At 39.8% G+C, this 131,077-nt stretch overlaps 6 protein-coding genes and 1 pseudogene across 6 annotated transcripts in view; 4 read left to right on the top strand and 3 right to left on the bottom strand.

The window, feature by feature from the left end:
- The window catches only part of LOC127632934 (heterochromatin protein 1-binding protein 3-like), a 14,932-nt gene extending 10,835 nt beyond the window's left edge, over positions 1–4,097 (top strand). The window contains exons 11-12 of the mRNA XM_052111778.1: positions 1,009–1,176; positions 2,461–4,097. Of these exons, the coding sequence (XP_051967738.1) occupies positions 1,009–1,176; positions 2,461–2,890 (598 nt within the window). The 3' untranslated portion in view covers positions 2,891–4,097. The remainder of the gene's footprint in view (positions 1–1,008; positions 1,177–2,460) is intronic.
- A 5,859-nt stretch (positions 4,098–9,956) lies between these two features.
- Positions 9,957–25,737, top strand: sh2d5 (SH2 domain containing 5). Its single transcript, XM_052111843.1, has 10 exons — positions 9,957–9,998; positions 10,136–10,223; positions 10,420–10,500; positions 13,309–13,383; positions 13,493–13,639; positions 14,079–14,279; positions 14,735–14,915; positions 15,160–15,265; positions 23,930–24,086; positions 25,049–25,737. The coding sequence occupies exons 2-10, from the start codon at positions 10,173–10,175 to the stop codon at positions 25,223–25,225; spliced, it is 1,176 nt and encodes a 391-aa protein (XP_051967803.1). The 5' UTR covers positions 9,957–9,998; positions 10,136–10,172; the 3' UTR covers positions 25,226–25,737.
- Positions 25,738–30,581: 4,844 nt separating this feature from the next.
- kif17 (kinesin family member 17) lies at positions 30,582–64,456 on the top strand. The gene is made up of 14 exons (XM_052111034.1): positions 30,582–30,812; positions 32,733–32,879; positions 33,090–33,191; positions 33,283–33,472; positions 33,552–34,004; positions 35,006–35,106; positions 55,780–55,936; positions 57,529–57,608; positions 57,750–57,856; positions 58,693–58,921; positions 60,721–60,979; positions 61,526–61,605; positions 63,079–63,202; positions 64,269–64,456. Exons 1-14 carry the CDS (start codon positions 30,582–30,584, stop codon positions 64,454–64,456), a joined length of 2,448 nt encoding a protein of 815 aa, XP_051966994.1.
- Positions 64,457–70,773: 6,317 nt separating this feature from the next.
- On the bottom strand, positions 70,774–77,490 carry LOC127632453 (specifically androgen-regulated gene protein-like). Its single transcript, XM_052111033.1, has 5 exons — positions 77,415–77,490; positions 75,261–75,429; positions 74,754–74,955; positions 71,742–72,170; positions 70,774–71,684 (listed from the first exon to the last, which is right to left on the bottom strand). Exons 2-5 carry the CDS (start codon positions 75,363–75,365, stop codon positions 70,774–70,776), a joined length of 1,647 nt encoding a protein of 548 aa, XP_051966993.1. The 5' UTR covers positions 75,366–75,429; positions 77,415–77,490.
- An 8,943-nt stretch (positions 77,491–86,433) lies between these two features.
- Positions 86,434–88,966, bottom strand: LOC127632452 (uncharacterized). Its single transcript, XM_052111032.1, has 7 exons — positions 88,849–88,966; positions 88,458–88,531; positions 88,023–88,306; positions 87,581–87,915; positions 86,967–87,386; positions 86,698–86,852; positions 86,434–86,575 (listed from the first exon to the last, which is right to left on the bottom strand). The coding sequence occupies exons 3-7, from the start codon at positions 88,132–88,134 to the stop codon at positions 86,434–86,436; spliced, it is 1,164 nt and encodes a 387-aa protein (XP_051966992.1). The 5' UTR covers positions 88,135–88,306; positions 88,458–88,531; positions 88,849–88,966.
- Positions 88,967–103,226: 14,260 nt separating this feature from the next.
- LOC127632983 (ubiquitin thioesterase OTU1-like) lies at positions 103,227–110,604 on the bottom strand (annotated as a pseudogene).
- A 1,867-nt stretch (positions 110,605–112,471) lies between these two features.
- snrpe (small nuclear ribonucleoprotein polypeptide E) lies at positions 112,472–122,044 on the top strand. Its single transcript, XM_052111720.1, has 5 exons — positions 112,472–112,639; positions 112,891–112,917; positions 113,008–113,070; positions 121,691–121,769; positions 121,874–122,044. The coding sequence occupies exons 1-5, from the start codon at positions 112,586–112,588 to the stop codon at positions 121,927–121,929; spliced, it is 279 nt and encodes a 92-aa protein (XP_051967680.1). The 5' UTR covers positions 112,472–112,585; the 3' UTR covers positions 121,930–122,044.
- Positions 122,045–131,077: the final 9,033 nt, after the last annotated feature.

Genomic DNA, 131,077 nt, shown 5'->3' with positions numbered 1-131,077 from the left:
ATTGCTAATTTAGTACTAGAAAATCACTTGCCTTTATATTAAACACAATTGCCCCGACTGGGAGCACCCTACTTAGGACCATGTGATATTTCAGTTTTTCTTTTTTAATAAATTTGCAAAAATGTCAACAATTCTGTGTTTTTCTGTCAATATGGGGTGCTGTGTGTACAATAATGAGGAAAAAATATGAACTTAAATCATTTTAGCAAATGGCTGCAATATAACAAAGAGTTAAAAATTTAAGGGGGTCTGAATACTTTCCGTACCCACTGTATATGTGTATATATATGGTGCGGAATATATAGAATCCCGAAATACACATGGGGCTCCTATTTTGTAATGTCTGCGCTCACAGATGTGAACACACTGACATTCGTTAAAAAGACCCGATTCAAAAGAGTCATTTGGACATGACTCTCACACGCTAGGTTTGTTGTTGTGTGCGTTGCGGCTAGCTCATCACAACAGAACAGGTGAAAAGTGCCGCGAGACACACTGGTTGGGTGCTCTAAAGATGTACTCAACTCACTAGATGATATCTGATGAAACCGCATATGAACGCACAATTATTGTCTCAATCAATTATTTTTAATTGCATTTACGACTGTTTTAGTCACAGTCTAGAGCCCTGTAAAAGTAGTTGGCAACAGAAAAATAAAGCATCTTGAATCTGTACAGCTGCTTGTTGCCTGTAAATCTGTTTGCTGGAGTTGCGCTTACTGCCTCCTGTTGACTTGAAAAAACATGGTGGTGGCATATCAAGCTTAACTGGAAGATTCCTTGTTAGGTTGTCACAATTAATTGCATAAACATTTTATGCATTTTTTTTTTATTAATTGCACTGAATTAACACGTTTAATGAACAGCCTTATTTTGAGCTCATTGCATTTGTCAATTTGGTCTTAAAATTGTGATAGATTTTAAGATTTTAAACTTAAAGTTGCAAAAGACAAAAAATGTCATGGAATTGCTTGAATTGACGGCTTTCTGTTTGGTCCTCCATTGCAGCCCAGCGGTTCTATTTCCAGAGATGATGGAAAAACTGAAACAGAAGGAGGAACAGAAGCTCAGACGCAAGAGGAGTAGTGACGAGTCATCTGATGAAGAATCTGAAGAAGAGTCGGAGGAAGAATCTGAAGAGGAAGAATCAGACGATGAGCCTCCCCGAAAAAAGAGGTGAATTCCATCACGGCACCTCAAAATATCACTCGTTTAGGGATTTGAACAAAAACTGATCCATTTGTGCTACAGATATGAATCATATCTCAAAGTTTGATAAGACGAATGTGTGCTATTAACGGAATAGATCACCTAAAATTTAAATTCTCCCATGATTTGCTCACTTTTATGCCATCCCAGGTGTGTATGACTGACTTCTGTAAAACACAGAAGAAGATTTATAAAAGAAGATCTAAGCTCTTTTGGTTTTACAGTGCAAATTAATGCTGGCTAGAACTTTGAATTTCCAGAAAGTTCAAAGGCAGCATAAAAGTAATCCATACATCTCCAGTGGTTTAATCCATGTCTTCAGAAGTGATATGAGAGGTTTGTGTGAGAAGCAGATCAATATTTAAGTCATTTGTTAATAGAAATCTCCTCCTCATACCAGCACCGACCAGTAGGTGGTGATATGCATAGAGAATGCGGATGGCAAAAAAAAAATCTGAAAGTGGAAATTTGTAACAAAAAAAAAAAAAGGGATGTAATATTGGTCTGTTTCTCACCAACACCTATCATATCACTTCTGAAGATATGGATTTATCCCTCAGTGTGGATTACTTTTATGCTGTTTAAGTGTTTTTTGGAGATTCAAATTTCTGGTCACCATTCACTTGCTGAAAAAAAAAATATTCAGTTGTGTTCTGCAGAAGGAAGAATGTCATACATATCAAGGATGAGGGTTAGTAAATGATGAAAGAATTTCATTTTTGGCTGAACCCCTATATGAAAGGATGAATGTGCAAACACTTGTCACGTTTTTTTCAATACAACAAAAAGGTGTAGTGACAACTTCCCAAATATTTTTGTGACCATGAAGTGAAACTATGCGTTTTGGTCCAATCAAATGTAAGCAAGTGATAGTGATGGTTTTCAATTTTGGAAAACAAAGCAGCACTAAACATGGTTAAAACAGCTGTGGAAGCCCTGGAAATGTCATGGAAATTTCTACAATGGATATACATTTGTATTTTGTTCTGCTCCAAAATATTTAATTGATTAGAAAGTGCTGTATATGAGTGCAATCTCTTTATACAATCATTTAATAGTGATTTAAAAAAAAATAAAAATCCTTATCCAGTAACCTGAAAGGAAATTTGTTTAGTCAAAAGGTATGGCAATCCTGAACAAAGCATTGTTGTCTGTTGGAGTTCATTGCTGTTTTTTGATGTGGACACTCTTGGTTTTACTTCATTTCAGGGTTGTCTTTGCTCAGCTAATCATGCTTTTATTTGTCCACAGGAACCAGCGCTCCGCTCCTAGAGCTCGTCAAAATGAAAAGGCCACAACCAACAGCAGAAAATCCACTGTGGCAAAGAGATCCATTGCACCAGCCAAGAAACCCGCTCGATCAGCCAAGAAACCTGCTCGATCAGCCAAGAAACCCGCTCGATCAGCTAAGAAACCCGCTCGATCAGCCAAGAAACCTGCTCAATCAGCCAAGAAACCCACTCAATCAGCCAAGAAACCTGTGGTTGCTGTGAAAAAAGCACCTGAACCTAAAGCCACACCAGTCAAGAAAGCTGCCCCAACCAGCAAACCTAAAACACCTATAGCCAAAAAGATGACGAGCAGGGGAAACAAACGGCCGGCACCTAAGGCAGCAAAGAAGGAGGAATCTGCTGTGAAGACTAAACCTGGTGCCCGCACGTCACTCCGAGCACGGAAATGAGTCCACACTTACTTAAAAGATCAACTGTAGCTCTCTAGACTGCAGTACTGGCTATTTTCTCCTATTTTGTTTTTTTGTTTTAGAAGCTTCCTCGTTCTCCTAGTCTTGGGTCTTTGATGAAGATTTATTGACCTCTTCAAAGTTACTCTGCTGTTTTCCTACCACAGGCATTTTCTGTTCAATATTCTTAAATTACAGGTAAAGGTGTAGAGTGTAGATGCTGTTTGTGTTGTTTAAGATGCTCATTCAGGTCACCATTATGAGGAGTGGTCACGTTGTCTCAGTTGTGCACCAATGAAAAAAAATACTTCTTGTCAGGCTTTCTAGAGAAGCAAGCATTTCAGTTGTTCGGTCAAACCCTTTCTTCAACATTCAAGTCTAATCAGTGTTCAAGAAAATTCAATTTGTACGTTTTTGCATTTTTTGATCATGTTTTGTGAAATTAGGTCTTTAGCTACTGTTGTTTTCTAAAAGAGTTTTGTTGCTGTTGGTTCCTTTGTGTAAGTCAATTGAAAAAAAAAATATTGATTCCTAACTTTCGAAAAATTCATTTCAAATTTGATGATTTTAGAATCATTAAACTTTGGCATCCATATCCAGGACTGTCATTTTGTTCTATTTAGACAATGAAGGAGAATGTAAGATGTTCCGAGCAAATGTTTTAAAACATTTACAGCACTATTAACCTGGTCATACTCTTGTGTGTTAGTATATCAGGGGAGTTAGATGTAATTTTATGAGCGCTGCTCACCTTACCCTGCATGCATGTAACTGATATACTTTTCTGTAGTCCTTAATAAAGTGACTATATTTGTATTTCATTTTTTGACTGTTCTTTTGTTTTGGTGGTTTGGTTTGCTTTCAACCAGGGTTAAAGGCTTAGTTCACCCCAAAATGAAAATTCTCTCATTTACTAGCCCTCAATCCATCCCGAATGTGTATGACTTTCTTTCTTCTGCAGAACACAAATTAAGAATATCTCAGCTCTTTATGCCTCAGGCAGCCTTGACTCACTTGTGCTCTGCAGAAGAAAGTCCTACGGATATGGAGTTGTATGTGGATTCAATTCTGCGCACGCAAAATTAAATTGAGCACAACATTTTTTTCTTTGTGCGCAAGGTGAGATTTTGAGCTCAAAAAAAGCATTGTATCTCCTTGCAAAGATTAATTCACTTTGAGCAAACAAAAGTCTATTTTGTGCTTGAATAAAATTTTTATGTGAATTTGCACAGAATTCTGACATTGACTTAACTGTTTTTTTGCATGTGTAAGCTCTCGCTCACTCCTACCCACTCTTCATGCGTTCATAGCTTTGACAGCTTGCTTACTCAAGGTCACAGCATTACAATGTACCACAATTTTAGCCAATCAGAGATGAGGTGGTAAATTTTGATTGCCTGGCTAGATTTCAGATCTTACTGCTACACTGTAAAAATGAGGTGGTAAATTTTGATTGCCTGGCTAGATTTCAGATCTTACTGCTACACTGTAAAAAAAATCCTGTTGTTTTTACAAACAAAATTTGGCAGCTGTGGTACAGTTAAATGTAAACCACTTTACATAATAACCTGTACATTTTACAGTTTAAAATGGTTGTAATTTACACGCACACAAATTCTTTTTAAAAAATTAACATGCCTTTTTAAACTGTAAAAATCTGTTGTTTACTTCATGAGGTATTTGTTAATCACCGTAGTGACTACAGAAGGGCACATGATGCCATGAAGTTCATCAATAGTGGTTCTTCCAGGAGCAATGACTAATGAACACATGGAGACCATGCTCCGTGTCACTCACAAAAACACTAAACACCATCATGGTAACATATATGAGATTTAAATAATGCAGTAAACATGAACTAAATTACATAAAATATAACACAGAACACCCCAGTGCACGTAACTGATATTAAAAATATGATGAAACAACTATTCCTATAAAAAATTATTAAATGTAATGGGTCATGCAGGGAATTGTGAGAACGCCCGATTACTGTTTTTTACTGTAGTTTTAACAATAATTTACTGCAAAAAAAAAGTACATGTACTCTCTTGTTCTTTTTACCATTAATTATACAGGAAAATTGTTCTTTTTACATTTAAATTATTACATAATTTTATTGTAAAAACTACTGTATTGACTTAAAATATATTAAAAAGTTTTACTGTATATTTTACAGTTAATATTTTTTAATCAATTAACATTTTATTTCTGTAGCATTTTTACACTATTTTACTGTTAAAATTACTTTATTTTATACAGTGTAATCAAAACAAAAGTTTGATTACAAAGATAGTTTGTTTTCAACTAACACTATAACTACACGAAAGCAGCTTTTTTGTTGACTTAACTTTTTACTTAACCTTTACTAACCTTAACCTAATATATACAGGTGAAACTCGAAAAATTAGAATATCGTGCAAAAGTTCATTAATTTCAGTAATTCAGCTTAAAAGGTGAAACTAATATATTATATAGACTCATTAGTCAAAAGCAAAGTAAGATATTTCAAGCCTTTATTTGATATAATTTTGATGATTATGGCTTACAGCTTATGAAAACCCCAAATTCAGAATCTCAGAAAATTAGAATATTACATGAAATCAATAAAAAAAAAAGGATTTTAAATACAGAAATGTCGGCCCTCTGAAAAGTATAATCATGCATATGTACTCAGTACTTGGTTTGGGCCCCTTTTGCATTAATTACTGCCTCAATGCGGCGTGGCATGGATGTTATCAGCCTGTGGCACTGCTGAGGTGTTATGGAAGACCAAGATGCTTCAATAGCGGCCTTCAGCTCTTCTGCATTGTTTGGTCTCATGCCTCTCATCTTTCTCTTGGCAATGCCCCATAGATTCTCTATGGGGTTCAGGTCAAGCGAGTTTGCTGGCCAATCAAGCACAGTAATACCATGGTCATTGAACCAGGTTTTGGTACTTTTGGCAGTGTGGGCAGGTGCCAAGTCCTGCTGGAAAATGAAGTCAGCATCTCCATAAAGCTTGTCTGCTGAAGGAAGCATGAAGTGCTCTAAAATGTCCCGGTAGACAGCTGCGTTGACTCTGGACTTAATAAAGCACAGTGGACCAACACCAGCCGATGACATGGCTCCCCAAACCAACACAGACTGTGGAAACTTCACACTGGACTTCAAGCATCTTGGATTGTGTGCCTCTCCATTCTTCCTCCAGACTCTGGGACCTTGGTTTCCAAATGAGATGCAAAATTTGCTCTCATCAGAAAAGAGGACTTTGGACCACTGAGCAACAGACCAGTTCTTTTTTCTTTAGCCCAGGTAAGACGTTTGACATTTGAAGCCCATGTCCAGGACCCGTCTGTGTGTGGTGGCTCTTGATGCAGTAACTCCAGCCTCAGTCCACTCCTTGTGAAGCTCCCCACACATTTGAATGGCCTTTTCCTGACAATCCTCTCCAGGCTACGGTCATCCCTGCTGCTTGTGCACCTTTTTCTTCCACACTTTTCCCTTCCACTTAACTTTCTATTAATGTGTTTTGATACAGCACTTTGAGAACATCCAACTTCTTTTGCAATTACCTTTTGAGGCTTTCCCTCCTTGTGGAGGGTGTCAGTGATGGTTTTCTGCACAACTGTCAGGTCAGCAGTCTTCCCCATGATTGTGAATTCAACTGAACCAGACTGAGAGACCATTTAAAGGCTCAGGAACCCTTTGCAGGTGTTTAGCTGATTAGAGTGTGACACTTTGAGCCTACAATACTGAACCATTTCACAATATTCTAATTTTCTGAGATTCTGAATTTGGGGTTTTCATAAGCTGTAAGCCATAATCATCAAAATTATATCAAATAAAGGTTTGAAATATCTTACTTTGCTTGTAATGAGTCTATATAATATATTAGTTTCACCTTTTAAGTTGAATTACTGAAATTAATGAACTTTTGCACGATATTCTAATTTTTCGAGTTTCACCTGTAAATATATTTTGTAGTCTGTATACTGCCAATAGGCTTGCTAGCTACATTTATGCAGCTACTAGCTTGGCCATGTTAGCTACTATTTTCATCTGAAATTATATTAATTTAATCTCTCCCATGTGTAAAAACTTTGACTAATGTAATTGTGTAGTTTTGGGGGAATTAATGTGACTCCTATCTGTCCCACAGGATATTCTGTGAGAGTAGTTTATTAAAATAAATATGAACCACCTTCTTTTTTTTGGTATTACATGAAATATTATTTTGTCCACCATCTTTAGTGTGTCCTCTCCATTTTTTGACAGCCTTAAGTATTATTAATATTATATTACAAATATTGCCTAAATTGACATATGCTGTTTGTGATAATAAATTAGAAAAGCTGTTTATGTTTGCATTTCAAAGCTGTGGGGTATCTTGAAATGTTCAGTATGCTGTTTTTATGAAGTTTATGCATTCTATCTCAACACTTCTGGCAAAATGTATTAATTGGCTAATTATGTCTCCTGCCATAGTTTGGGGTAAATTAAATGTACAGTATATTGAACCTTAATTGTTCGAGACTGCAAAAAGTAAAAATAGAAACAAATCCTTAAAATAGCATGATCCCAGGCTACTATATTTTGAAAAACTTACATTACAGTAAGTTAAGCCTTACAGTATTCCTAGAATGTCTATAATCCACAGGGTAAATATATTTTGTAAAGATAACGGCATATAGTATTGTGTACTGAACTTGGAACATTGTGCTTGTTGGCACTTCTGCAATATTTACAGTAAGATGTTCATGGGTGCTGTAGCTACCTCAACTATCCAATCGCAGAGCACTTGTAAGCAGCTCCTAATAGCCAATCCGTATGTAGGAGAGGGAACTTGTCCGAATACAGGCAGAAAAGCAAGGGAGCAGTCTATGTTACTTCCGAGCGCATAGAGAGTGAGTGAGATCTTGCACATGCAAAAAATGTATTCATCTTTGAAAGAAGATACATTGCTTTACAAACTTTAGTTTAAGTGTATGCGAAATAACATTTTGTGTGCTCAAAATATCACAGTGTGCATGCAGAATATTGGCACATATATAACTCCATATCACGGATGCGATGAGGGTGAGGAATGATGACAGAATTTTTCATTTTTGGGTGAACTATTCCTTTAAAAATATGAAAGTGACAATGGGACGTTACAATATATTTTTCACAAAAAATTGTGTTAGCATCTAAACCACACCCATTTTTAATTACCGAATCACATGAGTTGATTCAGATTCTAATTTTAAATTCTGTTCAACCCATTTGTTCAAAGGAATCGATTCGTAATAACGATTCGGTGGCGAGTGGCGAATCAAACATCAGCGACTACAGCTAGTAAATACTATGGACTGAAAGAGAAAACATTGAACGTTTTACTTGGTTTCATACAAAGTCCATATTTTAGCAATGTTTAGTAATCATTCCCGTCACGTATGGCCCCTCACAGGTTTCAGCAACATAAATGTAGATATAGTAATTTATAATAACAAGTTAGAGCAAGCCACAAGGTAAGTTTTTCTTTGTTTTGTTTTTGTAAACAATTTGATCCAAACTTTAGTATAATGAATGAAAGCATGCCACCTCTTAAAATATTGTGCATGTCAGAACATGGAGAAGAATTTGCCATGGTGAGTTTAAGCTTGCTGTAAACATTTCACATTAATAGATTGAACCGAGTCTGAAAAAAAAAAAGAAACTTGCAGTTGTGGTTGCCAGAATAATTATGAAAAAAAAAATACAGTAAAAATGGAAACAACTTAACAGAACAACCTGTAAATTTACATGACCACGATGGCACTGTAATATATATATATATATATATATATATATATATATATATATATATACATTAAATTTACTGTAAAATCATCATAAACTTAATATTAACCTTCTGAAACGGTACCTGCTTTTTACTTTATAAGGTATTGTTAATCACCATAAAATTACAGAACAGCACATGATGACATGAAGTTTACCAATAGTGGCTCTTCCAGGAGCAATGACCAATAAACATGTAGAGACAGTGCTCATTTGCACTCTCACAAACACTAAAACCATCATATACATGTGAAATTGATATAATGCAGTAAACATGAACTAAACTAAATTAATTATAAAACAGAACAACCCAATGTACGTAATTGATATCAAAAATAAGAAGAAACATAACTATTCCCATAAAATATAATGAAATATGATGGGTCATGCAGGGAATTGTGGGAACACCGATTATTGATTTTTACTGTAATTTTAAAATAATTTACTGTAAAAAGTACATGCACTCTCTTGTTAAACATAATGTACAATTTTACCATTAATTATACAGGAAAATCATACTTTTTTTACATCTAAATTTTTTTACAACATTTTATTTTAAAAACTACTGTAGGCCTATTGTCTTTTAAAATATATTTGAAAAATGACTGTATATTTTACAGTTAATTTTTGTCAATCAATTAACTACATCTTAATCTATAATTACATTTAGTTGAACAATTTAACAAATATAAAAATAAATAATAAAAATCTCTATCGCTCTCTCTCTCTTTCTTTCTCGTATTGTTTGTACACAGGAAGCTTCTGTTACCAAGACAAATTCCTTGTATGTGGAAGCATACTTGGCAATAAAGCTCATTCTGATTATGAAGATTAAGAGGAGCACACAGACATTCGATAAATTTGTTGAGATTAGATTTATTGCCAGAAAAAGTTAAGGAGGGGGGTTTCTACCTCACACCGGGGGCATGACCGACCATAAACTAGCTGAACGAAACGGTCACTAAACAACACCACTTAACAACATATTTTATCTCCATATTTAGCTAGTTACACGATTGAGTGAGGTGTGTAAACGAATCACTGAATCGGTCTTTTAAATGATTCTATTAAACGATCAGTTCGAAAGAATTGATTCGCTTGGATGAGTCAAAATTCCCGACACTAATCACTATCCACTCTCGTTTGTCTTAACAGGAAATGTCCTAATCTTGTAGGCGGAGAATCTGGTGTTGTAAGATCCATTGGGATGGATCCAGTCTCGCTTTGGTAGGTGGGATTTAGAGGATTAAGGTGAGTCAGAATTGACAAACTTCAGCGGCCAGACTGTTGATTCGACCCACCCTGTCAGGTACAGTCGCTTGAAATTCACTGCTTATTCTGTCATTCCTAATGCAGTTCTAACTTGTTGAAACTATTTGTTAGATAAGACAGACGCGCTGATCTCTTGTTTTTTATTATAATTATTATTGTATTATTATTAAACAGTAAATAAATCAAACAAACTCCAGGCACGGACTGAGACATGGGTGAGACAGCTGGCAGAGAGAATGGGATTGTTACAAGATCTGCTGAGGTGAAATTAACTTTTTTAAATGGCGTTGATCTGATTTAGCAACTGTGTTAGTATTAAGTTCTGTGGTTTAATGTATGAGGAATGAAGGAAATGTTGATGGTTGTTTTACTCAGACATTTGAGTCATTGTGAAGGATGATGGCATCATGAACTCCGTCTTGGCTAATTAAGAGTTCATGTCTTCTCCATTTCTCTAGTATATTGGTTCATTTCCTGTGGATGACTGTTGTTTGGATGATCAAATTCAGCAGCTACACACTCACCTAAAGTCCCTAAAGGTAATTTGTGTTCTGTGGAAAGACAAGTGTATGTCTGCTTCCTTTTTAATATTTGTTTACCTCTACACTACCAGTCAAATGTTTTGACCCACTTGAATGTGTTTTCACATGTGTTTCCCATAATCTTAAAAACCTTTTCATTTAAAGCAGTAGTTCACCCAAAAATGGAAATTCTCTGATAATTTACTCACTATGGAACCAGATCAATCTCATTAATAATTCACGCACAAAAAACGATTCACACATGCGTAGACAATTTCACATGCATGAAACCTAATTCACGTACACAAAAAAAATATATATTCACAAAAAGCTATTCACATGCGCAAAATAAAAGTAGGCCTATGCATACGTAAAATACACTTTACAAACGCAAAACATACTTCATATATATACAACTAGTCGCAGAAAGTTTCGAATGTTTAAAATGTACGAGTGTATCCATGAATCTGAATGTGCAAATCGTCATTCACGTGTGAATCAGACTTTCACGTTTGAGACTTTCCTGCCAGAGATCTCTTCCCACGTGGGTCTGTCGTACTCTTTAGCCAATCAGATGCGAGTTGAACCAATCATATCATAAGCCACTGATTCTGCGCACCTTTTGCGCAATATGGATTAATTAGAATGGAAATGAAGCATTTACATCAGTAATCCAGCGAGGCGAACGAAGAACGGGAAGAAATTTTTTTTTTTGTGCTGCTATTATTATTGTTGTTGTTGTTGTTTTATTATTAGAGTCACACATACATATTCAGATTTTTTTCTCAGTATTAGTTAATTGCCTATTTTATTTATTCAATAAAAGTATCAATACTGTCCTCATTATGTTTTCAGTCACAATACATTATTGTCCAAAACATTTTACTTCACTTACCCGTGCTTCCTTACCCGAACGTTCTTCGTTCGCCATGCTGGATTACTGATATAAAGGCTTCATTTCCTACCGCTGGAGTTTTAAATATTAATAAAACTATTTGTTCCTTACTACAAAAAGACATTGTCACTATGTCAAACTGTTTATTGGAATAGACTGGTGGAAGGTTTATTATGGAAGGCCATTTGTGGTTTACCAAACAAACATTTATTAGTAAATAAAGTTCAGGAAATAACTTTCAAAATCTTACACCGATACTACCCAGTTAATATTTTTCTTGTTAAATTTAAAAAAGATATTGATTTTAACTGTTCTTTGTGCAATACATTGCCTTAGACTTTGTTTCATCTATTTTGGCATTGTGCTCATGTAAGGACATTTTTGAAAGATTTGACCAGATTTATAATTGATAACATTGAACCCACGTTTTCCTTATGTTTAGATAATGTTATATTTGGTTTTACTAATATCCCCTCAAATAAATGGAAAGAATACTATATTATAAATTTACATTTTTGCTAAATTTCATATACATAAATGTAAGTACAGTAAATCCCAACCTTTGTTTTTGGTTCTTGAAAAGGAAATTCAAATATATATGAAGACTATTTTTCATTCACATAATAAGAAAGCAATTAAAACTATTTCTATATGTGAGTCCTTCAATATATTTACATGATGTTTAGCCCCTCCATATTGCGCAAAAGGTGCACAAAATCAGTGGCTTATGATATGATTGGTTAAGCTCGCATCTGATTGGCTAAAGAGTACGACAGACCCACGTGGGAAGAGATCTCTGCCAGGAAAGTCTCAAAAACACACACACACACACACAAATCCGAGGTGATTCACACGTGAATGACGATTTGCACATTCAGATTCATGGATACACTCGTACATTTTAAACATTCGAAACTTTTTGCGACTAGTTGTATATCTATGAAGTGTGTTTTGCTTGTAAATGTATTTACGTCGATACTTTTATTTTGCGCATGTGAATATCTTTTTGTGAATATATATTTTTTTCATGCACGTGAATTTTTTTTGTGTACGTGAATTAGGTTTCATGCATGTGAAATTGTCTACGCATGTGTGAATCGTTTTTTTTGCGCGTGAATTATTAATGAGATTGATCTGGCTCCATAACTCACTCTCATGCCATCCCATGATGTGTATGACTTGGTTTCATCCACTGAACCAAACAAAGATTTTTACAAGAATATCTCAACCATTTTTTGGATGAGAACAGACCAAAATATAGCTCCTTTTTCACTATAAATCTGGACATCAGCAGTCTCTTTGGCAATCATGATTTCAAGCTTGATTACACTTCCTATAGCGCCATCTAGTGCTCTGTGCATGCTTCAAGCACTAGGAAGAGTAATTGATCATGATTGGTCCTTGAGACGGCAATAGCAAGATGCAGTGAAAACAAAGAGTTATATTTTGGTCTGTTTTCACCCAGAATCAATTGGATCACTTCTAAAGTCATTAATTTAACTACTGGGGTCGTATGGATTACTTTAATGCTGCCTTTTTTGTGCTTTGTGGAGCTTCAAAGTTTTGGTCTCTATTCACTTGCATAGTATGGACCTACAGAGCTCAATTATTCTTCTAAAACCAAATGCTTGCTATTAAAGTAATACACCGGCACAATTTATTATTAACTTATTTTAAAAACAAACCTTTTGACATATGTGAACTGTAATCTAAGCCAAGGGTGGCTACTTTGAAGAAAGTAAAATATAAAATATTTTGTTTAACATTCTTGGTTACTGAATAATTCCCCTACTTTGATTTGTGTTATTTCATAGTTTTGATGACTTTATTATTATTTTAAAATGTGAACAATGGTCATAATTCAGAATGAGTATGTGAGTCCAAACGTTTGACTAGTCATGTAGATTAATTTTGATCATCTATAATTGCAGAATTGCAGAAGCAAGCGTGCAGTTTTATTAAAATTCTCTGTCAAAGGAGTCAAAGTTTACGATGAAGATGAAACGGTAAGATCAAATGCTGTCTCTGCATTTGATTTCTTCTCTGAATGTTCTTCTGAACATCCTCTCTGCTTTGTAAGTCATAAGGTTGAACTTGTGTCTGGTATCTCCTCAGACGCTCCTCATGGCACATGCCATGTGTCGAGTCTCGCTGTCCACCATCCGTCCGTCTGATGCCCAGTTTGCCTTTGTCTCTCATAATCCTGGAGGTTCTGATGTGCAGCTCTACTGCCACCTCTTTAGAGCCAGACATGCCCGAGCTGTAAGTCTCAACATGAAAAAACCCATCCTCCACAAACTCTTAGCAGTGTTTTTTTAATTGCTTGACTAACAAAGCATCATTTAAAATTGCATATGTAATATTTTGCATGTCAGTTCTAGAATTAAGATTGTGTATTTATGTTTTTCCCAGTAGTAATATTTAGACTTTCAAGTGTCATGTTATTTATTTTCTTCTGATGTGTACTGCCAAATTGCTTAAAATATCTCAAATGACGTAAAACCAGATAAGAAAAAAAAAATACACCCCCACACCATGAATTGAGTGTTGTGATGAATTTGGTGTGTTGTTTACATTTCTTGTTTGTTTTGTTTTTTGGATCTTTTTTTGTTTTAGTTTTTGGTTTGATTTAGTTCTGTTTCTGAATCTGTTCTGTTTTGGGGGGTGTTTTTATTATTTTTGTTGTTTTTCCCAAATCAAGGCCCAGTTCCTGAATATGCTGCTTTGCCGCTGTTTCCAACTGTATTTCCTGGAGAAGCACCCAGAGGAGGCTCAGAATGAGTGTTCAAGGAAGAAACCCACTCGAACCCCATCACTGCTTAATCATGGTTTCCCTCTTAGTGTTAGCGCCTTAGTGTCCTTCCGAAGGGCCCCGACTCAAGGCCTCCTACCAGGGGCAAAGGTACACAAGTTATTTAGTGTAGCTACATTTCTTTTAAGGCTTAACATAACTATGATTGGAAACGAGTGAAATGCTTTCATAAAAAAATATACTTGCACTGTAAGCTTAGCTGGCAAACAGTCCAGAGGGTTGAAATACAGAAATGTAAAGTTTCTATTTAGTTAAATTCTTCCCTAAAATTGTTTGTTTCTTTAGCTGCATAGTTGCCTAAAAATTATTATTTTGGGGTTTGGACTGCTGTTTTAGATTTATATGATTTTATATAAAATTTTCTGGAGTTCTTTTCAGTATACAGGTGTTTTTTTTGTCCATTATTTTCTTCAGTTAAGAGTTTAAGAGCTTAAGCTGTAAATAACCTCCAGTAGTCTTTTTAAGGGGTCAAATACCAGAGAATGTTCCACTAAATGGAATACTGCACTATTCTGCAAGATGGTCATCTTGGTTTCCCTCTGCAGGTATTCTCTGAGCCAAACACTGAGCGTGTGAGCAGTCCTGAGGAGGGCCCTACTTCCTCTCCCACTATAGTTCGTAAAATGGCGATCCGGACCAAAAAGCTGCGTTCTGGAGCATACCGCTCATTTACTTTTACTCCCCTCAAACAGCGCCATCTGCAGGATAAACTGCGTGCTCCACAAGGTGGGATAAGTCTTCATAGAAATCTGTCGTGTGTGAGAGAGTTCATTTGGTAATTCACATGTCTAGTTATAATGGTTGGCCTAATTGAGACCCAGAGGATTAAAGAAACCATGATGCAATTTTTATCATTGTGATTTTAATCAATGGCCCCTTTTACCAAAGCAAACATCGATGTATCTTTTGTGAGACGAATGAGAACTTGATTCCTAAGGGAATCTAAAGAATCTTTTTCTGTGTGAAATAGAAAAGGATCAGGAAAGTGCAAAAGCATGCAGGACTCGAGAACCCAATTTGGCTGAGACAGAAGAAGCTCTGGCTCAAGCTGTGTGGTGCTGGGCTGGCCTGTCTAGGTCAGTATGAACCGTAATGGTGTTGCACTGGTATTAACTGATTGCTGAATCACATAGATCAATTACTTTGTATTTACCGGGTATGGCACTACCCTCCGTAGTGCTAGGGTCTTCTCCTTGGGTAAGAGAGATCAATGCTTAAAGCCTTCCTTGCTAGGTTTACAGCTATTAATACTTAATTTTTTACATTGCTATTCTAAGATGTAAAAACGATCTTTTCATCCCACCATAAAGACCTGGAGAAAAATGGGTCTTTAGTATCTCAGTATTGTTGCAAGAAGTGACAGAAGGGATGACTCGTGAGTTATGACCCATATCGGTGGAGGAAGAGATCCTGGTCCTTGAGGAATGTGGTTTGCTGCAGCTGCCTCTTTCAACACAGTACTTTGGCTCCTTGTGACGAGGAGGGCCGGGCCATGACTACGCACGCCTGGCCAATCGGGCTAATCAGCCGAGGAGAGAGAGAGAGAGAAGTGCAGTGAGATGCAGCAGTTCCTTGCCTCTCTCTTCCACCACTCTGGCGAGCCTTATCAGATCTCCCTCCGCTATCACTATAATGAGAGAAAGGTGTTGGAGTAATTACAGCCCTGGTGACGGGCCTTACTGCTTTCCCTCTCCCGCAGACAGACACATGACCACACCCCCACCATGCCACATACCCCCACTGCCAACTCAGGCCGGGACAACATCTAGCCTGCACTACCCCCCTCATTTCTGGAGAGAAAGTCTGCCACAACCATCTGCGCCCCCAGTCTGTGGATCATCTCGAACTTAAAGACTGAAGAGCCAGATACCAACTGGTGATCCACTCATTAGTATCCTTCATGCAGGGAAGCCACTGCAGAGGAGCGTGATTGGAACAGAGGGTGAAGGCCTGCCCCAGCTGGTAGTAGCAGAGGGTAATAACAGCCCAGGTGATGAGCCTTACTGCTTTCCATCTCCTGCAGAAAGACACATGACCATGCCCCCTCATGCCACTCCTACTTCACCTAGATGAGAGGTTGGAATGGCTCGATCCAATCAATCGGCTGGTCAAGACATGCCTTGGGAAAGCTCTGTGATAACTCGAAATCTGATGTCTTTTCAGACTCCCCAGTAGGCGTTGGCTAAGGGCCAATCAAGTGAATTGAGCAACTTGTTCCTCTTTTTGCTCTAGTATATCATCCCAATATACCTGATGCATAATCTGCTGGAAATCCACGGTGCTGTCCATCCCTCTTTTTTTGGCTCCAAGGTGGGTGGGGAGTAGAGATGATGATGATGATGATGATACTGAAAACTTTAAACATGGCTACAAAACACACCTCATAAAAGCGATTTTTGGACCTGGATATAGATTGTAGCTCAGAAAAGAGATGTGTTCCCATGTCAAGAAGTGATGATTGGCCAAAATGTATTGTCATTGAAGCTGTATCACCAGATTTGCCAGTCACTAAGCTTTCCCCTTTTGCCATGCATAAGGTTATTGCAGGAATAGCAGGAACAGTGAAAGAAGTAAAAAAAAAAATGAAGACCTGGTCAAATTCTTGTGGAATGCTGCTAAGAACCTTCTACATGCCAACTTGTTCGCTGGAGTACAGATAAAGGCATCTCCTCATCCAACGCTAAATTACTGCAAAGGAGTGATCCATACTAGAGAGTTGGATGATGTAGACAAAGAAGAAATATCTGTCAAACTCGAGACTTGAGGTATAAAAAATGTGAAAAGGATTTATAATTGATAAAATGATTGCCTCTGTTGTCAAAAAAACCTATGAGAACAGTGGATTGCCAGACAGATCTCACCTGGATGCATAGAGACCAACCCCAAACTATTAACAATAATAAACTTCTAAGGACCAAGAATACAGGAACTCAAAGTAAGCCTCTTGTAAATTATATCCAATCCAATCAGAATTCAACAAATGATAATCAAACTTCAAAAAGAAATGCACAAAAGATAAGCTCATCACAATCAAAAGTACCATAAGATAAAACTTCAAAAGAAAAAAGATATTAAAGATGTTGAAATGAGAGAGAGTGGACACCATAGTAGGAGTCCATCTCCTAAAGGCAAAATTAGGGCAACCTTCACTATTTTACCTACCTGATAATGGAGAGTTTTATCATCCAATGGAACTGTCGTGGCCTTTGGGCTAATTATACCGAGTTACAGCGTTTAGCTGCAGCTATCAATCCTTTTGTAATTTGTCTTCAGGAGACACAACTATCATCAGATTGTACCCTCTCTTTTAAAAAATGTACAGCTTTTAATACCTTTGGACCTAACCATATATGGGCTCCTGGAGGTACAGCCATTTTTATCAGAACCGATGTGATTCATAGTCATATCCGTATTAACAGCAATCTACAGGTAACAGCAGTGCGTTTGACCCTGCAGAAAACAATTGCAGTCTGTTTTATTTACGTTCCTCCCTGACTTGAATTTAATGCACATGGGCCTGGATGATCTGGTTGCTCAGCTCCCTTCTCCTTTTATACACATGGGAGATTTTAACAGCCATAACATTTTATGGGGGTAGTAACCATTGCAGCACTGAAGGAAAGAGGATTGAAAATGTTATAGATAACCATGACTTATGTCTTCTAAATGATGCATCACATACTTCCTACACCCAGGGCATGGAACATACTCCTCAATTGATCTAACAATCTGTCAGCCTGAGTTATTTTTAGACCTCTCATGGAAAGTTTGGCATGACGTCTGTGGAAGTGACCACTTTCCACTCATTTAACCATCAAAGGAAGAGGCGTAGAAACAAGTGCATGAAGATGGCATATTGGGACCCGTTTCAAATACTCCGTTACGGGAGTTCCAGAGGAAAATACGGATGCTACAAAGAACTTTACTGAAACGCTTATATCCATAGCAAATTACACTATTCCTAGAACTTCTAATAATATAAAATGTAGGTGGCTACCATGATTTGATAAGTGCAAAATATCTGTAGAAGAGAGGATAGAAGCTGACTCCTCTTCAGACATCCAATTACTAAAAATCTTATTAAACTAAAAATGTGTAGAGTACAGAGGGGGCCAGGGTAGCTCAGCAAGTAAAGACGCTGACTACCTCCCCTGGAGTTCGTGAGTTTGAATCCCAGGGTGTGCTGAGTGACTCCAGCTAGGTCCCCTATGCAATCAAATTGGCTCAGTTGCTAGGGAGGGTAGAGTCACATGGGGTAACCTCCTCGTGGTCGCTATAATGTGGTTCGCTCTCGGTGGGGCGCGTGGTGAGTTGTGCGTGGATGCCGCGGTGGATGGCGTGAAGCCTCACATGCACTATGTGTCCGTGGTAATGCGCTCAACAAGCCACGGGATAAGCTATGTGGGTTGATGGTCTCTGATGTGGAGACAACTGACATTTGTCCTCCGGATTGAGGCGAGTCACTACGCCACAACGAGGATGTAGAGTGCATTGGGAATTGGGCATTCCAAATTGGGAAGGAAAAAAAAGATGTAGAGCACAAACAAGAAGAACAATAAATGAAGCAAAAAAGCAAAGCTGGAAAATGTGTCCAGCTTGTCATCAAGCACTCCATCAAATAAAGTCTGGAATCTGATATGGAGGATGAAGGGCAAAAACAGTGGTCCACAAATGCAACTTATCAAACATCAAGTTTCTCTTTTAACTAAAAAACATTTGAAAAGAATTCATCGATTGAAATCTGCCTTCCAAATAATCCAAGCTCAACAAGAGAAGAAAAATAAGAACTTTTCCTCAAACAATATGGAACCATATGACCAGTGTGGCAGAATGATCTGCCCCTCCGGCTCGTCATCGTCGCCCCGCCTCTTTGGGTCACCCTTCAGCTAGGCTCACGACGGCAGTTGGGCGGGAGAGCGAGAAGATGTGCATAATTAATAAGCACACCTGATGGGAAAAATGCTTCATCACCGCTGTCTTTAAAACACAGAGCTCTTCACAGGGAGCCGGCTTCAAATCTCCACATGTGCACACACTGGCATCTTTGCACACCCAGGACCAGAGCTGGTAGGGTTCAGAGCTGGATGAGATGGTGTGCTGCCGGACCTGTTCCTCAGTCCCCCGGACACGTTAATGAGTCGCCGGGGGTGAAACGCTTGCGGAACCGCCGACGGGCTAGACGCCGCGGACTTTGGAGTGGAGCGTGAGCAGCCGAATGACCCAGCCCGTGCATGGGCCATCCTATGTACATTACCCCGTCCTTTCACGGAGCCCCATTTGACTGCGTGGATGTCAGATCCCCCCTTTATTATGAACACCATTCCCCATTGGACATTTTACGTTTATTATTATTTCCAATAAATGCCTCTCTGAGCCTTGACTCCACACCCACTGTGTCTGTCTCTTGCTCACCCTGCCACACCAGCCATTTTCCATGGAAGGGCTATTAAGAGCTATAAAAAGATCCCACGGCACAGCCATTGGACCTGACAAAATCCACTACCAATTTATAAAGAATCTAACTCTCACTACTCTACCTATGCTTCTTAAAAATTTTTATTCCATTTGGATATCAGGAAATATTCCACCTGCTTGGAAGTAGAATTTATACCCATTCCAAAGACAGGGAAAGACCATAATGATCCCAAGAACTATCGCCCTTGACCAGCTGCTTAAGCAAAACAATGGAGAGGATTGTCAATGATCATCTAGTTTGGATACTGGAATATAAACATCATATAAGTAATGCCCAGTGTGGATTCCGGAATCACAATAGACCACCTCGTCACTCTGGAAAACTATATACGTGATGCTTTTATTAAGAAAGAACATGTTGTAGCAGTCTTTTTTGATTTAGAGAAAACCTACAACACAAAATGGAAGTATGACATTTTAAAGGATTTGAATCCTCTGGGTTTTAGAGGACATTAACCAGTCTTTATTGAAAGATATTTATCAAACTTTTTAGAGGCAAGGTTGATAACACCTTGTCTGACCTACATAGACAAGAACTTGGAGTGCCTCAAGGAAGTATTTAATCAGTAACTCATTTTAGTATTAAAATAAATAGCATTACAAAAGTAATTGGTTTAGATAATCACTGCAGTTAGTTTATATGTAGATGGCATCTGCATATGCTATAGAAGCAAGTACATGCGCAATATTTAGCAGAAAATTAAACTGAAGAGAAATAAATTACAGTCTTGTTCGATGCTAAATTGCAAAGACAAAAACTGTTTGCATGCATTTCTGACAACTTTGCTGTCTACACAATTATCCAGAGTTGCATATGGATGGAGTCCCCATTAAGGTTGTAAAAGAGACCAAATTTCTTGGCATCACCTTTGACAGCAAACTGTCATTTATCCCACATATTAAGTTATTAAAAAAGTCTTTTAAAGCCATGAACATTTTAATGGTTATATCTAAGACAAAATGGGGTGCAGTCCTCCTAAATCTATATAGAACACTGATTTGCTCAAAGCTGGACTATGGAAGTATAGTCTATGGCTCACCAAGAAAATCATATATTCGACTTTTGGATACTATACACCACCAAGGTATACGACTGGCATTGTGAGCTTTCAGAACGTCACCGATCCAAAGTTTTATGTGGAGTCTAATGAGCGTTCTTTGGAAAACAGACGCCTGAAGCTGGCTTTACGATACGCAATCAAGCTTATCGCAAATAAAGAAAATCTGGCCTATCCAGCAGTGTTTTCATCTCAACTTTCAATAATGTATGACAAAAATCAAGTTGCATCCGCCCAACTGGTCTACACATTAAACCTCATCTAGTGAATTTAAAAGTGGGTTTAAACATTTTGGAACATACTCACTTTTGCAAATTTCTCCGTGGGACCTCAGAACACCCAAATCCTTCTGGATTTAACAAGAAACAAAAAGTCAAAAACTCATCCAAATGATTATCACCAACAACTTCTGGATATTAGACAAATGTTCCCATTACATATTCCACTTTATACAGATCGAAATCTGAAAATCATGTGTTTGCGGCTTTTGCAACAAATCAACTACATCATACGTATTTTTGACCAAAGCTCAACTTTCACTGCAGAGACCAATGCTCTACTGTTGGCACTGAAGTTCATTGAGACTGCACAACAACTGGATTTTTTATTATTTCTGATTCAAAATCATGTCTTAAAGCACTAGAATCTATTAAAACTGATTACCCAACAATTGTGAAGATGTTAATCAAATTGTCATCCCTTGAAGCTCAAAATTTTAACATCATCCTCTGCTGGGTACCTGGCCACTGTGGAATCTTTGGAATTGAGCAATCAGATAATGCTACTAAAGATGCTTTATCTACAGAACTAAAAGTGCTCACTTCCTTCCACAGATCTGAAACCAATCATACATTTGTATGTCAAAACACGAGGCAATCAGAATGGGATCAGTGCTTAACAAACAAATTACATGAAATGGATCCTGCTGTTGGGACCAGAAGTGTCTTCTCTTTTAATGACCATCAATCAAGTCGTATACACTATGTCGGATAGGCCACTCAAGACTCTCACACAACTATTTACTATCAGGGGAAAATCCCCCATATGTGCATCAAGTCAGAGCCCACTGTCTATCAAACATATTTAATCGGATTGTAATATTTCTTCTCCTGTGTGAGAACCCTTATTCCACTGACACCATTGAAAAGGTTTTTAACCAAATTAGTTTTTATTAGCTTTATTATTATATACTGTAGCTTTTTTTTTTTTTTTAAGTTACTTTTGCATTTTTTTTTTTTTTCAAACATAAAATTAAATTATTAAATCAATATACACACACCAAAAACTGTAGCCTATTTTTAAGATTGACTTATTTCAGTTTCACAAAATTCCATCAAATTGTGATATTTAACTACATTTAATTTAGTTTTTACTAAAAATTGATTCAATCAATTTGATTACATTTTGTTATGAAATTAAAATCCATAATTCTTAAAAAAAAAAAAAAAAGAAATTTTTGGAGTATACAGGTCCTTCTCAAAAAATTAGCATATTGTGATAAAGTTCATTATTTTCCATAATGTAATGATAAAAATTAAACTTTCATATATTTTAGATTCATTGCACACCAACTGAAATATTTCAGGTCTTTTATTGTTTTAATACTGATGATTTTGGCATACAGCTCATGAAAACCCAAAATTCCTATCTCAAAAAATTAGCATATTTCATCCGACCAATAAAAGAAGTGTTTTTAATACAAAAAAGTCAACCTTCAAATAATTATGTTCAGTTATGCACTCAATACTTGGTCGGGAATCCTTTTGCAGAAATGACTGCTTCAATGCGGCGTGGCATGGAGGCAATCAGCCTGTGGCACTGCTGAGGTGTTATGGAGGCCCAGGATGCTTCGATAGCGGCCTTAAGCTCATCCAGAGTGTTGGGTCTTGCGTCTCTCAACTTTCTCTTCACAATATCCCACAGATTCTCTATGGGGTTCAGGTCAGGAGAGTTGGCAGGCCAATTGAGCACAGTAATACCATGGTCAGTAAACCATTTACCAGTGGTTTTGGCACTGTGAGCAGGTGCCAGGTCGTGCTGAAAAATGAAATCTTCATCTCCATAAAGATTTTCAGCAGATGGAAGCATGAAGTGCTCCAAAATCTCCTGATAGCTAGCTGCATTGACCCTGCCCTTGATAAAACACAGTGGACCAACACCAGCAGCTGACATGGCACCCCAGACCATCACTGACTGTGGGTACTTGACACTGGACTTCAGGCATTTTGGCATTTCCTTCTCCCCAGTCTTCCTCCAGACTCTGGCACCTTGATTTCCGAATGACATGCAAAATTTGCTTTCATCCGAAAAAGTACTTTGGACCACTGAGCAACAGTCCAGTGCTGCTTCTCTGTAGCCCAGGTCAGGCGCTTCTGCCGCTGTTTCTGGTGCCTGTGCACAGTGGCTCTGGATGTTTCTACTCCAGACTCAGTCCACTGCTTCCGCGAGGTCCCCAAGGTCTGGAATCGGTCCTTCTCCACAATCTTCCTCAGGGTCCGGTCACCTCTTCTCCTTGTGCAGCGTTTTTTGCCACACTTTTTCCTTCCCACAGATTTCCCACTGAGGTGCCTTGATACAGCACTCTGGGAACAGCCTATTTGTTCAGAAATTTCTTTCTGTGTCTTACCCTCTTGCTTGAGGGTGTCAATGATGGCCTTCTGGACAGCAGTCAGGTCGGCAGTCTTACCCATGATTGCGGTTTTGAGTAATGAAACAGGCTGGGAGTTTTTAAAAGCCTCAGGAATCTTTTGCAGGTGTTTAGAGTTAATTAGTTGATTCAGATGATTAGGTTAATAGCTCGTTTAGAGACCCTTTTCATGATATGCTAATTTTTTGAGAGAGGAATTTTGGGTTTTCATGAGCTGTATGCCAAAATCATCAGTATTAAAACAATAAAAGACCTGAAATATTTCAGTTGGTGTGCAATGAATCTAAAATATATGAAAGTTTAATTTTTATCATTACATTATGGAAAATAATGAACTTTATCACAATATGCTAATTTTTTGAGAAGGACCTGTATAGATATTTTATTCTGTCATTTGTTTGGCTGCTATGTCTTTGCAGAAGGTAAAGATATATAATTCAAATCTGTCTCATTAAAAAAGGGGTTTATATTTAGGAAGGTCATTCACAGAGCAAACTCCTTGTCTGGTATTTGTATTTAGTGTTCTTAATTTTTATTCAACACTTTTGTTTCGATCACAGTGATTGTAGCTCTTCGCTGCTGGCAGATGATGTCCTTGGTGCCTTCCTTCTGTGTCCTCATCCCAAAAAGCCCAATCGTGGGTCTCTTATAGTTCGCTTTCCATCAGGTCTGGCAACCCAAGCTATAAAGTATTCCAAGGGGAAATTCCACCTTGAGGTGAGCAAAGGGATTTAAAGGGATAGTTACCCAGAAATGAAAATGATGTCTTAATTTGCTCGCTCTAATATTGTTTTAATCATGCGTGACTTTCTTTCGTGGAAATCAAAAGAGAAAAAATCTTTACACTCAAAACAAACTGAACATTGTCTCAGGGCTGTCAACATACCTGTCTTGGGAGTCTCCCGTTTTTCACACCCATCTCCTGCCCCCCTCCCATTTTGTTATTTCTCTTGGGAAACTCCCGTAATGTGTATTGCCCAAACCTAGTTATATGAATAATCACATCAATATATTATTCCAAGGTTGTTCAGTTGCCAGATCTTGTATGAAATGCATCCTACTCACACAATTGACACATCATACAAATTTCTACCTATTTGATACCTCAACTTGGCAACCTACAACCCAGCTGCGCAGTTGATATCTGCGCAGGTAGTAGACGAGGGAAGTTGACTCAAGCATCACTGGTAGATGGGGAGAAGAAGACCCCCTCTTCGAAGACATATGAAAACTTTGTGTGATGAACAGACTCAATGTTGTTATTCGCTCTCAAATGAAATCCTGGATCAATTCCTGTATTCAACAGTAAAATCAAATGTGGCAACTACGTCAGTAACATCTAACCTGATTGGTTTTTTGCACGTCTCGTCAAACATCAGGAAATTGATGCAATCTCCAACGAGTTTGATGTTTTGTTGGTAAGTGGTTTTATTTTTTGGAGCTTGACAGCACTACTCACTTTCATTATATGGTGAAAAGTTGTGTGAAGATTAGAAAAAAAAAATAGTTTGTGTTTTCCACAAAAGAAAGTCAAGTCATATGTGTTTGGAGCAACATGAAGGTGAGTTAACAACATAATACTCATTTATGGGTGAACTATTCCTTGAAGTGAACTGTAGTGTTTTCCTAGTGCTCTATAACTGCTTTTGGAAGTACAATGTTTAATCTTCTTCATACAGAAATGCCACAATGAGTTTGAAAGCCTCGCTGCTTTGATCGAACACTACACCAATTTCAGTGAGGAGCTGGAATGTTCTCTGAGCAGCACCCGTGTCAACCACTGCTATGATTGGGAGGAAATAGTGAACAAGAGCTCACTTACACAAGACAGCAAGAAAGGCACATTTAAAAACTAAAGTTTGGTATGAATCCTGTCTTTCCCCCAATGTGGTCATTACCATTTTTTATTATTTTTCTTTTTTAAAGATTCAATAGCTGCTGACATTTGTAAGGCTTCCTAACCAGGATCTAAAGTCACTTGCACAAATTTTTTTTCTACAAACACTGTTTTGCCTGTTTGCAATAATAACCTCAATAACTTTAACTCACCTGAAGCACTGGAGTTTAAAAAATTAAAAAATATGCACTTATTGAGATTGTTTATCATGTGAATGTCAGCTTTTAAATATATACTTATAAGTTTATCAGAGGCACAGACTATGTCCACCAAATATGGGAGGTGTATATATTGACATCATGGGTTGTATATATTGGTCTTTTGGGGTTGTATATTGGCACTAGTTTAGAGAACTTCAGTGATGACCTAAATTTCTAAAAACTTCCACTATCCAGTTGATGGTCCTTAATGTTTTCTACTTCTTAAATTCACTTTTTCTCTCTTGAAAACACTCCTATGTAAATTAATTGTCTCGCCTCTTTACATAAACTTTTTTTAAGAACATGTTTGTCTGCTGTTCTTTCAAGATTCAGTCTTTTGAGGTGGTGTACAGTAGGAAAATGTAACTAATAGAATATCACAAATAGTAATTTCTGTGATTCTCAAGAAAATCTATCAAGAACATGGTAACATTTCACCCCAAAATAGAGAAAGAATATAATTGCTGTAGTATGTAGAGAAAAAAAACAAACATTACTATAATGCAACAATAAATAAAAAAATAAATTGAATATTAAATTATAGTTATATAAATAAATACTACCATTATGTTTGAATAATATTATTTTTTTTGCGGGGCCAGGTCGGAATATCGCGCGGCCGGTCCCAAATCGGCCTGATGAGGCGCGTGAGGGATAAAGGCGGCCGGTGACGATGGTTCGAGAGAGAGAGAATTACGGGCATGTCCGTCATGTGTGTTTATGTTTGTGTGTTTTGGTTTTTGAGTTTAATTAAATATAATTTATATTGACAAGCCGGTTCTCGCCTCCTCCTTGCCCATCTTAACCACTTACAATTATATATAAAACACACCCACATATATATATATGTATGTTTATATACATATGTTTATATATATACACACACACACACACACACACAAATAAATGTCCCTTTTTTAGGACACCAAATAACTTTATAAATCTTTGATGTAAAGGGTTTAAACAATGTTTTCCATGCTTGTTCAATGAACCATAAACAATTAATGAACATGCACATGTGGAACGGTTGTTAAGACACTAACAGCTTTCTACTGACTCTGAAAAAAACTAAAAGAAAGATGCCCAGAGTCATCCGCATGAACGTGCCTTAGGCATGCTGCACTGAGGCATGAGTAGCCTACTGCAGATGTGCCTAGGGAGGACAGCTGATTGTCCTCGCAGTGGCAGACCACATGTTACAACACCTGCACAGGATTGGTACATCTGAATAGCACACCTGTGGGACAGGTACAGGATGGCAACAACAACTGCTTGAGTTACACCACGAATGCACAATCCCTCCATCAGTGATCAGACTGTCCGTAATAGGCTGAGAGAGGCTGGACTGAGGGCTTGTAAGCCTGTTGTAAGGCAGGTCCTTTACCAGACATCACCGGCAACAACATCGCCTATGGGCACAAACACACCTTCATTGGACCAGACATGACTGGCAAAATGTGCTCTTCACTGATGAGTTGCGGTTTTATCTCACCAGGGGTAATGGTCGGACTTGCATTTGTCATCGAAGGAGTGAGCTTTACACAGAGGCCTATACTGGTGCGGTATCGATTTGTAGGTGGAGGGTCCGTCATGGTCTGGGGCGGTGAGACACAGCATCATCGGAATGAGCTTGTTGTCATTGCAGGCAATCGCAACGCTGTGCGTTACAGGGAAGTCATCCTCCTCCCTCATGTGGTACCCTTCCTGCAGGCTCATTCTGACATGTCCCTCCAGCATGACAATGCCACAAGACAGGAATGGCAGTGCCCCCTTTATTCAAGGACACATTCCATTTCTACAGGTCTGTGAATATATATATATATATATATACAGTATATACATACACTGCCTTTGAAAAGTTTGGGGGCACTTGACTGAAATGATTCTCACGATCTTACAAATCTTTAGAATTGAAGGCGTGTGCTTAAATGTTTGAAATTAGTTTCGTAGACATAAATATAATTGTGCCAACATATAAATGTTTCCTCTTCTGTCACTCACTCGACGTTGTGTCGATTGTAGGTACACAAGGGGTCTCTTTTGAGAGCTTTGCATACCTCTGAACTTGAGAAAAGGCCAATGTGAAATTGGCAGACAGAATTTGCATGTCCCGCCCCCGGACATATAGGTATAAAGGGGAGCGGTCGAGTGTCTGTCAGACAGATTTTTCTTCGGACCCAAGCAGTTGTGCAACAGCAAAGCTGAGTTCACCACTGTTCCACTCACCTCTACTGGCAATAAGCACTGCTGTTGGATCTATGGCACATTCCAGCAGCTTTCTGCTGCCTATGCGTCTTCAACAAGGTCGCATAGGCAGCCCTTGCCCCGCTACGGGAAGTGGGCATCCGCATACTCGATTACCTTGATGACTGGCTTATCCTAGCACACACTTGAGAGTTACTATGCGACCACAGGGACCAGGTGCTCACGCACTTCAGCCGTTTGGGGCTTCAGGTCAACTGGGAAAAAGCAAAATCTCTCCGGTTCAGAGCATCTCTTTTCCTGGCTTGGAGTTAGGCTCAGTCTCAATGTCAGCGCACCTCACAACTGAGTGTGCGCAGTCAGTGCTCAGGTGCCTCGCTTGCTTCAAGCCAGGCACAGCGGTTCCTTTCAAACAGTTCCAGAGGCTCCTGGGGCATATGGCCGCAGTCACACCGCTCGGGTTGATGCATTTTAGACCACTTCAGCAATTGCTTCAGACTGTCTTCCCGAGATGGGCATAGCGCCGGGGCACATACCGTGGGTTAATCACCCCTTCCTGCCATCAGACTTTCAACTCTTGGACAGACCTCTGTTTTCTGCGGACAGGAGTTCCACTACAGCAGGTGTCCAGACGTGTCATGGTCACCACAGATGCCTCTCAATGGGGTTGTGGTGCCGTGTGCAAAGGGCACGCAGCCGCTGGCTCCTGGACGCAACCAGACCTCTGGGACCTCCATGTCTGGCCACTGGGCGGGACGTGGAAGACTTAAGCGGTCTATCACCTGCAGTCGTAGACCCGATCAAAGAAGCCAGAGCTCCCCCAGGCAGCTTTACGCCCTCAAGTGGCATCTGTTCGCAAATTGGTGCTCTTCCAGATCTGAAGACCCGCAGAGATGCACAATTCGGTCAGTGCTTTCATTCCTGCAGGAGAGGTGGGAGGGGAGGCTGTCCCCCTCCACCTTGAAGGTGTATGTTGCCACTATCGCAGCCCACCACGACCCATTGGACGGCAAGTCCCTTGGTAAGCACGCCATCTCTCCCAGGTTAGCCATTAAGCTCTCACTTCCTGGATGTTCTTCCTCCCTAGCCCTCTGGCCGGCAAATCCAGCGGAGGAATTAGTGATTCTAGTGCTCCGTGTTGGGTTTGGGCTCCAAAGGCTTAGTTCCCACTTTAGGAAACTCCCTGTGATGAATTTCCATGGTACAGTCCCCCTCCCTTGAGCAGTCCCTGCTGTCCCCTGGTCACCGTGTCTGTAGCAACTCCTCCCTTGTCAGGCAGGATCAAATAGCACCATCTCCACATGTGACTTTTCCCCATCCTCATGGGTATTGGCCACAAGTTACCTCCCCCAGTCTGGGCAGGTTGTGGTCTCCGCAGAGCCTTTTCCCCCTGAAAGAATAGTAATGGAAAAGGACGCCTTCCCCCAACGTATCTATAGCGTTAAGATAGCCCAAGCTGCTTTTAAACTCTATGACGAGAAACATAGAGAGAGAAAAGGCCATGGCTGGCCAGCTTGCTCCCATGCCAAGTCATGTCTCCTGTTCCCGTAAGGGTACTGGGAATCTAAGAGCTGGGAACCTAAGAGCGGTATAGGACACCATTTATTGGGGGCGTTGGGGAGGGTTATGTGCAGCCAACCCAGCTGCTTCTAGCACGCAACAGCTTGCTTGCACCTGGCTCAGCAGTCACGTAACACGGGTTAGTGCATGCTTTTTTGAAGTGGGACCCCTTGTGTCACTACAATTGACACAACGTCGAGTGAGTGACAGAAGGGGAACGTCATGGTTACTGTTGTAACCTCCTTTCCCCGATGGATGTCAATTCCCCAATGTTCCCCTTGCCACGTCACTATCCCTACCACTGTAATGCGTCGTCACCTTATTCTCGGCTCCTCAGTGCAAAAACCTGTCTGACAGACACTCGCCCGCTCCCCTTTATACCCGTATAAAGCGGGACATGCAAATTCTGTCTGCTAATTTAACATTGGCCTTTTCTCAAGTTCTCAGAAGAGACCCCTCTTTTCACTACAATCGACACAACATCTCATTCCTTCTATCGGGGAACAGAGGTTACAACAGTAACCATGACAATTTATAATATATATATATATATATATATATATTATCGAGAGAGAGAGAGAGAGAGAGAGAGAGATATGTGTGTGTATGTGTGTATATATATATATATATATTGCTTACTGTGGCAACTCAAAAACAAACACAAAGACAATGTTAAGCTTCTTTTAATGGACCAAATAGCATTTAACTGTGTTTGATATAATGGCAAGTGATTTTCTAGTACCAAATTAGCATGATTCTCAAGGATAAGGTGTTGGAGTGGTGGCTGCAGGAAATGGGGCCTGTCTAGATTTGATAAAAAATGACTTTTTTCATATTGTGATGGTGATGTTTTTTTTTTTTTTACATCAGTAATGTCCTAACAATACTTTGTGATCAGTTGAATGCCACTTTGGTGAATTAAAGTACAAATTTCCTTCCTAATGTTGTGGCTGATCGGTTATATATATATTAAAAATGTATTTAGATTTTGGCTTTAAAGGAAGGAATTCAAATAAAATGTTCCTTCTAATAATGTGCGCATTTGTAGTTAGTGCACAGTGCGCAGGTCACAGGGGCCAGTTTGTGCTGATGTAGCCGGCGCGTTTGAAGTTTGGCGTTGCCGGGTAACGTGGTACGCAACAGCAAGATAAACATGCTGCTTTATTCAATGTTGCGTTTGAGGAGGACCGCAGCCTGACCCTGGCGACCCTTTACGGAACCAGAACTGGATGACAATATCTATTAGCGTCTCCGTTTTAATGACAAGAGTTGTTGCCTGGATTATTATCAGACCATTAAATTTTTCTTTAGCCGATAACAAGTGAAACCAGTCAGGTTGGCAGATCCGTTAAGATGGCATCAGAATCCGTGAAGGTGGTCGTCAGATGTCGACCGCTGAATGAAAGGGAGAAAGTGTTGAACTGTAAGACGGTCATCTCGACTGACAGTAGCTGCTGTCAGTGTTTCATTGAGAAACCCGGAGCCACCGAAGAGCCGCCGAAACAATTCACATTTGATGGGACTTATTATATCAACCATTCCACTGAGCAGATGTACAACGAAATCGCATATCCTCTGGTGGAGGTACATTGTTTTTCGTGTGGTTGGTCAGCGTGCATACCCATAGATCTGGGTTATCTGATACCTGCTCAGTCGCTTATCTGAAACAAAATCCCATCACAGTTTAAATCTGCAGCCCATCCTATAATTCATTATTTACAAGATGTGTTTGTAAGTTGGGCCCTTTTTAGACTATAAATATTCAGCACTGGAGGTAATGACTGCTATGAGGAAATGTTTTAAATATATAAATTGTGAAGCATTTATACATTATGTTATTACACCTATTTGTTGTAGGCTACTGAATTTAATTTTGTTGATTTTTTTTTTATGAGAGAAATCATCATGTTTGGACGGGATTTTCATTATGAATGAATGAATAAATTTTTTCCACACTGCCTTAAAGAGATAGTTCAACCAAAAATGAAAATTCTCTCATTATTTACTCACCCTTGTGCCATCCCAGAAGAACACGACTTTCTTTCTTTTGCTGAACATAGACTAAGATTTTTTTTTAAGAATATCTCAGCTCTGTTAGTCCATTTAATGGAAGTGAATGGTGGCCAGAACTTTGAAACTCAGAAAAAAAGAAAAAAAAAGTATAAAGGCATAAAAGTAATCCATATGGCTCTGGTGGTTTAATCAAGTCTTCAGAAGCAATATGATAGGTGTGGGAAACAGAGAAATATTTAAGTTGTTTATATATTTATGTTTTTACTATAAATGTCCACTTTTACTTTCACTTCTTTTATTTTTGGCGATTTGCATTCTTCATGCATATCACCACCTACTGGGCTGGGAGGAGAATTTATAGTTAAAAATATTGATCTGTTTCTTACCCACACCTATCGCTTCTGAAGACATGGATTTATTAAATTGATTTATTATTAAATATAAATATTTATTACATTTTAATTAAATCAATACATCAGTCAATTATTAAATGCAAAATAATATTCTTTAAAACTTTAAAATCATTAAATCACAAAATATATCTATACAGTTTGCATCCAGTTTCATTTTAGCATTATCTTAGGTTGATTTTTCATTTAAGCACAAGCTTCGTGGCTTCATAAATATGTGTCTTATTATTTTAAGTGTTATGGCTATCAGCACGTCACTCAACAGCAATTTAGTAGTTTTTAATCATTTCATTTGTGATTTAATTTCATTTTCATGTGTATTTAATTATTTATTTAAATATATAAATAATAATTTTATTATTTTGTTTTGAGTAATTTGGCCCTCCATATTTTATTTATTGTATTATTATTATTAATAATTTATCATATTATATTATAATTTATATAATATACTGTATACTACATATACAGTTATATAGTATTTTATCATATTTATTTGTTTGTTTGAAAATGTTACTACTTAACTACCCACCTTAGGCCTAAAGTACCAAGGCCATAGCCAAAGATATTATTATATTGTATTAAATGTTATTTAGGTTTTAAAGAAAAAAATAGCCTTATTACCCCATTTAAATATGTGGTTACAACCTTGCAAATTATCAATAGTTATTTCAGTTAATTTAGTTGTTAATAAGTATTTGCATTATTATTATTTTGTAAATTGGTTAGTTAATTAAAAAAAGACGTTATTGCTGTACTTTAAAAGAACAATATTTTCCCACCTTAGGCCCGAAGTACCAGGGCAATAGCCACCAAAGACAATTTAAAATGTTTTTATTTTTTTTTATTTATTTTTTTTAAACCCAATCTATTGCCCTTATTAAATATGTGGTTACAGCCTTGGAAAGTACCAACTGTATATTATTATTCCATAGAACCCATTAAATTTAATGAGTGGGGGCAATTGGCAGATATTCTGATGAAAAAGCAAACATTTACAAGTTACATGTATGTCTTATTTTAAAATGTATTTTGCATTACACACTAAACTGAAAAGGTCAATACTTGATTTTACAAACAGGGTGTAACAGAGGGCTACAATGGGACAATTTTTGCTTATGGACAAACAGGAAGTGGCAAGTCGTTTACCATGCAAGGTGTTCTGGATCCTCCTGCCCAGAGGGGAATCATCCCTCGAGCTTTTGAACACATCTTTGAGACAATCCAGGTAACAAATCAACACATCATTTGATTTTAAATAGATTTATTTTCATTGTAAAATCCCATTACATAGACTAACTGTCTGTCTACTTAGGAGCTCCAATCATTTTATTGGAATGGAAATAACTGCACACACACACACACACACACACACACACACAGTTTTTGTAATTTAGTAATTTTATAACTTCTCTTTGATCTCAACTTCTCTATATAGTGTGCAGAGAACACAAAATTTCTTGTGCGAGCCTCATACCTGGAAATTTACAAGGAGGAAATAAGGGACCTTTTAGGAATTGACAGCAAACTGAAGATGGAGGTTCATCCCCTTTGGAAGTACAAAGTCATATGTAGCTCATTAAATGATACATTGACTAAATGTCTCAATGCTTTGTGTTTGTGAAATCAAGTTGAAGGAGCATCCTGAACGTGGCGTGTATGTACGAGATCTCTCCATGCATACGGTGCACAGCGTTGGGGAATGTGAGCAAATAATGGAGCAGGGTTGGAAGAATCGCTCCGTGGGCTACACACTCATGAACAAAGATTCCTCTCGCTCACACTCCATATTCACCATTCACCTGGAAATCTGTAACACAGGTTTGTTCTAAAACACACTCACAGGAATCAATATTCTTTTAGTGATCCCTATATCTCTTTAATTTTTATATGAGTTTAGATGCTGCTGATGAAGAACATCTGCGAGCTGGCAAGCTCAATCTCGTTGACCTCGCAGGAAGTGAGCGGCAGTCAAAAACTGGAGCGACTGGAGACCGCCTACAGGAAGCTACCAAAATCAACTTATCCCTTTCAGCCCTTGGCAATGTCATATCAGCTCTGGTGGACGGTCGCTCCAAACACATCCCGTACCGGGACTCCAAGCTCACGCGTCTGCTTCAGGACTCGCTGGGCGGTAACACGCGGACACTCATGGTGGCCTGCCTCTCACCTGCCGACAACAATTACGAAGAGAGCATCAGCACTCTACGTTATGCCAACCGCGCCAAAAGCATCCAGAACCGGCCCCGCATCAACGAGGACCCTAAAGATGCCCTCCTGCGTGAATATCAGGAGGAAATCAAGAAGTTACGGGCGTTAATCTCTGGGAAGCTGGGCTCTGACAACCTTGCCTGTAAGATAAAGCCATATTCTTCATTCACAACCATAGAACATACCCAAAGATATGCCAGAATAAGCCTGATTTTATGAAAATTGCGAAGATTGTGGCAGCATTTTTTCTAAATGAAATTACATGGCTCCTTACACATGATGCAGCAGTTCCAATGTGAAATGTTCACTGGGTAAAAGCCAGTAAAAAAAAAATATCCCATACAGAAAGCATTTGAAGGTTAATACTCTATAGAGTTTTAAATTAACAAAACCTACACTAACCTTAAACCTAAACCTAACCGATAGAGTCTTAAAAACTAGTGTAAGAGGAAAAACGCAATTACTGAAGCAACCACACATCATTTTGGGGTTCTCCAATGACACTTTTGGTTCACGTGTCAACTTGTATGCTCTTAAGGATTCATACCCTGATACTTTGCAACACAAGTGCAATAGTTAAAAGTGTTTAGATGTCATGAGATAGCATTGTGTGAGGAACAGGACAAAAAGTAAGTGTTTAAGGCCTGATAATCTGCAGTTTTACTTAGCTGCATTGAAATCTATAGGACATCCCTTGCTCCCTAGATAGTGAATGACTTAATCTCCAGTGTGCTGTCTGTCTGCACTGGTCTCAGAACAGTTTGAAATGCAACTTATTTTCATCCTAACTCCATAACAAGCCTCTGAAAGCAAACATTTTCAGCTTTTGGATGAACCCAATGATTCTCAATGTCAAAATGCACAGTAAATATAGAAATCCATTTTCTTATGTTAATGAATAGAATCTTCATCATAATCTGTGCACTTACGCACAGAAAATGTATGAATGTTTTAAAGTGGCATATCAAAGGAATGTTTGGAAATCTAAAATTGCTATTTCATATTGACATACTGAAGCAGAAGATATAAAATAACCATCTTAAGACAAGTGTTTTTGTGAAACATCTAATGTGCCAAAGACTTTTGCACAGTATTGTATTTGAAAAGCAAAAGAGCTCATGATTAACTCTGGTTTGTCAACAGCACTCTTGCAAGGTCAAAGGTCAGGAGATTTTGCAGTGGTTCCCTCTCGACCCCAGAGCAATGCGTCAGAGAGCAAGGAAGAGAAAGACAAGATAAAGGAGGTGCGTGCAGTGATAATGTCAAATGATGAGTTTTTAAAGGAAAAGTGTCAACCAAATGTAAAAATTCTTGCTTAACGATTTTTGAACAGTTAATCATGACCATTGCTGTCAAGCTCTAAAAAGGACCAAGAACTAGGGGGAATTCACTAAGTCAAGTCAAGTGGTTTTTATTGTCGTTCAACCATATACAGTTAGTACAGTACACAGTGAAACGAGACAACGTTCCTCCAGGACCATCGTGCTACATACGTAAAAAAACATAGGGCAAACACAGAACCACATGAGACTACACAGACTAAATAACATGCCTATATAAAGTGCACGTGCAAACATGTGCAAAAAGTACGGGACAGTACAATAAATTACTAAAAATGAACAGGACAATAGGCACAGTGAGAGACAGTAGTACACAAGTAGTGCAAAATGATGACAGTTTCTAAAAATGCCAAATGAAAACATAACATACTATGTTAGTGTTCTATGGACATAGCAGTTATTGAGGTAGCAGCCAGGTATAAAGTGACAATAATTAAAGTGCAACTCAGGACACGTGTGTTTTAGTGAGGGGGCAGCTGGGTCTTAATGTGCCTCATGACAAGCCTCTTGAAGCACTTCATGATGATGGATGTGAGTGTGTCGGGTCGGTAGTCGTTGAGGCAGGACACTGAAGACTTCTTTGGCATGGGGACGATGGTGGTGGTCTTGAAGCACATTGGAACGATGGAGCTGCTCAGAGAGATGTTGAAGATGTCGTTAAGAACATCTGCCAGCTGGTCTGCACATCCTCTGAGCACTCTGCCAGGAATGTTGTCTGGTCCAGCAGCCTTCCGTGGGTTGACTCTACGTAGTTTTCCTCACATCAGCCATGGTAAGACAGAGCACCTGGTCTTTGGGAGGAGGGGTGGTCTTCCTCGCCACCACGGCATTCTGTGCTTCAAACCTAGTGTAGAAGTCATTCAGTGCATCTGGAAGGGAGGCATCTTTGTCACAGGCAACTGATGTTGTCCTGTAGTTGGGATGGCCTGGATGCCCTGCAACATGCTCCGTGTGTCAGCTGCTGTCCTGGAAGTGACTGTGGATTCTCTGGGCGTGCGCGCGCTTTGCCTCTATGATGGCCACTAAGAATGAATTGCGAGAAAAGCACTGTTGAACTGTGCTGGATTAGTGCCCAATTCACTAAAGGAGTGATGCAGATCAGGCAATAACGCAAACACAGCCACAAAATTGCTGCTGAACTAAATTTACACTGCGCAATTCCGATCTTGTGGGTTGGTTCTAAGCACTACAGTATATAACAGAGGATGCGAAAACCTCCGCAATCTGACAAACTGTTCCGGGCTTGAACAGCACCACTCCACTACTGTGATCCAGACACCTGAATCATCTCTTTAAAGGGATAGTTCACCCAAAAATGAAAATTCTCTTATCATTTACTCACCCTCATGCCATCCCAGATGTGAATTACTTTCTTTCTTCTGCAAAACAAAATGAAGATTTTTTTGAAAAATATCTCTGTAGGTCCATACAATGCAACTGAATGGTGATCAGACCTTTGTAGCTCCAAAAATCACATAAAGGAAACAAAAAAGTAATCCATATGACTTTAGTGTTTAAATCCATAACTTAAGAAGCAATATAAGAGTGGTTGAGAAACAGAACAACATTCAAATCCTTTTTTACTCTAAATATCCACATTAACTTTCACTCTCCGATGTGAAATTGAAAATAAACAGGCAGCATATGTGACTTTCAGGTGTAAAAGTGGAGATTTTGAGTAAAACAGGTACCTACATTTTGATCTGTTTCTCACCCACACCTATTATATCGCTTCTGAAGATATGAATATTACCACTGGAGTCTTCAGGATTACATCTTTGTTTCCTTTATGCAACTTTTGGAGCTTCAAAGGACTGATCACCATTCACTTGCATTGTATAGCACCTACAGAGCTGAGATATTCTTCTAAAAATCTTTGTGTTCTGCTGAAGAAAGTATACACTGCAAAAAATTATTTTCAAGACAAGTATTTTTGTCTAGTTTTCCTGTAACATTATCTAAAATGATTTAAAAAGTGATTTATTTACTTGTCAATCAAAATGGCATAAGATATTATGTCTTGTTTTAAGAGAAATCTGACAAAAGTAAGTGAACTTTAGACTTAAACAATAAAAATAAAAAAATCTGCCAATGGGGTAAGAAAAATAAACTTTAGAATTAATGTTATTTTGATTACCCCATTGGCAAACAATTGTTTTCTTCTTGTTTTAAGCATTTATCTAACTAGATTTGGTTAGATTTCTCTCAAAGCAAGACTTAAAATATTAAGGAAATTTGCTTGTAAAGTATCTGGATATATGTCAGATTTAAATGCTCTTCTTTGTCATTTGAACATTATTGAATGGATTTCTACTGCCATGATTGATGAGAAAATGTACACAAGCATCTCTTTTTAACAAAATTAGTTTACCATCTGCTTTCCTTGAGCGGTAATAGCGTCATATTATTTGCACCTACCAAATAGCACAGAGTTTTGTGAAAGAAGCATAATCTATAATAAGCCTCATTTACACAGAACGTACACATGTTTGTGTGGAAAGTAATGACAATGACTTAACACTCAACACGATTTTAGCAACGATATCACCTACTTTCAACTAGACTGCGGATAATTGAATAATGCGCTGGAAGATTTGTGCTGAATTACCATGCAAAAAATGGTGCAAATGTTTACTGAATTTTCCCCCAGTAAAAGCACCACATAAGTAGTCCATATGACTTGGTACTATAGTCCAAGATTACTGAAGCCATATGATATTCACTAATAATCTTCACCTCTGCCTTAGCTCTCATTTATGGAAGCCGGTTTCCGCCACAGTTAAATAAAAAAAGGTGATTTTGTAAGTCAATATAATGAGATACTAAGTCATTATTATGAGAAACTTTCTCATAATAATGACTTAGTATCTCGTAATAATGACTTAGTATCTCATAATAATGAGAAACTTTCTCATAATAATGACTTAGTATCTCATAATAATGACTTAGTATCTCATAATAATGACTTAGTATCTCGTAATAATGACTTAGTATCTCGTAATAATGAGAAACTTTCTCATAATAATGACTTAGTATCTCATAATAATGACTTAGTATCTCGTAATAATGACTTAGTATCTCATAATAATGACTTAGTATCTCGTAATAATGAGAAACTTTCTCATAATAATGACTTAGTATCTCATAATAATGAGAAACTTTCTCATAATAATGACTTAGTATCTCATAATAATGACTTAGTATCTCGTAATAATGACTTAGTATCTCATAATAATGACTTAGTATCTCGTAATAATGAGAAACCTTCTCATAATATTGACTTACTGTGCGCATGCTAATGTGCTCAGTCAGACTAATTGTGCGTTTCAGATTGAGACGGATCACACAAATGACAACAGCACAAGTCTTTTGAAAGTAAGTATAGTTTTATAGCAAGAGGTTTGCAAATAACAACAATTTAGCGCGATGTGAGTGCAGGGCAAGTGTGTTGACTTCATGAATCGGTTTCACACACTAAGCGAGGTGTGCATTATTAAAATACATATATAATAATCTCGTTTATAATACCAGTTGTTACACCTCAAGACATTTTCAGGTTTTAATTCCTAAAACGCTCTTGTGAGTATAACTACGTTGTTACGCCAGGGATTCAGGGGGTGAACCTCACTGTTTTTAGTTCTTCACCTAGGGTCTTGCGTACAAAGTCTCCGTTGCGGATTCGAAAGCGTCACTTTAGACCTACTAACGGAGGTTTATTGGAGTAACGTGTGTGTGCGTGCGTATGAGCGCTGGAAAGAAAGTGTTCAGACCTGCATGTGTACCTGTGGGTTCGAGCTGTTTTGAATCAACTGGGGATCGTTTTAACTGTGGATGTGCGCTTGCACACTGTGGTAAAGTTAGTTCTCTTACGAGAGGTTCTCTCGTATTGCGTAAGCTAGCTTACGCTACGGGAAAGATTAATCTTTTCTGAGATATTGAAGCCAAAAAATTATCCTTAATTTTTGTATCCATTGTCAACGCAGTCGCGGCGGCTGCAGACCTTGGCGGGCTAGCTAGCGAGCTCATAGGTTGCTCTGCGGCAACTGCTGCAGCCTATAGACGAGCTTGGGCGAACTTCGCATCCAATGAGAGGCGTCCAGCGCTCACTGCAACAAAGCCCGCCAAAATGGGCGTGACTAGAGTGCATATAAGCGTAGTTCAGTAGGCTGGAACCCTGATTTTCATCTCTTCAGCGAAGCTCTTCGCATCTCTGAACTGGAAGCGGCGTCGCCGTTCGAGGGGCATCAAGCAAGCGTGGACAGCGCTCGAAGAAGCCGGCCGTCTTCGCCACCTTCAGCCGTCCTGCGAGCTACGCCATCCGGCGGCGTATCCTTTTAAAGCAAGCTAGTTCTTATGAACTTCACAAAAAGTACGGCGTCTTTTTAAAGATGCCTCGCTCCACTTGCGCCTCATGCGCGCCCCTCTCAGCACCGGAGACCGCCACGTCATCTGCGCTCTCTGCCTGGGACTGGGGCATGCAGAGCTCCCCTCGCTGAAGGCGGATCGCGATCTCTGCGAGGAGCTTCGATGTCGACCCTCGCGGGCTCGACTTCGGCGCTCAGGACCGAAGCCGCCGCGCGCCTTCCATTCAGCAGCGCAGTAAAAGCGCCGCTCTCAAAGGCTGCGGAACCAGTGGTAGAAGCGATTGCCTCGCCGGAGCCCCTCCCTCGAGCATCGCCTTCACCCTCCCGCCCACTCGGGGCCAGCGCAGTTGCCGCCCGGCGGCTGCTCTGCTGCCATCTCGGACGAGAAGCGGAGGATAAGTGCTGTTCCATCATGGCTTCGGACAGCGAGGAGTGGTCAGGCTCACGCGCCTCCTCCTCGGCCCAGGAATCCAGCAGGACCCGCGCCGAGTCGAAGGGGAACTACGCGCCTCCTCACACAGGTTGTCGACCGCCTCGGGCTCGAGTGGTCACCGCCCCTGAACAGGCTCCCAACAGACTCCACGCCGCACCTTTGCCCGCCCTCCGCGAGATGGCGGTCTAAGCTGGTGCTCCGTCTAAGGCCTGCAGAACTACTTCCGCCTGTGTTGGCCGCGCCTATACCGCCGCCGGCCAAGCCGCATCTGCTCTGCATTCCATGGCCGTCTTACAGACAGAGGCTGTTTCAGATCTGACTAGCCGACTTGGGAGAAGCTGAACGCACTACGCGCCGCTCTCTCTGTCCGATCTCTTCGGTTCCGCGGTGAGTGGCATTGTTGACCGTTTCTCGAAGCCATGAATCTCTTTCTGCCTCGTCACGCTAGCTCCTCTGCAGGCCGCCCATGTGACCAGCCTCCTGCACGAGCCTCTTCACAGCGCCCAGCTCAACAAGCCAGACTTCTCAGCATCGACAGGGCGGCCGCCCTCGATCGCGCTCAGACAGCCGCCCCCTGCGGGCCTCGGCCTAAGATTGTACTGAAACCTGAGCAACCGAAGTCCTCCTAGCGTTGTTGAGAAAGCGGCGGCTCAGTCCGCCCGCGGCGGACCACCGTCAAAGCTTAGCCCCTGTCAGTCCCCTTCTCTCAGGCTACTGCAGTGGTGGATTCAGCAGCCAACAAGCCGGTGATACTACCCGTTTGCCTGCACTCAAACGCCGTTTTCACGGCGACCCAAAGAAATCTTGTAAAGAGTAAACATGCCTTATGTGTAGAAATTGTGCCCACGATTCAGTGTTCACCCCTACACACAAGCATTACACGTCCCGTGTCCCTATCAGAGCACACTCACATAAAGCGGTTACGACCCGCTCGAGTGTTAGGGTTAATAAACGCACCCACGAATCCGTGCGCGCCCTTCTCTGGCCGCTCTGTCACACGACCAGCCTTATGTGTAGAAAATGTGCCCACAATCTAGTGTTCAGCTCTACACACAAGCATTACACGTTCCGTGTCCCCATCAGAGCACACTCAAAAGCGGTTACGAACCACTCGAGTGTTAGAGTCAATAAATGCGCTCACGAATACGTGCGCGCGCCCATTCTCTGCCCGCTCTGTCACACGGCCAGCAAACACTTCTCTGTATGTAAGTCCCGTGCCCGTGGCTATGCTTGCGCATCACTTAACAGGCGTGACTCTTTCCCCATTCACCTCAATCGGAAGTCACTCACAGAACAGCCTGTCCATGCTGTCTGCGAGCAGTCCAGCATAAGCACAGTAAGCGCGCTCACACATTCTGTTCAGCGCGCTGTGTGCGGCAATCAGAGCGATTTGGCCATTCACCCTCTAACATTACGCTTCAAAGCGTGGGAAGATATTCAGGGATATCCGAATGGGTGTTAAGCACAATAAAACAGGGCTATTTGCTACAGTTCGATCGCCGTCCTCCTTGCTTCAGAGCGCGGCTCGAAACTACTTTGAACACGGAAGCAGCGTGCATGCTTCGTTCAGAAATAACAAACCTTCTGTGCAAAGGGCCATAGAGAGTGCCGCCTCCCTGAGCGAGTCGGGGTTTTACAGCCGTTATTTTCTTGTCCCCAAGAAAGACGGCGGCCTCAGACCAATATTAGATCTCAGGGTTTTGAACAAAGCGCTTGCAAAAGACCGTTCAAAATGCTTACAACCAGCAAACTCCTCGCGCATGTGCGCCAGGGGACTGGTTTATTTCTCTCGATCTGAAAAATGCATACTTTCAGATTCAGATAAATCCCGTCACAGGCCATTCTTGAGATTCAGCCCGGCGGCCAGGTTTATCAATACACCGTCCTTCCGTTCAGCCTGTCCTTAGCACCCGTACTTTCCACGAAGTGCATGGGCCTGGCGCTCGCACCCCTCGTGAGTCAGGGTTTGTGAATTCTGAACTATTTGGACGATTGGCTGATTTTGGCACAATCACATGCAGAGCTTCTGTCTCACAGGACAGTTCTCCTCAGTCATCTGAACAGTTTGGGCCTTGCAGTCAATTGGACCAAGAGCTCACTACAGCCCAGTCAGGCAATGTCCTTCCTTGGAATAGAACTAGACTCAGTGGCAATGACGGCTCGCTTATCTACACAGCCGGCGCCGTGTGCAGCGACTAGCGGCGTCATTTCAGATGAACAGCCTCACACCTCTGAAGAAATTTCAGAGAGTGCTAGGCTACATGGCCTCAGCCGCAGCAGTACTTCAGCTGGGTTTACTGCACATCGCCCGCTTCAGCATTGGCTAAACACCAGCGTGTCTCGCCGGGCTTGGGCCACAGGCCGCCAGCCCATCAAGGTGACTCAGACCTGTATTTCAGCTCTGCAGCCCTGGACAGTGGCGAATGGTATCAGCGGGGAGTGACAATGGGAGCTGTATCTCGCTGAAAAGTCATCTCGACAGGCAGCGTCCAACACGGGTTGGAGCGCGGTCTCGCGAGGGCTCTCCGGTTTTCGGCCTATGGTCAGTTCAGGAAAAGCTCCTTCACATAAATTGTCTGGAAATGATAGCGGTCGAGTGCGCGCTCGTGCGCTTTCTCCCGGTCATTCAGGGTCACCACGTCCTGGTCCGTTCGGACAACAGATCTGTGGTATCCTACCTAAACCGTCAGGGCGGTGTCAGATCCAGGAACCTCTTCCATCTGAGCGAAGCGCATACTGAGTTGGTCCCAGTGCCACCTGCGCTCGCTGAGGGCGACGCGCGTGCCAGGCCACCTGAGCGGCGGCCGGACAGACTGTCCAGAGACAATATTCCCCAGGGGAATGGTCCCTGCATGCTCAAACAGTCCAGGCGTTATGGCACCTATTCGGCAGAGCGGAGATAGACCTCTTTGCGTCCAAAGAGAACTCTCACTGCCCAATATTTTTCTCAAAGCGAGGGCAGCTGGCCCAGGATTGGCCCAGGCGCCCGCTTGCGCCTTCCCTCCCGTCTCGCTATTGCCACAGGTAATGCAGAGGATCAGGAAGCAGCGTCACTCGGTGCTCCTCATAGCCCGCGTTGGGAGAATCAGACATGGTTCCGGAGCTTACGCAGCTGTCACTGACAGCGCCGTGGCCCATCCCAGTGAGAGCAGATTTCCTCTCTCAAGCTCGCGGCACAATTTGGCATCCCCACCCAGAGCTGGGCGCTGCATGCGTGGGTGATCAGCGACTACCCGTCGCTCTGCCAGAAGGAGTAATAAACACCATCATACATGCTAGAGCCCCTTCCACGAGAAGACTCTATCGTCAAAATGGTCTGTGTTCTCAAAATGGTGCACCGACCGAGACCTGGACCCGCGGACATGTGGGGTGTCATCAGCTGCTCGTATTTCTACAAGAGCTGCTGGATAAGGGCAGATCCCCATCCACGCTCAAAGTGTATGTGGCGGCCGTTGCGGCGTTCGCTGAACCCCTGCACGGCCAGTCATGGGGTAAAAGCGAGCTGGTCATCCGCTTCCTCAGGGAGCTAGAAGGATGAACCCCAGCGCCCCCATCGGTTCCTATCTGGGATCTTTCTATAGTTCTCGAAACTATGAAAGCCCCCCTTCGAACCACTTCAATCCGTGGATTTGAAATACCTTTCACTCAAAACCGTTTTTCTGACTGCCCTGTCATCAGTCAAGCGTGTGGGAGACCTTCAAGCTGTCTGTCAGCTGCGTGTCTTGAGTTTGGACCAAGTGACTCCAAGGTCATTTTAAAGCCTAGACACGGCTATGTTCCCAAGGTGATCGGTACTCCTTTCAGAGCACAGGTCATTTCCCTATCGGCTGCCAGCTTTCCGTTAGCGAGCGGCGCCAATCTCCTTTGCCCGGTCAGAGCACTGAGATTGTATACTGCGCTCGCCGCTTTCAGGCGCTCTGAGCAGCTTTTCGTTTAGTTCGGGGCGCACCAAAGGTCTCGCCGCCTCGAAACAGACACTATCTAGATGGATAGTGGACGCTATTGCTGCTGCATATGCGTCAAAAGACCTGCCATGCCCGTTGGGCATTAGGGCTCACTCCACTAGAGGCATGGCATCCTCGTGGGCATGGTCCAGCGGGATTTCCATTCACGACATATGTGTGGCAGCGGGATGGACTTCCCCCTCCACCTTTGTCAGATTTTACAATATGGAAGTGCCCGCTCTGCAGGCAAAACTACTAGCGGTTTAATACGCTACAGCTCCCCTGGTGAGCTGCACTGATGGGACACATTCCACACAGACCGGCACCGCTGTTCTGTCGTTCCCTTCCCACTATGTGCTTATGTATTACACAATCAATGACCCGCATTCTTGCCGGCCAAATATTATTTCCCCACTCATAAGGGCTCTCACGGGTCCCCCCTTAATTCCCTGGGGCTCATACAGTGGATGCTTGGCGCGCCGGCGTTGACAATGGGTTCCGTAGGCGTAAGCTAGCTTACATATCTGAGAGAACCTCTCGTAAGAGAACGTATCGGTTACCTAGCGTAACCTCGGTTCTCTCTAGATGAGGAGCGAGTATTGCGTAGCCGGCCGTGCTTTCGCGCCACGGCGACTTTTCAGCTTCAGTCAATGAAAACCAGGGTTCCAGCCTCACGAACTATGCTTATATGCACTCTAGTCACGCCCATTTTGGCGGGCTTTGTTGCAGTGAGCGCGGGCGCCTCTCATTGGATGCGAGTTAGCCCAAGCTCGTCTATAGGCTGCAGCAGTTGCCGCAGAGCAACCTATGAGCTCGCTAGCTAGCCCGCTCAAGGTCTGCAGCTGCCGCACTGCGTTGACAATGGATACAAAAATTAAGGATAATTTTTTGGCTTCAATATCTCAGAAAAGATGAATCTTTCCCGTAGCGTAAGCTAGCTTACGCAATACTCGTTCCCTCATCTAGAGAGAACCGAGGTTACGTTAGGTAACCGATACGTTTTACGTATACTGTTACAATTTGATATGTAAATAAATAATAAAACAATGTGACAAGCAATACATCTTGGAAAAATGAACCTAACATTTATATACTTGCACTGTTTTAAAAAGATGCCCATCCAAAAACGTAGGTTTACATTCCATGTTTAAAAAAAAGTTACTCTGGGTGCTATTGGATGTTATTTAAATAAAATACTTGATTTTAAATTTGTTATTTAGGTGATGGCTTAAATTTCATAACTGACATATGTTTGTCTACAGGATGGAAGATCTAAAGGGATTCTTGAGACAGAGGAATGTCCCTGAGGAAACAATAGAGACACTGGAACATGAAACGGTGAAACAGATACAGATTAACACAAATAATGTTCATAAAAGTTTAAAAGTATTTTGTTAGAGATTAACATTTTAGCTCCAAACTCAAATATAAGCCGCCAAATCCATTCTTGCACTGACATTGGTAGTATTACAACATGTTGCACAAGTAACTGATTAATCGAGTACTCGTTCAGCTTTAAACATTCGACTAGAAAAACTTGATTTTCATTTGTGCCAGCTGTGGGCAACAATGAAACTGCTTTTCTCACTAAAATCTTGCAGTTACAACTAAATGTATTGGCTGGCATTGTACACTCCTGAGCACAAAAAAACGGGTCAAGCCCAAAATGTCAAAACATTAAGTGAGGAATATTAGCAAGAATTAAACAAATGCTCTCCTGAGACCTTCTGTGCCACCATTTGCTCATTAACTGTTTGGGGGGAAAAGATGGAAATGGGGAAATTCACTTATATAGTCTTACTATAGGCAAATGTAAAACCTTGATAACATTTTCCAAAAATGTCACTTAGCCTTCACAGTGGTGCGCAATATTTGGGCACTACTCAAGAACAGCATCTCAGATGTAGATGCTCAATAGTTCGGTTCACATTCATGCATTTAGAACGGCACCAGAGGTGAATTTTAACAGAATTTGAATGATAAGAAGCGAATTAAACTACTGTGAACTTGCCTACTGTGAGGGACAGAGGGTCAGAAACAAAGAACACAAGCTCTTAACTGAAAAGATTGGTCTTTATTTGAACCCAAATAAAAAGGACTTACAAACTCATAAATTTCTTATAACATAACAAAATCCACAAACAAAAAGAAAATAAGATAACACAACATTCAATAGAAAACAACTAACAAACTAAAGCTGTCCCCTGTAATGAACAAAGCAACAGCTTATAAAGGAAAGGATGGGCCCATTACATCACAAGAAGGAAAACAAAGTAACTTTACATTTAACAATTAACTCTACTTAAATCATGATCAAATCAACAAATACATTTATGAAATCAAAATTGAAGAAAAGCAAATTTTATAAAGATACCATAAATATAGAACTAAAGAAGTCAATTAATAAAGATATCAGTTTTTCCTCCTCCCCCATGCAATCTGAGCAAAATGGTATGTAAACCAATGGTAAAAAATGGTAAACGGAACCAATAATGCTTAAATTCCTCATCCTGCCCGGACTCTAATTTTCGTCACCACAATATGCTGCTTCTGCCATCCTTGTCTGAAGACCATACGCCACTCATCACCGGTAAACTTAAACTCAAATTGAAACAAATATAAATAACAGACACAACGAAACTAACTTGTGTGCACTCCAAATCAGTAATGATGTAAATAAAGTAGGGCTGTCAATTGATTAAAATTTTTAATCGAATTAATTACATGGTGTCCGATTAATTAATCGCATTTACAAATATTTGCTGAGAAAGCCCCTCATATAACAATAATTCAATATATAATGATGAAATAATGATACATAGTTATCTTTAAATATAAAAAAATATAAATATATATATATATATATATATATATATATATATATATATATATATATATATATATATATAAAATAAACAAATATTCAGATAATTAAAATGCATTACATTCCTGTAGCAGAAGAGTTAATCATAGATAAGACCATACAAAATTTTCAATTTACACCTACATCAGATGTCTGGGGTGTGTTGCATCATAAACATAAAATGTTTAGGTCACTGTGTCAAGTTAAATATAGTTTAATACTCAATCTTTAAACACATCTTGAGATCCCTTAGATTGCATTTGCGCTCCAAGTGTTTTGAACGTAAGAACTTAACGCATGTTGTTCTGCCTACTAAAGTGTTTTCTTCACTGTATAAACTGTGCGTTGCTCATACAGCTGAAATTTCACTTACTAGGTGGTACTACAAGCTTGCATTTCTCAGGAATCTTCCTTATTATGGTCCGTGGGCATGCGATTAATTGCATTAATTCAGTGCGATTAATTGTACAAAAAATTATTAAATTAATTGCAATTAAATGAGCATGTAAATTGAGACATTCAAAATAGTTTTTTTTTTATATTTCTTGTTGCAGTTAGGTAAATGCTTCAAAAAAATCCCAAACTAACATTTGGGCTTTCTTTAAGATTTTCTTTTCTTTATTTCTGTATTTCATTAAATTTTTCAGGTTACATTTTTGTGAAATAAATATTGTGACGTATCTCCAGCAGGCTCTCTCGAAAGGCTATGAAATTCCTCATCCCCTTCCCTCCTCTTACTTATGTGAGTGCGGGTTTTCAGCTTTGACCCTGCTTAAAAGCAAATACAGATCAAGGCTGCAGGTGGAGGACGATTTACCTTTATTCCTTTCTACCGTTTATTTTTTTTGCTTAATGTAAGCTTATACTGTGACAAAACAGCACTGTCCATCTTGCTGATGTTGTTTGATGTCTGATGTTGATGTTTTCAAAGTTGAATTGGCTTAAGTCAGTGCTTCCCAACCACTGTGCCACGTGCTGTGAAAGATTGTCAGGTGTGCCGTGGAAAATTATCAAATTCCACAAAATAAATAAATGCATGAAAATAATAATAATTTCAGGGATCTAAACTGCTCACCTTTCAGAGAAATTCGCCATTATGAAACCACAATCTGTCACTTTTGTGATTGTGAAGAACAATGATTAATGTGCAAAAGTGAGTGATATTTATACACATTAAGAATCTTTCACATGACTTGCATCAGCACTGCAGAATACATTGAAGTCTATGAAGTGACTTGACAACAAAGTGTTTTTCACACATATGTTTTTTCTTCACGATAATATTTTTGAGATACTAAGCAACAAGAAATATAATTTTTTTCCCCAAATTTGGTAAAAAAACAAGTGCATTTCCCCGTTTCCAGCTTTTTCCCCAAACAGTTAATGAGCAAATGGTGGCACAGAAGGCCTCGGGAGAGCATTTGTTTAATTCTTGCTAATATTCCTCACTTAATGTTTTGACATTTTGGGCTTGACCTGTTTTTTTTTGTGCTCAGGAGTGTACAATGCCAGCCAATACATTTAGTTGTAACTGCAAGATTTTAGTAAGATAAGCAGTTTCATTGTTGCCCACAGCTGGCACAAATGAAAATCAAGTTTTTCTAGTCGAATGTTTAAAGCTGAACGAGTACTCGATTAATCAATTACTTGTGCAACATGTTGTAATACTACCAATGTCAGTGCAAGAATGGATTTGGCGGCTTATATTTGAGTTTGGAGCTAAAATGTTAATCTCTAACAAAATACTTTTAAACTTTTATGAACATTATCTGTGTTAATCTGTATCTGTTTCACCGTTTCATGTTCCAGTGTCTCTATTGTTTCCTCAGGGACATTCCTCTGTCTCAAGAATCCCTTTAGATCTTCCATCCTGTAGACAAACATATGTCAGTTATGAAATTTAAGCCATCACCTAAATAACAAATTTAAAATCAAGTATTTTATTTAAATAACATCCAATAGCACCCAGAGTAACTTTTTTTTAAACATGGAATGTAAACCTACGTTTTTGGATGGGCATCTTTTTAAAACAGTGCAAGTATATAAATGTTAGGTTCATTTTTCCAAGATGTATTCCGGTGCCGGTCTGTGTGGAATGTGTCCCATCAGTGCAGCTCACCAGGGGAGCTGTAGCGTATTAAACCGCTAGTAGTTTTGCCTGCAGAGCGGGCACTTCCATATTGTAAAATCTGACAAAGGTGGAGGGGGAAGTCCATCCCGCTGCCACACATATGTCGTGAATGGAAATTCCGCTGGACCATGCCCACGAGGATGCCATGCCTCTAGTGGAGTGAGCCCTAATGCCCAACGGGCATGGCAGGTCTTTTGGCGCGTATGCAGCAGCAATAGCGTCCACTATCCATCTAGATAGTGTCTGTTTCGAGGCCGAGACCTTTGGTGCGCCCTCGAGCGAAACAAAAAGCTGCTCGGGCGTCTGAAAGCAGCGGAGCGCGCAGTATACAATCTCAGTGCTCTGACCGGGCAAAGGAGATTGGCGTCGCGTTCGCTATCCGGTGCTGGCAGCGCCGATAGGAAATGACCTGTGCTCTGAAAGGAGTACCGATCACCTTGGGAACATAGCCGTGTCTAGGCTTTAAAATGACCTTGGAGTCACTTGGTCCAAACTCAAGACACGCAGCGCTGACAGACAGCGCGTGAAGGTCTCCCACACGTTTGACTGATGACAGGGCAGTCAGAAAAACGGTTTTGAGTGAAAGGTATTTCAAATCCACGGATTGAAGTGGTTCGAAAGGGGGCTTTCATAGTTTGAGAACTATAGAAAGATCCCAGATAGGAACCGATGGAGCGCGGGGGTTCATCCTTCTAGCTCCCTGAGGAAGCGGATGACCAGCTCGTTTTTACCCCATGACTGGCCGTGCAGGGGTTCAGCGAACGCCGCAGCGGCCGCCACATACACTTTGGCGTGGATGGGGATCTGCCCTTATCCAGCAGCTCTTGTAGAAATACTGAGCAGCGACGACACCCCACATGTCCGTGGGTCCAGGTCTCTGTCGGTGCACCATTTTGAGAACACAGACCATTTTGGCGCATAGAGTCTTCTCGTGGAAGGGGCTCTAGCGTGTATGATGGTGTTTATTACTCCTTCTGGCAGAGCGACGGGTAGTCGTTGATCACCCACGCATGCAGCCCAGCGCTCTGGGTGGGGATGCCAGATTGTGCCGTGAGCTTGAGAGAGGAGATCTGCTCTCACTGGGATGGGCCACGGGCTGTCAGTGACAGCTGCGTAAGCTCCGGGAACCATGTCTGATTCTCCCCAGCGGGGCTATGAGGAGCACCGAGTGGCGCGTTTCCCTGATCCTCTGCATTACCTGTGGCAATAGCGAGGCGGGAGGGAAGGCGTAAGCGGGCGTCTGGGCCAGTCCTGGGCCAGCGGCGTCCTCGCTTTCGAGAAAAATATTGGGCAGTGAGAGTTCTCTTTGGGCGCTAAAGAGGTCTATCTCTGCTCTGCCGAATAGGTGCCATAGCGTCTGGACTGTTTGAGCGTGCAGGGACCATTCCCTGGGGAATATTGTCTCTGGACAGTCTGTCGGGCCGTCGTTCAGGTGGCCTGGCACGTCGCGTCGCCCTCAGCGGCGCAGGTGGCACTGGGACCAACTCAGTATGCGTTTTGTCAGATGGAAGAGGTTCCTGGATCTGACACCGCCCTGGCGGTTTAGGTAGGATACCACAGATCTGTTGTCGAGCGGACCAGGGCGTGGTGACCCTGAATGACCGGGAGAAAGCGCTGCGGCGTACTCGACCGCTATCATTTCCAGACAATTTATGTGAAGGAGCTTTTCCTGAACTGACCATAGGCGAAAACCGGAGAGCCCTCGCAGACGGCGCCCCAACCCGTGTTGGGCGGCGTCTGTCGAGATGACTTTCGGCGAGATACAGCTCCCATTGTCACTCCCGCTGATACCATTCGGCCACTGTCCAGGGCTGCAGAGCTGATATGCAGGTCTGAGTCACCTTGATGGGCTGGCGGCCTGTGGCCCAAGCCCGGCGAGGCGCGGTGTTTAGCCAATGCTGAAGCGAGCGCATGTGCAGTAAACCCAGCTGAAGTACTGCTGCGGCTGAGGCCATGTAACCTAGCACTCTCTGGAATTTCTTCAGAGGCGTGAGGCTGTTCATCTGAAAAGATCGCGACTAGTCAAGCTGAACACGGCGTCTTGGCTGTGTAGATAAGCGAGCCGTCATTGCCCACGAGTCTAGTTCTATTCCCAGGAAGGAAATGGTCTGACTGGGCTGTAGTGAGCTCTTGGTCCAATTGACTGCAAGACCCAAACTGTTCAGATGGCTGAGGAGAACTGCTCTGTGAGACAGAAGCTCCATATGTGACTGAGCCATAATCAGCCAGTCGTCCAAATAGTTCAGAATTCGCAAACCCTGACTCCGCCGGGAGTGCGGCGCCCGCATCCATGCGCCGTGAAAGTCGCGAGGTGCTAAGGACAGGCGAGCGGAGGGCGGTGTATTGATAAACCTGGCCGTCGAGCGAATCTCAAGAATGGCCTGTGGCGGGGATTTATCTGAATCTGAAAGTATGCATCTTTCAGATCGAGAGAAATAAACCAGTCCCCTGGCGCACATCGTGAGGAGTTTCCTGATTGTAAGCATTTTGAGCGGTCTTTTGCAAGCACCTTGTTCAAAACCCTGAGATCTAATATGGGTCTGAGGCCGCCGTCTTTCTTGGGAACAAGAAAATAACGGCTGTAAAGCCCGACTTCGCTCAGAGAGGGTGGCACTTTTCTATGGCCCTTTTGCACAGAAGGCTTGCTATTTCTGAGCGAAGCAAGCACGCTGCTTCCGTGTTCACAGTGGTTTCGAGCGCGCTCTGAGGCGAGGCGGCGATCGAACTGTAGCAAATAGCCCTGTTGTATTGTGCTTAACACCCACTTGGATATCCCTGGAATAGCTTCCCACGCTTTGAAGCGTAGCAGCTAGAGGGTGAATGGCCAATTCGCTCTGATTGCCGCACACAGAGTGCTGAACAAAATGTGTGGCAGCGTTTAGTGTGTTCATGCATGATTGCTCGCAGACAGCATGAACAGGCTGTTTTGTGAGTGACTTCCGATTGGAATGAATGGGGAAAGAGTCACATCTGTTACGTGATCGCATAGCATAGCGCAGGACTTACACACAGAGGAATGGTTGCTGGCCGTGTAACAGAGCGGGCAGAGAATGGAGCGTAGCGCGCATTTGTGGGCGCATTTATTGACTCTAGCGCTCGGCGGTTCAGTAACCGCTTTATGTGAGCGTGCTCTGGTGGGGACACGAGACATGCAGTGCTTGTGTGCAGAAGTGAACACTGGATTGTGGGCACATTTTCTACACATAGGGCTGGTCGGTGTGACAGAGCGGGCAGAGAATGGTAGCGCCATGCGCATTTGTGAGCGCCTTCATTGACTCTGGCCTTCGGCGGTTCAGTAACCGCTTTATGAGGCGTGCTCTGATAGGGGCGCGGGATGTGTTATGCTTGTGTGTAGGGCGAACACTGGGTTGTGGGCACTTTTTCTACACATAAGACATGTTTGCTCTTTACAAGATTTATTTGGGTCGCCGTGAAAGCGGCGTTTGAGTCTGAGCAAGCGGGCAGTGTCACCGGCTTGTTGGCTGCTAAATTCACCACTGTAGTAGCCTGAGAGAAGGGGACTGACAGGGGCAAAGCTTTGACAGTGGTCCGGCCGTGGCGGGACTGAGCCGTCGTTTGTTCAACACAGTTAGGAAGACTTCGGCTGCTCGGGTTTCAGCGTTACCTTAGATCGAGGCCAGCGGGGCGGTCTCGCGGCGGCTGTCTGAGCCTGATCGAGGTGGCAGCCCTGTCGGCGCTGAGAAGTCTGAGATTGTTGAACTGGAGCTGTGAAGAGGCTCGTGCAGGAGGCTGATCACGTGGCGGCCTGCAGAGGAGCTAAGCGGCAGCGGCAGGAAGAGGTTCATGGCTTGGGTGGCTTTCTGGACTTCTGAGAAGCGGTCAACAATGCCACTCACCGCGGAGCCGAAGAGACCGGTTGGAGAGGCGGTGCGTTGAGGAGCGTGGAGCGCTCTGCTTCTCCCATGTCGGCTAGTGTTAGCCATAAGTGTCTCTCGGTCACAGTCAGCGAGGCCATGCACTTCCCTAGAGCTTGGGCTGCAGCTTTGGTAGCTGAAGGGCGAGGTCTGTCGGCCAGTAGATCAGTAACAGCCTCTGGGTGCCTGCCTTTCTCATCCCACTCCGAAGAAGGTCTGCTTGTAGGATCTGTAAAGCGGCCATTGAGTGCAGAGCAGATCGCGGCTTGGCGGCGGAATAAGCGCGGCCAACATAGGCGAAGTCAGCTCTGCAGGCCTTAGGCGGGAGCACAGGCTTGGAGCGCCATCTCGCGGAGGCGGACAAAGGTGTGCTGCTACCGAGTCCTCGACCGGGGGATGGAGGAGTAGCCTCTCTCAGTGGCGCCGTCCACCGGCGCGAGAGAGGTGGAGGCGTGTGAGCGGGTCCTGGCTGAAAAAGGGCGTTCCACGACTTTGCAAGCTCCGTATGTAATTCCGGCAGGAAGGGGCGGCCGGGCGCGGGTGTAAGCGGCGATGGCTTTGAAGAAAGCAGCCGTCGAGTCTGTTGGGTGCCTGCTCAGGGGCGGTGACCACTCGAGCCCGAGGCGGTCGGCGGCCTGTGTGAGGCGTGTTAACTCCCTTCGACTCGGCGCGGGTCCTGCTGGATTCCTGGGCTGAGGAGGAGGCTTGGGAGCCTGTCCACTCCTCGCTGTCGAAGCCATGATGGAACAGCGGCCCTTATCCTCCGGCTCGTCATCCGAGATGGCAGCAGTCGCGGCCGCTCGGCGGCAACTCTGCGCGTCCGAGGCGGGGAGGGTGAGCGATGCTTTCGAGGAGAGGCTCGGCGAGGCAGTCGCTTCAACCACAGTTTCCGGCAGCCTTTGTGGCGGCGCTTCTTCCTGTCGCGGCTGAGGGTAAAGGCGTGGCGGTTTCTGCTTTGACGGCCGAGTCGAGCCCGCAGGGGTCGACATCGGTAGCTCCTCGCAGAAATCGCATCCGCCCTCAGTGAGGGCGAGCTCTGCGTGCCCCAGTCCCAGGCAGAGAGCGCCAGATGATGTGGCGGTCTCCTGTGCTGAGAAGAGCGCGACATGAGGCGCAAGTGGGCGAGGCATCTTGAAAAGACGCTTCGTACTCTTTTGTGAATAGTTCAGTGAGAACTAGCTTGCTGAATAAAAGGATACGTCGTCGGATGGCGTAGCTTCGCAGGATGGCTGAAGGTGGCTGAGGCGGCCGGCTTCTTCTAGCGCTGTCCACGCTTGCTAGATGCCCCTCGAGCGGCGGCGGCTTCCAGGTCAGCGATCGCGGAGAGCTTCGCTGAAGAGATGAAAATCAGGGTTCCAGCCTACGAACTACGCTTATATGCACTCTAGTCACGCCCATTTTGGCGGGCTTTGATGCAGTGGCGCGGGCGCCTCTCATTGGATCGCGAGTTACGCCCAAGCTCGATCTATAGGCTGCAGCAGTTGCCGCAGAGCAACCTATGAGCTCGCTAGCTAGCCCGCTCAAGGTCTGCAGCTGCCGCACTGCGTTGACAATGGATACAAAAATTAAGGATAATTTTTTGGCTTCAATATCTCAGAAAAGATGAATCTTTCCCGTAGCGTAAGCTAGCTTACGCAATACGAGAGAACCTCTCGTAAGAGAACTAACTTTACCACAGTGTGCAAGCGCACATCCACAGTTAAAACGATCCCCAGTTGATTCATAACAGCTCGAACCCACAGGTACACACGCAGGTCTGAACACTTTCTTTCCAGCGCTCATATGCACGCACACACACGTTACTCCAATAAACCTCCGTTAGTAGGTCTAAAGTGACGCTTTCGAATCCGTAACGGAGACTTTGTACGCAAGACCCTAGGTGAAGAACTAAAAACAGTGAGGTTCACCCCCTGAATCCCTGGCGTAACAACGTAGTTATACTCACAAGAGCGTTTTAGGAATTAAAACCTGAAAATGTCTTGAGGTGTAACAACTGTGGTATTATAAACAAAATTATTATATATGTATTTTAATAATGCACACCTCAGCTATGCGGTGTGAAACCGATTCATGAGTCAACACACTTGCCCTGCACTTACGTCGCGCTAAATTGTTGTTATTTGCAAACCTCTTGCTATAAAACTATACTTACTTTCAAAAGAGTTGTGCTGTTGTCATTTGTGTGATCCGTCTCAATCTGAAACGCACAATTCGTCTGACTGAGCACATTAGCATGCGCACAGTAAGTCATTATTATGAGAAAGTTTCTCATTATTACGAGATACTAAGTCATTATTATGAGAAAGTTTCTCATTATTACGAGATACTAAGTCATTATTATGAGATACTAAGTCATTATTATGAGAAAGTTTCTCATTATTATGAGATACTAAGTCATTATTACGAGATACTAAGTCATTATTATGAGATACTAAGTCATTATTACGAGATACTAAGTCATTATTATGAGATACTAAGTCATTATTATGAGAAAGTTTCTCATAATAATGACTTAGTATCTCATTATATTGACTTACAAAATCACCTTTTTTTATTTAACTGTGGCGGAAACCGACTTCCATATTAAACCGATCGACACAAGTAGATTTTCACCAATTACCACGATTTTCCGTTGCGTGGAAACACCTTTACCAGCATTCCTACCGGCTAATCCAATGTGCTGTTGTGTTATGCGCATGTTTGTTTTCTTTTTGATGTCAAAATACGAGAATAATTTGATGATTTGAAATCTCATATAAACGCAGTTTTGTCTTGAATGCTGATTTTTGATCGTTATCAGCAGTTTCATGTGCATGTAAACACACTTAGTAATGGATTTCTTTAAGAAACTTCCCGCTTGCATGTGTATTAATATCTAATTCATTTGTACTAGTTTGCTGGATCAAATTCAAGATATTTAAAAAATCCTTTTCCAAATCATCCAAAAAGTTTTATTTCCGCATTTAGGAATACGAGAAGAAATTGGCCAGGCTGCAGGCTGAGTACGATGCAGAGCAGGAGTCCAAAGCCAAACTCCAGGCAGACATTGCTGCCTTGAGGACATCATACGAGACCAGACTCTCTTCTCTGGAAAAGTCCAAAGCCAGCCGAACCCGTAACACTGGTAATGTTCAAAGGCCTATTTTTCTACAATATTAAAATAACGAATAAGAAATTGTATAATGCATAATGAAAAAGAAGCCTGATTTAAGATAAAAAATTAAGATTTCTTTTACATTGTTGTGACAGATAATGACTGTATTTTCATGACAGGCATCGTAAAAAAACAAATATTGTATGTGATAATATACTGTATATACAGTCACTAGAGATATAATTGAATATAAATAACTATATATAACTACATAAGAGTTCATCATTGCAGGGGCATTTTTGCCCCCACATTTTAAATAGCATTTTTGCCCCGAGCAACTGTTAATTTCTTGCCCTTGTAAAAAAAAAAAATCTTAATTGAAGACAACGGGAATAGTTCAAGAAAAAATCTGAAAGTGTTATGGTGATGAGAATTAGGGGTAAAATGTGCTTAAAGTAAAAGTTCACCCATAAATGTAAATTCTCTCATCATTTACTCTTCCTCAGGCTATTCCAGATGTGTATGACTTTCTTTCTCCGCAGAACATAAATTAAGATTTGTTGGTGAGAAACAGATAAAAATTTAAATCCTTTTGTTTTACTATAAACCCCTATTTCACTTTCACTTCAACATTCTTCTTTTATTGTTTGGTGATTTGGTGCATTTTGCCACCCATTGGTTGAGGCTGCTCAAAGGTGGAGATTTGTAGTTAAAAAAAAAAAAAGGACTTAAATATTGATCTGATACTCACCCACACCTATTAGTTTCTGAAGATATGGATTTAACCACTTGAGTCATATGGTTACTTGTAGGCTGCATTTATGTGCTTTTTGGAGCTTCAAAGTTCTGGCCACCATTCACTTGCATTGTATGGACCTACAGAGCTGAGACATTCTTCTAAAAAATCTTCACTTGTGTTTTACTGAAGAAAGAAAGTGATACACATCGGGATGGCTTGAGTTGAGTAAATGATGAGAGAATTTTCTTTTTTGGGTGAACAATTCCTTTTTTGTGTTCTGAAAATCAAGTCAAGTGAGCTTTATTGTCATTCCGCTATATGTAGAGACATACAAGGGAACAAATTGTCCTGCCTCACAGGACCACGGTGCTACATATATAAACATATTACACATAGACCTATCTAACTTCTAACTGTACATGTACTATACATTTAGTATACATATACTTTTGGTTTACAGAAAATTAACACACGTAGTGCAACAGTACAGAAAAACTGTGCAAAAGAAACATTCAGGGCAAACATTACAAGTGGAAAAAGTGCAATAGGACATTAAGGGTATGAGGACGTTAATACTTAATATACACAGGAAATGTATGTAGATGTAAACATATGTGTTTCCCTGGTGAGACTGGGTAGCAACGAAGATGTTAAAGTGTCCAGTGTCTATAAACTGAGATGTCACAATGCAAAAAATCTTAATGGCCATAAATGTAGGCTTCATTATATTTATGCAAATTATAATTTATTATATACAGTATATACATATATGACCAGGACATTTGTTTGACAGGTAATTGTGAGAATCAACCATTGCCCTCTAACAAAAGGTTCTTAATGTAATTAATCTGGTCAAATCTTGTTGTACTTCCCCCTTAATCAGGTGGATCTCATGTGGAACAACACAAAGAAAATGTTACAGATACACCAGACCAACAGGCCAGTGTTGAACTTGTATTCATGGTAAAAAATATTTGTCTTCAAACTAAACTTAGTTAGGTGAAGCAGACAGGCTATATCTTATACTTGCAAGATATTTGCTAAATTATGTTTATCTACGGTATATATCATATTTATGCTATGATTTGACCCTTGTTTGTGTAGGACAGTTCTGCCATTGTCAAAGAAAGTCCCAGTGGAGAGAATTCTGCTTTAGATACAGTTGTGGATTCCACACCGGGTCAACTGGACCAGAGGCATGTTTTAGAGAGGTAAGACTCAAATAGAGCGCAACAGTCTGGTTCTGGATGTAAAAATCCTATTCATGTTCTCCACAGGAGAATTGATTTTTAGCTATAACTTATAAACATTTAATGACAGGGGCCCTGGGTAGCTCAGCATGTAAAGACGCTGACTACCATCCCTGGAGTCAAAAGTTTGAATCCAGGGTGTGCTGAGTATTTCCAGCCAGGTCTACTAAGCAAACAAATTGGCCCGGTTGCTAAGGATGGTAGAGTCAGATGGGGTAACCTCCTCATGGTCGCGATTAGGGGTTCTTGCTCTCAATGGGGCACGTGGTAAGTTGTGCATGGATCACAGAGAGTAGCAAGAGTCTCCACATGCCATGAGTCTCTGCTGTGTCATGCACAGCGAGTCACGTGAAAAGATGCACAGACTGACTGTCTAAGAAGTGGAGGCAATTGAGACTTGTCCTCCGCCACCCGGATTGAGGTGAGTAACCGCACCACCACGAGGAACTAGTGGGAATTGGGCATTCCAAATTGGGAGAAAAAAAAAATTAAAGACAGACCTACTTACTGTAAGCTCTGAGGAGGTAGTTCGATTATATTTTTCTGTTGAAGCATCAGTCTGTGTTAATTACACTTGATTTTTAAAAATCACTTTAAAAAGCGGAATTCTAGTTTTATTGGATATTCCGTTTGGAACAACCCCACGGCATATGCTACTATGACCATTATTTATGCCGTTTGGAACACTGTAATAGTTTGAATGGTACTGGTGGTTTGAAGGGAACTGAGGATTATGATGGTACTGGAAATGAAATATTATGAGCATTCTATCTCTAATATATGATATTGGTTGATAGGCTGAAGCAGTTGGAGCAGGAGTTTGTGGGAGGAGAACAGGTGAGGAACGAAGAACTGAAGCAGAGACACAGACAGAGGAAGACTCTAGCTGACCAGAGGAAGAAGCAGCTGATTGAAGCTCTGAATCAGAACAGCGAGGAGGGGGACAGCGTGCTGCTCAACGTGTATGATTCCATTCAGGAGGAAGTTCACGTCAAGAACAGACACCTGGAGAACACACAGAATAAGGTGTGAGCTTTCAGCACTCAGATTGTACTTCATTTTTACTCAACATACAATATATACTGCATTATTCAACAGTTTTGGTTCTCGAAACTGATTAGACATTGGCGCTCCATTGGGACACTTAACTGTTTGATCACTCTGATCAACTGTTTGATCTTCTCTATGTTCATGGCTTTCCAGATAGTGGTGGTGGGGATTTTGAGTCATCCTTTACTTTGATTTCATTCACTGATTTGTTCAGTGACCCATTTTGCAATTACATCTTTAGGCCAGCATGTGGCGACAAGTGAGTCATTCACACATTGGCTGCATCTGAAAACATAGGCAGCTGCCTTCTGCCTTAGCTGTTCATGGCTTAACCTAGTTTTTGAAGGAGTGGAACTCTTAAAGGGATAGCTCACACAAAAATGAAAATTCTCATGTTCTACTCAACCTCAGACCATCCAAGATGTGTATGACTTTCTTCCTTCTGCAGAATGCAAATTAAGATTTTTACAAGAATATCTCAGCTCTGTAGGTCCATACATTGCAATGAAATGGTGTACAGAACTTTGAAGCTCCAAAAAGCAAATCAAAGCAGCATAAAAGTAATCTATAAAATCCAGTAGTTAAACTATGTCTCCAGAAGCTAAATAAAAGGTGTGGGTGAGGAACTATATAAGTCCTTTTTTTTACTATAAATGTTCACTTTTACTTTCACCTTCTTTAGTTTTGTTTTTTTGCAATTCGCATTCTTGGTGCATATTAACACGTACTGGTCGGGCTGGTATAAGGTGGAGATTTATTGTAAAAAAAGGACTGAAATATTTAACTGTTTCTCATCCACACCTATCATATCATCTCTGTACACATGGATTTAACCACTGGAGTCATATGGATTGCTTTTATGCTGCATGTATGTGCTTTTTGGAGCTTCAAAGTTCTGGCCACCATTCACTTGCATTGTATGGACCTACAGAGCTGAAATATTCTTCTAAAAATCTTAATTTGAGTTCTGCAGTAGAAAGAAAGTCATACACATCTGGGATGGCAAGAGGATGAGTCAATTTTACATTTTTTGGCTGAAATAACCCTTTAAGGAAACTAGTCTCAGAATAATTTGACAAGCAACTTATTTTCCTCCTACAGCCTCTGAAGGCAGCATTTTCCAATTTTCGGTCACATCCACTGACTCAGCCGATTAGGGTTCAAAATCAAAACAATTGAAGTGAGCAAGAACGATTCGTTCACGTTCAAGATTTAATCAAAAACACTGATTCGTTTTTGTACAATAAGGACAGAGTCATGCTTAATGCTTTGTCTTCTTTTCAAATTATTTCAACTAAATAAGCAATGTTTTGGTCTGAAACGTAAGTTGTTTAATATTAATTACAAATTCTCCCATGGTGTGGCAATAGATGCACAAGATTATATTCTAAAATGCATCACGTACACTGCAAAAAACATGTTATTTGTGTTGTAAATGTCTAAACATCCTTAAAACAAGATTTACTTGAGAAGCAACAGATAGATTTTAAGAATCTTGATTTTGAAAAATCAACCAAAATGTATCTGGGTTTGTGCTCGAAAAGATTACTTCACAAATAAATGTGTTTTATTTAAGGATGTTTAGATATTTTAACTAGACAACAAGACAAAAAGTACTGATTAAGAAAATTATTTTTGCAAGATCTATGATCTACATTTAGAAACAAGCTTATTTAACTAGTCTTTTCTTTTGTAGAACTAGAATTCTAGACTTGCTCTATCTTGCTATTGAGCTGAAAATGTAGAACCAGTCCATCTTTTTATTTAATGGACAGCTAAAAGCTGCGAAGTTGGAGATCAGGGATCTTCAGGCAGAGTTTGCAATGGAGAAAGACGACTATCTAGCCACCATCCGGCGTCTGGAGCGGGAAGGCCAGCTCCTCCAAGGGATTCTGGAGCGCATGGCACCCCTGGTGCGCAGGGACTGTAACTATAGCAACCTGGACCGGCTGCGGAAGGAGGCAGTTTGGGATGAGGAGGGAGGAACCTGGAGACTGCCAGAGGTCATAGTGCAGAAAACTACCTTACCTGCAGGTGAAGTCTTCGTTATCTTTTTCCACTCCGTTTGAACAATATAAGTTAATTTTTTTATACTCTAGTCTATACAGTACTTAACAATTTCATACCGATCATAAAAATCCATATTTTTGTCTGGTTTTCATGTAAATGATTGAAACATCCTTTAAAAAAGATTTGCTTGAGAAGCAAAATTACTTATTTTCAGAGAAATCTAAGGTAAAGACATGTCACACTACACTTCGCACTCCATTGACTTCCATTCATAAACATCAGAATGAAGTAGATCAGAAACACAAGCTCATGCAAAGACATTTTGCATTCAGCTGCACACAAAAGTTCAAGTTTGGCGTATTCTAAGCTTTATCTTTTTTTAAAGATGTTTAAATATTTTTTGTGTAAAACAAGGCAAAATTACTGATTGGAAAAATGATTTTCTGAAGTGTACATTAGGATACCAACTCCATTTAAATAATATTAAGGAAAATACTCCATTGTACTGCTCTATCACTTCTCAAGTTTAATTTATTGCTCATGTTAATCAGTCTCTTTCTTGCTCTACAGTGCCTTCTACAGTTGCAAGTGCACCCGGTGGACTTACAGCTCACAGGAATTCTGCTTCAGATCTGGGCGACCCATTTGAGGTATTCAAACAGTGAATAAACAGTCGACCTGGGCTCGACAGTCATAGTTCAGCACACTTTTTAAACAGAACGAAGGAGTTCAATGTATTCTGGGCACTTGTTGGCTACTTGTCCTTAGTGATCAGTCCAACTCATTCAATGTTTTTTCTACATATAAAATTCATGCAATTTCTAGAGAAGATCAGGCATTAGTTGTCACACTTTTGACTCTAGAAATCATTTCACAGAGTATGTTTATTTGAGTAAATTTGTGTCAGTTTCTGCATAGCCACAGACCTTAAAGGAGTTGTTTGCCCAAAATGAAAATTCTCTCATCATTTACTTACCCTCATGCCATCCCAGATGTGGATGCCTTTCTTTCTTCAGCAAAACACAAACGAAGATTTTTAGAAGACTGTCTCAGCTCTGTAGGTCTATAAAATGCAAGTGAATAGTGACCAAAACTTTGAAGCTTAAAAAAGCACATAAAGGCAACATAAAAGTAATCCATACAACTCCAGCGGTTTCTTCTAAATGCGATCCAATCAGATTCGGGTGAGAACAGACCAAAATATAACTCCTTTTTTACTATAAATCTTGACATTGTAAATGATGAGAGAATTTTCATTTTTGGGTGAACTATCACATAGCTATAGTCTTGGCTACAAAAAACAAAGAAGCTATTAAACATTTGAAATAATATAGCTTTTTGTGATAACTTACCCTAATAGTGGAGCATGTTTTCCCAATGAAACCAGCCATGAAACCTGAACATTTGTGGGGAAATGAGCCCCAGTCACCCCACAATAACAACCACCAAAACAAAATCTGCCTTTCTTTAAATCTCCACCTGCATGAAACAGCCTATTACAGGCTTTTCAGCACAAAACAATTCATGAAACAACAAAAGTGGAAAAGGTGATGTACAGAAATACCAAGACACTGTTTTTGCCAACATAAAGGATAGTAAATGATAAAGTGTTTACATTTATGACATTTAAAACACGACAGCATGCCCCAACATGACTTCCTAAGAACACATTTAAAACTTTCGGTAAAAACATGATGATGGTAAAGGTTTACTTTGGAGAGTAGAATTCACATAAAATATTCTAATTGAAGAGGGTTTTGAAACCAACATATACATCCTTTGCTAAAGAAAACACATACAATGTTTACACAATAAGACTTTTGACTCCAAATCTTATTGTTACTGAGATAGAGCCCTTGTGAAAACTTCCCCATGTGACAACTAGCCCTGGCCCTTTCTATTTGTCTACAAACCTAATTTCATATATTTAAGCATAGGCCTTCAGATCAACAGGTGGAGATGACAAGAAACGTAAATTAATTTTGACTTGTGTAGTTTCACCACTCTTGTGCTATACTGAGATTTAAATAATTTATATATGCTTAAATTCACTCAATCTCCACGGTATGTGTGAACACTTATCAAGCACTGAGAAACATCCACTGCTGATCTCTCTTAAACAGGAAGAGAGGGAGGATCGCTACAAGGAAATGTTGAATCGCAGTGATAGCGAACATATCGCCACTAACTACTTCAAGCTAAAACGGACAAGTCAGCTGTTGGCTGGTGATTCTATTAAAAACACAAGTAAGAATATTATTCCAGGTTAATATTCTTTTGTTTCCCTAGTGTCACATCTACAGTTCTTATCATTAGTAAACAACCCCTTGCAGAATATGCAAGATGTCCTTTTGTTTTTCATTAGAGGGATTTAGTTTTCAAAAACTGATTTCGTTTTTTATTTGGAAGTGTCCAGATATAGCACTACATGTATGTTATTTACATATATTCTACAGGATAAATTATTAAGTGAAGTTGCCCAAATTGTCTAGTTCAATTGTTTACACACCCTTGATTCTTAAAGGGATAGTTCACCCAAAAATGAAACATTCTCTCATCATTTACTCACCCTCATGCCATCCCAGATGTGTATGACTTTCTGTCTTCTGCAGAATACAAATTAAGATTCTTAGAAGAATATTTCAGCTCTGTAGGTCAGTACAATGCAAGTGTATGGTGGCCAGAATTTTGAAGCTCCAAAAAGCACAAAGGCAGAATAAAAGTAATCCGAAAAACTCCAGTGGTCAAATCTATGTCCAGAGAAGCGACATGATAGCTGTGGGTGAGGAACAGATTAATATTTAAGGCCTTTACCTTAACTACTAAATGTATTTACTACAAATTATCCTCCTTGCCCAGTAGGGGGCAATGTGTACGAAGAATGTGAATCACCAAAAAAAAAAAAAAAAAAAGTATGTGGAAGTGAAAGTGCATTTATAGTAAAAAAAAAAAAATACTTCAATATTGACCTGTTTCTTACCCACACCTATTATATCGCTTCTGGAGATATGGATTTAACGTCTGGAGTCATTAAGATGACTTCTATGCTGCATTTATGTGTTTTTTGGAGCTTCAAAGTTCTGGCCACTATTTACTTACCACGCATTGTATGGAGCTACAGATCTGAGACATTCTTCTAAACATCTTAATTTGTGTTCTGCAGAAGAAAAAAATGTATACACATCTGGGATGGCATGAGGGTAAATAAATGACAAGATAATTTTCATTTTTGGGTAAACTATTCCTTTATTATTGCTACCTCCTCGAGTATCAACTGTATATAAAAAGATTAATGTTACTAATTCCCATACAGTGAGTCACTCTGGTCCAATCGGTAATGATCCGGCTCACCAGACCTCCAGTGGATCCAGTTTGTCCCCTTTATCCGTGGAATCTCTTATGCCGCGTCCCTTCCGTTTGGAATCCCTTGGAGTACTGCCTGCAAACGGCAAAGTAAAACGAAAGAAGAGCAAGATGCTCATCTCAACTGAGAGCAACTGACTTTTGACACATGTCCGACTCTCTTTAAACATAAGGAATGAGAGATAGCATTTAAAGAGAACTTTTCAATCGTAAAAATCTGAATTTATCTTTTTATTTAATTAGTAGATGTATAAAGATGGATTTTATTGTGATGGTGACATTGTTACGCAGTGTAATTTTGGTTGTTATCTCATTATATGGTTCATAAGCACTGTGTAAAACTAATGCTACCTACCACATGTGCTGCACTGTATTTGATCTAGTATTTTGCACTGAGAAGTTTTTTTTCTTGCTGATATTTGTATCAAGAAATCAGTGTTTCTGTTGGCAAGTGAAAGCATGTTTTCCATTCCTGCGTTAAAGCAGAAGTGTGTAATTTCTGTGCCAACTAATGGAATTGCAAAAATAAACATGGTTTTCAAACAGCCTTCTGAATACACCCCCCCCTGCTGTTGATCAAACAAATAGAAAGCCCCACCCCCAACTCTCACCACTGGTTGAGGGTCAATATTGTTTTGTTCATGCTGGACGGGTCACTTAAAACAAACAGAGGAATGGTATAGTGCCACAGAGACACACTGTTTACAGTTTTAGAGAAAATGTGCTCATGAATGGCTTACTTCATGTTATGATGGAATAGGAGAACATATTTTAACACTGAAAAAGTTACACATTTCAGCTTTAACATACAGTATGTTCTACTAAAACATGAAGTTGGGGTGGGAAGGGCTATTGAAGGACGTCCTTTTTGTAAATTGTCAACAGCCTTTAGATTATGACACAGCACAGCATAACCATAATTTACTACCAGGGCATAGATTCTGGCGGGGCAGAATCAAATAGGCCTAATCAATAATCAAAACTAGTAAGTTCAATCCCCCAACATTTATACCATTATGATCAATGGAAACATATGAAGAATTAATTTTAATTAATTTGGTAACATTATTGGTATTTCGAAGCAACTGTGTTCAGAATTCTTCAGGTTTGTCAAGATCGCTGTGCAATGCGAGTCAGTGCTGCACGGATCAGTACACAATATGCAATGCTGCATAAACTAGTAGTTGGATGAAAAGCGTTACACCAGGTGCATTGGCACTTAATTAATGCTACTAAAGTTTCTTCATGAATTGTTGATGAATTGGAGGCAGAACTATCTGTTTGTTTGATCAACAACAGAAAGGGGGTTTTGGAATTCCATTCGGTGGTGCAGTAATGACCAGTGTTGGGCAAGTTACTTTTAAAAAGTAATTAGTTACAGTTACTAGTTACTTCTTCCAAAAAAGTAACTAAATTAGTTACTCAGTTACCAATTTTAAAAGTAACTAGTTACTTAAGAAAGTAATTATTGCGTTACTTTCAAGTAAAATTAAATTTTAAATGCTCAAATGTGACCCCACCTCTACTCCTCTTTAACGGAACTTAAAATACATGTGCATGTTCAATTATTTATGATAAATCTGAATATTATAATGAAATGGACACTTAATACAATACATTATTAACAGAAACATGAAACATTGTACACACATCTAAAAAAAAAAAATATTGCTGTGGGACAAAGTGAGACTAGCCTCCAATCAAATGCCATGTATGTAGATATTATGTTTATATAGTGGATCAATGCAAATAACAGAATAGATGTTTTGGAACTTTTGATATTTATTGTCCCTCAACAGGCCACAACTGGGCAAAATTAAATTAAGCTTGTTAAGCAATATACCAAAAAGAAATTACAAATATATACACTCTTTGTAGTGCAAATAAAACAAACAAAAATTACTGAAAAAATGCTGTACTTCAAGTAGAACAGTGTAACAATATTAGGTGCTTTCAATGTAACTGGAAAGTGCAATGTATAGCAAAATGAAGGATATACATATACAGGTAGGTAATACATAAAAAATAAAAAATACATCTCCATAAAAATAAATCTCGTACTCTGGCCATTGACAATCTTACTTCAAGAGGCTGCAGCCAGCCAACAAATAAATCTAAATTAAATTATGCTCTTTAAGCAATGTACCAAAAATGTATAAAACAAAAAAAATACACTCTTTTTAGTGCAAAACTGCAAATGTAAAAAGATGCAACACAACTTTAGACATACTGTATCCAACTTTAGCTCCTGAACATTCATTCATTCGTCTATACATCCATGCATTCATTATTCTATCCATTCATCTATCCATCCATCATTCTATTCTCCCCATCCATCATTCTATTCTCTCCATCCATCAATTCATCATTCTATTCTCCCCATTCATCCAAGCTACCCTATCTAGCTATCCATCCACCCATTCTTGTCATTTCTGTGTCCTGTCCTGTCCGACTATGCGTTATGATGGGTCGTTCGCAATTCATGAGCGTTAGCCGTTAGTGATGATGGGTCGTTCGCGAATGAGCGTTAGTGATGATGGATCGACTCGTTCGCGAATGAGCTTTTGATGGGTCGTTCGCGATTCGCGAATGAGCCGACTCTAAGAGCCGGCTCTTTTAGGTGAACGTCGGGAGCTGGCTCGCATATCTGAAGAGCCGACTCTATTTTTACAAATTTAGCCTATAGAAATTAAATAATTATGTAATAAAAATTGAAATATTATAGTCAAAGTCATTTAAAGAGCCGTTTGTGAGCCAAAAGAGCCGGCTCTTTTCAGTGAGCTGAGTCAAAAGAGCCGAATGCCCATCACTACTATGCGTGCTTTCGAACACCCGCCCAACTCTACCTGTGATTGGCTTACAATGACATTTTACTCTACCTTAGCCAATCGTCAGCATTTATGCCCTTGTCTCGTGCTCTGCCCACTAACCAAGGAAGAACAGTAAAAAAAGTATTTGCCTCTCGCTCAGAGATCTAGTTGGTCTGATGAAAAAAAAAAACAGCTTCATCAGTTATAGTAACGCGTAGCATTTTTTGGTAGTAACGGTAACGGCGTTATTAAGATGAGAAGAGTAATCAATTAGATTACTCGTTACTGGAAAAAGTAATGCCGTTAGTTATTCCCATCACTGGTAATGACACACTTCAGCCTTAAATGCACATTCACTGTCTGGCATCAATGAATCAAGGCTTTAACAAGATGTAACATTGATCCATTATTGGGGCCTGGGTAGCTCAGCAAGTAAAGACGCTGACTACCACCCCTGGAGTCACGAGTTCGAATCCAGGGCGTGCTGAGTGACTCCAGCCAGGTCTCCTTTGCAACCAAATTGGCCCGGTTGCTAGTAAGGGTAAAGTCACCATGATGTGGTTCTCGCTCTCAGTGGGGCATGTGATGAGTTGTGCCGCGGAGAATAGCATGAAGTCTCCACACGCCCTGTGTCTCTGCAGTAACAAGCTCAACAAGCCACGTGATAAGATGCGACTAACGGTTTCAGACGTGGAGGCAACTCCACCACCCGGATTTAGGCGAGTCACTACGCCACCAGGAGGATAGAGCGCATTAAGAATTGGGCATTCCAAATTCCCAAAAAAAATAATTGTGCTCAGCAGACAATCAATGCAAGTAAAACCAACATCACACGGAGGCCAGGTGGACTATCACTTTATACTTCGATTTTTTTTTATTAATATATATTTGGTTTTTTTACAAGCAGTGAGGGCTAATCTAGTTCACATTACATGAAACAATACATTTAAAGCTGAAATGTGTCATTTCTACACCACCAAACGTAATTGCCAAAATAAATATTGTTTTCAAACCAAGGCCAGGTTTGTTTTGAAAGTTGGTAGGAACATGTTGCAAGAAGGTTAAAATGCATATTTTGGGGTATTATGAGAGTAAAAAATTCAGTCTAGTAGTATTGGCAAAATAACACTATTTCCTCATATAACAAGTTCCATTTCCTATTTCTCTGCCCTACCATATTAAACATTAGCCTCTCTTTCCAAAAGAATAAACAGGTTTAGATCTGACCACTAGGGCAGCACAATATGGAAGAAAAATGTGATATGCAATAAACTTGTTGGACAATGTGACGGCAATATGGAGAGACATGTAATTTTCCTTAAATGCATTTACACTCACAATTAAGATGATCTGAAATAGCATTTTCAAATTCAAATATGCTTTTCTCATGAGGGTGTTTACCGCCCGTAAAAGCAGAATCCTCCATTGGGTTGCATGTAAAACTCATGAAGATTTTTGACTTGGACAGAGAACATGTGTACATGGAAAGTATGCTTATAAAATCTATTAATTCCAAGAATTAAACCTAAGATACAAAAGAAATCTCCCGGTGTAATCTCCAGAAAATGATTCGCAGTAATCACAAATGACTATGATTGGTGCAACCTGAATAGCGCAGAGAAAAATAACAGATGCCACGTGACAACCCCATTTATAAACCACTTTAGAAGAGGTTGGACAATAATTTACACATGAATAACAATACTGAGAAACTTTAAGTCATTAAAATGAAAATAAAACAATTGCCCAAATACTTGTTGGAAAATTTCAGATTTTCTGAAAGTTGGTAAGGACATGTCCCTATCATCCCAACATAAATCTACACCTATGTTTCAAACTATTTTCCTTAATACACAATTCGTCTTCCTTTAGTTGTATAAAATGATCCAACAAAAAGTTCCACCCCAAACTCACACTATTGGTTGAGCTGAACAAGCAGAGCAATTTTAATATCCTGTTTGACTTTCTACATGTATTTTTAATTATCTAATTTTTTTGGCAATGATTCAGGCACTATATTTTCACAATGATACAATCAGATGCGGTGTGCCTATCAACCACAAGCAATCCAACTGAAAATGTTTAAACAATTGGTTATGCAAATCACTGCCCTCAGACATGGTTATGATTCAGGCACTACATTGGTATCTGATTAAAGGGAGCATAGCAACCATGCAATGATAACAAATAAAACAAGAACAGGTATGACATTTTATGCTTACTGTTGTTGATTTACGTCTGTGGTTAACCATTGCCATCCTTTATTGTAAACTCTTAGGTTAGCAATAAGGTTAGTATTGTTGTTGTTTAATTTGTGATTCAAATAGACAAGCTAGTCTTGGATCATTGTGAAAGGGCAACTGTTAACTGGGTCAATCCAAACAGAAGGAGCCATTCTCAGTGTAAGTCATGAACTAGGTCACATTCCGAGATAAAGAACTTTAATGACAGATGAATCTGAGAGGACAGGTAACATGTACACTGTTAGCGTAACCCAAGACAATGTGCTAATCCAATGGAGTGCTGTGTCAGATATCACTGACCGGTGTGTAAAATGAGGAGTTTGACTGATAGCTGATCTATGAAAGTGAAGGCAGTGGTACAGACAACAAGGATTCCTCGAGTTCAACAAGTATTTGCACCACACACACAAAAAAAAAAAAATCTTAATGTTTTAATCCGTCTTTTTCACTTGTTTTCCAGTACACCAATCTAAAAATCTTTAAAACATCACAAACGTACTGGAGACATAACACTGCATTAATACTTGACATTAATACTTATTTTCAGAGATATTTGTACTAGAAAACAACTCAAAAAGACTAATTAAAAACTCATTAAAAACTATTTTTGCAGTGTAAAAGGGATTAATTGATTTTCTGAAACAATGTGTAAAACTGGTTTGCAAAATAGGCTTGATATACATATAAAAGATTGATTAAGAGCAGGCCTTCAACAACAAGACCATAGGCTAATTTAAGACTAATTGCTAATCTTCTTATATAGCCAGTTTGAAATTCAAGGTATATTAGTCAACTTGAAAAGTAAACATATCATGTTAATCTTCAGAGCTGCATGTGGCATAGGCATTGGGGTGATAGTCATTATTTAGAGTCATAAATTATCAATTAAAGGTAAAGTGCCCTACTTTATTACTTAGAATCTTTTGTAACTCCCTGTTCTATACCCGTTGCGACCAATGTTGCATCATGTCGCATCTCAACGGCTTGAGGCTTTCTACTCTGGACACTTAGAAGCAAAAGATGATATGCATGTACTATAAGCTGTAGCGCCAAGCACATGCAGCATGTCAAAAATAGAAAGGGGTGTCCATAGGGTCAGAAACATATTTTACGCTAGTTCACATATGCAGATGTGAGCGCTTGGCCAATGTATTGCCAATGCGTACTTTCATTGTGTTTTGAATTGCGGGATTATGTATTTACTAGAAGCATCTGCATTCGAGTACTTGCCTAAAGTATGTTTTGGTCTTAAAGTGTCACCGATACATGATGCGACAGTCACATTCGGTGTGGAAGGAATCCTTCATTACAATGGGAGCAATTTGCTTTTAACACAATGCTTCATGCCGTAGCACGAAGGATTGCATCAAGTGTAGACATGGTGTAAGATAGTCAACAACCCTCAATTTTTCAGCAACCCTAGTTTGCGTAGTGCCTCTCTCCGATCCTTTCCAATGCTGTGCACTGGCACGTTCAATACTCGAACATGTGGCGATTTGGAATGGGATGAGGTTACTTGCTTCAACTGCTGGGCTTTTCTGAGTGTTGACATACTAGCATCCATTTGAGTGTCTCTGAGATGGTTCTTTGTCCCTTGTGTAGAAGAACATGACTGGAGGTTCTGAGAAAATGTATTTGAGGCTACTTGCCCCAACTCTTCAGCCTTTCCAAATGTGAACTCATTGTCATCTTTCTGAGTGTCTGTGAGGTGGTTTTTGGGTCCATGAGGTGAAGAACAAGAATGGTGATTCTGAGAAACTGTATTTAAGTCAGTGTTGCTAGAAGTTGAGGATCCATGATTGGATGTACAAATTTGTCCTCCCATCCCATTGCACTCCAGTGTGGCAGCTTTTCCCACTGAAATCATACTGGTACGTTGTGGATGTGAAGGAGCTGTGCAAAGATCACTCATGGACCTCTGGTGGAGAGGGTTACAACTCTGCACTGGTTGGTTGATCAGTTCTGCAGGTCTTGCTGTGATACGTGAAAGATGTTCACCTGTAGTTTGGTTTTGCACTGAGTTTGCTGGGGATTGTAAAAGCTTCAATTGTTGAGATGTTAGGATCTGTCCTGTTGTCATGTGCCGCCTCGAATTAGATGTTTCCTCTTTGAAGAGACCCAACTTACAAAGAGCCTCTAGTCTCACTTTCTCTGGGTTCATTAATGTATCCACTCGTAACATGTCAGATGAAGGCATGTTTGAGGAGGTTGTGGCTCCTTCCTGGTTCATTGGTGCTTTTTGTGGAGTTTTCATTTTTGGCTTAGGCGCCACAGGAGGGGGAATGGGCTTGAAGCTTCTACTTTCCATGGTCTGTGAATTTTGACTAAGGATTTTGGATCCAGAAGTTCCCACATTTGAAAAATGAAGATTTGCAGAAACCTCCTTCTCTCCAGTTTTGGACTCATCTGCGTGGATTTTCCGCATTGATGCACTCTTACGCAGGTAGACCAGACCCTCGTAAGACAGGGGCCCTCTACTGGGCAATTTCTCTGGTCTCGGGTCATTCAGATTTTCAATGACTGTATCTTTGTTGCATATGATTTTATGTGGAGGTGGTATTACAACTACACTGACCTCTGAAGGAAGCCGTGGAGCTTCCTGGCACAGTTTGCGACATTCAGAAGCCATCTTCACTTTGGTTGGCTCCTTTTTACAAGATGCAACCAGTCCAGGTCTGACTGGAATTTGCGAGTTATGGTTTGCCAGGACAAATGGAGTAGGTACCATATAGTTTAGAATGTCATTTCGCACTGGGCTGCCAGATGATAATGGACCATCAGAGTGGCGTTTGGGAATGTCTACAAGTCAAAATAAATAAATAAAACATATAGGGTTGACAATTAAAGCTCTATCGACAGCCTTAATGCCATCTATTAGATTACTACAGAAAACAAATTTAACAAATACAAAATGATGCATAGGATACAAGGGGGCTAAAGGCACACCTTAAGGAAAATTACCTTTTTGTTTCTCAAGATTCAAGAAATACATTTATTTTTAATTGAATATTGATGGAGCAACATTTGTGTGAAAATAAATAACAACAGAAGCTTGTTTTAAATACAATAAATGTTTTTAAAAAGATGGCATGGGAGCCTTTTACCTCACACCTGGTGTAAAAGGCTCCCTTACTTGGTGTAAAATGGCAATTGTTATAGGGCACAATTTGCCAACTTATGCAAATACTTTTGCGACAGCAAGATGCTTTTTTGAGTTACAAATTAAGATAATAGTTACTCAAAATAACTTCACTTCAGAAAAGGGTGCATAATAATATCCTTTCACTTAGTGGATAGTTATTGGAATTAGTTTTTTTATAATCACCTTGAACAAAAATGAGTATTTTGTTTCAAAACAAATGTGATAATTCCCATTATATTCATTAGCTAAATAAATTTACAACATTAAAAAAAAATATTAAATATCAGATCAGATTACTTCGAAATAAACCTTTAGACATTACATACAATTATCTCATTGAAGAGGAAAATGTGGCAGTTTATAATGTCAAACAGGTGTTTAGGAAAGTCCTGTGATATTTTTTTTTCTTCCCCAATATGGAATGCCCAATTCTCAATGCACTCTAAGTCCTCCTGGTGGCGTAGTGACTCGCCTCAATCCGGGTAGTGGAGGATGAATGTCAGTTGCCTCCGCATCTGAGACCGTCAATCCGTGCATCTTATCACGTGGCTTGTTGAGCACATGTTGGGGCTGCACGCCATTCTCCGCGGCAGCCACGCACAACTCACCGTGCGCCCCTCCGAGAGCGAGAACCACATTATAGTGACCACGAGGTTAACCCAATGTGACTCTAGCAACTAGGAAAATTTGGTTGCTTAAGAGCTATTTTGTCTTTTGGGAGAAAATAAGATCAAAGGAGACTTTTACCCCATGGAGCCTTTAGTCCAGTTGTACCCTACTTAAGCTTAAAAATAATAAAAATCACCAAACAGTGTCTTACAACCTTTATTCAGAGAGGACTGCCAAAAACAAAAGTTCTGTCCTTATTTGCATCTTTTATTGTCACTCCAAACCTTTTCTTTCTTTCTTTCTTAAGTCACACAAAAGAAAACTTTTTAAAAACTGTTTTAGCTTTTCACCATAAATGGTTTCAATGACTTGGAATATAGCGCATGAGTCGTCACATTTTCTTAGATTTTCCTTAAGCCCCGTTCACACATGGAGCGACAAAGTTACACAATCTCCTTCATTTTCAATGAGAGCACAGTGACTTCCGGCGACAAGAGCAACAGTGACATTGGCAACAAGATGTGGGCATGGTGAGCGACACGACAAAGTTGAGTTAAAGTTAAGTTTATTTAACTTTATGCAAATAATGAACAACATTCAGGGGCGACTACAAATGGGAGAGAAGGCAGTGGAGCTCCATGCATCCATCTGCTTTGAGTATGAGAAACTGGACACAAATGCAGGCAAGACGGATGAGAAGTTATTAATTTTGTGAGGCACTGTACTATATCTTTTGTCTGTAACAACATGCATAGATATAATACAATAATAATGTATGGAAAACCGTGTCAGATACTGTCCGCATTCTGAGTGAGCTTGATTTATATTTTTAATTGATTGTTGATCTTGATATGATGCAATGAGCACTGACGCAGGTTATATAAAACGCTCTTCCTTGCGGAATTTTCATTTTTTTCATTTTATAATCTGTAATCAGCTTTTCAAAAGCTATTATGGCCAGACGTGCAGTCCACCAATAATGTTAGAGTGACATCAGTAGGAACATCCACTAGCGACTTCTTAGAACAGAGATCAGTGACACCAAGCAACAATGTCATTTGCAGTGTGAATAGGACTTGACCATGCATTTTCTGAACATGCAGTATGTGCATACGGCTGGAATTGTTTGCGCTATTTAGTGGTCCACAAGGTGGCAACACTCACATTTCAGCCGTTACTTTCACAAAGTGCTGGAAGAAGAACAAAGAAATAATACAAGAATAAAGACATATTCATAGGTCTAAACTCCTGAAGAGAAATGGTCCAGTATCTCATTGCAGTCATAGCACGCATCCGACAACCACCTGTGTTTATGCACGCAGTCAAATTAAGTACACTTTGAAAGGTAAGTTTTCAACTGTATGCAGACGCTAAGTGTTATCATCAAAACCAAAGTGTACTTTGGGCTTGAAAGCCTGGAGTCACTATTTACTAAATTTCAAATGAGTAAGTGACCCTAAACTTTTGACTGGTAGTGTATGTGTAAAGAGTTTGTGCATTTTTCATTTTATACAGGTTTGGAGTGACATAAGCATGAATAAAGAATGACAGAATTTAATTTTTTGGGTGAACTATTCCTTTAACTTTATTGAATTTTTTGGCAACAGTAAGAATTTACAAATACAACACACCTTGAGCAGAGAGCTTGTTCAGTCCTATTGACGCTGAAAGGTGCGCTGCTTTAGTAGCCACATTTCCTCGAGCTGGCGATTTATCGGACTCATCAATGGACAGTCCACTGCCATCCTCTGTATCTAGTGACTGAATGGTCTCCTCTAGGAACATGAGACAAGCCTTCTCTTCAGCAGACAGGTACTCCAGATTATCATCACTCTGAAACACATCAGTCAATGTGAAACTGGAGGGAGTGCAATTAGATGATCAATAGTAACATTTGCAGATATACATGTGCATTGATTCGATTTTCCATGTTTCAGCAACTTTTCTGGATGCATATGGTAGCCCCTAAAAGTATTTGCACAATCAAGTCATACCTAAAAATGTCAGAATATCATTAGACTTTAAACCAACTTCTCCCAAGGAGATTTTTTTTGCAGATGTATGAGGTCAGTTCCCACAGGTGTATTTCATCATCACATTACATACAGAATATCTTCATAAAATAAAATATGTCTCACAAAGAATGAGCTGAAGCTGACCACACTGTCGCAGATGCCAGTACTGTCCATTTCTCCCATCGTGTCAAGGGCATTGCCATCTTGCCATGCTTCTCTTTTGGGCATTGCAAATGATGCAAACTTTAAATTGCCAGTGCTCTAACAGCGTAGATGAAACGTTTTTTTTCCCCTAAAAGTACAAGTAGGAAAATATCAATGCAAATTGAGCCTCTTGCAAGCAATCATAGTGCAAACGGTCCATTTTCAAGCAATCATTGACTATCTGATCCCAAACAAGCAAAGGATGGCCAGGAATTATAGCTGCATCTATTTCTGCATCTGTGTGTACTGTGTTTTAATTGATCAGATCATGTGATGGAGATTGCAGCAAATTTACACTAAGCTTTTATAGTTGGATTAAGTCTAGCATGAATGGAAGACAGTGAATCATCTGTTTGCTTTTAAACTAAAGTAAGCTTTGACCTGTAATTCAGAGTAAACACAGTTAAATACAGCTCATGAGATGCAAAACAAATTTCAGCTTATCTCAATTTTTGTGTTGTAACTTTGAATATTTAGTACTTATAACTAGTTTGAAAATGTTTTCAACCATTAGGGAAATTTTGGTAAAATGGGCCACTTCTTACCTGAATTCCTAATTTTACCATATAAAATACCTTATAAAGTTCAGCAAGGACATGTTAAAGGAATAGTTCAACCAGATTTGAAAATTCTTTCATCACTTACTCACCCTAATGCCATCCCAAATGTGTAGGCCTATGGCTTTCTTTTTTTCTGCTGAACACAAACAAAGATTTTTAGAAGAAAAGATTTTTACCATAAATTGTCCTTCCTGCCCAGTAGGTGGCAATATGCACAAAGAGGAGTAAGAATATAGAAGGAAAAGTGAAAGTGTAGATTGTCTAAAATGACATATTGATCAGTTTCTTATCCACACCTATCACATCGCTTCTGAAGACAAAGATTTAACCAATGGAGTCTTATGGATTTCTTCTATGATGCCTTTATGTGCTTTTTTGAGCTTCAAAGTTCTGGCCTCCATTTATTTGCATTGTGTGGATCAACACAGCTGAGATTTTTTCTAATAATCTTCTATTGTGTTTAACAGTTTTAAAATCGAATCCCAACAAAAAAAATCGAATTAAGGGTGAGTAGGGGATGACAGAATATTCACTTTTGGGTGATCTATTCCTTTAAATCAGTAAAATTGGTAATTTGGTATTCATGTAAGCCATAAACACACTTTGCTTTATCCGTTGTCATGAAAAACAATCATTGTCTTACATTTGAATATGACATGGATGATGATAACATTGTCTTTCAGCAGTATAATATATTGTCTGATTGTATGCAAATGTAAAGGCAGATGCAGTAGTATGGTTTAATGCTATTTTAAATTCTGGGTTTTAGTTATTTAAGATTTTAAATGTCTAAATAAAAAATTTAAAAAAACATACAGCAAGGTAAATGCCCAGACATAATAAACCAAATTACCTTTTGCTTTATAATGTAATAGAGTAATTCAGATTTATATTTTACAATAACTCTGATATACACTTTTAACGGCCATAACAATCTGTTATGCAGTTCGAGAGAATATATGTCCATCATAATTAATGGCCATAACATCAGCTATATATATTTATTTTCAATTAAAGAACTTACAAATTTATTTGTGCTTAAGTTCACAATGGATCTCATACAAAGTAGCCTGACCAGTATTGCACAAGAAAGAAAACTGATCTGTGTTATCTCTAAGGGCTCAGAGTCAAATTGCACTAGAAGTGAATTCAAATTTTTCAATACCTGGGTAAGATAAGGCACTAAATAAAATTACATATCCAACAAAGGATTACTTTGTTATGTCTTATTTCCTTTGATATATATATATATATATATATATATATATATATATATATATATATATATATATATATATATATATATAGAAATGGGATATATATATATATATATATATATCCCATTTCAGTTGATTCAGCACATTTAACCAAAAGGTTTATTGCATTAACATACAACTGTTCTTTGCTTATAAACCTTCTATAATGATTTGCTCACCACTTTATTAAATACTCATATATGAATCAATGTTTTAGCAAACCTAAAGCCATCCATATTTTAAAAGAAAAAGCTTACCTCCAGTGCAGAGTAGAGTTAGAAGACAATTCAACAATCCATACGCGTACAGGTGCTTCGCAGATTATGGTGTGTGTGGACAAACGGAGACGATTTACTCTGTGGCGTCTCTGTACAAGGGAAAAGCTTGACCAATCATTTTCGTTCTTTCCGGAAACATCCAATCAGAGAACAGACCGGTTAGAGTGGCGAATAAAACGATCGTTTAGTGTTACAGTTGAATGATTATTAATTGACATATAAATCTTACTATGTATGTTAATTAAACGACTTTGTTTTTTTCTGTTCACGTTCCTAAAAATACACGATGACAGAAAACGTTAAAGAGGATCACAGCCAAATCCTCTTTAATCTTGTTAAAGGTGTCTTAAAATAACATTAGTTTAATCCCAGTCAACTGGAACTACATTGATCCCGTTTCCCTAACTGGGATTCATTACGTTTCATACACCAGACGCTTGGTTAAGCTGTAATTTTGTAGCTTTGATATTTAGCGTCTCACTTGTTGCTGTCTGTACCATCACTACAACAAATGTATACGACAAACCAGATATTTATTTCAAGAGGACGAAACCCGTGTTTTAAAGGTGTAGGCTACTCAGTAATTTTTTCCACATTAAAGAAGTTTTACTCCTCAAAATGTTGGAATTCTGCAATGTGTTTTTAGCAAGTCAGTAGTGTCAATTAATAGGGGTAGGCTATTATTTATCACATACTCCACAGTTTCTGCAATATACATTTGTATTTGATTTTTTAAATGTTTTTATTATTAATAAAAACTGTATATCCTTTCTCTTACTGTATGCTAAAACAAGAACTTTCCTGACCCATGACTTATTAAACAACATATTTTATATACTATTTAAATGCAGGGGAATTTCTAGAGGCTATGGGGGCCCCAGGCAGAAGGGACCTGGTGAAACTGACCTTAGTGCCAGTCCTGTGAGCCTCTCCTGGCACACGGTTGACCTCGAGTAGGTTTTTTATCAGCTTTAAAGCTGAAAAGCTCCTCTCACCAGAGCAACATAGACCGGAAGTTTTCTCTCCCCCCCTTTTAAACATTTAAGAGCATATTTACTTATATGATCCCATTATTATCCAGTTTGTTTCCCAATTTCAAACAGAACATACATATTGCACAGGAGGAAAGGCTCCTCATTACCATGGTTAGGTCAGTGTAGCTAGTCTTAAATAATAGTAATAATAATATTAATAATTTATAGTATTTATGAAAAAATAAATACTAGCTGAAACACATCTTGAAAACTTGAAACTGCCACTGTTGATACAAAATGAGTTCTAATAGATTCTACCTTTAGATTATTTCATAAGAAACTATAACATTTTGTCAAAATATAGCAGTTATTTTTACTCATGTAAAATTGTGAAACAATTCTGTAAAGGTGATGATGTGTAATGATTAAATTTTTTGGTGCATAGCAGTGTTGCTCTTTTCCTCCTCAGTGCTGTTTGTCATGTCAGGACTGCCTACTGTTTAAGAGGTTCAACTTGACCTCCTCCGTAACACTTTAAACAAGAAATTGAAATTGGTCACATCAGTTTTGAGGTCTGCACTCTCCAACGTCGAGGGAAGCCTGGTTGTTGCATGCACGTGCCAGAGAGTAGCAGATCAAGTTGACATGGGGCAAGTTGATGAGTCTGACAGGCAGTCGAGGAGGAAAGGAGATGTGCATGCACAGGTGAGATTCTCCGTATGGTTGCATTTGTTTTCTCAATACCATTGATAAGCAAACGTACAAGGTACGATAACTGTCAATTTTCATACTGTGGAATACCGTGAAACCGGTATACCGCAGCAACCCTAGTTTAGACAGAGTAAGCTGGTCTACTGATTAACTTGCTGTTGTTAGCATTGAACTGACAAATGACAACCAACTTTTCTGATGCGTGATGGGACAAATTAAACCCCTTGACATTACAACTTAATTCAATGTAACAGATTCTCACTTAACCACTGTCTCATATTTTCTTTTCCTCTTCCTTTTGCTTTCGTTTCCATTTAATATACCCAGATGGGTAAATCCGCTTCATGGTCCATCATTTAATTGCCACTCTGAAACAACTAAACTGTTGACAGCAAGCTCGAAGCATGGGGGCCAATTTAGGGGGGTTTTGGATGTGTCATTGCAGTGTCTTGTACCATCAAAGAATTTAAGGGGGTTCCATGTTGTCATTACTGTGATCCAAAAGTAATCAGCTGTCCTTAACGGGGGCCCCCTTCCAGCTCAGGGCCCTAGGCATCGCTTTGCATTAGTCCTGGTGGATTTCGCAGCGCGATATCTGGAAGCAGTGCCGCTGCACATCATCTCAGCACCTAGTGTTGCGAAGGCACTCTTCTAAATTATCTCCCAAAAGGAGATTCCGAAAGAAATCTTCACTGACCAGGGCACAGCTTTTATGTACATGACGCGAGCTGTATGAATTATTGGTTATTAAATTGATTCAGACAAGCGTGTATCACCCCCAAAAGGACGGCTTGGTCGAACGATATAATAAGACCTTAAAGTATACGATTTGTAAGTTTGTGAACGAAAATACTCGGAACTGGGATAAGTGGCTCGAACCCCTGTTATTTGCAGTGCGAGAGGTCCTGAGGTCCCCATAATTGTTATATGGGCGTAAGCCCCATGGCGTGTTAGACGTTCCGGGTGGTGGAGGACAAATCTTAGTTGCCTCCGCGTCTGAGGCTGTCAATCCGCGCATCTTATCACATGCCTTGTTGAGGCCATTACCGCGTAAAATAGCATGAAGCCTCCACATGCACTAGGTTACCGCGGTAAGGGGCATCCACGCACAACTCACCACACACCCCGCCGAGAGCGAGAACCACATTATAACGACCACGAGGAGGTTACCCGATGTGACTCTACCCTCCCTAGCAACCGAGCTGTTTTGGTTGCTTAGGAGACCTGGCTGGAGTCACTCAGCATACCCTGGATTCGAACTCGCAACTCCAGGGGTGGTAGTCAGCGTCTTTACTCGTTGAGCTACCCAGGCCCCAAATATCATTATTTATAGTAATGATTGGCAGCGGCACCTGCAGCATATGTGGGCAATTCTGAGGTCGCTGCGACGAGCAGGGCTCACAGCAAACTCAAAGAAGTGCACAATTGGGTGGGTGGAATTACGGTATCTGGGGTTCCACTTGGGTTATGGTCAGGTGCAGCCCCAAATTGATAAAACAGCAGCGATTGCGACCTGCCCGAGACCCAAGACCAAAAAGGAGGTGAGGCAGTTCCTGGGGCTAGCTGACTATAATCAAAGGTTTGTGCGTAATTATGCGGACATCACCAGCCCACTAACTAATCTCACTAAAAAGGAAGTTCCAGGAAGCTCCAGACCCGGTCCAGTGGAAGGAGCCATGCCAACAAGCATTCACACAGGTAAAAGCTGCACTTTGTGGCAGGCCACTTCTGCATTCCCCTGACTTCTCTCTCCCTTTTTCACCCTCTGTTTGGACCATGCCCCACATGAAGGATGCAATGCTCAGATCACCCATTGGGATCTGGCACTCCAGCCATTTCAGGCCGGACAGTTCCCCTGGCCTGAGTCGGGAGGTGGGGGTATGTGGAGGTGAGGGTGTTGTCAAGCATTCATCTGGGGAGAGAAGAAGTAGTAAGGGTTTTCACCTGAGATTAAATGCTGTTAAATGCTGTTTCTATGTTCGCAGTGAGAGACAGGGGAAATAAAAAGGGGCCAGACCTCAGAGTGGGAGAGAGAACCCAGCTGACAAGTCGTGTGTGTTGGCCGCTGCCATTCCCAGAACAATTAAGTGTTTATATGTGAATCTTGACGTTACGCTGTTAAGTGAACATGTTTTGTGTTATTAAAAAAATTACCTTTGCGTTGGATTCGTCATCTCCTGCTTCCTAATTCCTCGAACCTTTTACAACAGTAAAATATACGATAAGTAACATAATTTATCACTTCTTTTCTATAAATTCAGAATAGAAATGGTTTAAGGAAGCGATATGATAGATGTGGGTGAGAAACAGATCACTATTTAAGTCCTTTTTTACTAAAGTGAAAGTCACCATTTAGATTTATGGTAGAAAAAGGACTTTAATATGTATCTGTTTCCAGGAATATGGTAACAAATAATTGAACATTTTATATATCTTGACTTACAGAAATGTGAGAAATACACTGTTAACTGTGAATTAAAAATGTTGTTTTCCAACCTTGTTGCCTTGTAATTATAATAATGCATCTGAATCCATAAATTATTCAATCAATTCAAGTTCTGCTTTAAATTGAATAAAATTACCTACCAATATTTTCAGTTCTAAGGGTGGCTATGTGCTTATGTACAATTACTTTTCCACAGCACTCTAAAAAAAGTCTGAAATAGTTAATTACAAAAAATGCATGATGTATTCTTTCATGCACTTAGCGGTATTTAGGGGAACAGTTGGAGTTCAGTTTGATACAACTGGTAACGAGTCACAACTGAGCATGCATGCATTAAAAATTACTACAGAATTCTACATGACAAAGGACACTTTCTCTGATAAATTCTTTTTCAGATTTTACATTTTAAATTAACCTTACAGGCAACACCAACTATCAGTCCTAATGGATCTCCTTAAGCCACTAATAAACTAATAATATATTGATTACACTTTATACTTCCATTTGCCTTTAACAAACATATACTGTAGGTAGGCTTAATTCTTAATAGATAAGTAGCTAGTTCGTCCACATTTTTATATATGAAATCAAACTTTCATGACATTCAGGACTACATTAATGTATTTTCAGTTTTAAATGTCAATTAAGCTTTGTATAATGGAATAATGCTTAATGGATTATTTATGAAAGTTCTATAATGTTAATATTTTTATATGACTTAAACTGCTACATAGAAGCAATTCTGCGTCTGTATACGCTGTTTATTTTTGTATTGTATTTCTATGAAAATATGCACCTGATCAGTGGTTCCCAACCTTTTTAACCCTGAAGGCCCCTCTACTTATAAGTATACATATATACAGGTGCTGGTCATATAATTAAAATATCATCAAAAAGTTGATTTATTTCAGTAATTCCATTCATAAAGTGAAACATGGATAATGTATACATTCATTCCACACAGACTGATATATTTCAAGTGTTCATTCCTTTTAATTTTGATGATTATAACTGACAACTAATGAAAAACCCCAAAATCAGTATCTCAGAAAATTAGAATATTGTGAAAAGGTTCAATAGTGAAGGCACCGTGTGCCACACTCTAATCAGCTAATTAACTCAAAACACCTGCAAAGGCCTTTAAATGGTCTCTCAGTCTAGTTCTGTAGGCTACACAATCATGGGGAAGACTGCTGACTTGACAGCTGTCCCCAACTAAGGAGCCCCATTGACACCTTGCACAAGGAGGGCAAGACACAAAAGGTCATTGCTAAAGAGGCTGGCTGTTCACAGAGCGCTGTGTCCAAGCACATTAATAGAGAAGCGAAGGGAAGGAAAAGATGTGGTAGAAAAAAGTGTACAAGCAATAGGGATAACCGCACCCTGGAGAGGATTGTGAAACAAAACCCATTCAAAAATGTGGTGGAGATTCACAAAGAGTGGACTGCAGCTGGAGTCAGTGCTTCAAGAACCACCACGCACAGACATATGCAAGACATGGGTTTCAGCTGTCGCATTCCTTGTGTCAAGCCACTCTTGAACAAGACACAGCGTCAGAAGCGTCTCGCCTGGGCTAAAAACAAAAAGGACTGGACTGCTGCTGAGTGGTCCAAAGTTATGTTCTCTTATGAAAGTAAATTTTGCATTTCCTTTGGAAATCAAGGTCCCAGAGTCTGGAGGAAGAGAGGAGAGGCACAGAATCCACGTTGCTTGAAGTCCAGTGTAAAGTTTCCACAGTCAGTGATGGTTTGGGGTGCCATGTCATCTGCTGGTGTTGGTCCACTGTGTTTTCTGAGGTCCAAGGTCAATGCAGCAGTCTACCAGGAAGTTTTAGAGCACTTCATGCTTCCTGCTGCTGACCAAATTTATGGAGATGCAGATTTCATTTTCCAACAGGACTTGGCACCTGCACACAGTGCCAAAGCTACCAGTACCTGGTTTAAGGACCATGGTATCCCTGTTCTTAATTGGCCAGCAAACTCACCTGACCTTAACCCTATAGAAAATCTATGGGATATTGTGAAGAGGAAGATGCGATACGCCAGACCCAACAATGCAGAAGAGCTGAAGGCCACTATCAGAGCAACCTGGGCTCTCATAACACCCGAGCAATGCCACAGACTGATCGACTCCATGCCACGCCGCATTGCTACAGTAATTCAGGCAAAAGGAGCCCCAACTAAGTATTGAGTGCTGTACATGCTCATGCTTTTCATGTTCATACTTTTCAGTTGGCCAACATTTCTAAAAATCCTTTTTTTGTATTGGTCTTAAGTAATATTCTAATTTTCGGAGATACTGAATTTGGGATTTTCATTAGTTGTCAGTTTTAATCATCACAATTAAATGAAATAAACATTTGAAATATATCTAATTATATGACACCTGCAGACTTAGGCTGTGTCTCCTTTGGAAATCTGCATCCTCTGGAGGTCGCATTTGTCGGTTTCACACATCATCGAGGTCTCGTTTTAGAAAAGAGAGTAGGACACCTCGAATGCAGCCTTCGAAAGCGACTGCCTTTCACGGGAATTCGGAGATGTATGAGGTGTAGGCCTATCTCTTGTGGGAACTCATAACCCACAATACTTTGCTTCAACAGAAATGTCAAAAAAAATAAACATAATGCCAATTTTCCAGTAAATATGATGTTCAAACGCAAGGAATGTTAATTCCCAAATTGAAGTACCTCAGTAGATGGGTGCAGAGTATTTAACATGTATAATTATAGTAATATATAATTAAAATAAAGTATTAGACTAAAAGTACACCTGTAAAATCTATATTCTTTTCTCTTTACATCATTATATCTCTCCTAAACCTCATACATTCCCTTCTCACTCAAAGCGCTCGCGTGGTGGCATGCTGTCATAGTTAAGCTGCGGTCACACTGCTAGCTACTTTGTTGCTGCATGTCGCCAGTGGCTGGCGGTTAGGTTGCTAGTGTTGTGTATCAAGAGTCTAAACAGCACTGTTTCTTTACAATAAATATTATTATTAAAATATTAGGATCAAGTGAGCGCTACCATCATCTCTCGTATTGCCTGTCGTTCCCAAAAGTCGCTCTTCATTTGCATAAATTTAAACATTTCTCAACTTTGTCGCGTCGCTGGACACGCCCACATCCGGTCGCCAAAGGTCGCCGTCAGTCGTGTTGCCGGAAATCGCAAGCTTCATTGAAAATGAATGAGATGAGGTCGTTTTGTCGCTGCGTGTCGATGGCAGTTTCCGTTCGTCCTACGAAGGCCGTATCATTTAAATGAGGCTTCTTTAAAGGAGGACACTCGGTATACTGCAGCCTTCAAAGGACGTGACCTCCAGAGGACGCATCCTTCCAAACAAGACACAGCCATAGTATATCACTGCCATAGATGCGTGCTCTTTCTCCTTGTGCTATGTGTTTGTGTGCGCGAGAGAGAGCAATCTCATCGATGGCCGTGAGAAATTATGAATACAATGATTTTTTTGGACAATGCATTGCCATGGATTTTGCATAAGGGTTAATCCGTCATCCGAATGCTGCCCCTCATATTGACATATAAAAACATATCGGTTATGTACATAAACTTGGTTCCCTGAGATGAAGGGAAGGAGACATTGCGTTTACTAACGCATACGGGGAGTGCCTTCATACACAACCTATTTGAAACCTCTCTAAAATAACGCCAATATTCTAATATTGGCTATAGTGTTTGAGCCCAGCCTGTTTTGGCGTGAAACTGACCGCTCGTTTCAGCGTGAACTGACCGCTATATTTCTGACTGAGAACAAGGAGCGCATTGCTCATGCCTCAAGAACTCTGAGTCTTGTGGTGCGGCTAGCGTTCGCAATGTCTCGTTCCCTTTGTCTCAGGGAACCGAGGTTACGTACATAACCGAGACGTTCCCTTACAACTTCAGTCCACTTGACATTGCATTTACTAACGCATATGGGGAACAGAATCCCATCACGCCGCACTACACAACATAACTTCGGGACCGATATGTGTATGCTGCAGTGAGTGATCCTCATGATGGCCAGGAGGAGAGCACTCATAATGAATATATGAGCTATAGCCATAAAGTATGAATTACTCCTTATGAACTAGGCAGGGAAGGGAGATTGTGATTTATGGAATTATAATATGTTAAAATGATGCAGAGCCTGTACTTAAAAATGGAGCATAAGTATATATATATATATATATATATATATATATATATATATATATATGTGACCGATCACGGAAAGTAGGGACACAAGTCGGTTTTGGGGCATTTTGAGTTATTCACAGATTCTGAAAGTGTAGTCTCCAAGCTTTCCAACGATTTGTAACACATGGAAATCTGACAATATTTGGAGAAGTTGTGGCCATTTGAAGGTAGGCACTCAAAAAGCTAAAAGGGGAGAAACGGCCTCAAAAGATTGTGCAGTTCTCACCTCTCTCTGCTGCTGGGAGTGACAATAGGGCTCATTTACATCTCATTTAGATAAGCCATACCCCTGTAAAGCTCCCCTGTAAAGCTGTAAAGCACAGGGGGAGCAAAAGGTCAGGAAAATGTGCCATCAAAGAAAAAAAAAGTTTGCAAACAGGTAATAAATAAATGTCTCTTAGCATCTACCGATAAAACTGTATAGGCAACTCTTATGTACACTGAGTGCTTTTCATACAAGAATGTAAAACTAAATTCAGGTGGTTGGTTGATAAAGTGACATTGCAGGTGTTGTAAACAAGAAAAAAGGTCTTTGTGACACAGTCCAATGAAATTACATTCGCATCCTCTTCTGTGGACTCTTCTGTGTTGTGACCCTTGGCGCTGGGCATGTGATGTCTCTTGCCTCGTCAGCACAGAATGGCCTGATTTTTTCATATAGATAGGTCTGCCTGTCAATTTTCAGTCCAGGTGGGGCCAGGACAGGAAGACCGTCGACAGGGGCAGATCTGCTCCGTCGCGCAGTAGCTGATATTCGACAGGTTGTGCATCACGGTGACTTTTGCAAGCACCACACCTGGTCTCTTGGCTTCAAAGCTGTGACAGAAAAAGCACATAAGACATTTTAAACATGGCAAAGTATTTTCTTATAAAAAACTGTCATGTGTATGTTGTTGCTATGTTATATTGTATGTACACAATGTGAAAGTTTCAATTACCTGAAGTGCTGATAACTCTTGATCTGTGGGAGTCTACGGAAGTGGCGAGTCAGATGCTGCTGCCAGTCGAAGGTCTGGACTAAAACTTTGCCCTCTGCCGTTCCAACAAGCTGTGGGATATTGAGGTGACTCACAGGAGAGCTGTTTTCCACAACCTGATGACAAAAAAGAGAAGAGAGGAAGAAAAAAAAGATCTTCAGTTAAATGTTTCATTGAAGCAGAACAGAAAACAGCACTGAAGTCATTAAAGCAAAGTAAAGTTAAAGTACCTCAGCGATGTCTGCCAAAGTGTTGACTCTTGTCTTCATGTAGGCTTGCTTGATGAGTCCAAAGCCACAGTCAGGGGAAAACTTGGTGTGGCCAGCAATAAGGAAGTGGATTTCAATTTTATCGTGAAGCTTGTGTCCAACCCGCCAGGCAAGGTACCAGAGCATGAAGTTGTTCTTGTTCTGCCCACTGCAGTTGTCACAATGAAGATCCACCTCTGTTTCTCCAACTCCAAAGTTGCCGAAGAAATGATGCATGTAGCTGATGACTTCATTGCTTCCCTTAGTAGATGACATGCCTTCATCAATCAGGTAATTCACCTGTTTCTGCAGCCCTTCACATGAAACACCAAATAGGCCACATTTCCGTGGGGTCAGGAAGTACATTGGTCCTGGCTGGAGAGGGTTTGAGGGAAAGTGTAACTGTAGGAGACAGAGGGAGAGAGGGAACTTGGATTAGATTAAATTAAATTTGCATCTATTCATAATTGTCTAATAAAGATAAAACTTACTATATTGATGCTATTCTGCATTTGCACTATTTATTCTCATGCACCAAATCGCCCTTTAAGGGACATTAATAAAGTAAAGTGAAGTAAATGTGTGTGAAATATTACCTGCTGAGCAAAATCAAAACTGTAATGCATCCTAATCTTCTTGCTTGCTGGTAGGGATGGTCCAAAAGACAGGTTGGAGCCAGAGCAAATCTTTCTGCAGGCAGCAGTCATGTCGTTGTACACAGCCCTCTCTTTCTGCACAAGGGAAAGATGATCTTGTTGCTTCTTTACTGCTTCAGACTTTCTATCATCTGGGAGGTTTGCACTTCGTATCAGCTGCTCGTTATTGCTTTGGCACTGCCAGCAGAGATCTGTGCGTGGCCGGCAACTTTTGATGTGTGGGAGAAGTCGGTTCCACAGTGCTTTGAAGCTGGTTTTACAAACTGCACGCTCACCTGAAAAACAGATATTGCTTATGGTTAATTGTATTGTAATTGCTAATAGTGCTCCGCGATTATTTCACTTTATAAGCACTCAATTTTAAATCAATGTTTACACATACCAAGCTCCTTAGCAGACTTCACGTAGAGACGCCACACTGAGGCCTTGGACACATGAGTTGGCAGCAACTTCACATGCCAATCCTTATGCCCAGGCTGTCGGCCAGGCAGCATGATGGCATTGTCTTCTGCATAGTGTTTTATGAAGTCCACAACTCTGTTGATATCCTCAGGGCTGATGAACCTGGCTGGTGGACGTGGCAATGAGTGCTTCTTCCTCAAACGTGGTCTTGCCCCATTCTCCTCATAGTGTTTGACTATATCAGCCAGGGTGTCTCTGCCAATGCTGAAAAAAGGGGGAAATAAGAAAAACGTTTAACATCATGGTCTTGCTAACAGGCATCTTGTCACCTATATCAAAATGTATTGTACAAATTATAGGTACTTTTACTTTACTGAAGTAAATTTTATGATGAATACTTTTTACTTTTACTTACTTTAGAGCTTGTATCTGTACTTCCTGGTTTAGTCTTGTTTTAGTCCTGGTTTAGACCTCAGTTAGTGGTTAGACCTGGTTCGAGTCAAAGGATTAAAAAATCCTAAATTAAGTCATTAACACCAGTCAATTCAAGCAATTGAAGCATTATTCAAATTAATAGCAGAAGCTCACATTACCATCTTAAAGCTCATTATAGTAATGGGGGTTTTGGCAAGTGATATGATGCTAACGATTAGCAGCTAACGTTACAATTAAAACGACAGTCCTGAGCTAGCTAAAAACAATAGGTAGGTATTGGAAGGTCTAAACATGGACTAAACATGAGATAACGTGTACGTGTTCTTAGAATGAACAAAAAACGACAAACTTTGATGTTTATGGAAACTCACCCCATAAGAAACAGAAAAGTATTCTTGCAGATCTCGTTGCCTCCAATGAAATAAGTCGTTCGGGCACACTTTCTCTTTGTCGGGGTCTTCTTTGTGGATGTAACCATCTCCGAAGTTTGCACTGTAGCGTCTGTTTGCCTCTAAATGTCCAATAATTGCATGTCCTGCCACTCTTTTCCAAGCAGCTAAAGAATCCAGCCGTATGTTGTACATAATGTCTGGAGAAAGCTTCTGGCTACAAGACTGTCTCCCATGCAGAGAGTTCTCTTTTCTCCTCGTGTAACATTTACAGTCAAAGTTACGGATTTTCCCCATTTCTCTATCTATATCCCCATCAAATGTTACTATCGATATAGCCTCTGATATCTTACGGTCCAACTTGTCTGACGCCAGTCCGATACATTCTTCCTCGTCTTCATCTTCGGCTCAGTTGTAGATTAGGGATATTATTCAGTCTTATCATGCCACTTTCATCGCCGCTCAGATCGTCTTCAGAATCAGTGAACGCTTGTTCATAAGCATCCGGCTTGTCGAAGAAGTACTTCAAAACATTTTCGTTGTAACGCCACGGTTCAGCTCGTCTCGCGACATTCTTTGCGGCGTCCATCTTCATTGAATTTTGATATCAGATAGAGCCGGCTAGAGCGCTGCATAATAAGTAGCCACGCTGTTGTGGGGCGGGGCAAAAGCGCCGGCGCTATTCAGTACGGAAATACACACAGACAATGACACGCCCCTACTGCATGCTAGAATCTCCGAAAAACAAGCCGATTTCAACCTCAAAATGTACGCTTTTAAATATACCAATACTGTTATCTCAAACATGGAGAGGCTTCTTCATGATCTCAACTAACAGATTCTGCAAAAAGCGGAAATCACCAATTTTGGAAAAAACACTTGTTTCTCATTTTGCTCACAAGTTGTGCTGCCGACTTGTGTCACTGGTTTCCGTGACAGGTCACATATATATATATATATATATATATATACTGCATGTCGCCAGTGGCTGGCGGTTAGGTTGCTAGTGGTGTGTATCAAGAGTCTAAACAGCACTGTTTCTTTACAATAAATATTATTATTAAAATATTAGGCTCAAGTGAGCTCTACCATCATCTCTCGTATTGCCTGTCGTTCCCGAAAGTCGCTCTTCATTTGCATAAAGTTAAACATTGCAAAGTGTTTTGCGAGGACCATCCTGCTGCAAAACATATGTCTTGTAAGGACATACCATTCGTCCATGCCCATGAGGAGGCCAGGCCTCTAGTTCAGTGTGCTTTAACATCAAATGGGCAAGTCTGACCCTGCGATTCATAAGCCAGGGTAATTGCATCGGCAATCCAGTGAGAAAGTATTTGCTTGGAGACGGACATCCCTTTTGCACATCCTCCATAGCATATAAAGATCTGATCAGACAGTCTGAACTGGCAAGTATGCTCAACGTATGTATGTAGCACCCGCACAGGGCATAACAAATTTAATGATTTTTCCTCATCTGAATTATTGTCTTGCTCCTTTAAGGAACGTTATGATTAAATCATGCTTGCCTATAGATGCGCCAGTTTCATGTGCATGATACGCCGATCTAGTTGCCACATACACTTTGAGCGTTGACGGTGTAGGGTTTCTTGGTTCAGGTTTGGGGAATGTACAATTAATATTAATGATTGTAATCAATGATTATTCATACGGTTTGAACCAGGTAACAATACATTCTAAATTGCCCCAAAACAGGGGTTATATAGCCCAAAAGTCTGCTTCAGATATATATAGATAATTAAACACAACAAATTATAATTAATTAGGAATATACATCATATGCAGACAGGCTGTATTAATTTTCAGAACACCTTAATGGAATTAACCCGTACCGCAACCAATCAGTTCATCCAGCAAACCACTTTGCTCGATACTCTTGATCAATTCTCCAGAAGGTTTATTCTTAGTATAAGCTACTTAATCAAAGCACGTTAACTTTGATAATATCAGCTCGTAGCTTTAGATCGCACATTAAAGAGGCTTTGCTTTATGACCAACAAGCACAGACAATCAAGCGTATAATTGGGTTTAATAAAAGGAACTAGGATATATCACAAACTTAACAAACGTAGAACACATTTAACAACAAACATTTAACATAGAACAAACAAAGTAAAACAGTAAGGAAAATAAAGAGATTACAGGGATAGCAAACTTGTTACAACAGTTAAACCTTAAGAGCCAGCAAGGGAATTACACACTTTAATGCATTTGAATTTAGATGGAATAATACTTGCAAAATGGACCTTTGTGTCAGCTGAACAAGACTGCGTGTGTGCGTGAATGTCCTCGTTAGGTCCGTGAGCTGGAGGATTTCTGTTGGTGCTTCCGGAGCGTGGATCGCTCGCGGGAAGTTCAAAGCATCTTAGGAGTAACGGTTGAAACTGAGAGAGAGTCCTTTCACCCGGAGCATATCGGACTGCTCCAAAAACGTAGAGTGTTGAGCTTTGTCCGAAGACAAGAAACAGACTGAGATAAACGCCAAATAAAACAAAAGACATGTCTGACGAGAGTTTGAAGAGAAGTTGAAGAAAACCTGAAGAGGTTCAGAAGAGAAAGAGAGAGAAGTAAGGACAAAGGACAAGAGAGAACAAAAGAGCAAGAGAGAAGAGAAGAGAATGATTCCACACCAGATCCTGACTTTTAAGGTAGGGAGGTCACGCCTCCTTTGGGAGGAATGACCCAATGAGGCTCCTCAGTTTTGGCGCGAGGTGGTTCCCTTTGTCTTGTCAAGGCTAGTCATTTGCCTAATTTACGACAGGGTCCGGATGTGGTTTGAATCACTCAAAAGATGGTAAAACATAGCAGAATACATTTTAAATGTAACCTTATATATATATTCAGCTAGGGCGAGTCGTAAGGTTTAATTTGATACCAAGAAACTTGTATTTGGTACACTTAAAAGTGAATATATATTCTTAGACTCTTTATATAAGCCCTCAGAGTTTAACTACACAACTAAACAATCTTAACTAGTTTGATATAACAGCAGAAATACCCAAGTATATGGGAATAAAACATATTTCCTTAAAAATAAGCCATTTCTTGGTTTTAAATGGTATGAACGTGTGTGTGTATAGGTTTTCAGTGTGTAGATGGCGATATCACGAGTGTCTCTGGAGAGGCTCTTTGGGTTGTAAAAACGTCAAGAAGCATTCTAACTCCCAGACTTCCTGGCGCTACCTGGTGATTTAGATGGGGAGTCACAGTGTGTGGGGGTTTTAGGATCCTTCGCAAAAATGTGTGCATTGCATTCAGAATTAATGAGTTCATGATTTTCCATTCATACTCTACAACGGGGTGAGTCCTATGTCTAATCGCTCTTGAAGAAATATTACAATTTCATGTATGGGGCAGTTTACTGGGTCCTTGCTGTGTGAGAGACACCAATCAGCAAACACCTTCCATTTTAGTGCATAGAGGTGTCTAGTGGACGTGCTCTGGCTTGTAAAATGGTGTTCATGACTGAACGCGTCAGTTCTGGTGCGATTAGTGCGCTCCCATTCAGGGGCCACACATGCAGTTTCCACAGCTGGGGCTGCGGATGCCAAATTGTGCCTTGGGCCTGAGAGAAGAGATCCCTCCTCAGTGGTATTTCCCATGGTTAGAACTAATAGAACCGTTTCCTTGTCCTCTCAGACTTTGCATATGACAGAGAGGATCAGGCATACTGGAGGAAACGTATTTGTTTTTCACCGGCCATTTGTGTGCCATTGCATCCCTTCCCAGCGGGGCTTGGGACTTCGAATAACTGAGGGGATAGTGGGCATTCTCCACTGAGGCAAATAGATTGATTTCTGCTTTGCTGAATATTTCCCAAATCCTCAGTATAGTTTGAGGATGATGTCTCCATTTGCCCGGTATCACCCCTTAGCATGACAGTAGACGTGCACCGTAATTCAGGCAGCCTGGGACATATGTCACTCTCAGGGAGAGATGATGCTCGCTCCATAGGAGGGGGTGACGCTTCATTCTCGACAGTGGCGGTGAATGAATTCTGCCTTGGCTGTTTATATATACCACGACTGTCATGTTGACTGAGCAAACCAGGACATGACAGCTCACTATTTCTGACTGAAAGCCTTTAAGGCTAGAATTATAGCCAATAGCTCTAAGCGGTTGATGTGCCATGCCCTCCTCGCACCTGTCCAGGTGCCAAAAGTTGGGTGTCCATTGCACACCGCCCCCCAACCTGTGTTGGAAGCATCCGTGGTCACCCCTTTCTGCCTGACAACATGGGACTTCGAGTACCAGAGGGTACAGTGGGTATTCTCCACTGAGGCAAATAGATTGATTTCTGCTTTGCCAGATATTTCCCAAATCCTCAATACAGTTTGAGGGTGAAGTCTCCTGAATTCTGCCATGGCAGTTTATATATACCACTCTCCAGTTTTAACTGAGATGGACACTGTAAAATGGCTGAAGCTGTAAAACTGTGTGCATAAAAAAAGACTCTGATTGTGGCAGTAACAGCCAATTGTCAAGGTAGTTCAGGATGCGCATTCCGCTCAGTCTCAGAGGGGCGAGAACCACATCAATGCACTTTGTGAATGTACGAGGAGCTAAAGACTGTCCGAAGGGCAGGGGCAGAGAGTGAAAAAATGGCACTTTTAATGCTCAAGCTGAAACCTCGGACGGGCCTGCAGACCGGGGACTCGATTTGAATAGCATGGTGGGAGAAAATGGTCGATTATCTGGTGTGATCGGAGAGGGAATTATCTGATAATCTGCTGGTGAACAAACTTGAAAAACTTCTAGAAAAACTTTTGTTGGAATTGTTGGAATTCCTGAGCATGAAGAGGGCAGAGATATGGTGAAATTCCTAGATGAGCTCTTCCCAAGTCTGCGTGACATAACAGACCACAAGCTGGAAATCAAATGAGCTCACAGAGTCCCAGCTCACAGATTTGCTGAGGGAGACAGGCCCCATTTGTTTCCATCCAAACTGAGAACAGAAATGAAGGATGGCCACAAAGTATTCACATGTTTCAATCAAGCACTGTCATACATAAATACAGTGTGAGTAAGCCATTTGATGTTTCCAATGTGAGTGGACTGACTCACTATGCTTACTCTGGCTGTCTGAGGAAGCTGGGCACCATTTTTGTTTCTTTTTTGTTTTGTGGAGTGTCACTCTTTCATGAAACATTTGCTCCTAGCCAGTGATAAGGATGACAGCAAACTATCTACATGCCTATAACATGCAACATCTTTTATAGAGGTGATGGACTGAGGAAATAATGGTGTGTTTCTTATGTGACCTCTGAGTCAACTCGACTCGTTCAATATACACTTAACAGTCGGAGAAACCGGGACACCTGTTTGTTTCTTTTTGTGCTGGTTCCGCCTAGTGGCTGGAAAGTTTCTTCAAGAATCTCATCTTTCCTGAAGCTGCAAAATTGGACATGTTTTCTTTAGTGCTGGCTCAAGTAAGAGTATGGGAGTCATTATACTGATAAATAAACATCTACAATTCAAAAGTCTCAAACAGACTAAGGATAATTAAGGAAGAGTCATTATTGTTTTAGCTGAAATTCAGGGGCAAAGTCTGATTTTGGCTAATATGATCAGTGCTTTTTGAAAGATCTTACATAGAGTTTGTTAACCGTTGGCACCCCTCATGATATAAGGGAGAAACTATACATTTTTCTCATCAGTCCATTAGATTTATTCTAGAATAGATTTTCTTTTATATATCTAAATCCCTCATTTCATCTGTTGTTGATTGCTCAAATGGAATAATTTTAGTCTCAGATCATGCCCTGGAGAGTTTAGAGGTGTTGCCAGCTATGGAGAAAAAGAAATCATATAGTTGGTGCTTTAATATATCCCTTTTGCAAAATCCTGATTTTCAACAAATGTTAAAGTCTGAAATCAGTGTTTATATGGAGACCAACTGGTCCTCAGTATCCTCTGTGGGTGTGGCCCGGGAGGCACTTAAGGCAGTTCTTAGGGGCCAGATCATACAGTATGCCTCATTCATCAAAAAATACAAAGCACGAGAACTCGTGGAGTTGGAAGGGAATATTTAAAGTGCAGAGGCAGAGCTGAAGTGCCAAATGTCGTCTAATGGCCTCAGAGAATTGACCCAATTGAAATACAGATATAACACTATTTTGTTGCGGAAAGTGGAGTTTTGGTTATTCAGGGCAAGATGGGGGACAAAGTTAATATTCCTAATAAGTTATTAGGAACTTTGTGGAACCGTTAGAACTCCCTAAATTGTCGACTGAGCCAAAGAATTCTCTTGATTCTGAAATAAACATGGAAGAGTTTGACAAGGTGATTAAGGCCTTACCTACAGGCAAGGCTCCAGGGCTAGATGGTTTTGCTGCTGAATTTTTCAGATCTTATGCTACAGAATTGGCTCCACTTTTGCTAACTTTTGCTAGAATCATTAAAGAGAGGAAAGCTTCCCCCAACCATGACACAAGCCAGGATCAATCTGATTCTTAAAAAGGACAAAAATCCAAGTGAGTATAAAAGTTACCGTCCAATTTCCCTGATCCAGCTAGACGTTAAAATATTGTAAAAAAAATTTCTGGCTAACCGATTAAGTAAAGTTATGACATCCCATCTCTATACATATAGATCAGGTGGGGTTTATTCAGGGCCGCAGCTCTTCTGATAACATAAGACGTTTCATCAATATCATGTGGACAGTAGCGAATGATCAGACGGCGAAAAGTCATTTGATATGGTAGAATGTTCGGGAATACTTTTATTGGATGGATTAAGTTACTATATAGACACCCCGTAGCAGCGGTAAAAACAAATTAATTAATTTCAGATTATTTTACTCTGGATAGGGGCACTCGGCAGGGTTGTCTTCTTTCCCCATTGTTGTTCTGTCTTGCCCTGGAACCATTGGCAGCCGTAATAAGAAAGGAGGATGATTTTCCAGGGGTGATTGCAGGAGGTGTGGCACATAAGCTTCTGCTTTACGTAGATGCAATTTTATTTTTAGTCTCTGACCCTACTAGATCTATGCTTTGCCTCCACAGAATTATCCATTCCTTTTCTAAATTTTCAGGATACAGAGTTAATTGGTCTATATCCGAAGCTTTGGCACTGACAGCATACTACCCAGTAATGGCTTTTCATCAGGGCACATTTCACTGGCCCAATCAGGTCATTAAGTATTTGGGCATGATTTGGCATGATTTAATTTGGACACTTTAATTAAAAGGTTTTTGAGCAATGTGGGCAGGTGGGCTTCATTACGTTTATCTATGATTGGGAAGGTTAATGTTATTAAAATGTACTGTATCCCAAAATGTAACCACTTGCTACAGTCTCTCCCTTTAGTCCTTTATTTGGAATGGAAAGTGTCCCAGTTTACATTTCAATAAGATACATAGGCCGATTGACAAGGGTGGGCTAGGCCTACCCAAGATTTAGTTTTATTATTATGTGTTCAGTCTTAGACATTTGGCTCATTGGTTGCTTCCACCTGAGAGGGCCCCTCCCTGGTTTCTTATTGAACAAGAATTTATTGGCCCCATTTCACCATTGCAAAGCCTTTCGATCAAACTAACCGGAGAAGTTAAGTCACACCCCATTATTTCGCACTTGCACATGGTTTGGCCTTAAGTGTCCAGAGTGTTTAATTCTGACATTTATTTAAATGTTGGCTCAAGCATATGGCTGAACTCTAAATTACATATACCTTTCTACCTTTCTGTTCTAGTCAGAGTGGATTACTACACTCAGTGACCTATATGAGAGAGGAGTACTGTGATCTTTTGATAATTTGGTTCAACATTTTAAGATTCCTAGATCCAAGTTCTTAAGGTTTTTACAGCTACGCCACCTGCTCTGTACTGTTTTTGGGAGTGGTGTACACCCCCCCTACAATGGCAATTACTCTGGAAATGGTGATTACTGCTTATGGGAAAGGTCATGAAGCTTCTGTGTATTAATCCCTGTTAATTCAGAGTCATGGGGGATGGAGCTTCGTCTTCTCTCAAGAGATTATAGAAGAAAGATTTAAAATTTGTATTGGAGGAGGGAGAGTGGGCTAGGATCCTAAAAAGCATCAGGTCTGCATTTAGAGGTGCAAGGATCTGTCTGATGCAATTTAAGATTTTGCATCGGTTCTACTGGACCCCCTCTAGATTGTATAGGCTTGGTCTTAAAACTCACCCACCTGCTGGTGATGCCAGTCAGAAAACGGTGACACAACCCATGTTTTTTTGTGGGTTGTATTAAGATTCAGGAATTTTGGTTGAGGATCCAGTGTTTTGTGTGTGACATACTGGACACTCAGTTTTCATTTTGCCCCAGACTGTGTATTTTGGATGATGGAGGGGTCCTGAATATAGGAGATAAATACATGAAAAGCTTGGTCCTAACCAGAGTGATGATTGGCAGACAGCTAATACATAGGGGATGGAAGTCATCTGATGCACCCTCATTTTGAGGGTAAAGTGGCAGCTTTCGTGGAGATGACTTCCATACGGCTGGGGAACCTTTTGATTTATGGCAGAAAGTGGGGCAGTTATTTGTCTCATTTGGAGGTCTCCTTGTGTGAGGCAGTGGAGGGAGACCCTTTTTATTTTTGTTTTTCCCCCCTATATGTTGAACTTTAGAATTTTTCTAAAAGTTTCACATGCCTAACATCTGTCCACGCATTCTTTGCCCACGCAATTTAGCGGTGGAAAGGTAAATGTGACCACGCTTTAAGTATGAGCAATAATAATTAGTGATGCTTGCCATGAATAGGGCCAAACACTTCACTGTTAACTTGGCAACCACACAAGAATATGTCTCAATTCAAGTTTATTTATCATTAACCCACAATAGCCAGTGACTTTGTAGCAGTGAATGCTGTGCATGCAGTTTCTCACTCAATACCTTTGTGTGATTACAACACGGATCACAGCAATTTAGAAAAATCGATGCAAAAATAAAAACAACAGTCCTTTGGACCATATCTTGAGAGAGAGAGAGAGAGAGAGAGAGAGAGAGAGAGAGAGAGAGAGAGAGAATTTTTGAATTTTAATACACCTTTATTATAACAGTTTGGTTAAGTTATTCATACTTCATCCAAAACACATTTTTTCAATTTTTGACATGTATAATTCAATTTTTTTTTTTTTTATATATACATATATATACACACATTCACTCATAAATTTAAAAACTCAACACCAAGTCATTTCTCTCACATAAAGTGCACAATACCTCATTAACACACCAGATTTCTACAAACTTTGGTAAACAGTCCACCAATTTATAATACATGAAACTCTACTTTTAATCTAGCTGCTACAAGCCCCAAAAACATAGGAACAATGCTTATTGCATTCTGTCCTAGAAGTTTATTTTTCCTGGTTTTCCAGATTACTAATTTTGCAGTGCCTGATAAAAAGTTAATTAAAACCAAAGTCCTTTTCCTTAGAACGGAATACCTAGGACCATAAACAAACAACTGAAAGGAAAAAACCTCACCCAAAGATGAAAACCAAATGCTTAAAAGGGAAAAAATATCCCCTAACCGTGGGCACTGCACAAATAAATGAGACACTGATTCTACCTCTAGACAAAAAGGACAACTCAACCCAACGCTAGGATTAAGATGCGCCACATGTCTGTTCGTAGCTACTGCTCCATGTACAATTCTCCACTGGAGATCACCTGTCCGCTTATTTATTGGACATTTGTACAGAGCACGCCAGCAGCCTTTAGGGAAGAGTCAAGTCCAAGAAAATCCATCCATTTTGTAGAAGAAACGCCAGTCAAAAATCTGGCATTAGACACTTTTGAACAAGTCAAGTACAAAGCCTTCTTCCCTGTTGACTCAAAACAATCCAAAACTGGGATTTTGAATGTCAACACACAGTGATCATCCTCTTCCCAATTCTCCACAGCAGCTAACGATGAGTGAAGGAAAAACATAATCATGCCCTTCTATCCACTCAAACATCATCATTGTGTTATCCAGAAAGTCTCTGTACTCTTCTCCTAACGCCCCACGTACTTCTGCAACAAACTGCTGTATCATTCTTGTGGATTTCACTTCAGTCCTTTGGCATATAGCTTCCACACTGCTACTCAATACATGGCCCAACTCAGTATATCCAGCAACCAGCAACCGTGAGCGTAAGCATGCAGATGATAAAAGTCTTGAGGAAAGAAGAGGGTTAAAAAACAAGGGTTCTTCCAACAGCCAAAGACCGGCTGGCAAATCAGGTGATCTTGACACAGTAAAAACTTTCCAAGCTTCCAGCATTGATTTATAATATGGAGTAAGATCTACAAGCTCAGATTCTTGTAAATCCATAAGAAATAAATGTTTGTCAAGTCCCATTCCACCTGCCCTCCTCAAAAGAGCTATTGCAATGTCCATCCAAGCAAAATTGCTGTTGTATAACAGTCTTTGAGCCGTTTTTAATCGAAAAGTCATTAATCTTGCCTTAAGGTCCACCAGACCCTGTCCCCCTTCCGGTATAGGCAGATACAGTACAGCAGATCGGACCCAATGGTATCCGGACCAGAAAAAGTTCACTAAGTGCCTTTGAATTGTTTGAACTAGACCTGCTGGTGGTTGCAGTACATTAAATTTATGCCACAAAGTGGATGCCACCAAGTTATTGGCCACCAAAACTCTTCCCCTGTAGGATAACTGGGGTAGCAACCATTTCCACCTAGACAATCGTGTGCATACCTTCTCCTCTACACCCTCCCAATTTAATTTTTGAAACTCATTAGAACCGAAAAAATACCCAATATCTTAAAACCTTCTAGTTTCCATTTGAGGTCTCTAGGCAAATGTGGGAGGTTCTCTAAGATACCTTGACCTGCCCAGAGAGCTTCACTTTTATCCCAGTTCACCTTGGCTGTTGAAGCCTTCTCATAAACATGAAGTGCATTAGACAAAACCTTGACATCTTGTGTATTTTTAACAAATACAGTAATATCATCAGCATAAGCACTTAGAACCGTTCTTGAAGTTTTAAGAATAGCAGGTATATGTAACCCAGACATTTTTTCTCGTAATTTACAAAGTAAAGGTTCGATTGCTATACTATATAGCTGTCCTGATAAAGGGCACCCCTGTCTTATGCCCCTTGTTACAGAAATGGGACGGCTCAAACCCCCTCCCACCTTGACAATACAAGAAGCCCCAGCATATAACAATTTCACCCATTTTATAAAACCTTCCCCAAAACCAAAAACATTCAAAACATTGAAGAGATAATTCTGATCAACGCGGTCAAACGCTTTTTCTTGGTCCAGGGAAATTAAACCAATTTCTATTTTAAAAACTCTACAAATGTCCAAAACATCCCGTATCAAAAACAAATTATCTGATATTGTCCTTTCTGGAACACAATAGGTTTGATCACTATGTACAATTAAATGAAGGTACTTTTTAAGTCTATTTGCAAGGCATTTGGATAATATCTTGTAGTCAGTGGTCAAAAGGGCGACTGGTCTCCAATTCTTCAAAAGAGACAAATCCCCCTTTTTAGGCAACAATGACAAAACAGCCCGTTGACAAGACACAGGTAAAAAGCCATCCTTATTACATACACAAAAGATTTCAAAAAGATCCTGTCCAATACAATGCCAAAAGTGTTTATAAAATTCAGGTTGCAAGCCGTCAATGCCTGGAGATTTTCCGGAGTTGAGTTGGCCCAAGGCAGCAGTTATTTCTTGATAGGATATGTCTGTGTCCAAAGCAGTCTTTGAGTCAGAGTCTATTTGAGGAAGATCTTGAAACAGTTGCGCAGAACAGCTCGCATCACAATGTTCAGCAGTATAAAGGTTTGAATAAAAAGCCACTGCGTGACGACGCATATCTTTTTTATCATACGTCATCCTTCCATCAGGAAGACGTAAACAGGCCATCTGTTTATGCTTTGCCAATTTACGCTCCAAATTAAAAAAATATGCACTTGGGGCATCCATATCTACAACAGAAATGAAACGAGACCTTACCAAGGCCCCTTTTACTCTATCATTTAAAAAATATCCCAACTCCAGTTTTTTCCTCTGTAACTTACTGCTTAGACTAGGATCATATCTATTAGATAATTCTGCTTCTATAGATGATATCTCATTTTCAACAGACTCAATCGTTTCTCTTAACACATTAGTGGAATTGGCAGTATATTGCAAACAGAACATCTTTATATTCACTTTTCCTATGTCCCACCACTGTCTTAGATTTTCAAAACTACTTTTTTCATTTTCCACTGTTGCCAAAATATTTCAAAATACCTGCAAAATGCTTTGTCTTGAAGCAGTCTAATATTAAAATGCCAAAAAGAGGACTTATTTGAGCTCTGAGATTTACATATTACAATCGAAACCAATTTATGGTCTGTAAAACCCATTGGTGTGATAGAACAATCAATAATTTGACTGCTCAACTGTTTGGATACATAAATTCTATCCAAACGAGCAGCAGTAACTCTGTTGTTATTCACCTTGACCCATGTATATTGCCTCACGTCAGGATGTTTAACCCTCCATATATCCAAAAGATCAGCTGCCCTTATTAACCTTGATAAAGATGATGAAGATTGAATATGGGGTTCTTCAGTGTTTCGATCAACTGAAAAGTTCTCTGTACAATTCCAATCTCCCCAACTATAACATTTCCATCATTAAAGCATTTTTTAAAAACATTGTTTAATACACCAAAAAACATTAGTCTTTCAAACCCAACATTTGGTGCATACACATTGATGAAATAATAAATATCGCCATCAATGTCAGCTTTAACAACAAGAAGACGGCCATTCATTGATTCCTCTGTACTCAAAACAGCGACTCTTAAATCAGGAGAAAAAGGATTGCCACTCCTGCACTCAAATTTGTTTTATGGCTTAATTTATACTGCCCTTTCCACCACAAACCCCACTCAACTTCATTTCCTACATCACTATGTGTTTCTTGAAGATAAATAACATGCAACTTTTTCTGCTCTATTATTTCAGATACTAATGCACGTTTGTACATATCCCTACCCCCATTTATATTAAGGGAACCTACTCTTAAAACTTCCATATGTAGGTTTAGGAGGGAAAGGAAAAAAGAAGAAGAAGAAAGCAGTATTACAAAAAGAGTCACCATGTGATGCATGAGATGGTTATTTAAAACAAAACTTTTGACGTTCTCTTTTTCTCCACGTTTCTATACTTTCTAATTGCCGTTAGATGTTTCTTCAAACGAAACCTTTTCTTTTCACTTAAGATCTCAAGATTCACGTTCTTTTGATGTACTGAAACAGACTTCTCAAACTTCTCGATATCTGGAAAAAAATGTATCACATTAACTTGCTTTCCAAAAGTGTCATCCAAAAAAGCATTGATCTCCTCTAACGTATACAATGATAAATCATCTTGTGAGAGCTCTTGGGAGTCCATCTCACTACTACACATAGAATCTCCCTGTGAACATAAATCAATGTCATGTAAAGATACATTCTCCTCTGACAAAGTTTCATTCATGCCACTCTTATTACCTTCCTTACTGCAGCTCAACTTTATCTGCTCTCTCTCCTCATCAGGCTTTGAACTACAAAACCTAGCCTGAATACCACTGCGTACTTGGTGCAGAAAGCAAGACATTTTCAACATTCAGTGTTTCAGCATTTTCTCCGTTCATATTAACAATCGCAATGTTACTAGGATCAGAAACGGTCTCTGTTGTTCTCACTTCACTATGTGTTTGAGTATTCTCGGGAGTAATAACACTGATTTCTGAAACTCTTACCTCAGGAGGACCCTCAATCTCACCCTGAACTCCTTGGGTAAGCACTCGTTCAACTTCGCGTTCTTTATGTGGGCACGCATGTCGTTTATGCCCAACATCACCGCACTCAAAGCACTTCATATTGCCGGTTGTTGCGTAAACCATATATGTTTTCTCTTCATGTTTAACGCGAAAAGATATATCCAGCGTTCTCTCCGGAGAAACCAAAACCATATTGACATTTCTCCTGAATGACATCACATGTTTCAATGCCGGGTGTTTACACCCCAGAGAGATCGTTTTAAACGGACTAACAACTTTTCCAAAGCGAACAAGTTCACGCTCCAACACTTCATTAGCTATGAACGGCGGAACATTTGAAATCGTGATCTTGGAAGAAGCCGCATAGAGTGGAGTGACTTGCACTAAATCATCATTAATAATCAGGCCATTTTCAATTATCTGATTGACAAGATTCTCCGCTTTCAAAAAACCACAACAGCTTTATTCATTCGAGAAGCAGAAGAAATATTTTCGTGGCCTACCGCTTCCCCTGTCGCAATGAGCACATCTTCCACCATTACCCCATCAGGAGGCACACACCTGAAGCCATTGCGTAAGGACAACGCCTCAACCTGAGACGCCATCCCTCCGCACAAACACTCGCCTTAACAACAACAATGAAAAATAAACACTTACCAAACCATGCAGAAAAAAAAAAGGAAAGGGGGGGAAAAAGGTGCAAAATAACTTCACTCAGTCTTTACCGCCTCACCACTACCACTCTCGCATGCACAAACTCCCAGAATTCCCAGAGAGAGAGCGAGAGAGAGAGAATCTGCTGCAAACCAGTAAACATCTGTGGACAGTACCTGACTGTAAATACCCAATTATATGAATATATCATCAGTATTACAATTTTTCTTCTCTCTAAAGTTCATCCACACACTAATACACACTTTGCTATGCTCAATGTGTTCCTAAAACTTCCATACCGCCCCATACTTTGCACACTCAGCAGGAAAAAAAGTTTAATATGCCACATTTTTCCACTTAAAATTCAAAATAAAAGTTACAAATATCACTCTTCCTTACAATATTTCATAGCCACTTGACAGAGTAAACACTTTTGAATAAAACAATCTTGAAGTGCCCGTCAAAGAAAAAAATCTAAATATTCACTAAGCAGTTCAGTGAGATTCTATAGTCAGCACCATTATTATCTACGTCAATGTCAAATCCACGCTTTCAGAAAGTGAATGTGTGAGTAAAACCGCATCATGAATTCAGAAATGGACACATCTCCAACATTTGATCTATGTGACTTTCAGTGAATTTAAGACTTTATGTAGTGCCATAACACTGTTCATTAGCTGTGCGATATGACCTTAATAACATAGGTAATTTAAATAAAACAATGCCAAGATTATTAGAGATAATGAAAGGCATTTCTTTAACAGCATTTTGGACATTTCTTGCCACAATATGAACCACTTTGAAGTCCATTTGTAAAAAGATTAATGACCATGATTCGTTTTTCATTTTTTGGTGAACAGAATTTTCATTATTCGGTGATCAATTCCTTTAACATGAGATAATACTTTTATTTATTATAACAAACAGTACTACGTTTTAAATCAGTGGATCAGGCAACAAATTAATTAAACACTACTTCAAATAATACTGGATTCTTGGGGAACTCTACACAAAAAGTCTCCAGAAGCCGCTAAACAATGTGAGGTAGAGGACTGTACTGATCCGGAACAGGCAGCAGTGAAGGAGAGGGTACCATGTCAAGTGGCGTGGCAGTGGCGCAGTAAAGGTGGGGTGATTTGAACAACAAAGCGAACAGTTTCACACCTCCCCAAAATTGGTGTGTCCGGTCTCCTTGGCATGCTCCCTTGCTTCCTTCTGCCCCACAAGACCAGTCTGGCACACCATGCAGCGTAGCGCAAAATGGTTTACATCTGTGTACTGTCGTTTCCTCCGTGCCTCGTCTGCCAGTTCTAGTGCCTGTGCCAGAATGATATCATCCATGCTGGAGAACACAGTCTGAGGTGGAACATCTGAATTAGGCACCACCTTTTGGAGGGGGTCATAATGGATGCCATCGTAAATTAGCAGCACCCGTTTGGTATAACAAGCATCCTCACCAAATCGGTCGACACGTACGGTTTGAGTGTCAACAACACAAATCTCACACTAGTAGAACTTTGAGAGTATAGAGACCTCGATGGCGCCCCCCCAGGTGTCATCACTATGGATCCAGGCACAGTAGTCCTCATTGGTCTTGCCAAGTACAGCCTCTGAGTACCCAGTGGGGTCACTGGCTACAATTTGCACAATGAGTCCTCGCATTTCAGAGGAGCAGGCTGGGTCATACACACCCCCTTCCATTACGAAATTTACACTGGTAAACAAACAAGAGTTGTCTGCGGGGACGACCCGGCGTTCTAGAACAGGGGCCAGGTCGAGACTGGGACCTTTGGTTATAGTGGATTGTGCTTGGGGTTTGGGTTTGTTCTTTTCCTCTTCTACAATCAGTGTATCACCTGTCCATAAGGAAGCCAACATTAAACAACATAAATATCAATAATCATAAGTACACATTGTCCATACTCAAATGCACATGAATGTTTTCATTTCAAATAGTGGTCAACTAAGATTAAGATTAAGATTCAACTTTATTGTCACTGTGCAGAGTACAGGTACACAGCCAATGAAATGCAGTTGTTTTTACATATCCCAACTAAGCTGGGGTCAGAGCGCAGGGTCAGCCATGAAACATGCGCCCCTGGAGCAGATAGGGTCAAGGGCCTTGCTCAAGGGCCCAACAGTGGTATCTTCACGGTGCTTGGGCTTGAACCCCCGACCTTTCGGTCAGTAACCCAGAGCCTTAACCGCTGAGCTAGGTTGTATATAGGTAATTCCATGTCAACTCAACCTGAAGTCCCCGGCTTAAATTTTATGCTGGCTTTTTGATAATTTTTTACTGGTGAATGAAATACCTAATGTATCTCCCAGTCACAAGGCATGATCGAGATTTGTTGAGACACTGACATTACTGTTTTTATGTGAATAAATACAATAAGGTACACTTCTAGTTGTAACATTATTTGTACTTGTGTTTTGTTGGACAAGAAAATCTAGCTTTTTACCATGTGCCCCACATGTAAGTTTTGGACCACAAAGAAATTATTTGGAATGGAGCCACATTGAGAGCCCCACATCTCTGGTTTTTAACAATATAGGGCCTTAAAAATATCTAAGATACAAAAAGCTACAATTATTATGATCCAGAATATAAAAGGATATAAATGTACATTTAACCGTTGTGCTGCATTACTGGTCAAAAATAACCGGCCTATTGGATTATATCTTTATGTCAACTTATTTTCTTTCAATTAGCACAAGTTTTGTATTTCTGTTTAAGTATTACTGATCATAGGCCTCCTTGACCTGAACTTATGCACCTCATTTTTGAGTGAAAAAAAAGCATTATTTGTTTATAATTTGGCAATATTATATAAAACATGAAAACACGCTGTACTATTTATCACACTAGAATGCTGTAATTTTTAAACAGGAAGTTTGTTTTGAAACACTTTTATTTAGTAATGAATTGCACAAAGTCACACTTGTGGTGTTCCTGGTCAAAAATGAGCAACCTATTCAAATTGCTAAAAAATCTCTCATTATGCTATATTATCACCAAAAATTTGACAAGTTTTGTATTTCTTTTTGGAACTTATTGATCACAGACCTCATTGACCTGAGATCATATACCTCAGTGTTTGAGTGAAAAAAGCATTCTTTATGGGTTATTTTGACTAAATTAAATACCATAAGAAAACATCTATGGTATAAAATTACACACTAGTTTGTTATAATGTTTCACATGGAAGTTTGCTCTGAAGCACTTTTATTTTCTAAAACAAAATATCAGAAATCACATTTGTGGTGTTCCCAGTCAAAAATGACTGGCCATTGAAAATTAATAGGGAAGATCACAAAAAACAAGACTTTTATTTTTAAATGAACCAGGGCAAGTGGTCTAGTGTCATGATCAAGGGTGTTATCAAGAGCCTCATGCACTGAGAACCACTTAGCCATTTTGCTGCCACAAAGTGAATGATGAGCAAGGCCCTACGAGGCTTTATACACCTTAGCTGTGGAAAGCTTCTGTACAAGTAAACATAAGCCACATTTCCACTATTGGCCCAGATGAGGGCATGCTAGTGCATGCCAGGGCCAGTTGCATTCCCACTGTCACTTCTGAGGCTTCATAGTGCCTTCTCAGGGCTTTCTTTGGGCCAACAGCCAGTGGCCTTTGGCCCGCCGATTACCCTTGGGCCAAACAAGGCCAACCGGGGATTGAGGCGGGTACAATGTCAAAGGCAGAGTTTCGCCAAACTTGTCAGATTTAACTTGTCAAATATTCAAAAAAGAAAACCTACCTCCCTACCCTAACCTTAAACCTAACCGATAGTGTCATAAAAAGCTAATGTTAGATGATTAACACAATTTCTGAAACAAGCACATCATTTTGTGGTCGCATTATGACACTTTTGGCTCACGTGTTGACTAGCATGCTCTTCAGGACACGTACCCTGGTCCTTTGTATAGCATATGCAACAATATCAGTTGAGCTACCGTGCAATTTGATAACACTTAAACAAGCTTGTAAATATAGTTTGTTATTTAATGGAAACATTCAAATTAGTTGTGCGTTATAGTAAAAGTGTTTTTATTTGTCATAAGATAGCATTGTGTGAGGAACAGAGCAAACAATAAGTGTTTATGAACTGATAATCTGCTGTTTTACTCGTGATTTGAGTGAAAGGGGATAAAAGTAATTGTTGTTTTGGTGCCTCTAGTGTTCATTCCACCAGGAAATTACCACATTACATACAACAGGCCAAATAAAAATCATTTCGCAAACATGTAGTTATTGTAACATGATTCTTTGACCAGGTTGTGAATGCCACTGGGAGAGAAATATGAGTTGTCAGAGACAGTAAAAATGTGACTTGACAAACCAATCGATTTCGTTCTAGCTAGGAAAAAAGTAACTTTTTACAAAGACGTGAAGCCCAGAGGAGCTTAGATTAGTTAAGTATAATTAGGAGTGGTGGTGGCATAGTGGACTAAAGCACATAACTGATAATCAGAAGGTCGCTGGTTCGATCCCCACAGCCACCACCATTGTGTTCTTAAGCAAGACACTTAACTCCAGGTTGCTCCAGGGGAATTGTCCCTGTAATAAGTGCACTGTAAATCGCTTTGTATAAAAGCATCTGCCAAATGCATAAATGTAAATGTAATTGTTCAGAGTGAATACAGTTTTCATTAGTGTTTAAGCCTTCCTCCTTTCTACCCCTGCAAAGTGCTGTGTTACAAAAAGGGGTGCTGAAGTCAACTGGTTTGAGTAAAAGACCTACCAATCTCTGCATAAAAATAATGATGCCATAACCTTTTTAAGGTTATTTTCTGACGAGTAGATTTGCTCCAAAATCACAGAACAAAATTGTCATTTTTACCCCCCTCTACAAAATAACGTAAATATTCATCCATGGCATTTAATATTTTGGCTTTCATTATTTATGTGATTTGACATGGATTAACCCTATAGACAAAATTGATTAAATAAACACTTTATGCATTATTTACTCAAATAGCTGATGATATATGAAACAGAAAATGTGCATCATCTATTGACAAGGCTATCGATAGATTTTGGAAATGCCTACATCTTTTTAAATCTGCGTATCAAGCAAAGTTATTGACCAATGGCAATAATCTGAAAATTTCAGCCAAATATCAACTGATTCATCTCACTAATTTCAAATTAATCCATTGAAGTGACAAATGCAAACCTGATTTGATAGGATAGTCTTTAAGGTGGGCTTCGCCATTGTGCAGATCCAGGTTGGATGGGGGATAACCCACCATGATCTTCTGTACATCACATGGTATTCCTGTCAGCTCCTCGATTTTGTCTTTCAGCTCCTGAACACAAGACTGGTGTGTAAGGCCCTGCATTAGATGGGTCCCATTCTTGGCCTTGCAACGTAGATGCAGCATCCTCTGCCTGTTCAGTTCTGAACAAAGTTATAGACATTAAATGCATTCTAAATTGTGTTACAGGTAGGTAAGTAATCTAGTGTACATGTAGATCACAAATTAAATAGGGAATGATTATGAGGCTTTTGTAGTTTGTTATATTCAGCCATACAGACAATCTTAACAACATTACATTTCAGATATCTATTTAGAGATGCCTTCTTAGAATAATCTAACAAGCATAAAAGTGAATAAATGCAAGCTAGGCAGTAATAGTGAGTCAAACTGACAATGCAAAAAAAATTACAAATGTATTGTTTCAATCCAATTCATTGGGAAAAGTAGAGCTTTGAAAAGCTAAGGCAGCTTTTGACAGTTCAGTGGTCAAATACAATGGTCTAGGTCAGTGGTTCTCAACCTTTTTTGAACAAAGGACCCCCTGACCTCTTCATGATCCTCTTAACGCCTCCCCCCCCCTAAAAAAAAAAAAAAACACTTCAGTAATACTATTACAGCCAAACAATTGCAACACTGATACCTGAAGCCTGAGTTTTTGGTAAAAAAAAAAAAAACTGAAACAGAAGTTTCTTATTGTATTTAAACTACATGTAAAAGCCTCAAGTTGAGTAATATTGTGTTTGGAAAAAAAATGCAAAAACGCATGGATTGTTTGAAAGGTATTGCAAATGTATTTAGAAATTCAAACAAATTCAGGCTCACACACAAATTTTTTTAAGATGAACCAATCACGTGAACAATAACGTAACTAACCTAAATGGCCAATGAAAAAGCAGCGGTCGTTCACGCACTCAATTAGGCAATATATACTTGGCTTCAAATATGAATCGCCTACAAACGGTCATTTGATTTCAAATGACGAACAAAGACGACAACAGCTCGGCCACCTGAACTGAACCAAAGAAAAAACGACGTCAAAAACAGCCACTTTTTTTTAATTAATTACGGTCATTAGTGTGAGCCCCGAGCACTAATTATGCGCTTAATTATGTATTCCGCGTTATGTACAGAAAAAGCCGGTGAAAGCGCGCCTCTATTTTGCGCTGAAAATTCTCCGCCTCTTAAAAGCATGTGTAACTTAGGAAGCGGCTCTCCTGACATATCCTCCTGGTGAAGTGGCAGCAGTAATCCGAGCAAGACGAAGACATAGGCTAAGGAGAAGAGCTGAAAAGATTCTTGCGCAGGCCGCCTGTTGAGTACCTCTGAGTAACGCCCCCCATTTGTGCCTGAGCGCCCCCCTCTCTGCTGCCTCGTTCACACCGCCCCCAACACTGTCCAAACGCCCCCGTTGAGAAACGCTGGTCTAGGTCAAGGGTTCTCAACGGTGGCGATCAAATGATGCCAGGGGGCGCTGAGAGCAAGGGGTTGAAGTAGGGTGCGTTCATTAAACAAAAAGGTTGAGAACCACTGGTCTAGGATAATTTGTGTGTGTGTATATACATACATATATATATATATATATATATATATATATATATATATATATATATATATATATATATATATATATATATATATATATATTAAAATAAATGACAGTATCACACACACACAGTAGCAAAAGTAAAGCTCTATAATTAAATTACCAACAAACAACGTATTCCTATATCATTACTAAATGACAGCTTTGTAACGTTGAATTTGCTCACCGAAGCAAAAGCAAAGAGAATTTAAATGTCAATAAAGTTGACAACAATCTAAGCTTAGCTAACAATTGGCAGCAGCTAACGTTATTAAACTCGGCTGATCGATATTTAAATCCCATAAACCCCACTCCGAGCACACTGTCTTTCACTGTGAATATATACTCTTTTTTTTATTATAATAATAAAACAAGAATAATGTCTTATTTACTGAAGAAAAAAAAAATACCGGCATTTTGCAGTTTCGCCGATGCTAACTCACTCACCACAGATCGCCTCTGAAACAACAACAATTGACACACTGACCGAGCAGAAACATGCGCATTACGTCACAACTGTTATGCACTACGTCATGAACACTACACCGAAACGTAAGAGAAGAGTTGTTCAAGTTAGGTATCACCCAGCCAAATTATATTTACATTTTTTTTTTAAATAAACATAGAGACAAATCGCTGTTTTTTTCAATTCCCCAAATTAATCTGCAATTATTTTTTTTGGGATTGTCCTTTTACACAGCTGGATTCTGGAGAGACTTTTGTACTTTTGGATTCTCGATGGTGTGGATTTACTATTTTCACTAATTCAGTAATCAAAAGCCCTTATTTATTTATTTATTAATTCATTTGTTTATTTATTCCTTTCTTCAGAAACAGAAATAAAGCAATACATCCAAACAATTTCATTTTCAAAGAACACCAAAGATCTTCTGAATGTAAAATGTGCTTCCTTTTTAAATTATTTTTGTAAGTGTTCTTTGATGTATATTTCATACTTTTTTACCTGGTGTTTTTCTCTTTTTTTTTTTTTTTTTTCTAATGTAAATTATTTAAATTAAGTTTGAATACTTGTATTTTTTTATGTAATTTGGAATGTATGTATTTTGTTTGTTATAATAACCTAGTAACCTATCAAACTGAACGGTTTAAAATAAAATTGGATTTTGATTGCTCTATTCATACTTTGGAAGCGCCCGTGTAAAGCCCATATTTTGCTTAATTTGGTGATTAAACAGGCTTGTAGTATTAATTTCGTAATAGTTTTTTTTCCCTCTCACTTATAACTTTTGGCTCTAATTCAAAAGAAAGTGTGTAAGCACAGCTGTAACGCATTAGTTGTTCAAGATTATATTAAACTTTGTTTTGATTAGGTTTTGTTTGGTTTATTCAATTATGATGTGTCTCACTATACGGAATATTATTTGATTAATCTGTTTCTTCTCTAGGTAAATTCAGAATACATAAATTGAAGTACGGGAAGAACAAAACACTGTTTAATCTTTAAAACAGAAGTCCAACAATACTTAAAAACTAAACTGAACTTGAAAAATAAGAAAGCAATGTAACCATTTATTTAATGTATTCCCTGGCTGTACCCTGTTTTGTTGTTTTATTTTGTTTATTTATTTATTTATTTATTGTATGTTGTATTGTTTATATATCAATAGAAAAAGCTGTAAAGCATTTAATCAAGATTTGACTAAAAGGAATAAAATAAAAAGTCTCTCATTATTTATTTATTTGCTCATGTCGTTCCAAACCTTTATGACTTTCTTCTGTTGACAAAACTCAAAATGTGAATTTTGGAGAAAAAAAAAAAATTAATATTGGCCATTCTTAAAAATCTAAATCTGGAGCTGTCAAGTTCCAAAATTACAAAATAAAAGCACCATGAAAGTGATCTAAATGACTCATGAATCTAAATTCAAACAGTTATTTAATGAAAATATTCCACCACAGTGAGCTGTTAAACTTTGTGACTGGATCGTTGAGTTTGTGTATTGAACATGAGAACCGTATTAGTTTGTGAAAGAATGGTGTCAGGGCCATTTCTGAGCATATGGGGCCCCTATAAGCATAAACCTATTTGATGGCCCCCTCGCCCATGGAACCCATGGCTCCCGTCTTATATGTGCGCTTCATGATGGCGAAAACTAGAAATTAGGGTGATGGTTCTTGGTTTAAAGTGTAATCTTTGAAGGAGTCCTATAAACACAAACAAACATTTATAGTGAGAATAAAACGGCAACAGCGTCGATTGATAAAGTTTCTCGTCTTACAAATCTGTGTGAATCCATAACTGTAATGTCTCTCCCAGCCACAAGCGGCGCTACAAGCAATCAGTAGTTCAGTATTTTTGCGTCATTCAACATCCGGAACTGCGCCGCCATTGAAACAAGTATCCAACGTGAGAGTTTCGTCGCCGCGGCAAAAATTTTTCATTTAATTTTACCCCTTTGCGTCTAATATATCTGAGTATTATTGAGAAGAATGGCGTACAGAGGACAAGGACAGAAGGTGCAGAAGGTCATGGTGCAGCCCATTGTATCCTTTCTTACTCCAGAACGTTTTTATGGTCGACATTGTATTGATATATTTGGATTTTGTAGTAGTAATTCAATCAGTATTTTGTTATTAAAGATATTGTAATATTATTGTCTTCAGTTAAACGTTTTTATCTTCATTTGAACTGTTTGCACCAGTTTAGTGTTGATATACTGAATGTTGAAGTGTTGATAAACATGCGTCTAATTTTTATTGTTTATTTATCTTTGATTCCTTAACTTTATTATCAGAACCTTATTTTTAGGTATCTACAGAATGTAAGTTCATATTTTTATTTCCTTCTGTGATAATTTGCAATGAACCTTTGATAGATGTCCTATGTACATTCATTCTTTCTCTCCGCTCAGCGTTCTCGGATCCAGGTGTGGCTTTATGAACAGGTCAACATGCGGATAGAGGGCTGCATTATTGTGAGTAAATGCTGCATCTCTAATTCAAGCTTCATCGTCATTCTAATTAATAAAGTACACTGTGGAATGAAATAGTCCTGTTGCCATATTCAAAGTACAGAGAAAAATTAGAGTGACATTGTGCACTAAACATTTAGAGTACAATTGTAAATGGGACAATACAATAAGCACTGCAAGTTGATTAGACATGCAGTTAATAACAATATTTACAGTAAATACGTATAATACTGTTTCCAAATGAAATAAGTACATTGCACTATACATATCAATTGTGATTTTGAGAACAAGATCTTGCAAGCATTCAGTCCATGTGACTAAAATAAGTTTTAATTAATCCAAAAATGAAACAAATTCTCATCATTTACTCACCATCATGACATCCCAAATGTGTATTACTTTCTTCTGCAAAATACAAACAAAGATTGGTAGAAGAATATCTCCACTCTGTAGGTCTGTACAATGCAAATGAATAGTGACCCGATTTTTGAACCTCCAAAAACCACATAAAGGCAACATAAAATGAATCTATACAACTCTAGCTGTTATATCCATGTTTTTTTAAAGTGATCTAATCAGATTTGGGTGAGAACAGACCAAATATAACTCCTTTTTTACTATTAATCTTGACATCAGCATTCTCATTGGCAATCATGATTTCAAGCTCTATTACACTTCTTACAGCGCCATGTAGTACTCCGCACATGTGCCATGTAATAGGAAGTGTAATCGAGCTTGAAATCATGATCGCCAATGAGAATACTGATGTCAAGATTTATTTTAAAAAGGAATTATATTTTTTCTGTTTTCATCCGAAACCATCTGGATCACTTCAAAAGACATGGATTAAACCACTGGAGTCATATGGATTACTTTTATGCTGCCTTTATGTGCTTTTTGCAGCATCATAGTTTTGGTCACCATTCACTTCCATTGAATGGACATAACAGAGCTGAGATATTCTTCTAAAAATCTTAATTTTGTGTTCAGCAGAAGCAGTGGCGGGCTGTGCATTTAAAGTCTAGGCCTTCAGTGTGTTTCATGACATTAAGAAAACAGTTTCGCAACGAGTAAGACACCCTATTTCTTTGGGCATCATACATTGTCACAGCTAACTAATAATACCATTTTAAAAACACGTCCACACTTGAAAACCAGAACTTGAAACGACACTTAATGCTCAAGCAATCCTAATTTTAACTGCGGCATGACTGTGAAATGAACGTCTCCTGAACAGACATTCAAAAATCATAATTTTTCATATGAATCTACCAGTCTAGATCTATAATACCTGCAAAAATCAATCTAATAATAATCTTTAAATGTTGCTTGCAATACATTTAGTTTTGTCAGGGTACACGGTTATGCTACGTTCCATTCAAGTTGGATGTGGGATATTACTACTTTATATCTCGGATTATTATTGCATTCTATTCCCTAATATTCGGAACTGCAATTCCGTTAGCTTAGCAGATGTTTGACTCCCATTATAGATGTCTCCTTGCAACCCAACTGATAAACAATGCTGCAGATCTAGCATTTGTGCTACAGGTGTAAGATTAGCTAAATAAATAGTGTTATATACACCTGTTTCTGCAAGCATTTGTTAAACAAGCTTTAATATCATGTAATGTGGAACTGAAATCATTTATCTATATTACTTAATAAAGTGAATGTTTATCACTTTATTGTATGTATATCTCCCTGAGTGTGGACATGTTTGTGTGACATCATGCCCCTGCATCTCGGCGAAACCATTGAGATGAGAATTTCTGCAATGACTTCAAGATGCGTTCAATTGCACTTTTCCTAGTAGGAAGTTGTAAAATCCAACTTTCAGAGTTGAATGGAACGCAGCACTACTTTTCAAAACTTGATCTGACACTCAAGCAGCATAATTTACGCTTGGGAAAACTCCTGATGTTGCTATAACAATGCAAAAAGCACTTACCAATTTGCTTGAAGTGAAAATCATCCTTTCCTGTTTAATAAATTAAGCAATCACACGGTCATGCAGAACATCTTGTTTTTTTATATCCATAAGTATTATTCTCAATGGCGATAGCGGCAGTAATGACAGTCGACTAGTCAGCAAGATCTTGCTCACTTCACTTACAAATTACGTCACAAATCATGATTGCGTCACTCAAGGCCAGCTAGAAGGCCTGGACCGGGACATATCCTAAAGATCACACCCACCAAGAACAAATAAATCAATCTGATTGGCTGACAATCTGACATTAGTTGGTCATTCATTTGCACTGATGAGGGATTCTGTAGAAATTCTGAAGGGGTGAAGCTCAGACTCACGCACTGCTTTGGGCATGTGATTTGTGAAACCGTTGTCACACTTCGCTTGTAAGCATCAATGAATAAATTCTGACTAGATAACCTTTTATTTTTTCTCTTTTTGTTTGTAGATTAAGAGTGGAAAGTGATTAAAAATACATAAGCAAAAAGGTGATTGAGAATGAAAGGATGAAAAATATTTATATATTTGATATGTTAGGCCAGCAGAGAAGGCTTTGCTGGCCCTGAGAAGAACGAAAGCCATACACCTTTTTTTTAATGTTTGGGCGAGTTATTCTTTCAAGGGTGGCTACACACTGTTTTCAATGGGGTTGGAGCGTTGCGAGGATGTAGAAGAAAAATGCAGGTTTTGAAAAAGTGACGAGAAAATCTTAACTTCTGTTGCAATGCAATCTGGCTTACAGTGATGTGAAAAAGTGATTTCCCCTGAGCCTTCCCTGAGTTTTTGTGTACATATACTAAATTGTTTCAAATATTCAAACTAAATCTAACAAAGGTAATCTGAGTAAACACAAAATGCAGTTTTAAATGATTGCTATTTACTGAAGCAGATAAGTTACCGACTGGGCTTAGTTTATTTTGCATTGCTTTTAAGTCCTCGTGGTCATGTAGTGACTCGCCTCAATCTGGGTGGCGGAGGACGAATCCCAGCTGCCTCCGCATCTGAGACCGTCAACCTGCACATCTTATCACGTGACTTCTTGAGCGTGTTGCCACGGAGACATAGCTCATGTAGAGGATTAACGGCATCCACGCTAAAATCACCACGTGCCCCACCGAGAACTAACCACATTATAATAACCACGAGGAGGTTACCCCATGTTACTCTACCCTCCCTAGCAACCGGGCCAATTTGGTTACTTAGGAGACCTGGCTGAAGTCACTCAGCACGCCATGGGATTTGAACTAGCGAACTCCAGGGGTGGTAGCCAGTGTCTTTACCACTGACTGAGGAGAGGAAGAATTACACAGCTCACAGTCCAGATGCACTCTAAACTTTCCAAACTTCAGGTGATGTAGATCGCAAAGTATGATCACTTGTTGTGGAATAAGTGGAGCTAGAGCTGCTGATCCACTGATGCAAAACTTACGTGTCGAGCATCTTCAAAGGAAACACCCAGCGTTACATCTTTAATGCAGTTATATGTAATGCATTATTTCTTTATAACGTTAAAATAATACGGACGCAGATCATGCAAATGACTACAAATTTCTCTGTGCAGTCAGCGCCTCTTCTATGAGTTGCGCGAATGTCCCGATCCAAGGGTGAGTGATTGAATCTGCATGCGGCTGAGGCACACTCTGTTGCGTGAATGCTCATCCCTAGAGCGTGTGTGCTTAATGCAGCTAGATTATAACTTGATGGCTCACGAATTATTGAATCATAATGTCACTGGCCATTTCTTATTGTAAAGAAAATTGGCAGAGTTAAAGATGGATTGAAGTGAACAGAAAGGTTGAGAAAGGTAGTCTTCGCCCCATTACACACTGAAAAAAAAAAATATGTGAATGGCTCAACAGAAGCAAAATTTAGATTTGGGGGTAGCTCAGCGAACATTGACGCTGACTACTACTAGGGTATACTAGTTTTACAGTATACCACGGTGTGAAAATTGCCGGTTATCATATGTACATTTGCTTATCTACGGAATTGAGAAATAAATGCAACCACCGGAGAATCTCGAATGCGCATCTCCTTTCCTCCTTGACAATTCCTCAACTTGTCCCACACACACACACACATGCAGTGGAGAAAATGTCAGAGAAATGTGAGACGAGGGGTCCTGACCATAGACATCATATAGATAGACGCCCTATCGACCGCTTCTACCTACTGGCGCGGACGAGCCGCGGCGCCGCCATCTTAGACCGGTCACCCGCTCCACTCAGTGTAATCTGTATGGCAGGTGCAATGAACTGTCTGCGCATTTAATTAATCATACCTCACTGAATACCAAACTGATTTTCACGCTGAGTTTTTTTGCTGCAAAGGTCATTCATGTAGCTATGATACAGGACACATGGTTCGGCGTATTTTAATATTCATAGTAGGCTTAACAGTAATATCATATTCTGATATAAGATATAAAGTGACCAGACGTCCAAAATCAAAATATGTGATGTAGGATATAAGGTATTTTATAAATCACACACTATAAATATGATAAAGAATCAGAAACAGTTGCAGTAAAGTAAGATATTTTAATAAGTTGAAGAAACTATTTATAATGATTTGTGACACACTCTCTCTCACTCTCACAAACAAACAAACAAGCTCGCTCACACCCAAACACGAACGCACTGTCTCTCTCTCTCTCACACACACACACACTCTCTCTCTCTCTCTCTCTCTCTCTCTCTCTCTCACACACACTCACTCTCTCTCTCTCTCTCTCTCTCTCTCTCATACTCTCACTCTCTCACACACACACCTAGCTAACGTTAGCTGGCTACGATTTCAGTACAGTAATATCAAAGGTCCTTGCTCCTCAATTATCTGGTAATATTCTATTCACAAAATACAACCAATAGTATGGTAATGTTAAAACTTACTTGTGAAAAGTAATCCCCCTGGCCCTATTTGCAATGGTCCGCCGATTAGAACAGGAAAATGCTCCACATCTTGCTCTGGTATCTTAACTGCTGCCTCTCAACGAAACTAGGAGTACAACCGGTTTAAGATGGCAGCCGTATTTCTCAGTGCGCAGCGGCCAATAGGGCATCTAGTCTCTATATAATATCTATGGTCCTGACATAAGTGAGTATGTGTGTGAGTTACAGCAGTGTTTCTCAACTGGTGGGTCATGGCAGAAGGGAAAGAACAATTCCATGGTTCTCCCATTAAATATATTTTTGAGGCTGCCCAATTGATGGCCTATTTAGGACTGCTGAGGCAGATTTAATGAAACATCCTGTTGCTTTGGTTGTTGACGTCAACAACAAAAATAATGTCTCTTGATGCATGTGCTTGTACTTGAAAACCATGAACAAAACTGCAACATAAAAGGGAATGTGACCCAGGATACATTAAATACAGGTTTGGTTTTTACTATTAAAGGTCGTCACTTGATTTCTGATGTAAAAACTGGGTCCTGAAGCAAACCAGTCTGAACCAGTGAACCAGTCTGGCTGCACTGTCACGTACCTACAGTATATGTTAATTATTAATAATCAAGAGGACATTGTTTTTCATTTAGTAGTTAATTTAACATGTTATGCTAACATGTAAACTAACATGCTTTAGTTATATAACATGTTATAGTTACAATACATTTTTAATCATGTTTATAATTCAGGTTATTATTATAATTTTGTTAGCCTTCTTATTTATTCTTTATTTTCAAAAGAGAGCCTTTTTTTAACACATACTTCCATGTTTCAACTATAATAAAGCATTTGTTCAACCAAAAAAAAAAACTTTTAAGGGTCATCGTAACTGATAATAGTAGTTGTGTAATACCGTGATATTTTCTGAGATGTTATCATACCGTGAAAATCTCATACTATTGCAACCATAACTACCACCCCTAGAGTCACGAGTTTGCATCCAGGGTGTGCTGAGTGACTCCAGCCAGGTCTCCTAGGCAACCAAATTGGCCTGGTTGCTATGGAGGGTAGAGTCACATGGGGTAACCTCCTTGTGGTCGCTATAATGTGTGGGTCTCGCTCTCAGTGGGCCAAGTGATAAGTTGTGTGTGGATGCCGCAGAGAATAGTGTGGGCCTCCACATGCACTTCGTTTCCACGGTAAAGCGCTCAACAAGCCACTTGATATTCTGGATTCGTCCTCCGCCACCCAGATTGAGGTGAGTCACTATGCCACCCAGAGGACTTTGAGCACATTGGGAATTAGGCATTTCAAATTGGGGAGGAAAAATAAGTTTGAGTGACCTAGTCAAAGTCCTGTTTTGAACAAAATTGAGATGCAGTGGCTTGACATTAAACGGGCAGTTTATACTCAACCCTCCAATGCTGAACTAAAGCAGTTCTGCAAAGAACATTAGGCCAAAATTACATCACAGCATTGTGAAAGACTTATCTCCAGTTATCTAAAGCGGTTGATGTTCGTTGTTGCTGCTAAATGTGGCAAAACCAGCTATTAATTTTAAGAGGGCAGGTTACATTGGTGATATAGGTGTCAGATAACTTTGCTTATATAAAAAAAAAAATACATTTAAAAACTATTTTGTGTTTACTCAGGTTGCCTTTGTTTTGTGTTATGTCTCGTTTGAAGATCTAAAACAGTGGTTCTCAATTTTTTTTTGATGAATGCCCCCTATTTCATTTCCTTACCCAAGTGGAGACTTCTGTTGAACCAAAAAGAAAAACATACAACACCAAGTTAAATATTTGTGTTATTTGCATAATTTAAAAATGTTGTTAATAAATTCAATAGGATTACATGTCATGAGTGTGAGACCAAACCTTGCGTTTCTTGAATTAAAGGAGATGGAGTGCTATATATGGGGCCTATAAAATGATATTGCGAAGACAGAAACTAATAATAAAATTAATATTGTTAAAATATTTTACATTTACATTTTTTAACATTTTAATTACTTAATTTTTATAGTTTTAACAGTGATATTTGTAACAAGACCATAGTAAACGCATGGATCTTGTTAGATGTAACATGATTTCTATAAAACAAACTATGGCATTTGTGTAATTATAAACAGTAGACATACTCTAAACAGATGTAAAAACAATAAATACTAAATATGAATATTTTTAATTTGTAACAAATTATATTCCCTCACTCTATTGTAGCCTATGACAAATTTAGTAGTGTATTTATAATAATATTTATTATCAAACAATTTTTGCCTAAAGTACTGTTAGTGTTACTATAGTAATTTCAAGTATGGTGATGTAGAATTCTGCAAATGGTTTCCACTTCTTGTGTCATGCTTCTCACTGACTCAAGCAGAGCTGCGAGTTGAAGAGCTGCTCTTTCCATTGAGTCGTATCCATCTACAGAGCCATACAGTTGCATTAGCCGAGGTTGTGCCTCCGCCTGTGTATTTGATGCTTCTATACCAGATACTTCAGATGTGTCGCTAGACTTCAAAATAAGATGAACCACGGTACAAATTTATACCAACCCGTATACTTGAGAACCAACTGATATACTTCATGTCTAGATAAACGTTTTAACGCAAAGAGGAACTTGATGATAGATTTGATTATGACTGAAAAAAACGCTCCCCATTTGAAACCTAACTAATTTGCTCTCAGCGCCCCCTTACATCCTTTGAACACCCCTATTGAGAATCCCTGATCTAAAACAATTTAGTATGAAAAATACACAAAAATAGAAGATCTCTGGAAGGGGCAAATTATTTTTTCACAGCACCATAGGCGTCCAGTTGTGCTTTCAGTAATCCAATTCACAATATACACTTGATTTCAACCTGTCCAGGGGCCTCATAGATGTTTGTGAAATGATTCCAATCATCAGTTATTCATTTTCATTATGAATGATGAATCCATTCATTGACTGTAAATCCACACCATTCTTCAACCCATCTCCATATTCTTGCTAAATCTTAATTAATAAAAAGGTTAACATGCTCTTATATGCATAATGAAATATGCATAGTCTACAAGGCAATCTTGTTCTGTGTTTTCCAGCTATTCTCTTCTGCTCGCTCTTGCCATTGATTATGTGTATTTTAGTAAAACCATTCGATTTTACTTATGTCTTCAACAACAGCAGATAAGAGGCTGAAGGATGAATTGATGTAATTTCTAGGCGAGTTTTAAACTTGAGACTGTTGCAGTGCTTTTAACAATCTGTGTATTGATTTTAGCTGTTTTTTAAGTGCTGTAAAGTATGATCTAATCCCTCCTCTCTCCAATACAGTGCTTGACAAATATGTAAAAAAACAGTTGTTACACCTGCCTGTTATGCCCACAAAATTGATGGTAACACTTTATAATATATTCCATTAGTTAACATTATTAATGCATTGGGTATCATGATCAATATATTTTTTTACAGCATTTATTAATATTTTATGTTAGTAAATAAAAATAACATTGTTCAATGTCCGCTCACGTTAGTTCATAGTGCATTAACTAATGTAAACGTATGCACAAAAATTAATTAGTTTTTGACCTTGACCATGGTTACAAATGCTGTAAAAAGTATTGTTTACTTTAAATTCATGTTGATTAATGGACCCGTATTGTAAAGTGTTTCCAAATTGATCTTACACATTCCTTTCCATTAAATGCTCAGTCAGAGCTTTCTCTAATGTGTAGGTGCCAATTTCTAGCAATTTAGCTTACATTTTCTTTTTCTAATCAAGGGATTCGATGAGTATATGAACTTGGTTTTGGATGACGCAGAAGAAGTTCATATGAAGACCAAGAACAGGAAACCCCTGGGTAAGTGTGAACTTCATGATGGGGATGAGTTATTGGCTTCTGAGAAATAAAATTAGTTGAAGTGAAAAATGATACCAACTATAACATATTATTCTTTCAAATAGGACGGATTATGTTGAAAGGAGACAACATCACGTTGCTGCAGAGTGTGTCCAACTGATCATCTGCTTGTTCTTTAGGATTTTTTTCATCAATATTTGGTTATTGACCTATGGTTATAAATGTGGAAACCTTTTGTCTTTTTCTAAATGCCACAAAATTAAAGTTTTTTTTTTCACTATGTCTGACTATTGTTCTTACTGTTCAAGAAGGAACCTGGGCTTAATGTTGAAAGTGCAGCATTCTGAAGTTATGCTGAGGTTTGGCTATGTTCAATTACATTTCTCTTTGAAAATACTTTATCAAAGCAACTTGAAATGTGGATATGCTCTTGTGACAACTTGCTAATCTTTATCAGGTCAAAGTTTAGTTAAGTGAAACATGACTGCTCCTTGACTAGAAATATAATTGTGGCCTAAAATATTTAATATATAAAATTGAATTGAATCAGATTTGTTGTTTACTCATGTAAAAAAATCCCAAATTGAAACCTGTCTGCAGTTAATTGTAGAACCACAAGAGGGCAGTACATTAGTTTGTGTATTACTGTTCATAGTGGACAATTGTTTTGGGGGATGTGTCTAAGATTTATTTATTTTTTTAATCTGTCTAAAGGGCATCTTTTGCACCTTTTTCATCGAAGTAAACTACTTTTTTTTTTTATTATTATTATTTAAGGTTAGGAAAATACAAACACTGTTATTTTACATTATCAATAATGTCCAAGCCCATGTTTCCTTAATATAAATGTATGTATGCATTATACGAACTATGCGATACATTTGTACAAATAATGTTTATTCACTTAAGAGAGGTTGAAACATCTGGTAGTTAACAGCATTATTACGATAATAAAAAGTTATATACAGTTGAAGTCAGATGTTTACATACACCTTAGCCAAATACATTTAAACTCAGTTTTTCACAATTCCTGACATTTAATCGTAGAAAACATTCCCTGGCTTAGGTCAGTTAGGATCACTGTTTTAACAGTAATAGTAGAGGGAATGATTTATTTCAGCTTGTATTTCTTTCATCACATTCCCAGCGGGTCAGAAGTTTACATTTGGTACCATTTCCATTAAATTGTTTAACTTGTGTCTTAAGTTTTTGGTAGCCTTCCATAAGCTTCTCACAATAAGTTGTTGGTATTTTCGCCCATTCCTCCAGAAGACATCTGTAGATCAGCACTTCTCTGTAATTAGTCATCAAAACGTGGATATAGCCTTTTGGCAACTATGTTAGATATAACTGGTCGTTTCAAATGGGAGCTGTTGTATTATTCCTGACTGAGGTAATTTTAGTATGATCGTTTCTCTCATTAGGATAGCGGCAGAACACGGTTAGGACGGCGTTAGCAACTTGACTTGAAAAGTTTTTTTTTGTTTTTTTTTTACTCTGCTGTGTGTGTGCACGTGAGGGAGAGAGAGATCTGTGAGAACAGACACGATTCAATGGAGAAATCATGCAAAAGCAACTAACGACGGATAAAAATAACAATGACGGGAACTTTACAACCGTCCGCGTGACAGATCATTTATATTTGGAGCACAACCTCTAACTGGCGACGCTCAAAAATTTGTAAAGGTTGAATTTTTTTTTTTACAGGCGTATACATTTAAACGGTAGGCTATATCAATGGATGAGCTTAATCCTGGAACAGCGAACAAACATGCTCACATGAGACTTTTATTGACAGTTTTGTTCCGTTTATTCCGCAAATGTTGCCTTGGTGAAAGCGAACCGAACCAAGAAGAAAATCCAACATTGTAACAATTTGGTCCCCGTTTCGGAACAAAGTAAATGGTCTACAGGTCTGAAACCCCTTGAGTCAGGTTTGTAGGCCTCCTTGATCGCACACGCTTTTTCAGTTCTGCACATACATTTTCTATCGGATTGAGGTCAAGACTTTGTGATAGCCACTCCAATACCTTCACTTTTTTGTCCTTAAGCCATTTTGCCACAACATTGGAGGAATGCTTGTTGTCATTGTCCATTTGGAAGACCCATTTGTGACCGAGCTTTAACTTCCTGGTTGATGTCTTGAGATTTGCTTCAATATATCCACATCATTTTCCTTCCTCATGGTGTCATCTATTTTGTGAAGTGCCAGTAACTCCTGCAGCAAAGCACCCCCAAAACATGATGCTGCCTCCCTTAGGGTTGTGATAGTGTTCTTCAGCTTGCAAGCTCACCCTTTGTCTCCAAATATAACAATGGTCATTATAGTCAAACAGTTACATTTTTGTTTAATCAGACCAGAGGACATTTCTCTAAAAAAAAATAAGATCTTTGTCCTGCATGTGCATGTGCACTTGTAAACTGTAGTCTGTCTTTTTTTATGGTGGTTTTGGAGCAGTGGCTTCTTCCTTCTTTCAGGTTATGTAGATATAGTACTCGTTTTACAGTTGATATAGATACAGTGAGGAAAATAATTATTTGAACACCCTGCTATTTTGCAAGTTCTCCCACTTAGAAATCATGGAGGGGTCTGAAATTGTCATCGTAGGTGCATGTCCACTGTGAGAGACATAATCTAAAAAAAAAAATCCAGAAATCACAATGTATGATTTTTTTTAACTATTTATTTGTATGATACAGCTGCAAATAAGTATTTGAACACCTGAGAAAATCAATGTTAATATTTGGTACAGTAGCCTTTGTTTGCAATTACAGAGGTCAAACGTTTCCTGTAGTTTTTCACCAGGTTTGCACACACTGCAGGAGGGATTTTGGCCCACTCCTCCACACAGATCTTCTCTAGATCAGTCAGGTTTCTGGGCTGTCGCTGAGAAACACGGAGTTTGAGCTCCCTCCAAAGATTCTCTATTGGGTTTAGGTCTGGAGGCTGGCTAGGCCACGCCAGAACCTTGATATGCTTCTTACAGAGCCACTCCTTGGTTATCCTGGCTGTGTGCTTCGGTCATTGTCATGTTGGAAGACCCAGCCTCGACCCATCTTCAATGCTCTAACTGAGGGAAGGAGGTTGTTCACCAAAATCTCGCAATACATGGCCCCGGTCATCCTCTCCTTAATACATTGCAGTCAGCCCTGTCCCATGTGCAGAAAAACACCCCCAAAGCATGATGCTACCACCCCCATGCTTCACAGTAGGGATGGTGTTCTTGGGATGGTACTCATCATTCTTCTTCCTCCAAACACGGTTAGTGGAATTATGACCAAAAAGTTCTATTTTGGTCTCATCTGACCACATGACTTTCTCCCATGACTCCTCTGGATCATCCAAATGGTCATTGGCAAACTTAAGACGGGCCTTGACATGTGCTGGTTTAAGCAGGGGAACCTTCCGTGCCATGCATGATTTCAAACCATGATGTCTTAGTGTATTACCAACAGTAACCTTGGAAACGGTGGTCCCAGCTCTTTTCAGGTCATTGACCAGCTCCTTCCGTGTAGTTCGGGCTGATTTCTCACCTTTCTTAGGATCATTGAGACCCCACGAGGTGAGATCTTGCATGGAGCCCCAGTCCGAGGGAGATTGACAGTCATGTTTAGCTTCTTCCATTTTCTAATGATTGCTCCAACAGTGGACCTTTTTTCACCAAGCTGCTTGGCAATTTCCCGTAGCCCTTTCCAGCCTTGTGGAGGTGTACAATTTTGTCTCTAGTGTCTTTGGACAGCTCTTTGGTCTTGGCCATGTTAGTAGTTGGATTCTTACTGATTGTATGGGGTGGACAGGTGTCTTTATGCAGCTAACGACCTCAAACAGGTGCATCTAATTTAGGATAATAAATGGAGTGGAGGTGGACATTTTAAAGGCAGACTAACAGGTCTTTGAGGGTCAGAATTCTAGCTGATAGACAGGTGTTCAAATACTTATTTGCAGCTGTATCATACAAATAAATATTTAAAAAATCATATATTGTGATTTCTGGATTTTTTTTTTAGATTATGTCTCTCACAGTGGACATGCACCTACGATGACAATTTCAGACCCCTCCATGATTTCTAAGTGGGAGAACTTGCAAAATAGCAGGGTGTTCAAATACTTATTTTCCTCACTGTACTTGTGTACCTGGTTCCTCCAGCATCTTCACAAGGTCATTTGCTGTTGTTCTGGGATTGATTTGCACCACACTAAGTTCATGTCTAGGAGACAGAATGCATCTCCTTCCTGAGCGGTATGATGGCTGCGTGGTCCCATGGTGTTTATACTTGCATACTATTTTTTGAACAGATGAACATGGTACCTTCAGGCATTTGGAAATTGCTCCAAAGTATGAACCAGACTTGTCAAGGTTCACATTTTTTTCTAAGGCCTTGGCTGATATCTTTTGAGTTTCCTATGATGTCAAGCAAAGAGACACTGAGTTTGAAGGTAGCCCATCCACATGTACACCTCCAATTGACCCGATTAGCCTATCAGAAGCTAATTGCCTAAAGGCTTGACTTCATTTTATGGAATTTTCCAATCTGCTTATAGGCACAGTTAACCGGAAATGTATATAGTCAATTAAAAGTGAAACAATCTGTCCATAAACAAATGTTGGAAACATTTCTCATATCATGCACAAAGTAGATGTCCTAAAAGACTTGCCAAAACTATGGTTTGCTAATTTGTGTAATCTGTGGCATGGTTAAAAATTTGTTTTAATAACAGCCAAAGTGTATATACATTTCTGACATCACCCCTTAAACACTATCATCAGTTTTACACAATCCTCCCATGTTCATATTGTTAAAAAATTTAAGGAACCAATGGAACTTATATTAACTGAGTTGATTCAACTAAAAAGTGTCTTATCTTCATCCATTTGCATTTGGAAAACATGCATATTTTTTGTTGGTTAACTGAAACTGGGAAGAGGATTTCTAGTTCCCAGCATGAACAGTGTGTATTTGTGCAAGGTGAATGTAAAGGCAGAGACTTGTTAGTGTTTAATGTTTAGTTATGTTGAGATTTAGAAGAATTTCTGTTATGCTCTAGTTTTGGGGATACCATCATAGGGAAGAGTGGAGCTTGAGCCTGGGTTGAGGACCTGTACACTTCAAGTATTCTACATATTGCTTTATCCGTTGAGCAATTGCTGTGGTAACCATTTTGTAGTGACCAAGTGTCCACCAGCATGTTTTTAACATGCAAACATTTTTTGTCACTAGCTAGAATATCACTAAAAGGTTTTATTTTACATTATTTTGACATTATATATTTTGTTGGGTTTGCTTGATTCAGTCTACATGAAGTATTAAATTGAAATTACAGGGGCACCACACCAGCGTTGTTCTTTAACTGAAAATGAGAGAAATTAAGTTCATGTGTGGAGTTTGTGTTAGCCTATTAGTTTCAAATTCACGTTTAAAAACCCCCCTTTTTGTCTTTGTCTTAAAAATGCAACTTATTTTAAGCTTAACCATTAGATTTCAATACTGGTTGTCTTCCTCAAGGGGAAGTATGATAAAAATCTGGAAATATGAAAACAGCATCAAGTCAGCAGAGCTCACGGGTTTGCCAGAGAGCAGGAGAGCTCTCCCTTTGAAGTTGGGGGTAGTGGTTGGTGAATAATCTAGATAGGAACTCAGTGCCAACCTTTGGAGGAAGCGTTATCTAAATCACTAGTAAGAGCATCGCATGTCTGCACACAGAGCCGGAGAACCAGATGCAGCTGTGAAGCTCATCGGGAGGAAGTCAGTTGCTGACTCCAGTCACTTTAGTGCTCACTTCATAACTGCGACCGCATGCTTTTACTCGTTCACTGTGGCTTTCAACCACAGTAATGTTGCATAAAAGTAATTTCCCTTGTGAATATATCAGTAAATGTTTTTTTTTTGTGCTTTTCATTTGGTGTGTATCTTTAGTCTTTGCTGTGGACCTCAAAGGTGGCATATCCAAAATCAAATTGGTTCAATTGGGGTGATTTGCTGTCTTTCAATACACAGATGCAATGAAAAGGATTCAAGTAAGCATTTCCTGCAATGTTTCTATGATATTATGATGTATTCTTTGGGACATCAAAGTAGAACATTTGAGTATACTGGGACAAAACAATTACACCCCGAAAACCGGACTTCAAATTCCTCAATGCTGTTTACAAACACGGCAGTGGAGCCCTTTGTCTGGGCTGCCCGGCCGTGGAAACGCAGAAGGAAAAAGAGCTGGCGTAATCATCAAAGACGTCACCCAAATCGACCCCCTCTACCCAGTATACTACTGGCAAATGTTCAGTGTCTGGACAACAAGCTCTGCGAGCTGGAGCGTGGATCTCTTTCCAACGAGAGACGAGGGATTGCTGCGTTATCTGCCTTACAGAAACCTGGATGTCTGCGGAGATTCCAGACTCGGCCATCAAACCCGCAGGCTTCTCCGTGCACTGACGGACAGAGTGAAAGACCTCTCAGGTAAAAGCAGAGGTGGTGGTGTATGTTTTATGATCAACAAATCGTGGTGTGATCAGAGGAATGTACATTTCATCAAGTCTTTCTGCTCTCCTGATCTGGAATATCTCCTACTTCTGTGTTGACCATTCTGGCTACCGAGGGAATTCACAGCGGTCATTACTGTGTACACCCCCCCCACAAGCCGACACAGACCGGGCACTCAAGGAACTATATGGGAGCATAAGTGAGCAGGAAACTTCACACCCTGAGGCCACGTTCATTGTTACCGGGGACTTTAACAAAGCCAATTTTAAAACAATCACACCAAAATACCACCAACACATCAGCTTCAACAAACGAGGGGACTGGGTTTTGGACGATTGTTATTCTCCTTTCCGGGATGGCCACAAATACCTCCCCCACCATTTGGCAAATCAGACCACTCTTCCGTTCTGCTTCTGCCTGCTTACAGGCAGAAACTGAAATAGGAAGCACCCACCCTCAGAACGATCCAGTGCTGGTCGGACCAATCAGACTCTATGCTACAAGACTGTTTTGATCACGCAGACTGGGAGATGTTCCGGACTGCCTCTGATGATGACATCGAGGTTTACGCTGATAGCATAACGCGTTTCATCAGGAAGTGCATAGAGGACGTTGTTTTTCCGACCAAAACAATACGGATCTACCCCAACCAGAAACCATGGGTTAACAGCGATGTTTGCGCAGACCTCCGGCAATTCTGGCAACGCGGAGGAGCATAAACAAGCCAGTTATGATCTCCGTAACTCTTATCAGAGCAGCCAAACGCCAGTACAGGCACAAAATTGATGGACAGTTCAACACCACTGACTCTAGAAGTATGTGGCAGAGAATTAACATCATCCCGGACTACAAAGGGAATAAAAACTCTGCCTAGAACACCGATGCCTCTCTCCCGGATGAGCTTAATACAGTTTATGCTCATTTCGAGGACAATAATACCACCCTCGTCATGGGCTGCTCTCACTGCTATTATCAGGCAGGTGGTCTCGTAGCATCAGGACCCGCACCAGCCGAATACATGACAGCTTCTTCACCCATGCAATCAGACTTTTGAACACTTGATCTCTCACGATCGATAATCAGCACTGCACTTTATAAATCTTATATCACACACTGGACTGTCATAATTACTACTGTATATGTATTTATTTTTTATATACTCTTCATTTTCTTATTTTATTGTATGTGTATTCTATATTGTGTGTATTGTTTACTGTACATTGTATATTATTATTGTGTTGTGTAAGTATGTGTACAATTGATATGTAAATTGTGTTGGGTAAATATGTTGTTTATTGTAATTGGTATATGTCTCGTCACTGTCATGACTGCTATGTTGCTCGGAACTGCACATAAGACTTTCACCTACTGTTGCACTTGTGTACATGGTAGTGTGACAATAAAGTCTTATATTTTATTATGTTTTGGTGCAACCTCCATTTTCTCCCCCCAAAAAGTGTTTTTCATTGCCTATTACTCATTATGTGTCAACACCATCAGATACAATATTATGTGTATTAACATGTAATTATCATGTAATATTTATTATAAATGCTGACATAATAAATGTGAAAACATATCCTAAATATCTAGCATTCAACTTTAAGAAACTTACAGTTGATGGCATTAACAAAGGAAACATCTTGCATATCACACATCTATTAAATGCGAAGCCAAGGGCCTACTTTAAATGAGGGAATTAATCTAAAAATACAGCTTTTTGTGTGTAAAAAAGAAACAATTTCTTTATATACATACATACATATGCTGTATACTGTATGTAGCTTTCCCTTTAATAACTGTCATGATTTTGCAGCGATAACAGTGAGGCTTAGGACTTAAGCGCAGAGTAAAAACTATAAACATGAACTACCTCAAAGGGGAAAATCACAGAGTAAATAATCCAGGCTGGGGCAGGGGAAACTGGAGACAGGACCAACTGGACCAGGTAGGGATGGGGAATAAACCGACTGACAAACTAGACCAACCAACACAGATGACCGACTGGAACAAACACAAGACGAACTGGCACTGGACAGCACACACAAGGAGACTTAAATAGGGAGAGAAATCAATAGGTTAACAAGACAGGGCAGGTGTGACTAATAAACTAATAATGGTCAACAAGGAGCCTTGGTATAACGAAAGAAAGAGAGACACATGGTAATACAGAAACAAAACCAAAGCCACGTGCTCTCACAATACAGCAAAACACCCGAATGGCATGAGCCCACATCGCCAAGACAATAAGGTAATATACGCCAATGCCACTGACAAACAACATGAGAGAATGTGTAGTACCACCCAACAAAGCGATGCCACGCATTCTCACACTAAACAAAACCCGAGCATACATCACGAAGCAAGCGCCACACGATGCACACTACAGATGGCAAAAACAATTCAGGACACCTGTGCGAGAGTGACATAAGCGTGATGCACCCACGGCAAAAACAGACAGAACAAGGAGCATGAGACAGATCCCGACAGACCGAAACCGAACCAGACAGGAAGTCAGGATCCAGACACCATGCTCCGGACATGAAACAAGACAGATCGAAGCGCTCACGGCAGGGAATTCAACCGAAACCGTGCGCTCACACAAGACAGATGAAACAGAAGACAGACATGGGAAGATGATGCGACAGTCCTGTCAGATAAAAACCCAGACTGACAGAGTGATAGGATCATGACAAATAATTAGTCAAAGGGATAGTTTCGCAAAAAAAATGTATTTCTCTATTTTACTGTTCCAATCAACATCAAATTTTTTGTTCCATTGAAGAACGGGTTTTTTAACAACATGAAGATGATTAAATCATCACAGA

This window comes from Xyrauchen texanus, chromosome 39 (genome assembly GCF_025860055.1).
Source record: "Xyrauchen texanus isolate HMW12.3.18 chromosome 39, RBS_HiC_50CHRs, whole genome shotgun sequence".
NCBI lineage: Eukaryota > Metazoa > Chordata > Actinopteri > Cypriniformes > Catostomidae > Xyrauchen > Xyrauchen texanus.
Note: the sequence above shows the minus strand (reverse complement) of the source record. Positions and strands in the feature narration are given on the sequence as shown.

Bases quoted from the DNA above. Each gene is read 5' to 3' on its own strand.
- sh2d5 (XM_052111843.1), top strand. From the start codon at position 10,173: ATGGGTGAGACAGCTGGCAGAGAGAATGGGATTGTTACAAGATCTGCT. The intron at 13,640-14,078 runs GTAAGTCTCAAC...TCCCAAATCAAG, and splicing joins GAGCCAGACATGCCCGAGCT to GCCCAGTTCCTGAATATGCT. The intron at 24,087-25,048 runs GTGAGCAAAGGG...TTCTTCATACAG, and splicing joins AGGGGAAATTCCACCTTGAG to AAATGCCACAATGAGTTTGA.
- kif17 (XM_052111034.1), top strand. From the start codon at position 30,582: ATGGCATCAGAATCCGTGAAGGTGGTCGTCAGATGTCGACCGCTGAAT. The intron at 32,880-33,089 runs GTAACAAATCAA...TTCTCTATATAG, and splicing joins ACATCTTTGAGACAATCCAG to TGTGCAGAGAACACAAAATT. The intron at 33,192-33,282 runs GTTCATCCCCTT...TGTGAAATCAAG, and splicing joins ACAGCAAACTGAAGATGGAG to TTGAAGGAGCATCCTGAACG.
- LOC127632453 (XM_052111033.1), bottom strand. From the start codon at position 75,365: ATGCCCAAAAGAGAAGCATGGCAAGATGGCAATGCCCTTGACACGATG. The intron at 74,956-75,260 runs GTGAGACATATT...GATGTGTTTCAG, and splicing joins TCAGCTTCAGCTCATTCTTT to AGTGATGATAATCTGGAGTA. The intron at 72,171-74,753 runs GTGTGTTGTATT...TTTGACTTGTAG, and splicing joins GAACAAGCTCTCTGCTCAAG to ACATTCCCAAACGCCACTCT.
- LOC127632452 (XM_052111032.1), bottom strand. From the start codon at position 88,134: ATGCTGCCTGGCCGACAGCCTGGGCATAAGGATTGGCATGTGAAGTTG. The intron at 86,853-86,966 runs GTACTTTAACTT...TTTTGTCATCAG, and splicing joins CTTTGGCAGACATCGCTGAG to GTTGTGGAAAACAGCTCTCC. The intron at 86,576-86,697 runs GTAATTGAAACT...TTTCTGTCACAG, and splicing joins AAGAGTTATCAGCACTTCAG to CTTTGAAGCCAAGAGACCAG.
- snrpe (XM_052111720.1), top strand. From the start codon at position 112,586: ATGGCGTACAGAGGACAAGGACAGAAGGTGCAGAAGGTCATGGTGCAG. The intron at 112,640-112,890 runs GTATCCTTTCTT...CTTTATTATCAG, and splicing joins AGGTCATGGTGCAGCCCATT to AACCTTATTTTTAGGTATCT. The intron at 113,071-121,690 runs GTGAGTAAATGC...TTTCTAATCAAG, and splicing joins GGATAGAGGGCTGCATTATT to GGATTCGATGAGTATATGAA.